The sequence below is a fragment of the Larus michahellis genome, chromosome 5, assembly GCF_964199755.1.
Source record: "Larus michahellis chromosome 5, bLarMic1.1, whole genome shotgun sequence".
NCBI lineage: Eukaryota > Metazoa > Chordata > Aves > Charadriiformes > Laridae > Larus > Larus michahellis.
Genome location: NC_133900.1, coordinates 64,663,670 through 64,807,848, shown reverse-complemented (window position 1 = coordinate 64,807,848; position 144,179 = coordinate 64,663,670). Strand labels below are relative to the sequence as shown.

At 38.6% G+C, this 144,179-nt stretch overlaps 1 protein-coding gene and 1 pseudogene across 1 annotated transcript; one reads left to right on the top strand and one right to left on the bottom strand.

The window, feature by feature from the left end:
* Positions 1-23,139: 23,139 nt before the first annotated feature.
* Positions 23,140-36,761, bottom strand: LOC141744144 (cytosolic beta-glucosidase-like; annotated as a pseudogene).
* A 27,249-nt stretch (positions 36,762-64,010) lies between these two features.
* On the top strand, positions 64,011-121,915 carry ADGRA3 (adhesion G protein-coupled receptor A3). The gene is made up of 19 exons (XM_074587714.1): positions 64,011-64,553; positions 80,085-80,156; positions 86,474-86,545; positions 87,757-87,828; positions 88,720-88,791; positions 90,336-90,496; positions 91,381-91,594; positions 92,544-92,708; positions 99,273-99,474; positions 103,583-103,732; positions 106,462-106,623; positions 106,900-107,103; positions 108,049-108,262; positions 108,419-108,627; positions 113,393-113,517; positions 114,056-114,179; positions 116,026-116,171; positions 120,064-120,159; positions 120,338-121,915. Exons 1-19 carry the CDS (start codon positions 64,267-64,269, stop codon positions 121,578-121,580), a joined length of 3,990 nt encoding a protein of 1,329 aa, XP_074443815.1. The 5' UTR covers positions 64,011-64,266; the 3' UTR covers positions 121,581-121,915.
* Positions 121,916-144,179: the final 22,264 nt, after the last annotated feature.

Genomic DNA, 144,179 nt, shown 5'->3' with positions numbered 1-144,179 from the left:
TGTAATTAAAAATTTGAAAGAACAAAAAGTAACATTAAAAACTATCAAGTAACAGTTAAAACGATATAACTATACCTTAACCAAATTTTCCAGAAGATCCAGTATAACATATTGGTGTGGTCATTTTTACTCTCTAAACCAAGTCATTTAGGGTAGTTTCTTTGCCAGAAAATTACCAAAGGCTCAAGGTGACTTTGATTTAAGAGCAAGATCGGGAGTCTTTAGTGATCACGCTATAATCTACACAAATAAGAATCCTGATTCTCGTTCATGGTACCATTATAGTATCATTATAACATGTAAACATGAAAGTACACTTAGCTCCCTCTGTAGTTCTGGAGGCTGATTTTTCATGCAGTATTATTGCTGTGGGCTTTGGAAATCTGATAAGAACTTTTAGCTTTTTAGTAACAGGGGAATGGAAGTACATCACATTGCATTTTCCAGGGAAGTAACCATCTGTGCAAGTGGAATACCTGCTATTATATTATGTATATGCACTGTGCTATAGCAATGCGATGGTAAGAAAAGTTATTGTTTGAAACAGTAAGATGAGAGGTGAGGTGAAGGTAGATGACCACAGTAAGGTGTCACAAGTGGAGTCAATCCCCGAGGGTTTGTGTGTGATATATGGGGGTTGCTAGTGAAGCTCTGTCCTTCCAGAAATGCAAATACTCCTCTTACAATAGAAAACCATGTTGGGTCCTCATTGCCACCAGGAGAAGTAATTGGTATGACATCCCTCACAAGCAGAAAAGATACATATGGGGAGACCCCCATTTAAAACATATAACACACTTAGGGCTCTTAATGCGAAACTACAAATAAAGCAGGCAGCCTTTGAAAAAGAATATGAAAGTAGATTTTTAGGCCTTTGCTGGGATTTCACTGCTTAAGCAGTAGGAAAATAGGATAGTAAAGACAGATAAGGTAATGACTAATTACTAATAAATGTTGATTTGGGTGACCTTTATTTTAATTGTTTCTATCCTGCTTCTGAAGAAGACTATTTCTTAGGACCTCTCCTGTCCAGCTTTGTTCCAGACAAACTTGTGTGTAAATATCCAGAGTGAAAGTCTGATGCTGGCTGCAAGTTTATGATCTGGTTCTTTGGCTGAAGTATCCAGAGAATAATGTGGAGTCATAGAATCATAGAATGGTTTATGTTGGGAAACACCTTTCTGATCATTGAGTCCAACTGTTAACCTAGCACTGCCAAGTTACCACTAAACCATGTCCCTCAGCACCACATCTACCCGTCTTTCAAAAACTGCCAGGAATGGTGACTCAACCATTTCCCTGGGCAGCCTGTTCCAATGCTTGATAACCCTTTTTGTGAAGAAATTTTTCCTAATATCCAGTCTAAGCCTCCCCTGGCACAACTTGAGGCTATTTCCTCTTGTCCTATCGCCTGTTCCTTGGTAGAAGAGACCAACTCCCACCTCACTACAGCCTCCTTTCAGGTAACTGTAGAGAGAGAGAAGGTCTCCCCTCAGCCTCCTTTTCTCCAGACTAAACAACCCCAGTTCCCTCAGCTGCTCCTCATGAGACTTGTGCTCTAGACCCCTCACCAGTTTCGTGTCCTTCTTTGGACACACTCCAGCACCTCAATGTCTTTCTTGTAGTGAGAGGCTCAAAACTGAACACAATATTCAAGGTGTGGTCTCACCAGTGCTGAGTACAGGGGGGACAATCACTTCCGTAGTCCTGCTGGCCACACTATTTCTGATACAAGCCAGGATGCTGTTGGACACCTTGGCCACATGGGCACACTGCTGGCACATACTCAGCTGGCTGTCGACCAACACTCCCAGGTCCTTTTCCATCAGGCAGCTCTCCAGCTACTCTTCCCTAAGCCTATAGCACTGCATGGGTTTGTTGTGACCCAAGTGCAGGACTCAGCACTGAAGTGTAGCTTCTCCAAAGTGCAGGATGGTGGTAGCCTTAAGGGATCAAGATACCTTGATCAAATTAGTGATACTGAGTATATCCATACTAACGGGGATTGTGCTTTTAGCACACACTCAGTCTTCTGTATGCAGAGTACAATGGTCTCCTGTATCATTGCCAGCATGGGCTACATGGTCCACTGTAGGTGTCCTAATTCTGAAATCACCAAAAGAGCCAAACTTAAAAAATGGCATAAAATTAAACAGAAAAACGTATAGTGTTAATGACATTCTTGGAAGCAACGTATCTTAAAAAGGGGCATGGGAGGTGAGGAAGCAAAGAACAAGACAAAAACGTAGGGGGAAAAAGTGAAGATTTTAAGATGAGATGAGGAAACCACAGTTTTGTAGTCTAATCTTGATCCCAGCACCACTGTAAAGTAATGGTTGCCAAGGAACCTCAAGCTGTAGGTGTTAAAATCAACTCTGCCATCAGTTGTATCAAAGGTCAGGAAGCTAACATTATGACAGAAGCTGGCCAAATATTGAAATATTATTGCAGCTCATAGCTCATTTGATTCCTAGATCCTGAGAAACTGAACTGCATAGAGGTGACATGTGCCAGCTACTGCAAAAGAAAGAGCAATTGTAAGATTAACCATCAGCGTAAGATCTGAATGTAAAGCACTTATTTTTCATCTAGTTCCTTCCCCATCTGTAAAATGTGGGATACTTGGCACTCTGAGTCTCAGAAAAGTGCTTTAAAGGTGAAGCACGAAAGATAAAAAGTAAAAGCAAAATATATTATTTTTTTCCTCTTCCCCTCCCTCCCAAATGCCAAAAGGAGAAAAAGAAAGTCTTGATTCAAGGAGATCACCTTGATGTAACTCTGGAACAGGTAAAGTACACATGTCCTTTGTAAGTAAAGAAGGGAACAAAGCCAACAACCTTACTTGCTTATATATTACGTCTTCTGGTCCTTTGTGAACAGCTGCAGATTGCAAGCATTGTGTATAAGGGTAAAACAACTTGTTTTTAATCTTAGCATCAGAGCTATGTGATTATTTTTTTTTTCTAGCAAGTTACAGTCTTTTCACATTACCTTTTCTTATTGTAAATCCTTTTCATTAAAAAAAAGGTTCAACTTTTTTCTCGCCATTGTCAGAAGGCGGCAGCTGCTTAGCTATTGCAATGAACCTCTTACCGTAACAGCGTGATAAAGCAAGGGGTCATTAACAGAAAATTTGAATCTATGTTAATGTATTTTACAGGGATGGTGCATCAACTTTTGCTGCATTGCTTCGATCTGAAAACTTTTTGCCTACTCCAGCTTAGATTGTGCCTTTCTAAATTGGGGTTAATTTGGGGCGGCCCTGAACTAGGCTGGTACTCTGTGAAATTAAACGGGCCGGAGACACTGGTCTCAGAGAAACCTGAGAGAGAGATTTCCCTTGTTTCTTCCCTCTTCTTCAAAGAAAGTGAGGAGCCAGGGCAGTGACTTGATGCTGGAGCTACAAGACCCCACATCAGTACTGCACTGGCATTTTGAAGAGTCAGGGTTTTGTTCCAGTTATCTGCTGTTCTTTCTCACAGAGTTTCTCTGGTGAAGGGGAAGCCTGTTATCAAAGTTATCAGAGGGATCACACAAAAGATACTGTAAATTGGACAACATCAAGAGAAATGGCTGGAATTAACTGCAAATGTGGAGGGTATATAAGTTCACGTTTTTATATTCCAGTTTTAAATGAGTCAAAGTCCCAAAATGCAACACTTGCTATTTATAACCTTTCTGTGAATGTAATCCAGAGGATTAGTCTTTCCCTGCTGTTCATAAAGAATCCTTGGCAGTAAAGTTGGCAGACCTGAACATAACATTGCTGTACTCATGGAGGTTGTTTAACTCCCCTTCTCTACACATGCTCTGGTGTAGAGTGGGTTGGAGGACTATTGTAGGGCCTTAAACTTCTGTCCCTTTGCTTCACCTTTGTCTATTAAAACTAGTCTACACAGCATCCTTCTACCCCTGTCCTGTAAGCTAATGACTACAAGACAGTGTTTCCTCCTGTTACTATCTAAATTTTTTTCAAGGATGGGTTGCTTTGGGAGCCTAATTTGGGCAATGGTTTAGTGTTGTGAAGTTCAAGTTAAGTAAAGCACGTAATTTCAGATTTTTTTTAATGGAGCCTTTCACAACTTCCTCTCAACATGACAGCTTTTATGGGATCCCTGTCTGAAGCGCACTGTGTGTATTTTAAGGACAAGGCTGCACACAAAGTCCTAGTCCTAACAAAGTAGTTACTTTCTGCAGCACACTAGACAAGCAGCATGTATGATCCAGCCTCCATACAACCTCTATCTATCAAATTGCTGTTTAAGTAATAAACTTGGTTTGCCACAAAGCAAACCAGTATAACCACATTATTGCTTGACTTCTCTGTCCTTACATATGTTTCGGTGCAGATTTCGTTAGATAACTAAGGCAGGGTTTAAAGAACTTCCAGCGGCACTCTAGGTCTTTATTCTTTCATTAATTACAGACAGTATTGCACTCCCCTGTATCATATGTCAAAGGTTTGGCCATATCTGTATTCGTCTGTCTACATAAATGTGAGGATGGATATGAGACAAGTGTAACAGAAACGATCAAGTAACAATTGCCTGGGTAGCTGTTTGGAGATGTTCTTGGAAAAATCATTGAGAGAAATCTCATGAAACTTTACAGTGCTCATATAACTTGGATACTCAAAACCAGGCAAAAATTAAGTGAAGACAACCTGGATTCCTTTGACTAGTTTAACAAAGAAAAATAGAAACAAACCTAAGCTGCTTCTCTTTCCATGTTCCTAGAAACATAATCATGCATGTCACTAATTATCCATATGCATAATTTTTTAGCAAAATGTAACACGGAAGATCAATCTCTGAAGAATGAAGGATGTTAGTACCATAAGGCAAAGGGAGAAACAGAAAAAAATTAGTCCTTAAAAGCACCACTAGGTCCATGCCTGCTACAATTATGTGGACTCAGTAGTGGAAATATGGCTCTGTTTTTGTGACAGGAAAATATTGCCTGGGCAAAACCCACGAAAAGCCTGCTGTTACATGTGAACTGCACAATGTTATGCTTTTGCTAAAAAATAAGCTATTGAGGAACCTACCGTACACGCCTGTCTGTGTCCAATAGACTAAATAGGGCAAGAAGTCCCATCATGTGACTTGTCTGTTTGATTTACAATGTGCCAAAATCTTGGGGGAAAAAACTTTTGCGTATCAAACCTCTGTTCAAAACAGTGTTGCACGGAAAGCTAACTGAGACTGACAGGGATGTCTGTTGGTCCAAGGAAGCTGGAACAGATGTGATAAGCACTGCTTTGCTCTTGTTTCTACTGCTTTTGACTTAAAACTATTAAAAGGGAGGGGTAAAGGCAAATCTAACTCAAAGATGAGACACAAAAATAATATCCACATGAACTTTTGATACACTGCTGTCTTGGTAATAGGATGGTCTCCAAATACAGTGAATTTCATGCTGATACTTTGATTAGAAAAACACATTAGGAGCTCATTATTTCTAAGCCCTAAGCACGATTTTCTAACACTGGTAGTTAAATTGTGCACCAGCTCTTCCCTGCATAGGCTAGTCAAGACTTTTTTTCTTTTTTTTTCCTTCAGGAAGAGGGTCACCATTACAAATTTTTATAAAAGATGTTTTTATTTCAGCTTCAAAGCATGAATATTTCCTATTCCTGAAGATGTATACAGTACATCACTGTAGAGAGGCCTTCCTTGCTTTTGTCATGCTTGACAAAATTTTGCATATTTGGGATATCTTTTTATACCAAACACATCTAACCAAAACTGAAGAAAAGATTCCTCTGCTGGATAGCCACTATCTTTCTTTAACTGGCTGCTGTGATATCTGGATACTATGATGACAGGCACTTTATAAATAGGCATAGATCTCCCTGCCCCTATCACACCATTTATCACTGTGTTTGGAAGATCTTCTAATTACTCTGCCATTGTAGGTGGTCGCAGTAGCTGAAGGAGTTGCTTTAGGTATACTGCCAAGTATCTAATTTGTCTTGTCATCCTTCACGTTAAGTGCCTATTTCTTGTAAGGTCATTTCTCTGTGCTCATTCTTCCTTGATAGCTCTGTTACCTTTGACACCATAGGCCACTTACTACTCCACAAGAAACTCCCACCCTTAGGTTTATGTGACACCAACTTATAGTTTCTTCATCTGGCTGACAGCATTAGAGAGTTAGTGCTGATGGATCCTCTATTTCTCCCCCTGTCTCTGCTGGCACCTCTCAAGGCTCTGTCATCATTCCCTTTTCCCTATTCCCAGCTCCTGCCTGGGTGTCTTTGCCAGCTGTCCTGGACCCACTTATTTCCCAGTGTAAATGACTCTTAAATCTGCTCTTCTGCCTGTCCAGCCTTGCTTCGGTGGCACCTTGTACTGGACCCCCCACAGCTTCTTTAGATATTGCATGCCTACGGATGAAGGTGCTGCCTTATCCATGGCAGCTATCCTCCTGATCACCAGCTTATGCATGGCTCACGGTTATTTTGACTACTTTTTGCAATCATTTCCTTCTAAAATACTGTTGCCTCCCATCACCGTTCTTCCATTTCCCACGGTTATTTTGACTACTTTTTGCAATCATTTCCTTCTAAAATACTGTTGTCTCCCATCACTGTTCTTCCATTTCCCACGGTTATTTTGACTACTTTTTGCAATCATTTCCTTCTAAAATATGGTTACCTCCCATCACTGTTCTTCCATTTCCTAGGCCTAAATTTTATCCAAGTTCTTTCTCAATGGACTGAACTTTCTCTGACTTTTAATCTCCTTTGGCATTGTCTTCTCTTCTATTTATTTGCTATAAAACCTGTTTATCAAGGCTATTCCCTACCTCCTTTCAAAATCAGCAAATTTAGCATATGTGTATGCTTATGTCTTTTGCGACTAAATTTGATAAATGTAGAAGAGTTTATTTGTTCAGAATGTAGTATATTTTTAAGCCATTATGGTCAAAACAATGAATACTCGTAACATTATCAAAAATGTTTACTTTATACCACAGTGGTAAACTGTGTCTATGTGATAGTAGTGTATGAGATTTTCTACTGCAATGTGTTTTACAGCAATTTCTGATTCTTTTCATCTGAAACTTAGAGCTGTAGAAACCAGTAGCTTGGGAATGTCGTCTTCCAGCCTGAAATTTCAGTAAAGTTGATGTCTCTGTCTAGTCTCCCAGAACTGATGAGAAAGCGGAGATGAACTTTCAACCCAAGTGTTGCACAGCGTACGCAAATATTCTCACAGGCCACATCTGACTACGGTTCCAGTTTCTGCAATGGTAGATATAGTGGAACATTTTATTTTGCAAATGGCAAACGTCATGTCAGAAAATAGACAGAGAAAACTCTTTTTAATTGTCTCATGCAATTATATAGATGCATAGGAATGGAAACAGTTGATTAAATGACTTATCTGACAGACAACAAAGGCATCTAGGCATGTAACAGGGAGTTTTGTAATTGGTGATGCTGAGTAAATGTTCGGTCATTTTAAGTACATTGAGTCAGATTTCACTCATCGTGTTAGTAGTTCATTCAGCTACCAGCTGACATGGTTTGCAGGTATTAAACACTGAAAGTCTACTGGTGACTGCTCAGAGATTTTAAACAGCTCTACTGCTGAGTATTTTCCACTTTCCTCTATTTTTGCTTTCATATTACAAGCTGCACGGCAAAGTTAAACACCAAAGATCAGTCAAGAGGGGTAATGAGAAATAGCAAAAATTTCCTGAGTACAGCATTTTCAAAGTGCTGCTCTGAAAGTGACAACTTCATAGCACCTAATGTCTGCAGGACAAGCAGATTTGTAAATATCAAAGCAAACATTATCAATGAACCACTTGGTATATTAATGAGGGAAAGAACAGGGGGAAACCCTGGATGTAATGTAATAAACCTGTTTATTACAACTCTGCAGCTTTTATCTGCTTAGAGTCTTAACTGGCAAGTCCTCCAGGTACAGCCACTGGTGGCCAGGCCCACGAATATTCAGAACAGATGAGTAGCAGGCCTTTATCCAGGCATGGATAAAGGGATTGACCTCAAGCTCTGACTGTGCAGGAATCTATAGTGGATCTTAAAAGTGTAAAAAAAACTAACCTTGACATTTCTGGCAACAATTGGCAGCATGGAGGGTTAATTTATAGAGGAAGGGGTAGGTATGCTCAGAGTTGAACTGTGTCCCACCATGACAACCTGACTGACCTTTTTCTGTACAAAGCACCTTCTGCTCTCCCTACCTTAGAGTGTCTTTAGAAACGCTCCTGGCTTTTTAAGATGCTACTATTAAAAAACATTGGACAAAGACCAACCTGAGTTCATCTGCATTAAGTATTTAGTCTGAGAGATGCTTGTATCTCCCTTGCTTATTCTGCCTTTAGTACACCAACAAAAATGGTAGGATATAGTGTCTGCTATGAGAATACTTGCTCACTGCTAATCTCTTCTTGTCCCTTTGGGCTCCCTTTAAGGAGAGATTGGCTATTCCTTACCAATACAGCTAGCAAAACTGGATTATTTCACTCAAATTTGTGAGAACGAGAAACCCATAGACAGCGTCCCATACTTAAAATGAAAATGTCCACTCTTGGGTTTCATGCCGATTTTACAGAAGTTGTTGCACGTCAACATTTGTACTTACCTAATTTTACACTCAGTACAATTAATAAGTTGCAAGTGTCGAGGTACTTTTTTCCTATTGGATTGCTATGAATGCTCTTGTTCATCATCAACCAAGCTCATTCTTTCTGAATAAAAGGAAGGCTTGTACGTTTGTACTATGCAATCAATACTTATTCAAAAAATAAGATTCCTCAGAGACCACAAAGTGAAAACTATAAAATACACTTCTCTCTGAAAACTTCTGGAACTGGCATATTACAGTATACAGGTTCTGTCTCACCACCAAAAAGCATTCAATCATGCAAATGAAATGTACAGACAAATGATATATATGGATTTAAACAGACGTTTAATAATCAAGAGAATAAAAAAGAACATTAATTTAATGCCATGTGTATGACTGTGCCTCATACCTGGACAGAGTTAGCAAATTTGACAGAAACACAAAGGGGAAAAAATTGACCTGAACAATGGAATGAGATTAGACTGAGGCTTAGATTTCAACAGCATAAACTAAAAAAGCATAAGAGAAAGACCAAAAAAGGAAAGCAAAATTCCAGTAATATAAGTGACAGTTTGGGTTGCTAACATAGAAGTGTGACATAGAGACAGCCATACAGCAGCACAATTGTCACACTTTACAAAAGTCTAAATATTTGAATTATGTTTCTCTGTATGGAAATATGCAGAAAGAATCAGGAAATACTGTCAAAAAATACCTAAAGAAGTTTCCAAATCTGTACATCCACTGAGATTCAAAAGATATCCATTCCCTTTTGTGAACGATGAAGGGACTTAGGACCTCCTACTAAACAGATGTATATTCACGTATAATTACATTTTGGTCACATTGAAGTTAACGGCAAACCTCCCACTGATTTTGGAATCCTGAATTTCTCCTAAGCGGCATGTTCAGACATCTTCAGACTGCAATTCATGCTTAACAATACCACTCACAAAAATGATCAATACACACTTGGGTAGATTAGAAATTTTTGTCCCAGCTATCCCGATACCATTCCAGTGGAGACCTCAAGGTTGTATTGGTGAAACAGAAGGACAGATTCACCATATCATGCTTACACACCTCACCAATATTACACAAACCACATCCTAATCAAATATGACTGAATTGACATAAAGGCTGGGTTTCAGTTCTGATTTCCAGTTTCTCATTGTAAAACACTTTAAATTTGAGGGAGATTTTTCCCCCATCACGAATCAAATGTATCCTTTTTTTCTCAAAGCAAGGCGGGGGGAGGAGGAGGAGAAGCAGTATTAACAGTCCAGCAATACACACTGGCTTCCCCAAAATAGATGGATGAAGACAAGAAGAAAAACATTTTTGGTACAGAAACAGATTTGCGTTTAAAGCCTCTAAGGAATTATTAAAACCCTAATGAATGTTTTTAATTAACATTCACAGTGTCCTTTTAAGTGAAATCATTTAGGAGTTGCAGTGGAAACCTGTTAAACAAATTGCTAGTTGGGAAAAAAATCCAACTCTGCCTGTTAATAGCTTTTCTGTTTCAAATGGCTCCACACAACCCACCTGGCATATCTGCGAACTGATAGTGGAAGATTTAACCAGTATTTAGGCAATTTTAAAGAGGAGACAAGGGCTAAATTTATACCCAGATGGTGCAAACTGGTGGCTGCAGTGAAGATATGCCCAGCTACACTAGCAAATAGATGTCTCTGCACCCTGGACTAGTAAAAAGAATAGATATTTTAAATAGATGATTTTCTTTAATAGATCAATATTCTATTGTTTTACAGACTGAGGTGCACTCAGTGGTTTGGCTGGTAAAAAAATCAATATGCAGACACAGTGTCATTTGTGCAGCTGGGACCGGCGCAGGGCAGCGGGACGCAGTAGCAGAGTCTCTCCCTCAGCTCATCTCCAGCCAGTCCCAAAATCTCCCACAATATGTCAAATTCTGCAGGACTACTAAAGTGTTCATTGCTCCACACAGTGAACCGCTTCTCACCCACGGAAAGGCAAAAAAGGTCACCTCTGGAGTAGGGCTGTGGTTATTACTTGTAGGGGGCTAAAACAAGGGTTTGGTTTCACAGTGTCTAGCTTGCCTTTTTTTTTTTTTTTTTTCCCCTGTAACAACCATGCAGCATATTCATACTTCAGCTACCCGTGACAAAGAGGGATGTCTCCTGTGTTAGAACACCGTTTGCCTTTGTTGCACACAGAACCGATGCTATCCTACAGTATGTTTTGTATGTAATTTATAAATACTGCTTACAAATTAATAAAACTAAGGTTCTGGAAAAGCCTTTTGTTTAAGTAAAGACATTTTTCATATCATATTAATCTTCTCTATTACAACTTTCAAACAGGTGCACACGCTTTGCTTATTTAAAAGCAATAGATTAAGACCGAGAGAATTAAAATGGACTTTCCATGACTAAAACTGACTATAGAAAGGATGTAGCAGAACACTGCCACCTCCAGTTACAGATCATGCACAGAACAGACTGTCTATATTATTCAGACGCTCAGAATAAATGAAAAACAGGCACAAGCTCTGGCAACAGGCTCAGACTGACTGCCACTGAAGAGACACATACACATTTGAGCCTTTGATCACAGCTGACTTTTAAAAAAATAATAACAGAAATTGATACCACAGAAACAAGTAAACCGTCACTCCCTGCATACTAGAAACAGCACGTTGCCGTGTTAGTGAAATTCTTATGACTAGGGACTGTTCAATTAAGGACTCTAATCTCTAACTTCAATACTTTCCCCACTCAGCTTACATTCAGTATGCGGAAAGGGAATCTACCTTCCCATTTTCCATACGTTACTGCTGTCTAGTTGTCTAGGATGAACTACTACTTGAATATTTATAAAATTCCGAGGGGAGCCTATGACATGGGAAAATGCACAGAGGGAGGGAACGTCAGGCCAAATCATGAGGGTCTGTGACCCACAGAAAATAGAGGCGGTGGTTCGGACTGAAAGACTGCACTGCCTTTTTTTTGCCAGTGTGAGGAGAGAAGCATTATCCAAATACATGTGAAACAAGGAGGGCAGAGTTGCAGCTGGTGAGATAAAGAGGATGACTATGGCTGCTGCTACCACTATTTATTTATATGGGTGGTAAAAAGAGAGAAGATAATACCAGCAATACATGTGGAGAAGTGTGAGAATTCATCTCATAAAATTGTGATGCCTAATATTTCATTATGGTCACAACAGAGTTTCCAACTTTTCTGTAGCTGAGGTTCACTGCTGCCAGCCGCTCCTCTTACCGCTCCTTTCATTCTAGCCTGCCATGACCACACTCCTGAGACCTCTGTCTTCCAGCTTCAGCCATTAACCCATGCTACATACGAATCTGCTTTCCACATCAGGCTGATGTTTTTTCCTTTGTCCCTTCCCCAGCCTCAGACCTGAGGCTGCTCCTTGTCTTTTCCTTGGCTGAAAATTGCATTGGAGTTTGCTTGAAGCACGTTATCGGCTGTCAGACCAGCAACCACACAACACTTGTTATGAGCATGCTCTCATGTTCTGGTATGATTTCTTTGGAGAGACGGTGAGAAATTGAACAAAGTTGAAAGAAAAACAGAAGTGATCAAGAGACGGAGAAAATGAATTATGAGTTAAGACCAAGAGAGAAGATAAACATGCATGGCCTGGCTAAGTGATGTCTATGGCTGGAGGAGAGGAAACACAGTTACCGACAGTTGTAGTTGTATGAGTAAACACAAAAGAAAGAGAGAAATTATCTAGCACAGGGCTTGGAAACAGTAGAAATAATGGGAAGAAAAGAAGGAAGCATATTGGGATTAAATGATGTATATTAGACAGGGGAATTGCTGTCTGAGTCTTACAATAATATTAACATGCTACTTTTAAAACAATTTGTGGAGTATAATTAACCTTTTAAAAAATCTTTATCTTTAAAGATAAAGCCATTACCATTTCACACCTATATATGATTACATCATTTAAAAACCTATCACTGCCTGCATAAATGACAATGATTCTCAGAGAGGAGAACAAGTGAGAACAACCAATGAGCATTAGTATGGAACGTGTTTCCCCGTTTTTCTGGACAAATCTCGGGTGGTTTTCTCATTGAAAATAAGCACACTGTAAATGCAGTTATGGTGTGAGATGGGTAGAATTCTTTCAGCCAGAAAAAAAGCAATGAAAAAATATTCGGAGAAAGTATCACTATTCAAATTAAAAATCTCCCAGAAGAAACAGCTTGACTTTTCTTACAAAATGAGGTATACACTTTCAAGTTGTCCTGACTCGAAAAATTATTATAATTTTAAATAATCTAAATATTAAATTTATATACTCTGTTTTGCTTTGTTTTGTTTTAGATTTGTCTTTAGGCCAATAAAATAATTATTTACACAGATCTACTTCTGCAAAACCAGTGTCTAATATTCCAAGGGTACACCTTAGACCAGCTTGCTTTTCACGATGTATGGACAGTCGTTGTAGTCAGCACTTTTAAATTTATAGAATTAAAAACTGAGAGATCATAAGACCATCTAGTTTGACCCTCAGAGAATCACAGGCTCTTAAATTTCACCAGTTTCCCTGGAATGTACTGAAACTTGTGTTTGGCTAAGTGTATCTTCCAAACTAGGTTCAGCATTGATGTGAAGGCAAAAGGTGCAGAATCCAGTCCTTCTGATAATTCGGGCCAATGTTTAATCGCTTCCACTGTTAAAAAATATGTATGATTTCTCATTTGAATTTGTCTGGCACTTTTTATGCTTTTCTCCACCAGATTAAAGAGGCCTTTAGTACCTAGTATATCTTCCTCATGAAGGTACCTGTACACTGTAATCAAGTCACCTCTCAATCTTCTTTTTGATAAGGTAGACAGATTGAGCTCTTTTAGAGTCCCACAGTAAGGCATTTTCTCCAGCCCTCAAATCATTTTTGCGGCTCCTTCCTGAACTCTCTCCCATTTTTCACCGTCCTTTTAAAAAAGTGGACACTAGCACTGATGAAATATTCCAGTAGCTGTCTCACCAGTTCCTTATGCTCTTCGCTGTACTTATTCATCCTCTGAAGAACGGCAGAGCTAGTCAGAAGGCACCATCTGGTGAGGAAGTCTGACTAGTAGGGGGCAGATTTAAATACTTAAAGAGTAGCAGAGGGGAGGGTGGAATGGGCAAAGGACATTTAAAGACTGACTTGCTAGACTATGATCACTTTTAGTTTCCCCAGGAGGTTAGTGAATTCTTCTCCCTTGGACTCCTATTGCCTGTGTTTAGAAAGGTGAATAGCAGCAGACTATAAAATATGGAAAATGAAAATTTCATTGGGATTACACATGGATGAGGAGAATCAGCATCTGCCTGCTAGAAAACACAGGAGTAATGGGGGTAAGGGAAGCAGGGAATAAAAAAGAAGAGAAATGCCATGGTAGTCAAATAAGAACAGAAAAAAAATCCACAACAGCCAAAAGAATACAAAAAGAAAGGGGATTTCATTACCCTAATTGATGTCATATCCTATATTAAAAAAGCATTGAATTACTGAAGTCTCAGGATGCAGGTCCAGTTTTCAAGTCAATGCCTGCCCTGCAGAGCCAACACCTGAGAGAGGAGACTGATGATTTTGCCCCACTCTGGCTCTGCAAATTGCATCTCTTAGTGAAAGATCCTTTTTAGAAGCTTATAAAGATGTTGAGTAAAGGGCAGGATGTAGAACCTGGGAACTGTTTACTTATGCACCCAGCTGATCATAACCGCTGGGGTAGCTCATGAGAAAAAGACTGCCAGACAAGCATAAAGCTGGTTGCTGAGATCAGAGGCGACAGTCTGAGTTGCAGATATAAAAGGCACGCAAGTCCAAGAGAGCTCTCGAATGACTGTTTCAGAAGCTGCGGAAGCCAAAAGCACCCTCTTCCCCCCTTTCGCAAGAACTAAAGCATTTGTCTCTGGCTCTGCATTCAGCCATGCTTATTCATTCCTTTATGATCTTTAGATTGGATTTCTACAATGCACGGTGACTGAGGAATAAACTTGAAAAGTGCACGGCAGCTTCAGTTGTTACAGCAGGAGGCTACTTACTACTGTGAAGGTATTAGCCCAGGCAGAAAATATACTGCATGAGCTCTTCACTTTAAGTGCTGACCCCGTATTCACATTAGCACAAGCGTTGGTTTGCCTTTTTTTTTTTAATCATCCGAGTAATCAATAAGAAATCATTTTAAAGGACATATGGTATTTAAAACCATGCAATTTTGAACACGTTTTGTAAACTTACGCTTCATATAATTTCTTACACTTCCAAGAAAGGGGAGTGCAAAGTACTATTGTTTGGTTTTGGCCATCTGACTTCTTTTTTAGGAACATTCAAATACCTAAGGCACGTATGGACTACACTTGATCCTTTACGAAAAATCAAAGCTTTTCTGTTTTGCTTAAGCCCTTTATTAAAGCTCCCATAGCCCCTGCTAATATCCATATAAACTTTATCATTCTGTACCACCGTTGCCTGAATTCCAGTAAATTAGGCAACACAAAGAACATCAACAGCAAAAATTACACTTTAGCTGAGGAGACAGTCAGTGTTTCTAGGAATTCAAAAATCAGCTATGTCTAACCTATTGGTGTCACCAAGGGAATACAAACAAAGGAAGACTAACGTGGAAGTATCTTAAAGGCTTCTTGATAACTGAAACACAGAGGAGATATGGTGTGGGATGCAGGAGAAGGAATTTTTCCAGCCATCCTTCCCTTGTTTTGGAAACAGCCATTGCAGGACATTTTCTGCTTTCCTTTAAATGGCAATTAACCCCTTGAGCCCAACACTAGCAAATGCTTGTCATGCAAATCCAATTCACTCCAGATTTTGTCTGCCATGCAAGATGGTAAAACAGGGCCCTGTATTCTGATGCTTCCAAGTCACTTTTACGCTGTGTAAATGTGCCAGGATGCACAATTGGAGAGTGGAACACAGATGGCTATAAATATTAAGAAGGTCTTTACTTTCAGGTGTTACTTTTCAAAAGTAACATAGACACCAACAGAGGATTCCTCTTCTCAGGGAATAACAAGGAAAATACATTTAACTGTTACATTATTATAAGAAAATTAAACGTAAAAGTAAATTCTTTTCAAGCATTCATGAACATGATCAAATTAATTCTGCTTTAGAGAACTGCATTTTCTTACATTTACTTCTTTCCATACGTAAATTGTTAGGGAAGTCTAGAAAAATTCATGTAGCTGGGTTTTTTGTTACCCTAGCATGAAGGAGTAAAAGACATGGTTTTTTTCCAATTTATATATTCTAAATTGTGTTGTATTCAGATAGATGCAGCATTCTTATAGAGAAATAATGCCTTGCACTTATTTTACTATTTGATGGCTTGATTTTTCATTTCCCAGAAATATAATCATCCACCTTTTTCCTGGGCAAATTATTCCACCGTATAATAGAATTATTAAGTCCTCAAAAATCTTCTGTTCAAACATCAGACTTGCCTCACTAAGGATAAGCGTCTTTAATATATTTGAAATAGTAACATTTTGTATTTAATTTCCAGCTACCATACGAGTTCAGTAGATGACTTTCCCATTAGTGTTTTTGATAGATGTATACCGTGCATTCATGTAGCTCTTCCTATTCTCTGATATGAATGTTTATTTCAAAATGTGTTTGTTAGTAGCAGGAATGTGACATTGCACACACAGAATCAGAACAGGAGAGCAGAAAAATCCAGGTACTATACCTATTATTACCCCATCTGCTTTTTGACCTCAGCTAAATTACACTGAACTTGTGCTACCTCAATTTCTCTACTTCAAAATTGAGATCGAGATACTTCACTCCCTGTGTAATGAAGCTAAGTATTTCTTTATATAAAAATGGGAGATCCTTTAGCAAAATTGAATCAATGCAAATAAACTAATGCAATGCTATGGTTGAGAATCTGAACAGAGAGCTATCAAAAAATGCAAAGGCAAACTCCCACAGCAATTATAAAGTAGGTCAGATTGAATGTATGTGTTAATGCATTGAAGGAACATATACTTGCCCAGTAAAAATTGCAGTGCCTTTAAACACTCAGACATATGTGAGTTCAAATTCAATGCACTGTTATAGCCTGAAAGTTGCATTTTCATTTAATAAGACTTTATAACAAATAATGCATTGTTTGCTTTTTATCCAATCACTTCTGATACTCTGCTCTATTGATCAATATGGTTTCTTTCCTTTTATCTTGACATTGTAGCAGCATATACGTAGAACTGCAATGACACTGCTTCATTTGACATTGTAATATTCCCTGTACAGCTGCATTTACATCATTTTCAGCCCTTTAGAATGACAATAACTCCCATGAAATCAAATGATGAGCTATTATTATCACAGAAACATCATGAAAAATAACTACTTTGAAAGCTGGATAGCAAATATTAGCTATACAAGCACTTCAAAACACAGATTTATTTTTTTTTTAATACAGTAGACCCTAACTAAGGTTTTCTTCTCATTCATTCTCCTATTTGCACTGCTAAAAACATGTCTTGGAAAAGATCCATTCTTCAGTAACTGACAAATGAACATAAGGACAATCGTATCACAAGTCCGTCTACTTAAATGGTCAGATATTTAGACAGAATGATGAGAAACAGGGCATGAATACTTCCCATGGAAAATACTCAGGAATCCTCATTTAGGAACATCTTGAGATAAAACTTGTACCAGCACTACTACATTTTAACAGCTTTCTCACTAATTCTCTAATACCTTTTGAACCAATTTTCATAATATTTTTGGTAATGAGCTCTGCCCTAAGAAGAAATATGATGTTTTATGTTGTATATTAAAATGTAAAATCTCATTTTCTGGAATAGAAATCTGTGACTAAGGAGTGATAGTTATCTAAATAGAGATGTTTGTTCTAATAAACTGGACTTATCTCTCAACTCCAGGAAAGATGTACACCTATATGGAAAAGCTTAGCCGAACTGTATTATGTACTAACTTAGTTTCTCCTATGAGTGATCCTGTGTATTATCCTAGAAAAGGCATTTAGAATGCACAGTGGCTGAGTTATTTAAAACTGAATTATCTTGAAAAAGGGGAGATTTAAATTAAAAACTGTCTCAAAGACAAAACACTAGCACAGTAGTTTTTTTCTGATGTGCCTCTGTGGATTCAGTACATTTTCTCCCGAAAGGTAACTCCAAATGAAGCATGTGGCTCAGAACTGATATCAAACCCAATGATGTTATGTGCAATCCACATCTGATGAATTTAAACTCACAATTTTCATAAAAGTCTGTTTATTCATCACAAAGGCCAAAATCCCTCTTTTTTATTTGTGAGGTTTTTTTCCTGTGGAGTTGCCATTATCTTTCATCTTGTACAATAAAAAGGCAGAATAAAAACAACTACTGTAGCTACTTCTGATGTGAGGATTATGCTTTATATGCACAAATCATTTCCTAAGGGAAATCTCTAATGTGCAGGTGAGTAATTGTTGCCTCTAACTTTCTGGCCACATAGGTATGATTTGGAGATTAGTGACTGGTTAGCTGTTGAGATCCCCAATCTCTGCTTGCACAAGTGAGGCAACCAGCAGCAAAGCTGAATTTTGCTTCAACAATGCAGTAGTACTGCTATCTAAGCAAAGCAGATCCTCTGCCTATAACAAAAGTAATCCCCAAAGGGGGTTCTAGTAGGGACTTGCTCACAAGCTATCCGGCAGCAATACAACATCCACAGTGCCTAAATATTTAGGTTATCCTCTCTGAGGTAACTAGTAGTCACAAAACCTCCCACCCTGTAGTATCTCACCTCTACAGAGCAGGATCTATTCCAGTGATGCAGTCGCTAACACTTTTGAAAACTAACAGTTCACTGGGGGCTGGGGGCTGGTTACTTTTGAATCAAAGCACATCCCAGGCACTGCGTGAGGATGTGAAATATTGGTTATATCCAGATTCCCAACAACTTGAACAAACTGCTGCACTGCCCAGCCTAGCAACCCTCTTTCTACCAGTGCTCACAAAGCTCCCATGTCTTCTGCAGCCCTTCCCCCAGGAACCATCTGACCAGCCCGTAGACATCTAGCAGCTCTTGCATAATCTTGCTTTCCATTTAATCTTTTCACTCCAAATCAAGACACTGGCAAGCAAGAAATACACTCACATATCTTTGTTTCAGAGAGATGATCCTCTTCTGTTGGTGTACTGACCAGGCTTGTATTACCCTGTCTCCAGTAGAAATTTTCCCAACACGATCACACAGCTGTGTTTTGTCATCTTCACTGAAGATATTTCGAAGGCAGATAACAGAGCGTTTTTGAGAAATATGATGTTCCTTCGTAAGTTTGCATTGGAAAACTGCTGATTAAGAGTTGAAAAAAAAGTGCTAATTTTTGCAGATTAAAGCATTCAGATTAAAGGATTAAGGTGAAAAAATGAGGCATAAACTTTCAGTAACATGAAAATTCTGCTACAAAGTGGTCATTTCTGTTGTCTAGAGGTGGTCTCAGATTTCTTTCCTTAGAAATTACACGTGGCTGTTCTTGTCATAATGTGAAGTTATAAAACTGACATTTAACTGGAACTTTATGGAATCATACTTATGTATTCTGGACATTTTAAAACTGTATTAAAAATCTGATAGAGACATATGCTAGCTATATCTTTATGATTTTAGGGGTTTCTGGTTCTTCTTTGTTGTTGTTGTTTGGGTTGGGTCTTTTTTTAAAGCTTTGAATCCCTCATAGTGTTCACAGTAAATTCAGCTTGATTTTAATGCTTCTGCAGTGACTACGGCAAAGCTTCTTAACTTTTACACTATAATGCAGTCAATGTATTTATAGTTCTTGAAAATGTCACATGGCAATGTTATGCCAGGGACAGCACATCTCAGAGACTCCTTAAGATGTCTGCATTGTTGTATTCTATTTGTAGAGGCATTTTTGTCAGCGGCAATGAAGAAACAGAGCTGCTGCTGCAGCTCTTTCAATAACATTCAAGCTTATAGTTGACCCGAGGGGCTCACATTATGACATCCATATTTAATTTAACAATAAATCATATTTTCATGGACTACAGTATTGCATTATAACCTCACTGTTTTATGTGCGTGGGAATGCAGCAAAAGGAGGCTTGTACGTACCTACAACACAGACTAAATGGTTAGTTCATGAGAGCAAGGTCAAAGTGTACAGTGACGACAATATATAAAATGTTTTATAACAACTCTTAGAAGTCTGAGGGAAAAAAAGGACAAAAAAAGCTGTCCAGAAGGGACTGCATTTAACTTTAGGTGCATTTTTTAAAAATCCTCTTAACTGCACCACCTTGCATGCTGTCAGTTTTAGTTCTGCTCTGCACTTCCCATTGCAGTCAGCATTCTCCGTATCTCATTTTCTCTTCTGCTTCATTCAAGCATATTTAAGGAGAAAATTAACACCGTCTGAATCTTAAGCTTTACCCGTGCCTTTCTCCTCACAATAATTTCTCCTATTTGCCCTGCATTTTTTACTGCTGACCTTCTAGCTGACTCCAAATTAAATGTTCATATGTTTTCTATTTACTCCCAAATCTAGTCCTGCTTCTTCACATTTATTCTTGCTCATCTGCCTCTGCCCATATCACATCACATCACATCATCCTCAACTTCTTTACTTTCTATTCCTACTAACTTCAATTCTCTTTCCATTGCCTACTTTTTGCAGCCTTCTGCAACCTAAAATTCATTTAATTCGTTCTTTCCTTCCCATCAGCATTATTAATAATCTTCCATCAGCCAGATTAAGGATAACTTCATTGCTCTTTTCCACCAGCTGTCTCTGGCAATAGTTTACCCACTATTTGCACTGCTCTCCTCCATAGACTGTATGAAACTCTATTATCTCTTTTAGAAGGTTCCACTTTTCAAAACTAAGTAGTTTCAATTACCTTTTTATTGGCAGCCTTGATCTTTGGTCTAGATGTCATCCTTAACATACATTACATAAAATTAAGGAAGAGCAACTGTAGTAAAAAGCATTTCACTACTCTGATCCATGTTCTCTTTTTACCTCTCATCCAGCTTTCTGTTCGTCATCTCTTCATGCATTGTATCTAAATTAGATTTTCTGTTCCTTGGGGTAAGAAGACATCATTTTCATTTATCTGTAAAGCACCATGCACGCTTATGGCTCTGTAGAGATGCTAAATATGTATATCCACATTTATTAAAATATTGATGCTTTTATCTTTTCATAGAGTGCAGAAGCAACATGGCAGCACTTGTACCCATTTAAAAACTATTTTCCATCTATAATAGCTATAATGTGATATATTTATAGTAGCTGCACGCTGTTCACTCTCTACTTCCTAGCTCATATTTACATTGCTCTTTCTGGTCTTATTAAGTAACAGTGGCCAAAAAATAAAAATCTCAATTGTCTCTGACAGCATCAAAATATTTTCCTAAAAATAAATTATAGGGGTAACATACAGTGGTTTTATTACTTATCCATACTATGTAATCACAGCCTTAGTGGGTGTAGGTTGCTGTACCAACTCAGGACTTCTCCTGCCCTCCAAAATCTTGTAATTTAAATAGTCCTGATGTTAGTAAAAATTTTAAGAATTTTGGACACCAGCAGTCTTGCTACCTAGCTTGACAGACGTTGATGTATTTTATTTTCAGAGTATTAGAACACAAAGTCTTGAAAAGGGAAGCTCCTTACTATTTTGAAAATTTTGTCTGACAAAATTAACATGATTAGTGCAAGCACGTATTCTAAAAAGTAGGAGGGTTTTTAATGCAAAAAGATAAAATGAGGGTACTATCAATCCAATTATAACATATTAAAATATTTCTGTTAACAAGTGCAGTAACAGGCTGTAGATATCCTCTCCTTTGTAGTCAAGCATATTTATTTCTTGGTTAGACAAAAAAGTAAGTAGGCATGCCCAAATCCCACAGAAGAATCCACACAGGACTCTGTCATGACCCATAGTGCATTGCATGGATGAGCCTGTACTAATCATTTCAAAAGTTAGCTCAAAAGATAAGGAATTATTGTAGAGTAGACACTGCATGCAGAGCAATTAAACTGTTCTGCTTCACATGACACTTAATAAATGGTTAAGCATTTAAGCACTGAATAAAGTGAACGTCTTCAAATATCCTGCTTTGCAGGATATCTGAGCTGAAAACTTGAAATGGTTGCACAGGGGTCAGTACATTCGGAGTGGTCTTGAGAAACTGTTTACTCAGAGTAGCAGGGGGGAAGTTAGACAGGGATAATGTCACTGGCATTTCTTCACAGACTGCCTTAGAGCTGATGGATTTAATATTTATATTATCTTTGCATACAAGGACCTGTTTCAACCAGTGTTCCACCACGTTTTTTAGGGGATAAAATGATAAAGATCAATCCAACTTAATATCAAACTGCATATATACCTAAGCCTGTGTAAGGCTGCAGTGATTACAGTCAGCCCGCATACAGGTTTAAAGGCTTTGTTGGACTGAACAAATGGCAAAGGTTCAGTTCGGCCAACTTTTGATGTCTTCTATACAGGCATCTACCTCAGTGTCGCCTTCATTTCCTTACTATGCATGAAGAGAACTGTGTCAATGAATTCACTCAGGCGTGATTCATCAGATCTCCTCTAAATGTTTACTTCAGGATAAGCCATTTTACACTGTAAAACAACCAGATTTGGTAAATTAGTCACACTTCATCAAACAGTAAGAATCAAATGTTTATTCATTTCTTTATGTCTTCAAAGAAAGTCAAATCCAGATATCCTATGTCTACAACCATATAAGTAAACAAAACTCCTTGACAGAAGTGCTGACTGATGCCAACTATTACTCTCCAGACAGGACTTGGGGCCACATATGGCACAGCCCGAGAAGTGCTCTCCAAAGGCAGCTAGAAGATGGTCTGCCTGCTTCAGATAGAAGCAGGCCCTACCACTTGGTTTCTGTGCCAGAAAATAGTGCTTTACATCTTCTACTTAGTTGAAGAACTAAAGTTAATTGGCATGGATGACAAGTGTAAACTTTAAGTGAAAAGGAAAAAGAAAGGTAGCTTTTAAATGAACATTTGAATGAAAGTATGAAGAATAATGAGGATGGAAGAATGGCTACAAAAAACTATTAAACTATGATATGACATTCATGATTGTGATCACTTTGGACAAATGTAACAGGGAGACTAGCTGTTACATAAATGAACTGGCTTTTTAAAATACAGGTCCCTTCCAACCCAAACCATTCTATGATTCTATGATACATAGTAAGAAGATCTATTCCCTGTAAACTATCTCAGAGACACTACCAACAGAAGGTAGGGAAGGATTTTCCAGAAAATTGGGAATTGGACCAACTTTGTTTCTATCAACAGGAATGGCAAAGAATCTTCTGAAAAAAAGAGCTTCACCAGTGCTGAACACTCTTGGCCATCCTGACATAAAGGCAGAAGCTGAGCTATAACTGACTTAACGGCCCTGTACAGGAATGAATTGTTACACAGACCTCATTGTGTATGGAAGGCTGTATTCTGTAAGGATATTATGAGGTGTAATGGTCAGGTTTTCAGGTGCACTCAACTTTACATCCTTCATAATGAGAAATATGAACGATGAGCACTTCTGAAGATCAATGTGGTTGCATTGCTCCACAAAGAACTATGGCTCTAAAAAACTGAGTTTAGAGATAATGTATTTATGGAGTACCTTCTAATCTGTTTCCACCCCAAGCTGGGGGAGCAAGATTAAAACAACTTGCTTTCCTTTCAGCTAAACTTTTTTTTTTTTTTTCCTAATCACATCACTTCACTCTGATTTACATGAGTCTTAGCTTCAAGAATCATTGGTCATTGGTGAATGCAAATAAGGACCAAGTAAAATTATATTAAGTTTGCACAATTGATCTTTCATCATTTTAAATGGTACCTTTTAAAATTTCTTGTAAAATCAGCCTGAAATACTCCCATCGTTGACTGTCATCAAGTAGAGCAGGGTCACTTTGGGAAAACCCATTCTCAGTGATGTAAATTATAGGGTTATTATATGTATCCTAGAACAAGAGAGCAGAAGTTTTATTCAGAACAGATGTAAGAAAGCCCATAAAATCAGATGCATTACCCTCTATCTTTTCTAAGCTACAAACTAAAACTAGTTTTCATCAAATTGCACTGACCCTATTAACTTAATTTTCCATGAGCTGACCTTTTATGACTAACAATGGAAAAGCAAAACTGTGCAAATATCCATGAAGACAGTGAAATGACTTATTTTAATGAGAAGACTAAAATATCTTTCCTGCATTAGCATCTGCTTATTGTCACTGCTCCTTAACCCCTTGGTACTGGCAGTCACCACATGTCCCCCTGCCAGGAGTAGATGCATGCCAGGAAAGCCTTACTGCTGGCATCAGAAAGATCATTTCTGGAGTTCAAAAGATGATATAACACTGGTGTGTCATTTCAAACTGTAAAATAGCTATCAAGTACAAAGGCAATAGGAAAACACTAAGGCTTTTACTCTTTATAGCCAGCATGCAAAAATTAAATTAAGGATCCCAAGGTGACTTGTTTATTTATATCTTGTACAATGTCTTATGCCATCCAGATGGGCTCCTTGAAAAAAAACAAATCACCAGTATTACTCATTGGATTCGCAGATCCCCTCATTGGCCAGCTAATAGCGGTAAAACGGTCCTGTGAGCCTTAGGTCATTCCTTGATATAACACAGAAGTCAGTGCAAACCCCATGGTACTACAGCCAGCCATAAACTCCCAGATGCAACGGGCCAAGAAGGATCCATTATTTGCTCAGTTTCACAGTCCATTGAAACACTTAGCCTCTTGTCTGCATTTTCTTGGTCTTAAGTTAACAGTTCAGAGCAAAGAAGTCAGCAGTACATATGATCATAATTTTTTTCCTCTTTAGTAAATTCCAGAAGCCTTGATGGTAAGTAACCCTGCTTTGAATGCATTAAAGAAATCTGGGACTTCATGACAGCTGGATATTCACCATCAGTAAACATTGTCCTGACAAATCCATCTAAGGCAAAGGACAAGTACCCTCTAGTTGCTTTTCAACTGCTACAGAATTTGTAGGGGTTCTACCAATCTGAGTTCAGAGCTACAGTCACAAGTCCACATTGTTTTTCTCCAAATATCTTATTACAACTTTGTCAGGCTTTAGCATGCTTTTTTATCACATTATAAGCTGCCTTGTAAGCCCTGGTATCAATGCTGAGGCTATACCTTTTTCACAACCACCTATAGCAACAACATAAGGCTCATTAATAGTGATCACTCAGTCTCCAAGTGTTCTGAAGCAATACTTTGTATGAATATCAAAGGTCTCAGTGATCCTTTCAGACCTCCAGCCGTCTTCATCTTCTAAGGACTGAGGTAAGCCAAAGTGATATGAGCAGAATGACATTTCCCAGGTTATTAATGGTTTTGCTCTAATAATTGACTCCTGAATACATTAAAAGGAAAAAAAGGGGTTAACTTCATAACTTTATTACATTTTAACACATGAAGAAACCTTACTGCACATTTTCTCTGATATGAGATGCAAATATTTCCTCTCAACTGCATGCTGACTACTGTTACAAGACCCCAGAGTTGGCAAAAATGCTCAGCACACAAAATCTTCCAACCAGGCACATAAAACGAAATGAGGATGCAAATTTTCAAAATAGATCAGTGGACAGCAACTCCCCAGCAGAAACATAATTCTGATGGGTGCTGGTCACATGCAAATATAATCCTTTCATTTAAATGCCTGAATGGCAGCCTGGCTGCATGTACAAGACGAAAGCGTGTTGGAAAAATCCTGACACTTGAGAGCCTGACAGGTAGATTTGTTCTAATGAAAGAACTGTGCCTTTTAAAAAGTTCAGTGCCACACGCAGCAAGGTAAATAAGCTGTTTTCTAATGATTTGAACTTGGTTAGCTGGATGAGCTGTTTCCTCCAGGCTGTTCCATTCTCCATCACTGTCTGTGCCAGCATCAAGACTAAGAAGATATTGTCAATGCATTCAATATTTCGCAATGGTGTGAATTCAATGGTTACCTCATTAGATCTATATGATATTTAAGGCTTTTCATTGGGCTCTACTAGGTTTTAAATGGAGCTTAGGGCACTGGTCTCTTCAACCACCAGCTTGAATGGCTTGGCTAATAGTTTATCCAAGAAACTAACTCTTTTCCTTTTACACTGCCAGGGCTGCAGACTGCTCAGTCCCTCTAACTGCAAGAAGGAATTAGCTCACCTCTCTAAGAGCTCATGACTTCCAACCTTTCTCGTGCGCCCTTGATAAGACAGAGATCAACTTTAATTTCCTGGATGTGTTGTTAAAGCTGACCAGTACTGGGGATGTATTTCTAGAGGCTTAAAAGGAATTCACCTTCTGTTCAGATTTAGCAGTGGCTGACATGAATGTTTCCTAAAGCACTATTTTTATGCTGCTGAGAGGTCACTGTAAGTTTAAATATTAGGATACCTTAAGCTCTCATATAGGCAATTCTAATTTTGCTTACATCCAAACACAACTACATTGCTTTTAAGCCTTCTGAAAACACTGGATATTGCAAAACACATCATAAGCTCTGGTTCAAAGAGTATCAATTAACTTGCTCTTTTACTTGAACTATCTGGTTTAGTGCGGTAATTGGAAAAGGCCAACAGTGGCCTTGAATTATTATTTGTTAAGCTAAGAGGCTCCAGCCAGGAATAGGTTTCCATCATGCTGATGGAATGTAGAAATCAGTCAGCCTTTGCTTCAGAGACCTGGGCTAAATATACCAAAGTGTTTAAGAACATTAGAAACTTAAAATCCACAAAAATTTCATGGGTCCTAGACTACCACATATCCTAATAAGACATAGATGCCTATGAAATGTCTATCCCAAGGTCTCGCTGCATTGAAACCCAGAACTGAGAAAGGTCTAAAGAAGTTGAAAACACAGAAGAAAGGAGGAGGAGTAAGACAAAGTTACAAAGGTTAACAAAATGCATGCTGAGGAGGTTATGTATGATTTAGATTATTATTCTTAACAGTTTCAGAACCAGAGATTTTGTTTAATCCAAAGCAGAAAACTTGTTCATTAGTAAATATGTCTGTACTACATTGTACTATATATTCCCTGGTATTTTCAGGTTCAGCTTACTGTGTATTGATATTTAAAAATGCCAACGCAGAACCCCATACTACCTTCTTCTTAAAAGGACAGTATTAGACTTAAAATTATCCTAACTTCAAGTGACTGATCGTAAGGATTTCTGTCAAATGGCTTTTTTTTTTAAGACAACATTTACTGCAGCAATCAATTATGAACCCCAGATTTAGACAGAGCCTTCTCCTAAACAAACAGGTGCATACACATCCTTTAGCACAGCAAGACTCAATAAGTTTGTTTACAAAGTAATTCACAATAAATCTCACAGGTAGTTTGCTTTTCCTTCGGAATGCAGCACCAGAAAAACAAATTAAATTCTAAGGAGGGAGCTACGTGCTTGTGCCTGAGAATGTACCCATGTAAAAGAGGAAGGAACATACCAGAATTTTAAATTTAGAAAAGCAAATTGTTGCAATTTGCAAGTGCAGTTAGGAGCAAATACAGTTTTTTACTGTTACTTTTGAACAGGGACCTATTTCACTTCAATGGGACTCGGTGTACGTTAACTGTTTGCTGGCGGGACAGCAAGGTTTACTACATAAGTTTAAACTGGGAAAAAAGAAATCCTTTGCTGGTCCAGGATCCTGTTCAACTATTTGAGAGTAGTGCTTCCCTAAAAGACACTAGCATTCCTCATTCTAATTTTCAGATTATAAATTACTTAGTACAATTAATAACATTGAAGTGTAACCAGCTATCATTCATTTTTTACATCTCAATTAAACACTAACACTGGAAAAGATTTATGCTTTTTGTTAGGAAATGAAGAGAAATAGAACCGCATCCCTGAAAAATGTAAATATCAAGTCAAATTTCCAGATTGTCTTATACCTTCCAGAGTCACCTGATTTAGTTTCCATGGCTGTATCTGTGGGTCATCTAGAAGCAGAAATAAAGAACACGTTCTTCTGAGAAAGTGTATATATAAGGGTTTTGTGGCAACACCCCAAAATTTTGGGATTACAGATATTAAGGAGCATTTTGTCACTGGAAAGTGAAGGATTGTTCTTTTCTCCTTTCTGTCATCTTCTCTCCCCATCCTGGTTCTCTACCTTCATGCTGAAGTGAAGCGTAACATCAAATTCTCCCAGACTCAATACCCCCACGCCTACTCTTTTTGTCTCCCTCCACACTGACACCTGGTGTTGAGCAGCTAACTTGTTCTGCTCGGATAACTCTTCTGCTCTGCTAGGGTAAAAATAATTGTACAAAAACATTTTGAAAACAAACTTGGTGTAAGTTTTAACCTAAAACCTGACATGTCTTAGGAACAATGCGCCTACAACATTGCTGCTTTAAAAGATCCTACCCCCATCGCATTAGAAACAGAATGGTTTTAAAGGTTTTCAAATGTCCTACGTCTTAGGTGTGAAATTGGTAGTGAATCAGTTGGTGTGAATGATTTTATTTGAAAGGACATTGCTCTAAGCTTTCTAATTCTTCACATGCTCTTTGTAAAAATGTTTATATAGAAGATGATGGCCTTTCCATGCTATGCAGTTACAATTGCTTCAACAGATCACTGCACAAGAGAAGTGAACTCCTGCCTAATGAAAGCTGGCCTACTTGGAGTTCCTCCAATGCCCTTTTGCTAAATGTAAAGTTCATAATATTAATCAGGCAACTGCTTATATTGGGGATCAAGCGAACATTTTCTGAAATTACAGCTGAGTTTTGTCAAAATGTTAGCTTTCCTTACCAAGTGCATTCCGAATGCCTGCTTGCTATCTCCCACTCTGACGTCTAAATAACAAAGCCCGTTCGGCAGGCAGCTCTGTGGGGTTGTACAGTGCCTGCAGCCCCAGCTGAAGGAATATCAGTGCAGGAAAGAAACCACAAGGACTCAGCCAAATTTAAATTCGACACACCACAAAAAGCGTTCCTAGGGAAGGGCAAGCTGTGCCAGTGAAAGTGGGCCGCATATTGTAAATTTTGGTGGCAAAGGGAAGGCTTCCATTCAAGCCTCTCCAGGATGCTGGCGCCGTTTTTGCAGTCATGCTCTGCAGGGGAAAATGGCTGGTTGGTCTGTTTACAGCAGATTCACCAGCCCCCCCCACCCCGCCTTTCTGAATTCTTGAAACAAAGGCTCCTCCACTCTCTGGTGAAAACCGTAATCTGCAGGATGCAGAGGACAGGCTGATGCCTATTGAACAGCCAAACTCTACATGACCAAAAATCCACAGAAAAATATTGCTTCTGCTGCTATCTTCCTAGTACAGATCAGAATAACCTGAAGAGCATTTTCTAAGAAATTCTTTCCTTTTGTAGCCTTCCATCTTTGTAATCTTCAAACCAGGGGAAGAAAAGAATTGCCAAGGCAAACACTGCCCCAGAAGTATAAAGATATATATCTTCTTGGTAGTACTGAGATGCAGAAGAGTAGGAGGCAGAACTCAGATTCAGAGGTTCATCCAAATCTACTTTGCCATTTCTCCTCGGAACATTATCCTCCCAGCATACAAGAGACCTCAGCCAACTACTTTCATTCTCCTGTCCTTTCTGGTTCAGCTTCAGTTGCTTTTATTCTTCACAATTCTCTTTATTTCTTTGTTCTTCCGTTCCCTACTTTCTGCAGGCAAAGCTGCCGTTTCCTACCTTTTCCTAGTAAGTCACCTTCATCTTTCCCCCAGTCCATACCAATGGAATTAAAATAAACAAATCAGAAGTATAGCAAGTGTTATATCTGACTTCTACCAATCTGACCAGCTTGTTTATGTACTGTATTCCTTTCCACTTTTAGATCATCTGCTGAGACCGTGAAAGCTCTTCTCTTCAGAGTAGGGACTGTCTTGTGTTTGTCAGACAACTAAGCACAGTTCCTAGCTGAGTCTGAAGACTGCTCTCTAATTTGCTAAAGAAAATATCTGGGAAAAGTATGTCCCTCAGTGCAAAATAGTCGGTGTGAAGTTCAGTACATCAGAGTATGCTGATAAACTATCTAAATGCATTTGCCAAATAAGATACTTGTCTATTGTAAGCCATCCAAAAATATCCTCATGGCTAGGATCCCTGTAAGTATAAACGTTCTGATGAAGCAAAATGATTTAGAGTTACAATTAAAAAAACTGGAGTAAGCAAAAAGATACATAGGAAACATAATACTAATCCTATCCCAAAAGATTGTGCTATCCAAGGGGATCTAGAATATTAATTAGTAAGTTGTTGCAAACCTATAAAAAATCATCCCATAATTACTCTGAAAAAAGTTGCAATTTCAAAGCTACACTGCAGAATAGCATACTGGATTAATTATGCCAGACTGCAGCAATAACCTTGAATTAAAGCTGCAACCTTCTATTTTTAAGAAACAATTGCCTTTCTGGTTGATGAAACCTGTCGTCCCATCAGGTAACAGACGTGACCAGGAAAGAGAAAAGCGATAATGAGTCAATCCAAGCTGTTTGATACATTTCAAATCTTCCTCCCACAGAGTGTAGCTGCCACAAGCTACATCACCAGTCTGGTTCTTGAAAACTCGATCTCCTCCCTGATGGGTGAATGTGTCCCAGACATTAGCGCCCTTTCCATCTGCATTCCAGCCTTCTGCTTGAAAAACAAAACTTGGTCGTTACACTTTTGACATCAAAAGACATATGTTGAATGTAAATATTTATCACAAAGTAGGCACACCACTCAAAATCCTATGAGCAAATCAAGCTGTATTCCCTCCCCCCTCCTCATACCATTTAAAGTAACTAGGAACTTGTAAGCATTAGTATATATTTGCATGAGATTTTGCATTTATTCATAATTTGGCTTGCTACTAATTATTTGAAAATCCTGTTTTAAAAAGCATTCAGAATTCTGACACTCTTCATACTTCCTTAGCCAAAAATCAGATGTTTGCAACTCTTGAGATATTACAGGTTTTCACAAAGGGCATTTTCTAATGCAACTTCCATCCATAAATGTAAAAGATCAGTCCATATCAAAGAAAGCCTCTCGGGTATGAGAAATACATCCAACAAATAGGCACTTATGGCTTTCTGGATGTCCTTTGAAAATCCTGACAGTCTGTTAAAAAGAAAGGAATGCCATTATGAGCCATGGCCCTAGGCATATACAAGCTGAATTAATAACACAGCTCTGCAAAACTTCTGCTTTTTGCTTCACCAAACGTTCACAGAAATGAATTTTGAATGCCCAATCTCCCTGCACCATTTCCTTCACTTTCATAGTTTGGGGAAATTTCTTTCCAATTCCAAAATTGAGATAGACAGATTACCTTTAAAATATTCAAAATTTAGCTGTTGTGTGAGCTTACACAGTACTAATATCACACAGTATTTCAACCTAATAAACGCACCTTTCTTCATGACAAGCTTCTTTGTCTTTCCAGAGCAATGCTGTAGCTGAGGCAAACATTTCATTTTTAATGTGGAGAGCTCTGTAAACTTGCACCCCTGAAAAGTGTGATTTTATCATAAAATTCCAAATAACCCCAAAATGGCCAACCTCGTTTACCAGCAAGATTTTTCAGAGCCACAGTGAATGCACTATTTCAGGGTTACTCTTTAAAAACTAAAATGACATTGTGTGTTAAAATCATGTATAAATTAAATATCAGTTGGGTTGTAAGATTAATAACGATATAATAGCTACATATCAATCCTCAATAAAAGTGTTTTAATAATCAATTAGTATCATAGAAATTAGAGATGGAGGAGAACTATTAGGAGGTCATTGAGTCCATCCCCTGCCAACGCAAGATTGCTCCCTTAAGTATATTCAGTACTTAATACACATCTGTCTTATTAAATCTAAGTTTAATGCAAGGTTAAGCATATTGAAGACACTTAATTTAAAGCATTACTAAAATTTGTAATATCACTTCTATAACCTAGCTTTTCAAAGATCATTGTCACATTTCATGTTCTTTACAGAATTTTATTGCAGCACACGAACACCAATACATCTACATTTGGTTGGTCAGTAAATTAAACTGTTATATGGGACAACCTTCAATGTAGGTCAAATTTTAGATCCAGACAGTTTGAGTTTCTCTCCATCTCAGATTTTATCACAGACTTTGTGCTCTGTCTGTATGCTCCTTGGAAAAATACAGTACCAAAAATTTTCTATATCCTGCTTCTGATTCCAAATATGCCTCCTGAAATAAATAGTCATTTCAGAGGAGTGCAGGAAATAACAAATAACAGTGATTCTTTGGTGGTACCTAGAATTTAGAAGCCTTCAAGAGCAGGCTTCCTGCACCACATCGATATGATAGAGATCCTTTTTCACTACGGTGGAAGTGAAGGGAACCCAAAAGCTGCCGTAATGGGCAGCTAACACACCTTCATTTAAGAATCATCAGCTAGCGCAGATGCTGAAAGATTTCTTTTTTTGTCTGCTTTCCCCCAGGAAAGGAGGTGGGAGGGAGGGGGAGAAGCATTTGATTTTCATCAGAGTATGACAGTACTACTCCAGCGGCCGTTAGCCACTATAAAGCACTGACTCGGGCTGTGGCAAACAGACCCACTTCCAAGCGTTCCTCATGCTGTTTGAAGAGCTTCTCTGTACAGTGCAGAGTATCCGAGCTAGCTCAACAAAGTGTAGGAAGCAATCTAGGCAAGGCAACAGAAAGCTCCACATGGACTAACGTATCCCGCTGAGCCACAATTAGTCCGCACAGAGCTCTGCTCTGCTTCAATGAACTGAGCTTGCACCTCTAAGCTTGCTCAGGAATCTCCACGCTACACAGCACTTCACAGCATAGACATACCCTCCCAGTTTTCGTGAGCTTCAGGGCCAGGAAAGAACCACAATGAGGAAGTGACTTTACATTTCAAACACTTAGGTGAGACTGATAATAATAATTAATATAAATAATCGCGAAACGTGATGCATGTTCGCCATTCTCTGCAATTATTACAACAGAATAAGATAGAATGTTTTTCCCTTTAAGTGAAGCTCGTGAAACAGCAATGTTACTGATCAGAATATTAAAGTTTTCATGTACTTTTCCAAGTTAGCTTTTCTTCTAATTCAACTGTGCTTTCACCTTTCTGAGTGAAATTTTCTTGGCCAGGTCTTTGCCCAAAAGGTGAAATTTTGTTTGAATTAATGCAGTTCAACTATTTGGCATATGAAAGAAGTGAAGAAAACCACTTTTGCCGTTACGAGAATTTTTTGCAACTTTTCTCTCTCTCTCTAAAAAAAAAAAAAATCAAGCAGAGAGTTAAAATTTAGCATAGAAATGGCCCTCAGTAAGAAGAAGTGCTTTTGAGTGTTCTGCTGCAAATTGATTTTGATTTGACTGAGTCATGAACCTTTGAAATCTGCACTTTGAGCATGCAGAGTACAATTGGTATGATTTTTTAGCACTTTGAAATATACAGAGTGGAGAAGGTTGTGCTGTGCATAAATACATAGCTGACAGTAAAAAATAAAGTAGCCTGTCAGCCCTTGCCTCATCCACTGTGTATCTTGTGATATGTGCAGCAACTGAGTTTGGACTCTACAAGAACCATTGCTTCAATCATGCTGCCTCTAAGTCAGAAGCTGCACAGCTTCCAAAGCTTTCAGGAGGAGGAATTCCCTGTTGAGTTTCTTACTTCTGTGGGAAAAGGGTCATTTGAGTAGTGTCTAGACCACATTATAGATTTTTTTTTTTTTAACATTTCTCCCACTCAGAAGCCTTAGGAAAGCTCATTAAAAATACATTAAGAGAACATTAAAGTTGCACATCTAGCCACTCAAAAGACAGGAAATCATAATGACATTCTATATGCACACACAATTCACATTTTAAAAATTAGTTAGTAGAGCTATGTGCATTGCAGGACACGAGTTAGAATCTGGCCCAGAATATTGATTCCCCGGGAACAGCGAGCTGTTCAGTCTATTAGATGAAGCTAACTGAGCTCGTTAAAAGGTACCAAACATGGGCAAGTACTCTCGCTTTCAGCAATAACCAAGAACTAAAGGCTACATCCTCAAAGACAATTTTAGATCTACAGCTCCCATTTAGGTACCGAAATCAATGGGAGCTAAGTGCCTGTTTGCTGCAGGGTATAATATGAGAAAATCAGATCTATGTGTATTTTAAAGGTCTCTAAACACGCATTTATGAAGGGATAAAGGTAGGGGGGGTTATGGCTGTAGGTGTCCCTGTACCTTATGGGTTTGCCTTTCCTATTCTGCCACATATTTTCATATCATGCTGGGAAAATCACTTTATCAGCACCTCCATTCAGTTGGGAACACGACACACGTCCCTGGGGGAGGGCCTCCACGAGTCCTCTCAGTTCACTGTTTTTCATACTCTTTGGAGACGAATTCCTAACTGAGAACCCCTTGTGAGTACCAATGTCTGATGAGGTAGCTCTCCCATCCAGTTTTGGAATAGCTCATAGTAATCTACTTAAATTAGCTCTAGAGAAAGGAAATACACAAGCACTAGTTGGAAAATTACTTATTTCTGCTTTTTTTCCCCCACTTCAATAGACAGAGTAAAGTTCCTCCTCCATTTCCATTACCTAGCCATTACGTTTCTGAGATTTGAAACATGTTTTACCCTCTTCTTACTGCTCAGGCCAGAGGTGTTTAAACAGAAGTGCTACATGGATTTGCATCAGAGGCAGTATCTACCTGACGAGGGAAAGATCAAACACTGTCCTGCCTAGATCCAGCCTTTTCATTCACTTAAAACTTCCTTAACACTTTGGCACCTAAAAATTGACACCTTCAATTTGATATGCCGCTGTAGCTGCATCCCAAGCAAATCCAACTGGAAAAGCAATATCCTCTGGCACCGGCTGCAGAGGACAGGCAAATACATAACATTACGCAATGCTATGGAGATGTGGGCTTCATTTGCAGACAACGGCTTCTGGCTCGATCACTCTTCCACTTGTTACAAGCAGATTCTATACTGAAGACAAAAATAAACCCTGTGCAGCTTCACACACTGAAGGGCAAGCCATGCGCTTTGCATATCTCAGGATTAAAGTGGAGAGGTTCAGTCAGCTAACAGTGAAAGTGGAAAAGGCAGCAGTGGAAAAGCTGAGGGTGGTCACGGTAAAAGGGCTCCACCTAGGACAAAGCATTAGCACACAGAACAGATCCCTGCTCCCCTTCACTTCCATCTCACCTCCCGCCTCCCAGCCAAAGGACTTTGTGGACCCTCTACTCGACATAAATCCTTTAGCCACCAAGCAAAAAGTCATTTCCACCCCTTTCAGTAAGCTTTGAAAACCAGCAGCACCTCTTCTTTTCTGGCATCAAATTTGTATCTTTTCTCCCCCAACACCAAAACAGCTGGCCTGCCATAGGTGGGAAAGGATGTTTTAGCTATTACATCCTTAGCAGTGGAAACCAATGAGTAGAAGAAGATTTGTGTGGGAGTACAGACAGAACAGCTATCTTTCTCCTTCTTTAAAATCCCATGGATGCTCATTTTTTCTAGAGCAGCAATGACAACCTTATGGCATGTGTGCCAGACTCAGCATCTGCAAAACAGCCCTCAGGTCTCTCCTCTACCTTCTGTCGGTGCTGTTACTGTTCTGTCAGCGGGCTGAGAAGGGAGCAGCAGCAGGAGTCCGGGTATGACTGTAACAAGTGGGATGGGCTGAAAGTAGTTTACTGTCCCTTCCCAGAAAACTGCAGCACCTGGCACACTAGATGGCACTACTGCGATTTTTTTTTTTTTTTTTTGGATTTACAGGTATTTTTTCCCCATTTATTATAATACCACATTCGCACTGCTTTTGCCAAGGTCTGTATCTGCACTTATTGGACTGCCAGGCGATAACATATGATTGCCACTATTTTTTCTTCTTGTCTACTTTTCTTGCGCCTTTTTGGTTTTCAAATCTTTTTGGGTGAGGACCTACTCCTGCAAAGCATTATACCCATAAGTGATATTTTCTTTGATAATGAAAATAAGACAAACTTTACCATACACATAACAAGCCACTAATACAGTTAGTGCACATACTTTTTTCAGAAATACACACAACGAAAGAGTCAACTTCCTAGGAAAAAAAAATCCTCGAGATGCAGAGAAGCTGATTTAATTCCAAAGTGCACGTTGCAGAACCAGACAGTGCAGATGCAATGCAAAATAAATCAGGCTTTCACAGCAGGCATGCATTTCCTCAAGTGTCTTTCAAAGGAAAGGTAAAAGCCCCCTGAATACAAAGGAACAAAGGGGGAAATGAGGCACAACATACCAACTTGTTCCCAAAACACACGCTGACACATGGTCTAGGCAAACATACATATCCCTTACACCGTTTATACAGATGACTAAAAGCTGATGCAATGGACTAGTTAATGTTCTCTGATTGAAGCAGCCTCCTCAGGCTTTCATTTGCAAGAAGGTAAGCATTGGACAGTTAACAGTAAAACTCATCAGGGACACCGTAAATCGTGATTAATAGGTATTAAATGAACCTGAGTAATTATGCATATTTTTACATCATTAAATGTTCTTGGTAGGTATCTTTGAAAATGTAAGTGACATTAAATCTTTTCCCAGAAAATCATACAATTCAATTTCACAAGAGAGATAAGAAATATGTAACTTAATAATAGCAAGAGAGGGGCAGACAGGAGCTAGTAGCAATAAAAACACAATAAAAAGTTTTATAAAAATGCTTAACCATAAAAACAAGGCTAAAAAGTGTCACTGCTGATTCCTTGGCAGGAATCAACAGAGACAGAGATGGGTTCTAGGGGAGATTGAGTGGGAGGAAAATATTCCATAAGCAGCCTGGGGAAGAGTGAACAAATTTTGCCTCAGAGGTTAAGGCAGATTCACAGTAATGAGATAGCAGGCTATGTCAGATAAGTAGGCAGATACTGAAAGATGCAGAGCTTCAAAATTCAGAGAAGCTGAGTTTATAGCAGCTAATCTCAAACTCTTCTGGCAACCCAATTCCTAGATTTGTGACCCCACTTCTGCTTGTATTTCTGGACTCCTGAACTCATTCCTTGTTGCAGTAGCGGGACTTGCAATTATATTTCCATTAGACCCACTGCATGTCATGGCCCTTAGGATGCGCCCACCCTCTTATTCTCACAATGTGCCCTACATCTAATAAATAACCTGGCCCCAACCTGAATTTCACTATTTCACTGTCCCATTGTTTTGTTCAACACATATAAGTACAAAATTATAAGATATCTCGGTTCTACCAAGAGAAAAATTTTTTCCAGACTAGGTTTAGGGTTTTTACATTTGCGCTGACACAGACTATCCATAACTAAATGAGCTCAAGCCAAGTATTCCTAGGAAAAATCGAGCAGTTCTTGGATATCCAAACATATTCGGACAAAAATATTTTTGGCAAATCAATAAAGACCATGAGTAACTGGCTCTGATGCTAAGGGTTGGTAACCTAACTTTATAAAATGCTAGGTATTATAGTAAGGTGAAGGATGAACAGGCTTTGGCATTGGACCCTTAACTCATGCGGGATTAATTATTATCAATCAGAGGAATTGTATCTTGTCAAAATGAGTTTTTCCTGACTGAATAGATGTTTCCTAATGGCATATTATAAATATGTTTAGTAGTATTTACTACAGAATTTATAAATTAGACTCTGAAGGGGGTGTGAAAATTAAAATCTCTTTCCTGAAATTTGACACTGTGCAGGAACAAAAGAAGGATATAGTTGCTTTGGAAGCAAGACTGTACATCTCTGAAACAGCCGAAGATAGAAGTTTCCATATTCTGTGAGTTGTCTTTGAAACCGCCACTCATAAATTTAGCTTCCCTCCCTGGCAACATAATGGAACAGCAATTGAGAAAACAAATTTACTAAACCACTTTGAAGTCTGCCAGACAAACTTGATTTTTTAATAGTAATGCAAAATTAATGAATAGAGAGCAGAAGCTATACTGTCACGTGTCTGAATTTTTGCAGTATACTGGGTTTTCTTAGGATATGTTAGCACCAAGCTTAAGGTGTTCTCAATTACGTTATGGAGACAGTTTCCAACTCACACTGTGGCTGCAGTAGAGGACTCCTAACTTTGATCCTCTAAATTGAGCCTTAATTAGAAGCCTCTGCTGGATTGTTGATTAGCCTTTCTTCTCCCATCTCCGATGTGTCAAAATTCTGTTCCCAAACTTAAATCAAATTGGAAATGAACTATCATGTTGACTGAAATGAAGGGTGATGACAAACAATGAAGGGTAATGATAAACAATAACTTTGAAGGGAGGCATTTAGTGCAGTACACAAAGATTAGTATTACTTCTGATCTCATTTAATAGCTTCAATAATGAGCTAGAAGAGGGAGTAAATGGTACATTAATGAAATCTGCAGATCTATTAAACTAGGAGGAGCTGAGCACACTGATGAAAATGGAGAAATAATACAAGGGGTCACGGGAAGATTAGAAACACAAGCAGAATATTGCAATGAGATTCAGTTTAGAAGACAGAAGAATAATATTTGGGTAAAAAAAAATCAACAGATGGTAACATGTAAAAAACTGGAAAGCTGTAATGCTGGAAGAGATTTAAAATAAAGAACATCAGGAAAACTAGGCAAGAGTCTAACTGAGCAGCAGAAAAAAAAACAGTGAAATTTGGGCAAAACTGTTAAATAAGCAAAGAAGTGATGACTCATCTTAAAGCAGATCTACAAACATCAGCTCTCTTCTGGATTTAGTCTGTGCACTGGAAAAACAGACTATCAGTCAGATGGTTAGAGATTTTGCAGCTACAGAATTTTTTTCCTAGAAGAAAACTTTAAAGCCATCCATTTAACAAACAGAGTGTTGTCCTTCATGAAGTGAGTGACATAACAGTGAGCCACTGGCAAAAAGACAGTATAAGAGCATGAGACTGAAGAAATAAAATATTCTTCCACTGCTTCTGGTAATTGCATCGTGCAGCTTGAATTTTTTGATATTGCTGAGGAAACTGCCGATGTAATGCCAGCTGCTATGAGCTTTCCAATACCAGATATATGTGCACAATATCTTGGAAAGCTAAAGCTAGTTGTGAGCAAGTTAATTCCAGTTGAGGAGCTCACACAAATTAATCTTTCTAGGAATAACTCTACACAAGCTATAGCCGAGCAGTGTTAACATCACTGCCTGTACCAGAAACAGTTTCAGCAATTCTGCGTGGCACACCATTAGGATGTATGCTACGTTATGTGTGGAATAATTACTAAATTGGCCAAGAATACAAAAATACAGCATTGTTCACACATTAAGGAAAGTCATAAAATCAAGAGGCTTCTGAGGTAGAATACAGCCGCAGCTAGCACACGAAGAATGCAACATCTGCGATTCCCTGTACAAGGTTGTTTGTGAAACTACACGAGGGATGGAACGGAACGCGCTTGTTCCGTGGCCTTCCCTTGTGACGAATAGCAGATATGGGGACGAGATGGTACTACGGAACTGATAAGCGGCCTACACACTACCCAAGCCAACATTTCATCAAATGTTGATGAAATGCTGTCCTTTGTGCGAACTTTGCTCACCACAATGTACTAAAAACACACCTCCATCCCGGAGGCTATCCGCCCCCAAGGTGTGAACACTCCTCCTTGAATACATTAATCATAATAAAAGTACGTATGACTGAAGTCACTCAAACTCCACTTTGAAGATAAAAAAATAGTATAAAAATAGCCCAAGAGAGAGGGGATGCCAGGGAAGACACCATCGCGAAGAATTCCACCGCTGATTTCCGGGATCAGTCGACGGGCTGAGCCTTTCTTCCCCCCCATAGGGACGCCTTTGGGTAAGACTTAGATTATACCGAGTGCTTTCTCGGGATTTAGAAATTTCTTTCAAGAATCTCTACCCTACATTTATAGCCAGGCTGTATCGTTTATAATTTGTCGCGCATTTGTATACTTAACAATATCTTTATTTGCACGTGCTTTGCAGACAGTGTATTTATCACCAGCAATCCTAAAGAACCTGTATATCTGTTGTTTAAATAAACTGCACTGGTTAAGTAGCTAGTTGTTTCGCTTTCTCACTGAACGCGACCAAAACTTGAGAGAGGCTGTGCTAGTTCAGGAGCACGACTAGACTGAAGGTGCAGTCCACTATTAGTGTATCCAAATCGTAATAGTTTAATACATATTAAACGCGATTGGACTGATAGTGCTGAATTGGGCACCACTCAGAATTTAAACCTGGCCGCACCTAGCCTCCCACCTCGGTGAGGAGTGTTAGAACGCAAGGGGGTTTATCTTCTGCCAAAACCGCTTGGCCCCGTTTCACGCAACAGTTATGTAAAGTTATATTCCATATTGGTCATCAGTCTTCAAAAGTCCTTGGTAGCTCTTAGCTGTTGAAGACATCATCCTTTATTGCTGAGTGCCTCCATACGGTGTTTTTAAGTGGGCTTTGCCGCTCAGAAGTTTGTCACTGTCGCTACGTTGTGACCCAGCACTGAGTGTGCAGAGAGCAGGGCATTGATCCACAGCTTTAAATTTGCACACTTCACTAGAAAACCCGACAAAAGCCCTTTCATGTAAAACCATGCTCTATTCCTTTACATCTCGGCATGTCCGGCCGTTCCACACTTCTGGATTGTTCATCTTCTAAGTGAACAAACTGGAAAACAATGAGCCATCAGGCAAAAATGTCAGGATGAATATAGGAGGAGATATATATATGAAAACCAACATAAAAAATACCAGCAGCATAGACAGACCCCCTGGTCCCTTATGAATGCAACTTGTTTGCTGAGACAGCACCCCTTCACTGATGTGCTGTTTTGCAGAAACTCAGAGTTTCAAGACATTTGTAGAGCTATCTACTGGCAAACTTGCTTGATACGATTTTGCCAGGAAAGTATCTGCTGTACCTAATCATATTGGCTACAACTGGTTAGAATGACATATCTGAATGATTTTAAACTAAACTTGCTCACATTTTTAAAAAAGAAGGCAAAGAAGTCTTATGCGTGTGTGAAAGCGGTATAGTTTCCCTACTTATGTCAGGAATCTGTAGGCTATTTCACTACACAGCTGAATTTTCAAAATCATGTACATATAATCTTCGCCACACATACCAAGTTCTGCTTTAAAACCAGTATGCCCCGTGTTTTTACAGTACGTGCACTTTGAAATCCCAGTACCTTATCCAAGGGGTACCTCACTCTGGACCATCATTTAAGTGTCCATATGAATACAAATCTAAAGGTCAAATTTGACTCTTTTGAAAATGTGGGCCCAGTATCTGGTCGTTTTGATGCTTCTGAAACTTCTCCCTTATAACAGCTAAATCATATTTACCCTTAGAAACCTGCCATATCACTTGGGTTTTATTCCTGGGAGATTATATAGGTGATGTCTGTATTATTCTCCCACTCTAACACTCACAATTTACATATTTCCCAGCACAGCATGGATCTTTTTTTTGCTTGCTTCTGACCCCACATGCCATCAACAAGAAGGCGGTGAAGCAGGGCAGGGCTTGGGGAGACGCAGCCCCCACCCCAGGCACACATCCCCCCGCAGCCCCTGCTGCCATCGCGTTCCCGGGAGGCAGAGGCGTGTGCCCCCATCACATCCCACCATGGCAAAAAACGGTGCTGAGAAGTTCGAATGCTTACAGGGAGGATGAAGCTTTGTCCTCAACAGACCTTCAACCCTCCACTGATATCAGTGGAAATCACTAGCCAACACCAACCAAATTTGACAGAAAACTAAAGTTTGTGAGAATACATGGCTGAATGAATGGACAGACTGACACTGGAGTTGCAACTGATGGAAAGCCTGAAAAGGAGGTGCAACTATAATATTAGACACCTGAGTATATACTCAGAGGAGACACATTACGGATGCCGATACTATGGGAAACACTTCAAGCAAGATGCATAAAACCACAAAAAAATCAAAACACAAACCCCTCAGATAAACCTGGTTTTAAAACTGTATGATCATAGAAGCATTTTTTTTCCCCTCAATTATATGCAGGTTTTCTCATCAAAACACTAATAACCTAGAAAAATTCTTAACATTTTTTACTGGGTTTTTTTTTCCTCTCAAGTTTTTTTAAAATATTATTTATTTTAATACATGCATAGAATAAACTAGGAAAGGATTCTGCTCGAACCAATTTTATACTGGAGATATATTGACTAAACCAAATGATTTCAACATTTACGATATGTATTAAGTCCTGTAAAGTCTCACATTTTGTTTGCAGAATTAACTAGAAATAGTGTGACTAGTTTTTATAGCAGTGAAACTGTCTTTCATTTTCCTTTCGTACAGAAATGCTGTTTCGAATGTCACTGGCTATGACTAATGACATTGACTATGACTTTAGCAAATACGCTTGAAAAGCTTCTTCCACCAGTCAGGATTAAGAAATCCCATTATATTAGTGCATTTACATGAAATTCACTTCCCTATATCAGCAATATGGAACTATCTACTATTAAGCAGCAGCACACTATGAGAGACAGTAGTTGATATTACTTTTCAAAAGATTTGTGCTATGCCATTATGCTGTAAATATTTTTTCCTTTTGCAAGAAATACTATCCATTGTACTCTTCATTTTTATCCTGCAAAATATTAGTGAACACTACTGCTTGCACCTGGAAAGGGAGATAAGTAGTACAGCAGTACTTTAATTTGACAAAGTAATCCAAATACCTATTTGGAATTCAGTAAATACAGGTTATTTTTCAAACAACTTGTGCTTTATATATATATATGTATATTTGGTCTTCCTAACAGTATTACTGATGTGCAGTGATGTCTCAGGATTATGTTATTCTGGGAATATCACAAAACATGTACCTGACCCTGAAGCTAAACTAATAGAATCAAAAGAAAAAAATCAATACAACTGTTTAACATAGTTCTTTCTTGCTTGATTTAAACACATAAATAAAAAAAAAAAAGATTAAAGGATACCGTAGGTATAATGGTGAAGCACTGACCTTTTTATCATCACAGAGGTTGTCTACTTAACAAAGAAGTCACACGGATGAATACAGTATCTCATTCAATTTAAACTCTTTAGATCTTTCCTCATGTTTCAGCTTGGCACAGAGAAAACTGAACAGTCGCACAGCATAGATGAAGTCATACACATTTTCCCCTTCTGATGAAATACTAAAGAATTTTATAAGCACACAACAAAAAAAGTGGAGTTTATGGGTAAGGAAGTCTATTTTGCTATCAGACTCCTTCATGTATCTCTCTAGTAACTGCCTCTTTCAAACTAGGCTGGTGAATAGACCTAGTAATGGTCCTTGTATTAAAGCTTTCGGCTGCTGATTGACCGTTATCCAGTGGGAGGCAACAGCTAAAGATGTGAGGACGTGAAAGCTGGGTGAACATACATACCCAGCTCTCGGAAATGCTTCTGGTTCCTTATATTCCCAGGGAGGAAAATAGTGGGTGTTTATGCCATTAAAAGACTACATCATGATCTATGACATAGATGGGATGCGGGACACAAAGGCAACCTTTTACTTCCTAGCCTTTGAAAAGCAGATTTTGTAAATTACCATTATTTTAGCAGAATACATATAGCAGTTTATTAAGCACATTTAAAAACTGTCCGCTGGGGGTGCTGTGGACCCACATCACTTTCCTCTCAGTCTGAGCCAAGGCGAGAGGTTGCAGCAATAGAAAGCCGTTACCTTTTATGTGGACTATTACTACAGCTTGACATTGGTTTCAGTTATTTGTTTTCTTGCCAAAGATTGAGTAACTTTATGTTGAGTTCCAAGTTCTGCAGCGGTGTGCTCTACTGATTATAAATTATTTTTATACTCTGCTTCTGGCCTGTATTCCTGATCTTAGCGCCTGTTTCTTTTTTTAAAAAACAGCCTTTGGCAGCAGAAGGAAAATGGTAGGGAAAGTTTTGTTTGGCCTCTGAACTCTAGCACAGAGCCTGCTCAGTCTCTGCAGGAACGGCCCAACCTAGTTAATGCAAAGAAGCTGAGAGGGGCTGAAGCGTTCTCCAAGTGGACCGAATCTTTGCAGATTACACAACCAAGCTCTAACAAGTTCTGCATTAAACTTATGTAAAATGTATTTCTACCAAGCCTTACACTGGGTCCAGATTTTAATGAATCTTAACAGGTATGGCAAGAGAAGTATGCTGACAAGCATGTGTCATTGGCATCCCAATTTTGAATTGCTCCTTTAGTGTCTGCAGATGCTGAAGTTATCTTGTTTTCTTCCTGTAAAAATCTCATGTTTCAGACACCTCTGATCTATACCAGCGCTAATTTGAGAGTGAAAAGACAAAGGCGTTTAGACTCGTGGTCCAAAACAATGAGGAACAGAACCAATATCTTGGTTCTAATGGATGTGTCAGTTTTCAACAATAAAAAAAGAATTTTAAAAAGTCATAATAGTCCCTGGTTTTTAAACACCATCTTTCCATATTCACTGTTCTCTGCCTTTTAAATGTATTAGTGTGGAATTCCTCAGAGTGCAGTGGAAAAATGCAAATTCTGCCACACCTCTGACAAGTAGAATACAAAAAGATTCCCATTTTGGACTTTATATGCACACAGCCTGTACGAACAAAATCAACACAAGCTTTCCATTAAAGTCATTGGAAGTTGATCAGATCTCAGCTTTCACCAAAATAAACCATTTAATCATCATGAATAAAAGGAGAAGAAAATATAACACATGAACAGTACCCAGATTTTTTCCTCCAACAATATGTCTTTTTTCCTATAACTGTAACTGCTATTTTAAAAGCTATTTTCTCAGTCTTCTTTCAACATGGCTGAACTTCCACTACAGCAATGGGATCTTAAGCAGGTATTGCAAAAGGGATGGGGATTTTTTTCTTTTGCTCTCCCTCTCCCAATCAAGATTAGCCAATCCCTCATTAACGTATGCTATATATAAGATTTCTAAGGGATTTCTAAAGACTGCAGGTTCTGTATTTCTCTTGCAATTACGGCAGAGTCTTGGACTGATGCCTAGAACAGACCCAAGATGTGTATCTCTCAGCGTGCTCTGTCATGTGCTATTGGTTATAAAGCTTGCAATTGTTATACAGCTGGATTAGTGCCTTAAGCATACCTTTGCCATTCAAGGAGAAGGTTTAAGCAAAACAAAACCCGTGTTCTCCTAGGAAAGTTTGATGAGAATATCAGTGTGAAAAAACAAGTTGGGAATATTTTCCTAAGAGAAGACCTTGTGACTAGTATAACTTTTGTTTCTGGGAATATCTGGTTATTTGCATGGAACATTTTACAACCATTAATTTCTCTAGGCATTGGTTTATTCTCTCCTCTATTTAAAAAAAAAAAAAGGTGATATTAATTCTTTTAACTTTTTATTTTTATTTTTTTTCCCTTGAATGTGCTGAGCTTTCAAATGGGAAGAGTTCACAGACGGAACAATGGAAAGAGAATAGAATAAGTAGGAAATAGCACTATCAAAAGACAAACAATCCTTAAAATATCAAATGACAAACAATCCTTAAAATATCAAATGATACCAATTGTTTCCTGCCACAATACAGTAAGCATTCCAGTGCAAAAAGATTCCAGTGCTGTTATGCACAGATCTTCCTCTGTCCCTGAAAAGACACTATAAAGGAGAACAGAGTCCCTAGAGAAAAGAGAAATGATTTCTCAAAAGCCATACAAAAGATCAATATCAGGATTAGGAAAACGCTTAGATCTTTCATCAGGCAAATGTCCTTTTCAGGGCACAATACCTATCTGTACCTTCTCACATCTACTGCAGAATTATCTGGCACTGAGCACATTTCTGAAGAGTTAGGAAAATGTGCAGATACAGATGTTTTGCTTTACAATATACAATTATAAGAAAGGAAGCTAGAAGGTTTTTTTTGTTAGCTTTAATTGTCTTTTGTATTTATGTAGACACTGAAGTAAGTTTACAGTGCTGCTTTGCTCTGGAAAGCACGTCTGTAGAAATGCTCTACAGAATATGAAACTTTGTACATTCCTTCAAAACCTGACATTAATGGAGCTTTATAACTCAAATGTTACAATGTCAGAAAGAAGACCTGAAACTCAAAATCACGTATCCCAGCTCTGCCTTTCTCAACATTTTATATGCAGTAACCTGTATGAATGCCGAGTGGATGCCGAAACATATCTTTTCATCCATGACTTTGCAATAGCAAGTTTTCCGTACTAAATTTACCTCGTATTTTAAAAGTTTAAAAGTTGAATGATTGCCTATTAAAGTCAATACCATAGAATCTCAGCTCCTGTGGAGAAGGAAATCTTAAAGGCTTGTGTTCAGTATACAACCAATTCAAACACGAAGGCTGTAATGACATTAGAGATTACCTTTTTATCATTCAAATTTCTTCTGTGAATCTGTAAAGAAAGGAGGTGATTTTATAAAAGACATAATTATAACTGCTTTTGAAGTGAGATGTGATCACAATCTAGTAAAAGAGTGGATAACTGTTTGACTGTAGGACTCAAATTTTAACAGATGCAGCAAATCTAGCTGCAAACAATAGCTTTTTTCATTGGACAGCATCAAAAAACTGCTACGCTTTCCCATTGTGATTTATCTCAGTTATTGCCCACCTAGCACTTTAAAATTTATCCTCTTAACAATCATTAAAACTTGAATACAAACTCTTCTCAAACTATGCTTATGTATATGTAGTACTGTGTATATATACACACTCTCTCTCTCTATATATATAGAAGGAAAGCATTTCTGAAAGCTGAAAATAGCCAAAACCAATATTGGCTATTTGAGCCCAATTCAGGGAAATCTATGGAGTAATGCCATTATTCCACTCAGCATCGGATACCTGTAACCTCCCATGAGTTCACTCATCCCACTCACTTCTTCAGGCACTATGTCTCTATGGTTCTTTGACCGTTGTGGAGTCCCTCATAGGTCCTGGCTTCCCACTCAAAGTCACTGCATCAAATGCATGTTTGCATGCATTTATTCTGAGACAGGAACCTCATCAAGAGGAGAGGAAATAATTCAAATTTCCAAACATTGGCAATCTCGTAATTTCATTTGTCTCCTAAAGTTCTATTTCTTTCCACACAAGGCCAATACCATTGAAAAGACTTTGATAATCTGTATAACTCCACCAAATAGGAATAGACTGGTAATAAGGCACTGAAAAGAACATGTCTCTACTAAGTGTTCTTTGAGATAAACTCCAAAGTCTTCAGATATGAGTGTTCCTTAAAGCTCTGTAAGAAAAAATCCACAACCCTTCACATAAGAATAAAGAAATTGTTACATGATGTAAGATCACAAAGCTGGATGATTTTTTTTTTTTTCTAAAAATTAATAAGTGACCTAGGATAAAACTGACCTTTGGTCAATGACCATATCTTAGAAATTTCAGCTATGAAGGTGAAAGTTTGTCAAAGTCATAAATAACTAAAAAGGACAGAAAGAAAACATTAAGAAAACCATAAATGTCACTATGTTCTCCATCTGGAATACCGTTGCTAGTACTTTCACAACGTAGTGCAGACAGCAGAGTAAGGTGATCTATGGAACAACAATCTGTCACTAATAAAAAGGAAAAACATCATGAAGACTGGAGATGAGATCATGGATCATCCAAAAGACCACCTACTGAAGAAAAATACAAAGAGGAAAAGAAAGTTTGTTTTAGTCAGCTTCAGTTTCTTACTGGACTGACCCTTCAACCACCAAGTCATCAGTTTCCAAATATCCAGTTTTACTGGCCAATTACTCAGCAGAACATGACATGATCAATGATCTGAAAGTTTTCAGCTGGTTATATTGATCAGATATATAAACAAAACACAGCTGTCAGCTGCTCTGTGTTTACTGCTGATGAAGTGATGTTTAAAACAATTAATGAATAAATACTTGAGCACAGAAGAAAAAAGCCTAACTGATATAAAAGAGTAAAAATGTTTAGTGCTCAATTAATTAATAATTTTCCTTATAATTGATTTTTTTAATTGTTTGACTGGCAAAAGAGAGGTGTAAACTATAATTACCAGTTACCTATAATAGCTCATTTTTTTCATTTCTGTTAATTATTTCTGAAGCGAAGTAAGCAGGATCACTGCGGATGCCAAACTCTCTTTGAATTATTGGTACTAAAAAAATAAATATCAGAAAATGCCAATTAATACAAAATGTAAAGGTTGATTATTTTTTGTAAAAAAGGGCAGATGAGCAAATGCTATGAAATGCTGAGGCAGGGCTGGGGCACACAAAGGAATTACAGTAAACTAATGAGCTTCCAGGTGTCGGCTGAGCCTGGGTAACTAACGATATTTGCACTCCTAGCCTCAAGCAAATCTGAAGCAAAAGGTGTTCGATAAATCTTCAGGGAGAGCACCCTCTGTTAGCAGGATCAGCCCTAAACAAGAGCCAAGTTTGCAATGACGCACCACTTCACGAAGAACAACCTTCCTCATTCCTCCTTGTCCTGATCTGAGAATAGGAATTATTTCAACTTTTACAGGTGGCAATTTAATTTCCCTCTGACAGCAAGAGAATGATCCAAGACTCAGTACTATCTCGCCTTTTCAGAGAAAGTATCTATAAAATGGTGGCTGCTTTCAAAAAGAGACCAATTCCATATCGGTCTCACTGGAAAATGTAATTTATGCTTTGCTTAGCCAGGTAAGATGGTGGCAATCTAGCTGTTAGAAAATAAGGACTTGAGTTAAAGAAAATGGAAGGGGAGAGAATTAAGCATGAAAAGAACACTATTTAAAGAAAGGGCAAAAACTGAGAGATTAATTTAGTGTTAGTTCCATTTTATCTCTTCTAAGTACATTTTTTAATTCTTTGAATCAAAGTTCTTCTACTCTATGTGTGTTGCCATTATTTCCCTGGAATTTAAAATGTCTGTTTTGTTCAGCAAGCGCATGTTAGAAATCTTGGGCTATTAAAAGATGGTGACAATGTTAACTATTATACAGAGGATTAAATCTTAACTAAGTAGTATTAAAAAGTGACTCTATAAACCTTTAGGTTATTGGTACTTCAAGATTTTTCAAAGAAAAGAAGACCAATATGAAGGATTAATAGTTAAGGTTATGCAAAATCCACTTAATCAGCATGGCTAATTTTAGCTTTAACTAAAACTGCTGGCAACTATGTGCATTTTGCTTTGGGGCTTTACTTTTGAAGAGAGTGATGAATACATTTTTGAGGTAAATTTATCTTAACTGAGAGTCTACCTAATGCTCTTTAATTGCTGAAAAAGTGATTTTAATAGCATTTGCATTTAGGAGAGGAAGGAGGTCTTCAGCTGTGTGTCTTTAAGACCCTAAAGTAAGCATTTTATTTTCACATTTATATAATATACTGCTTGACTATAAAACAGGTGAGTTATATAAACAATACAGTCGACAACATGGGCGTTGTTTGTGGAGAAAGAATTGTTCTTCTGACGGTATATACCCTACTCAGAAAAGAGCCTGGGAGAACTTGCAAGTCTGACAATGACTTGCCAGACTATCTGGGGCACAAATGCTGAGGATGAGGGTCTTCCACTGACTAATGCTACCTAAGCAAGGCAGATGTACAGAGTGTCATCTCAAGCACCCCAGGCATTTTAAGCCAGAAATATAAATTTGCTAGCGATTACAGCTCTTTTACCCGGCTCCAAAATCACAAAGGATTAGATCATTCAATGTGAAGTGGATTAGATATGGTTATGCTCTTAGTTAAAACAAAATGATAAGAACACTAAGTTTCCTGTCTGGTAAGAGTCAGATAAAATCTGACTGCGTCTCCGGTTGGTGGGGTAAGGTGTGGAGAAAGCAAGGGGATGGGCGTTGGGGGAACTCAGCTTTCTCAACATTGTGAAAATCTTGTGGAAGGAACTACCTTTATATTACAAAGATTAAGGGCCATGGTCATCATTCCGTAGTGGATTACAAAGGGCTTTTTCTAGTGGGAAAGATGGGGAAGGCTGGTAAAATTAGATCATTGATTTACAATGACGTTATTGCAATTGGAGGCTTGAGTAAAGTTTGGATGAGCTTACCTATCTTAGGTCACTGCTATTTATACAAACAAGGTAATGTTATGTTAAAATATATTATAAGATTCTAGTATACTAGTATTAGACAATTTACGTTTTCATAAGCTGAAGTCTTTTTCGGCACCTTCAGTACTATTTTTTTCCTGTGTCATGAATAAATTAATTGTAATTCATGCAGCTTTGCCTCCCAGTGCCTGCTGTCATGGCCTGAGAAGGTCATTCCAACTTCCCATTTCTCTTAGGATTTTCAGTACTACTACTTTTTCACTGGAACCTATTTATGAGCTAGGATCTTAAGGGGTGACATACTGGATTGGATTCAGTGCATCCACCTCTGTGAGTATTCTGTGTGCGGCAATGATCAGCACAAGATACTTCAGAAGAAGGCACACGAACTCCCGGTGAGCAAATGAACTTTCTCTCAGTCTAAACTAATGGCTGGAGAAGGCTTAGGCCCTGTGGACCAGAGCTGAAAATTGCACGTAATTAAGTCTGTTCACTCTATGCAGAATTAGGCAAAGCCAGTAACTGAACAAGAAGCCACTTTAAGAAAACAGGGAAGCAAGTCAGGAGTGACGCTCTTCCTTCTGGCAGTAAATTTAGGCTACAGTGAAGGCTGTGATTAGCTCTGTGCATTTACAAAGGTTGGAGTTTCAGCCAACTAGTTTAAGTGCTGTTAGCGGTGTTACTATGCTAGCAATTGTGTTTAGCAATCTACTAAAGATTCACATAAATATTTGTACGGCAGGCCAGCACGTATGTTGGTGCTGCCATGGCCATACAGCTGTCCACAGCTGTGTTGTAGATTGACTCTGCTACAGCTAGTATCTGCAAAAGATAGTTTTCTAGGGGTTTTTTTGAGTGCAGCATTGATGTTTTGAGAGTCTTGCATATCTTGGATATATGTCCCACAAGAGGATTGAATCATGGCTATGTTAGAAATGCTTTCTTCCAGATTGTAAATGGCAATTAGATTGACTAAACTCAATGAAACTGAAATAATATGTATTGTACTGTTTTCCTTGGCTAAATGTCATCCAGTAATACAGTTCTGCCTGTTTAAAATCTTCCTGCCACCTGGTCTTACTCAGATACTGTCTTTGATTCTTGGTTTAGACCATTGTGTAGTAGACCACTGTCTGGCACTCTTTGCTACACCTCAGAAGAAGCTGTACCTCTTTGACGGAAAAATTGCTGGTAGAGATTTGTGGGAGGTATGTCTCTGAAAATAAATTATGCTGATAGTTCTCTTAAAAATCTTCCAAGTTTGTGCCTTTCTCTTTCACATTGTAGACTGGCACTTAGAGAATAGTAATTTTGAACAATAAGCATCTGACCCTGAAATTTCATACACTGCTGTAATTCCAATTTCTTCAACTTCAGGGTATCACACAACTGTCATCACCTTATGCAGTTGCTTGCTTTTTTTTTTTTTTTTGGAGGCATTCAGAAAGGACACAGGTATAATTGTTATCTTGTTATTCCAACTCAAGCCATGTGGTTCTCCAGTAACAGCAACTCCACAGTCACTCTTGCTTACTGTCTAGTCCACTCACTGATTTGTAATTTGCCTATATTCTTTATTTTGTTCTCAGCAAGCAGTATTTCCAATCTAACACAGATTTGTATTTGCAGGCTATTAAACATTGCTTTCAATTTTTTCTATGAAGTGAACATGCCTACCTAGAAACTGAGTTATAAGGGAAAAAACCTAAATCCATTAATATTTATTATATGTTTTGAACTCTTAAATTTATCTTAAGATAATATTGTGATTGTACTAGTACACACATTTGAGGTAACATTCATTATGGAGAAGAGTTACCTTATTCTTTGCATCTTTACATGTGATACTTCCATTGAAAAAACTCAATGCGGTATTTTTCTATTATTTTAAATATAAGCTCCCAATTTTGTAACCCCAACCTATCTAATGCTATTTTATCCTTGCCCTTTTTAAAATTAATTATTCAAGTCATGTGGTACTTTGCTGAAATTAGAAGGCACACTGCTTATGAGTGCAAAGCCATTCCTGGTGAAGTCAGAAGCAATTTTGCATTTATTTCAACTTTAATGCAATCTGGACTATATTAAGGGTACAGAAATGACTGTGGCAAAAGTTTTACTGACTAGGATTTTATTTGCCGCCTATATCTTGCTGGTTCTATTCATTATACTTTAAAATAAACACTACTGCAGTCTGTATGGGCAGACAAAACCAACTGTTTAACAATTAACGGTCTTTGCTTTTTCTTGTGTAAAACACTTCATTAATTGCATCTCTTATTGTCTGCTCTCTGCATTTCAATCTTTTTCTACAACTGATGTCTCCTTTCAACTCTATATTTTTATTCTAATATCCAAAATACATTTGTTGTGTTTTATTGTCAGATTTTATTAGCTCGCTCTCTGTTCAGGTGTGTGCTGCCCTTCTTACTTGGGAAGGTTGGCTCATAAGAATCTGCAAAACTAGCCTGTAATCCTCCTTTAAGACTCTAAAAAATGTTCCTTTCCTCTAATAGCTGTGAAAAATCTTGACAATAATAAGGCAGATGATGTTCTTGCTAGAATTGCTGTCTACAAGGCTTACAAAAGACCTCTGATTGATATCTTGGGCTCACATGTCTCTATCAGCTGTTGTCTCTTGTCATGTCAGCTTTTGGGACAAGAACAAGTTTTTGTCCTGTAGGTGTCCAAATGCATAGGTGGCCATAACTGCCAATAGCATGCTTATTTGCTATGGTAAAAACAAATGAATAATTATAAGAATCTTTATTGGCTTTTCTAAGGAAAGCAGAGCAAAAGTTCCCAGGGACATGTGATGCCACTAGACATCTTTTCTCAGTCACAACAAAAAGGCATAAACATTTAATGAATCGTGCGATTTTTAGATGAATGGACAGAAATATAAGTCAACAGAAGCAACGTCAATAAATAAATTCGAGATAATCCTGCAGTAATCAAAGCTCTATTTAGATATGCTTTGGAGTATTTAATACATCTAAATAAAGGAACTCAGCTGTGTAGCAGAAAAACGATGCTGATATAAGCTATTCTGGTGTTGGCACAGAACCAAAATGGCTGTCATTTTGCTGGTCTGCTGTTTCTTTTTTTAGGTGTTTCTTACACTAGACGCTGTTTCATGGGATTTTTTTGGTCTTTAAAAAAAAAGGCAAACAAAACCCCTTCACGTCTAAATTGAGCTATGTAAGATCATCTGAAGTGGTTCTGATCTCCTCCCCAGCTTCCTGATCAACTGTGCATAAAGTGTTTGGTTTATTTACCTGTGTATTCATCTTATGCTGGTTCCATCTAACCCGACTTTATTTAGCTGCTTTCTGAGAATACCATGTGCAACCAGTATCAGTGTCTTACTAATATGAAGAAATTCTGTGTCTACCACTTTTCCTTTATGCATTCATTATTCCATCAAAGAAACCAATTAGTTTGGTTTCACTTGATTTGTGCTTTTTCCAAATGTGTTACTGATTTATCACTGCATTTTCTTCAAGCTGTTTACATACTGATTGCTCTTGCTTTACTAATTGTTCTAGTTATTTGTCAGGTATTGAAGTTAAATTTAGTGGCCTATAATTCTTCTTCGTCTTTCCTCAACCTTCACTTACTCTCTTCTTTTAAATTGTAATATAATTTCAGTCTTCCCTTGGTTTCCAGAGGCAAAGAAATGGAGATGGGTATTAAACTAAGCAGTAAACACTAACACTTGACTAATAAAATCTAGTTGGACCAACAAATGACTTTAGTGGGCAAAGCAGAAGAAGTTCTGCTTAAACTGGGCTAGAGAAGTGGCTTCCATCTTTGGCTCACACCACCACACCTTCTCTTGTTGCCTGTACTTCTTGTTTTCCGTAAGTATGTATTTCTTCAGGGTGAGAGGGATGGTAAAGTAAAACATTGGCACTCTTGTTTGCATGGTATTTTTGGATCATGAATCAGCTGAGATTAAAGATCACCGTTCCAGCCAAACTAGAGGCAGGGCTACAACATCAGTGTCATGGTAGTACAGTAAGAAATAGATGGTAAGAGCCAGAAATGATGTAATCTCTGGCTTTACATGAGAAACAAAAATTGAGTCCTATCAAGACAAAGAAAATGGGCACTGTTTGAAAAGTGCAGAGAAAAATAAAATATCTGGTTCTTAAGTAGCAGAAGACTAATGCACAAAGACATTTATTACTTAAATCTCATCAACATTTTGGATCTTGGCCTTAAACTCAATGGTCAGCCACAAACAGATAAACAATGTAAAGGGTAGTAAATCTGTCTATATTATTTCTTTAGCTAACACAATTTAACTCTTTTTAAACATTCCCTATTTTCTCAGACTGGACAAGATTATGAGGCTTGTACTCTTTTATGGCAGTGACTGCCATCAGCTCCCTCGATATTCAACCTTCATGAGAAAGGGAGCAACGGATGATGAAGACTCTAGAAGGAGCTGTGGAAGAGTCCTCACCAACACTATTTTATCTCTGCAGCAAATACAGTCTCAAATTCTAGTAAGGTCCTATGCCCCAAATGAGAAGCTACCCAGAGGGGCTCAATGCTAGCTTGCACTTCGGGAATGTGCTTTTTAACAGCAATCCTGTGATTGCTCAGCTATGTGTCATATCATGCCACCCTCCACCCTGCTCTGTGACTTTGCCTGCCAGCGACAGAAAGGTAGTTGACACATCTGGCACCTACTGCTATGGAGTGGGAGGAAAAGTACAACATGGCATTGGAAACTTATGAGAACAAAGACCAGCAGCAAGATGCTGCAAAATAGGAACTACTGGAGAAACTTCACAGGTCTGCACAGGAGTGGAGGAAATTCAGATGAAAACTACATATTTCATATTTGGAAGTCTTGTGTCTTGTAAAAATAACACATTTGATTTTGCCTCTTTGCTGTGGCAATGGAGAATGTCATACAACATCTATAAAGGATACTATTTTTTTTTTTCAGTGCTCAATTAGCTTGTGGCTGAGATACCAAGGAGAGTCTGCTAAGCATCTCTCTTACCCAGAGATGTTCAATTTAATATGTCTTGTAAAGCTGAATGAATTCCAGAGAACAGAAGCAGTGTTCCTGTTGTGCCAGTATTCAAAGCATAACGACCTATGTGAACTTTCAATCTGGAAAAGTATAGCAAAAGTCAACGCAGGATTGAATTGATCAACAAGGGAAAATTACAAATGAATATCTGTCATTTTTTTAAGTACACATCTATATATATATAAAAATACATTTGAGCTTAGTCTTTCTTGACACAAAGTTTGAATGATTGATGTAACTTCATATATTCTCTGATCGCTGTAACACCATACCAAACGTCATTCTGATTTAAAGGAAATCAGTGCTATATGTTAACAACAGGATTCAGGATAAGCCTTCAATAAATAATACATTTAAAGATTCCTTACATTGATATGTTTCTAGTGTGTCTCATGAGCGACTCAGTTCTGGTACTATACATTCTAATTTCAATTCTGAAAATAAATAATGCCACATGATAGCAATGGATAAGATACACAGGGTAGTAATACTGATCCCTTAGGACTGTAGCATGGCAACTTGCATGGAACCTGGAAAGAACTTCTACGGAACTTGGATAAGAACTTGTACAGAACTAGGTATGGCCCAGAGCAACCTGATCTAACATAGACATTGTCCCTGCTCAGAGCTGGAGCTGAACCAGATGACATAAAGAGGTTCTTTCCAATCTAAATTACACTATGAGTCTAATTTGAAAATTGGAGGTTTCAGTGGGAATGGTTTTAGAAAAAAGAGCCAGAACACTGTTCTGCTGTGCTTGTGGTTTGGATGTTAGATGTTATTATAGCATCAATTTAATAGATCTATCAGTAGAACATCAAAAGTTTGATTTCAGAAACATGGAGTCTTTCGTGCAAAACTAACATGCAATATGTGGAGCAGCCTGCTGTACTGTTTGTATTAAAAAATTTACATGCACATCCATATTGCCACATACATAGATATATCTAGGCATAATATCTAGATAGGACAAAGAACTCAAGGTAGATCTACAAAGCAACAGACTGTTCAGTGGGCTCCTGAAATGCTGATTCTCAATGCACAGTGGCACAAAACCAAAACACAATAATTGGAAGTAATGATAAGTAGGAACAAAGAAGCTGTATGGCATTGATGAGACCAGTATTGGAACACTGTATACAATTTTGGCACCTGCGTTTTTCAGAGGTGTTAAGAAACTGGAGAGAGTGAAGAAAAGATCCACAGAAGGGCTGGGAAGAATTCTCTATGACAGAGATTGTTCGGCTTTAAAAATACCGAGAGGTGATATGATTAGGGTGTATGGATACAATCATAAGAATTAGATACAGGGTGCTGAATAATGCCTTTATACTAACTTTTAGTACAGAATAGCGTAACTGAAGGCAGAAAAGTTCACATTGGTATGTTTATTTTTAAAAAGGAAGGTCAGCAGTCATTGGGAATAGATTACTAAGAGAAGCGATGGATTCTCTATCTCGGATGTTTGCAGAAATATTTTTCTAGAGAGTTTGAATCAGATGCCATTTACTGAGGTCAATACAGGCTTTTGATGGCTTCTTATGTGTTAAACTATATGTTCAACAGTTTCTTCTAGCATTAATTTCAAGGAATCTCTTCCCTTTCTCCAATGAAACACCTCAGTTCACAGATCAAAATGCTCGGATGCCAGTTATTGCTCATGGCTGTGCAGTCTTCGTCAAATAACAGAATCCAAAGTCTAAACCCATCATTATTCCAGCTTCTCACATGTCTTATGCAGAGGGCTGCAAGGGATACAGTCACTTTTAGATCAGTTCTGTGGTGATCCTGATTCATTTAAAGAAATGGAGCATTTAAAAAAATTTCAATCTTACATCCCTTCCTGAGAGTGTGTAATTTTATAAATTCAAAATATGCAAATCCCACAGCCAAATTTTGACTCACTGATTTTAATGAACTGCGGAATGTCAGTTGCTTCAGTCAATAGGGATTACTTTTCCTAAACAAATATGTGATAATTTATTATCTCCAGGTAATGCTAATTACACTGGAAGAAAATGGGAGAGAATCTTTAATATCTCTATTATCAGAAAAGCTTGGCAGAAGGTGATTCACAGGTATTCAGAGCACCTAGTAACTATATTCTAAATGAAACAAATTTACTCTGTCTTTAACACTAATTTTAATGGAAAAATATGAAACAAAGATCAGATCTGCTGGGAAAATAGGTAACCTTTTAAATTAATGTTCCCTGAGCCACAATTAATTTAGATTTAATAGGACAGTTAATGTATGTTACTTGAATACTGATTGTTAAACATTCACCAAGGATTAAAAGTTATGTAGTAGATTCATAACTGTGAAATTGATATGGAGTATTATTGCATAGTCATAATACTCTGCAAATATGTTTTAGTATGTAGTTGCTAGTTGTTTAATATATAATAACTGTTTAATGAAGTCTAAATTAAATACTTACATCTCAATTGAAAAAATGTCTGGGAAGTACAAAACACAATGTGGAATACGTTTACCATGCTGTGGTCATCAAGATAAAATCATGTGGTTTTGAAAACAACAAACAACAACTCTGTGGGGCCTGCTTGAACAAAGTTTTCCCTGGATGGTTTCACTACCGAAACTCCCATGAAAGTGCCTAGATGTCAGGATGATTAAGTACCCAAAAAGCAGGATCCAGAAATTTTGCTGATGTTGACATCAAAATGCATTGTTTTCCCCATTTCCTTCTGCCTTGAGAAGCAAACCTATAATGATGTATTAATTGCTATTAATTATTATGCTTCCTATTGCTTCATTTTTTATAGCTTGTGGTTCCTTACCAGAACTAAAAAGTAATCCTATGGATAAAATGTACTAGGAGAAAAAAGCAGCACGAGTCTACTGCAGATTGTTTGGACTGTGTTTTTCTTGAGTAATTGAGAGTGCCACAAAGATCCCTTCTCTAATGACAGGAGCGCTAGCTCTGCAACCAGACAGGCACGCTATAACCTACTGCTGTGGCTCCACCTGCTGAAAGGTAGGGGTTTGAGTTCAGAAGGAGTACCACAGGAAGATACATTGCTTCTCCTGTCCACTTACTGCTTTTTTTGCATCTCTGCATGGTACTGGCTGTGCCATGTGTCTTTATGCCATACAGGGTGCAGATGCATCTTGGTTACTTGATAGGAAGGACCCCAGCCTCTGTCTCAGTGTTACTTGTTGTCGTTAACATGTCTGTAACTCCTGCTCCATCAGCTGGAGGTACATCTCTGAGCCCAGATGTGCATCTTATCATCCTCCCTTTCTGCTTGAGCGTGAGCTATCACCCAGGCCTGGCTCAGTCCTGTAGGATACTGTCTGAGCGACAGTCCCATGTCAGTGTGGGATTCAGCTGCCGCTTGCCTCTGGCCAGTGTAGCCTTTTTTATTTTCTTTAACTACCACATTAGCCTTTTCCCTTCTGTTTTTCCTCCTGAATTTTCTGCCTGAGCTTGAGGTTCAGTGCAGGGAAGAGAAAGAGAATCTTTTGCTTCAGGCGCCATTACACAGCCAATAAAATTGGGACTTTTCTAGACTTAATGTTCTGTAAAATCTAAGGTGATAAGATTTGGGAGTGAAGGAAATTCTTCAAAGTATTCATGTTAAGGAAGTTTAACTTCTGAACCACTTGAATTGCTTAAGCATCAGACAGCTTTTCTTTCATATGCATTGTTCACACAACAGTGCAAATCCCCATCTATCTAGCTAGACATAATCACTACTATCTTGGAATACCACCCCCTTCTTTTCACTGATGTGTTAGTAATGAGGTTCTTTTCCCTACTAATTTTTCCCCACAACTCTGTGTGTTTGGATCCTACTTACAATGTAACATCTATTTAAGTACTTAACGAAGTATAACAAGGAATAGAAGGAAAATTACTTTATTTCCTTTTTTATTAGTAGATTATTGCTTGGAAGCCTGTAAATTTATTAATGCTGAGTAATCTGCCTAACTGATGACAATCTTTTCAAAAGGGGCTGAAGTGACAGTTACACATTTTAACAAAATTTTTAATGCAAGGTTGTATGAAAACTATATTTATCCCTTCCTCTTCCATGCAAATATATATTTCTATAGCTTTATTTTTATTTTATTGACAATTCACATCAGATATATAGAAAGCCAAGAGGTTTCGAAATTATATAAAGCAATTATTTGGAGGCCAAACACTGAAAAAGTGGGTGTCATGGTTTGAGGACATAAGTCTCTTTCTCTCTCTCCTTCCTCTTCTTGGAGAGAGAGGTGGGGGAGAGCATCTGTCGTTTGTCTCAGTGGCCAGTCTGGCCCAAACCATGACAGTGGGTATGGAATTGCATGTCAAAAAGAAACCTTGCACAGCATATTTGACGTATTTTTGAGCTGCGTACATTGCTTTCTAAAATTTAGAAATGGGACAGTATTTCAAAGTCAGTATTCCATCTACAACTATAGACTAGAACAGCAGAAGAGGAGTGAGATCCCTGTATAAGTCTGCTGAATCCACGCAGTATGGTTGGGGTTTTTTTTCCTTCACTCAAGGCAAAGAAAATAATGAAAATCAAGCATGAAAACCTTCCAGGCCTGACTGTTCTTTCTGCAGCAGTGCATCTGGTGATATTTCAAGTTTTAATATACAAAATTTCAGTGTAGAATTCTGGCTTAATTTGGGATTTGTTGATAACCAAACCCAGAGACTTCTAAATAAACAGCTTTGAGAGCATTCTCCTTTTAAGCATTTCCAAAAAGTTTTCCATAAGAAGTACACACACTAAGCCAACTAATGTTTGGTATTCTGCCAAAGCATTCTTGAAATATGCCTACCTAAAGGAACAACCAGGTAAAGGGAAACAGTGTTTCTCCTCAGACTCTGAACTGAGTGTAAAAACTGTATTTTCCCGAGTTATACTACTGACACCGAAGATCTCTGACCCTTGACTGCAGTAGACTAGGGAGAGGGTTTGCAGAGAGCACCTCTGTGTCTGAGAACAAATGGAGGATGTCCAACATGACAAACATCAGCCAAGCATCTGGGAATACCTGTGTTTGTCACAAGCAACAGCAGAGCTTGGGGTAACTCAGTGAACTGCCTGACAGAGGCAGGAGTATAATATTACAACCTGCAGCTGTGTAAGAAATAGTTGTTGTAGAAAGGTGACTCTGTGCCTACTCGGATTTAGTGGTTACCAACAGCAAGCCAGCATGTGCCAGCAGTTATCATCACCTCCCTGTACTTGGAATAGCAAATAACCACAGTATCGCAGACATAGCTGAGGGCAACCAAATTCTTCCTTTTCCTTGGCAATTGCTGTAGCAAACAAAACATAACTGATGATGTCCCAGACCATTAAGGGCAGAGATGAAATGTGGTAGGTAGAAGTGGCAGTGAGAAAAAACAAAGGAGAAGATATGAAGATAGTCGCAGCATGGGAGTCCCTTGAGAGGAGAATTAGGGAGAAATCATTTCAGTGAAGGTGATGATAGCCCAGAAAAATGTGCAGGGATGTGAAACCTGAACTGATAAAAGCAAAGGACAGGAGTAAGCAAAGAAAAGAATCAGAATGAAAGACAGAAAAAAATCACTTAAAAGCTCCTATTTATCTCTCTGTCCTGAGGACAAATGAAGGATTTGAAGTACTGCCAAGGCTACCTTTGTTTACACATAAACACTGATAAGAATTTCTTTGCCTTCCCCTCTTTCCCACACCCTTCTTCTTAATATCTTGGACACAAGAAGTTAGTAATTAGTAGACTAGACAGAAGACAGGAAAAAAAATATTTTCAAAATGTAATGTACCAGTGGCAAATTTTATGAAGGCAAGGGAAACAACAGAAAAGGACAAAGTATACTTGTTTGCAATCTGGAAGCAAAGCACATTCAAAAAATTCAAGTTACGTGCCTCACCTCAAGTAAAGCATTACCAGTACCAACAAGACTACCAACAAGGTCAGAGACTGTGGGGATTGAGGGAAAGAAAGTTTTGGTTTTTTCAATTCAGAAAAAGAAGCAAGATTCCAGAAAGAGATAGTATTTTAGAGTAGCTGTTACCCCTAAATTTTGGGAACAGCTTGCTTCCTTTTTTGCAGCTATATCAGCTACTATAATATAAGATACTGCCTTCCTCTACAAACCTTGTCTTTCTTGAAGTTACTTACAATGGCAGGTAGGAGGTTCCATTCCCTTCACTAGTGTCTTCCCCGTCCTCCAGCTCTAATGCTCTTTTAACCCTTCCCTGAGTTGATTCAATTCAATAACCTGGCAGAAAACAAAAGTAAAAAAAAAAAAAAAAAGGTTAGCTTAGCTGTTGAGTTGAATTAGTTTATTGAACAATCAGATGAATACCACAGGTGGAGAAAGAGCGAGGGCATATAACCTAAAGGTAGAGGGGTTGTTGGAAAGCTAGGAGGAACAGGACTTTCTGGTTTTTGAAGCAGATGTACAATGTAACTTTATCCTTACATCCTTAGACCACTACAACTACAATAAAGGTAGTGATCTAATAAACCTGACAAAGGTATATCGCAGTTCAAAAAAAACCACCAAAACCACACATGAAATTTGTTAAGTGACTCCTGTGGGACATATGTTTTGGATTAAGAGCTTTCCTGAGTCAATATGTCAGAAAATACATTTTCAAATCTTTGGCACAGAATGGAAGTTGCAGTAATTTGCATGAAAGAGGAAAGATGAGGGTAAAAGCGCAAGCCTTCAAGAAGAACCTTTTGCTTGAAGGCTTCAAGCTTTTTGAAAACAGGTGAGGAACAATATGCCCTGGAATTAGATTCACTGCACAAGCAGAAAAACTAAGAGAATATAAATCAATGGAGAACAACACTTCAAGGTTTCAAGAGTAGCAGTTTAAACAGAGGCATCATTTACAATTGTAGGAGCTTTGTAACCGGGATCCATAGTTAGAGATATTAGTAGGGGTGGTCTCAGTGGAGTGGAAAGAACAGAGCAGATAGTTCAGAAACATCAAGGGCAAGTAACACACTCGAATGTATAAATTAGGAGGAAAGGAATTGGACGTGACATTTAGATGAAAAGCAGTAGCAAGAAATTTTTCTCTCCAGAATTATGGGAAAATCAGGAGTTAAGATGGTCTATGATCACAGCCACCAGAAGCAACAGTTCACCACTTCCATCACCATCTTTAGAACATGTGACCACGTGGATCATCTCACTGACACAAACGGAGACTCACGGGGTCAAAACATACGGATTGCCACAAATGGAAGACAAGGGCGAGAAGCAAGTAGCTTCAGAAAAACACGGCACTGTTCCCTTCAGTAGCACTGAAGTGCAATCGTGATTAGCTATCCTGAAACTGTGGTGATGCCAAGACAAAATTCTGGTGGGATCAATGGTTTAAACTGGCATAAACCGGCTCAGCTGCCGGAAGAGGCAGCTGTGTGCCCGATCTCCGTGTTGATCCTTAACCCAGCACAAACTTTTTATGTAGCTGTGCAGTGACTTGGATCATGCTGTTGACCTTGGGAAGAAAGTAGCAAAAGGGAAGAGCTGTTTCACCCAGCACTACTTCTGACGGAAAAAAAGTATCTTGGGCTGTGGTTTGATACAGTCAATCTAGCTTTAAAACTCCTGGTGCCAGGTCAAAAATGATGGTGCTCCATGATACAAAGCACTGATACAACACAAATTCACTCCGCTGTTTGAATTTGTTTAAAACAAAGGCCAAAGCGGAAGAATTAACTTTACAGTGGTGAGGTTTATGCTAATTAGATCTCTCCTCTCTCACAGTTGACACAACAGCAGCCTAAGAGCACAAAGGCATTGTCAACTTTGTATTTTGTGTCCTGACCTAATTTAGCTCAAGTGTAACAGTGGCCTCGCATCTCACCCAGATCAGGTCGGTCCTGCTGAGTGGCTCAGTGACGCAAACCTAGTATTAAAGTTCAAGGACCTGTGTCCTCTTTGCATTCTGGTCAGCAATTTCAGCAGGTGGGCCAGGTTCCACGTGCACTTGTAAGAGGCCATACAGTCAAGGAGAGAAAACATGATGGTGGCTAAAAAGTATCTACAACATGCCCAGGTAATTGTGATGTTATTAATGTAACCTTGTTCCACTTGCCCCAATACACAATTCCTATTGTTTGCCCACAAGTTCCATTAGGTTACATTTAAAACTGGGTTGAAAGCTGAGTGTTAAACATTATTCAAGGACACCTTAGGTTAAAGACTTTGTAAGACTCATTTTGGCAGCTGTTACTGCCAACGCCTAAAATTGCATTTCCGTGTAATAATAGGTATTTTGCAAGGTGTTATTTGCCAGTGCTCTTCTGTAAGGATGGCGCGTTGTTGAGTTCTTGGTTAGGGACCAGAACTTCCTACAGGTTCTGCAAAGTCTCTCTTAAAAATTTTGAAGTAGGTGCTGCCAGTTCTTCTAATTTGATTGCGAGTTAGGTAACAGTTATTTTATTATCCTCACACCTACCAGAGGCAAAGAACGTATTGAAAATTTCAGCTGTCACTCTCACAAAGGCATTTGTGCCCGGCTCTCCTGGCAGCAGAGAAATGTGAGAACATGACCTGACTACACCCAGAAAAGCAGTCCCAAGTGCGCAATGAAAAGAGGAATTGTAGGTAGTTGGGGGTTTTTTTAAACATTTGAGATTGATGGTACTGAAATAACTTTTTCCATCCTTTGGCCCTTTGGTTGTCGAGTGCGAATAACAGGGCTACCTCATTTCACAGGGATGATTTGAGGACAAATGTCTCACAAGCACAAGACACTTGCTGTTAAAGCACTGAAAGCCATTTAGCACCCGGGCGGGAGACCATCCTCCCTCCATGGAGCATGAACGGCCATGGTCCCTCCAGCAAGACCACGACTTAGGGCTGGGGGCAAGAGGCGAGGCATGGAAGCAGAGCAGAGGGAACCCAAACCACGCCACCCTGTTCCTCCGAGGGGGACAGGGCCCACGAAGCGTCAAAGGGACCCTCAGCTCCACAGAACGCTGGGGTGGGCGGCCCAAAGACACGGGCCAGAGAGGCCGGAGGGCCGCGACAGCTCGCTGCGGCGGGACGGGGGTCAGGCTCAGCGCTGCCGACCACCCTGCCAAGGGCGACGCGACGGCAGAACGGAGCGAGTGATCCCAACGGGAAGGCGGTTTCCCGCCTCAGCGGCGCTCACCCATCACCGCTGCCGCCACTGCCCCCTCACCCGGCGGCGCGCAGGCGCGGCTGCCGCCAGCGCGGCGCTTGCGCGGTGGGGCTGAGGCCCGGCGGGCGGGCTGTCGGCCGCGGAGCTCCGGCACCGACTCCGGCGTAAGGCGGCGCTGCTGTTGCTGCGCGGATCCCGCCCGGCCCCGACACAAAGGCGAGGGCGGCTGCGGCTCCTGCCCGCCCGCAACCCACCGCGCCGCATGGTGGCAGCGCTGCGGCCGCGCCTGGCGCCGCCCCCGCGGAACTAGGTGTACCCCCACCACCACCCCACCCCCGCCACTCTCCCGCCCCGTCCGGCCCCGCCGCCTGCGGGAGGAGTGGAGCGGGGCCCTGCACAACCCCGCCATGCTGCCCCCGGGCCGCCGCGCTCTCTGCCGCTCACCGCGCCGCCGCCGTCGTCGGCTGGCGGGGCTGCTGCCCGCGCTCCTGCTCCTAACGGCGCTGGGGGGGAGCGGCGGCGGGGTCGCGTTGCCGACGGGCTGTAAGTACGACGGCCGCCCCAAAAGCGCCGGCAAAGCGGTGGCGGCGGCGGCGGGCGGCGGCGGCCCGGTGGAGGTGAAGGTAGTTTGCAGCAACTTGGAGCTCGCTCAGGTCCTGCCTCCTGAGGCGCTGCCGAACCGGACGGTCACCCTGTGAGTACCGTCCCCGGGTGCGACGTTTTGGCGGGGCGTGGGGGGAAAAGGAAGGGGGGGGGGAGCGCCGGCCTGAGGTAAAATGGCGGGGGGGAAGGGGGGGGGGGGGTCTTGACCCCCTCTGCTACGGGGGAAGGGTCCGGTGTTTTCCCTGAGCTTCCCGGGATGGTGATTTTTGGGGAAGGCGGGAGGAAAAGTGTCCCGTTACCGGCGGGCGGCGGCGCGGGGGGGGCTGCGCGGGGCGGTACCGCCCCGCGCAGCCCCCCCGCGCCGCCGCCCGCCCCCGCGGAGCAGCATCCCCGCACCTCCCCCCCCACCATGTTCCTCCTTCCCTCATGGGGCTGCTTCCCCTCCAAGGGTTCAGGCTTAGGTGTTCCTTTAGTAAAAACAATTCCACAACTTTATTTATTTATTTATTTTTTTAAAAAAACTTCCCTCGATTTGTTTTATTATTATTTTTTTTTAAATCTCAGGAGAAAGTCAGCTTTACTCTGCCGTGCTTTGCTTTTTTGTTTTTTTTTTTGAGGTAGTTTTAACGCCCGAGGACGAAGAGAGAGCTGGGGCTGTGTGGGCCTGAAGCTTCCCGGTAGCAAAGAGCAACTCGGTTTTTATTTTGTTTCTTCTTTGGGGGGGGGGGAAAAAATAAAAGAAAAAAGGTCAGTTTACTGCCATGTAGCAGTAGGCGAGTGCTTTTTATGCGGAGGCGATCCTAGCTCATCCATTTGAATAACAAGTTTCAAACAGGATGTGCAACTTATTCCAAAGTCAGAAATATCTTGCTGTTTACTTAGACAGGAGTGTGTGCGTGTAAAGAAAGGATTTGCAAGTTGTTTTTCTCTTCCCGAGACATTAATCGGTCGCTCCAGCAAAGAAGTTTGTAGAATGGTTTGGGTTTGGAAGGGGCATTTAAAGATCATCGAGTCCAATCCCCTGGCCATGGGCAGGGACATCAGCAGCACTGATTTCATGGGTGGATGGCCCTAAAAGTGGAACCTTTCCTAAAAGAACCTTAAAGTGCCTGTGCTACCGTGGGAAGACTCAAGCGCAACCAAGTAGAATGCAAGAAAATCAATGAAAAGAAACTGAATTATGGCGTCTAGCTTAAGATATTTATGTACTTAACTGGAAATCACAGGTTTGATAGATCTACCAATAATCCAAGTTTAATGAGCATAGAATGTATATAGTTCTGTCCTGAGAACAACAGTCTCATTGCTGCTTTTGTGAGCTTTGACAGCACTGAAACACCAAGGAAGGGCTTCCTTCATGAAGTCTTAGTGAGGTGTGGACCCAGTCAGCTGTCAGATGCATGGATCTGGACCTATGAGAAAAGGGAAAGGCAAAAAGAGGGAGGTGATTAAGGTCTACAGTAATTGTTCTTGCTTGGCAATCTGTAGGGGCTCAGAGAATATTTCTAAATGACCTGTGAAAGTGACCAGAAATATTCATGTGTGAAGTTTCTGAAGTAGAAGAGAACACAAAAAGTAGAAGATGACATCTGTTTGATCAACAAATTCATTTTAGTCGTCACTGGCCTCAAATGCTTTGCAGCCAATTAACTGTTAAAAGTACAGTATTATCCATTAAACTGTTGATAAAAGTAGATAGTAGTATGGTTGATACGCAAAAGTTGATGGTGCGGGTCTTTGGTTCAAAAAACTTGGAGTCACAGCTCTGATGACTGTGAAAGACAAGCAGGTGTCAAACATGGCAGCCTTGCTTGCTTGCTTGGAAGAGTAGTTCATCTTTTGTCTTGATTTTCGTACTCCTTCATTATCTAGAGCATATCAATGTACACTAAATAGTTGCTTTTAGTTTTAACTGGCCGTTGAAGTTCATGACAACTTCCGAAACATTTGGTTTTCCCTTTTAAACTTTTTAACACATAGCAAGAAACAATACGATTTTTTTAATTGTCGTTTGTAGTAAGTATCATAACTGTGCTGATACAATTGGTATGAACAGACACTTTGAAATGTTACTTAAATATAAGGCAAAGATTATTAAACCAATGCGCCTACTTTTTCTAACTGTTGTGGTTCAGGATCTTTCAAGTTTGTTGACTTTTGAGGTGTTGACTTTCCATATCTCTGAGAGATTTTTTTTTTTTCTCAATCCTTTTTAACCTGGTTAGAAATTTTTGGTGATTTATGGGGTGTGTTGCCAGGTGCCATTTCACTGATGTGTTGATTAGTAGTGGCTGGGTTAATCGTTATCTAATCTTTTGCCAAAAAATAGTTTGGGTTTTTTTTCCCAAGCTGATGCTTAGCATTGCAGCACTTGGTGGATAGTGGAAGGTTGTCTGATTAGAGTCAAACTGCCTGAAGTTATCTTGAATCTTGATTCTTGTGGGATTCTTCTATTAAGATAAGTACTAGTTCTATTATAGCTTTTTGGATTAGTGGATCACCACAGAGATAAGTAGCTGAAAATAGATCAGTGTGGTGTAGATCAGCTGCATTTTAATTCAGTTAATTTTCTTTTATGTTGGCTCTTATTTTGCACAAACCAATTTTAAATATGAGGACCTATATAGTTTTATGCAACTTTTGGGGGTTTGCGTGAGCTAGGAATGACTCAAATTAAGTGATTATATTCATTTTGGAAATCCTGGTTCCATCACTGATCAAAATCTTAGACTTTCAGTAGATCAGCTGCTGTGCATTTAGCGTTTATGATTTTTTTTTCCCCCAATGAAATATTTTTGAGCACAGAAGTCTCTAAAAAGTGAGGAAATAAGGGAAATAGTGGAAATTAGAATAAATGAGTAGCATCTGAGGATGCTGGCCAGGTTATTTCATTTTTGTGTACCATTGTAGTTAGCAGTTAATGATAAGTTGGGCAAGGTCACTTAATTTATGAAATGCCTTGGCATGTTAGCCACAAAACATGTTATTCCCCTAGTAATTCAGGTCAGTACTAGTTAGAATCTTTAGTTACAATTCAGAAGAAGTATCCTAACTTGATTTCAATTGATAAGAGACTAAGTTTGTTTAATGATTGAGGAAGGAAAGCAAACACTGGAAGAAGAGTATTGAATACAGAGAGATGTCTGTGGGAGAATAAGTAAAGTTTAGGATTTCTGGCAGTACTATAAATTGAGATGCCTTTAGAATCCAGGTAGAATTAGCTGGTGCTTTACTGAGCAGTTAGGTCAAATTCCAAGGTGAATTCAAGTTTGATAATAGCTAAGGAAGGGACTTTTTTGTAGCCATAACTATATAATAAAAAACTGATTGGGATGCAGATGAGGGCTGTATCTATGTGAACACCACAGATGGCTTTGACCTTTGTAGTTTAACCAACCCAATGAGATGCTTTTGGTGTGAAGATAACATAACTGGGTGAATGTAACTCGGTACTATGTCTGACATGCTCAGTATTTCAGAAGATACTGAAGCCATTGCCATGATTCACATTTAAGTAAGGAATGCGCTATACTCTTGTAATAGAAGTCAGAGATAAGATATCCATTGCTGTTGTGGTTCTTTGATGCAAGCTCAGTTGATGATGTCGTAACGCGTTGGATATTAGCCATTACTTTGTTCTTTGGAAGAGAATGCGTAATCCCATTGAAGGCAAGCCCATGAAGTTGTAATCCTTGTTATTTGTTGATAATTTTAGTTACCCATTAAGCATAGGTTATTCTATAGCAATAGGAATCTAAATAAACAGAGGAAAAGCATATATATGCAGTAAAGAATTGTGTTTCTGAAGCAGGGGCCTTATTGGTCTGTAAACAACTTCACTTACCCACATATCTTGATAGGAACATGTAAGTATCAGTGTTTACACTTAAGTGTTAGAATTTTCAAGCCAGAGGAGGAGTCTGGATCTGTGTTCAGAACTGTTCATAGATATGGTTACCTGGGTTACTGTTGAGAAACAACTGAAAATGTCATGCTTTTTGTCCAGCTCCTAAATATAATCATATCAAACTACATCCATTAAGCATCTGAAAGTGATACTTATTTGGTCTTCCAGATACCTGTGCGGCCTTTCCATTTGTAACACAAATTCGTGAATTCCAAAAGTTTCAAAGCAAAAGGTCACTCATTGCAAGGAGTCACTTGTATCACAGTGTGTGATTACATTGTAATTACATGAGTAATTTTTTCCTTCTTACAGGAAAAGTACTCTTTAAGTTTTAAAAAGAAAGCAAATAGATACTACATAATTACTTATATTTGTGGGGTTTTTAATATTATTTTCTTTTTTGAGGCATGATCCTTTGTTTTACGTAGTTGAGTCTTTCTCTACTATGGGTTTGAAAGAAAAGCGTCCTGTACCAAGACATGGACAAACAGGAAGTATGGGGATAGTAAATGTTTTCTGTGGAAGTTTGCCTCTTCTTTTAAAGTACGTTTCCATTATTAACTCAAAGGTACTCTTGACAGCTAGTCCCTTTTTTGGTTGATAGTCTATTTTAGACTATTATAAGTGCTCAGTACTAATAACTTGGGCAGTGATAACATTTTTTGAAGACACAAAGGGCTAATAACTCCTATTTAAACTTATCTTAAAATTTTCTTCAGTCAGTGGATACAGGGAGTATGCAAAATATATTTTATTCATGAACATGTGGCAGTACAGAGACAGTACTTCAGAATTGTTGTATCCACAATTTAGTAATTCGCAAGTACTTGTGTGTGCCTCTTTACCAGTGTCATCCAACTCCTAAAAATCATTAGTGTTTCATTTTCTGTTAGGCTTGTATTTTAGTAGACCTATTCAGTATATATCTATCAGATTTTGTGTATGTCTTTTACCTTGCTGAGAAGATAGATAACAATCCACACTCAAAAGCAGATGCATGCTTTGTTGTATGCCCTATTCCAACACTGATTTGTTATTGTGGGGTTATTATTACAGCATATTGAATACATACAGTATTTTTTTATGATTGTGGATATGTCTGTGTATATTTGAGTATTGCAAGAAAATTCTGAGGTCACAGGCGTTTCTTCTAAATTACAATATTTTGTTCTACCTAAATAACTATTAAACTTCGGAAGACATCATGTTGCGTTGTTAGCACATATCCACTGGGATACCCAGTCAAGTTTGAATAGTGTTCTCTTGTTTCTTTTAGTGTTGCAGTAATGGCTTTAACATACATGGTGGGTTGTAACTGGTAAGAGTCTTCATGAAATAATGATTGTATCAATGCATACTGTTTTTTTTAAAAGATTATTCTTCTATATAAGCATTTTTGTTTTGTCTTTCACAATGAGATTGTAGTTTTGATTAAATACATGAAGTAATTAGAAATATGGCTTCTGTACCATAGATGCAATTATAGGCAGTTGTTATGAGCTGGGGCTCAGATTTTGAGAGCTCTGTATTGATTACTGCTGACTTAAAAATAAGGGAGGAGGACAGAGATGTGTTCTGCAAAATTCTGGAGAGCAAATTTAAATTTTTGTAATGAGGGAAATTTACTTTTTAATTCTCTGAGCCACAATGTTAATGTAGACTTGACTAATACCTTTATTCCCATGAAGATATCCTCATAAGCAATGCCCTTTATGTGTTCACTGTCCCTTCAGTGAGTATTAGATGTGCAATGCATTACGCAGTATCTAGCCTCAAGAAGAGAGATTTTAATCTTTGGGACTAATACTTTTTTCTTTTATTGTTGTCTTTTATTGATCAGTAGTACTCCTGTTTTTGTTTCAGCTTGGCAGAAGTGCAAAATATTAAAATTAAAATGTCAGTGACAAGAGTTAAAGAAATAGAACTAGAATTTGTGCTGCAGTGATGAATGAAGAATGAACAACTACATGTATCTCATTCCTTTTGCTTGTAGCTTGTTCAAGGTTTCAGAGGTTATTTTTGTAATTAAAAACGAGTATGGAGCTGCAAGATTAGATTTTTCAGAATTTAATGGTTCCCATATGTACTTTGCATGGACCAGATATGTTGCAGGTTCATGGATTTGTCATTAATGCCTTATTTAGTCTTTATCTTCGCCATAATCGTAGAATCATAGTATGGTTCGCGTTGGAAGGGACCTTAAAGATCATCTAGTTCAAATGCCTGCCCTGGGCAGGGACACCTCCCACTAGACCAGGCTGCTCAAAGCCCCATCCAGCCTGGCCTTGAACACTTCCAGGGATGGGGCATCCACAACTTCCTGGGCAACCTGTTCCAGTGCCTCACCACCCTCACAGTAAAGAGTTTCCTTCCCAATATCTAATCTAAATCTCCCCTCTTTCATTTTAAAACTGTTACCCCTTGTCCTATCACTACACTCCCTGATAATAGTCTCTATAATTTTTCAATCTGTACAGTTTAAATGCGTTCTTTGTACTAGTAGTTAATCCATGAAGATTAAAAATGGTTGAGCATTTCATTTCATTAGTAATATAAATTGTTTTAGATTTAAGAACTTCAGAGAGGGTAACTGAAGTATATTTTTTTGAGTTTTGCTTTCTGCAGTGAGATAATGAATTTTAAATAATAGCTTGTAAAATCTTAAGTAATCTATTAAATATCTTTAGTCTTTAACACAGTAATTGAGTGAGAATTTTATTTTCACCTTTGGATTTCACTGTTTGGCTGTTTAGCAGTGGGAACTGCAATGTCTTGCTGCTCTTAGAGCGCTACAGTGGGACACATATGCATTAATTATTGTTTATGCGTGTTACTGTGTTGTGACTCCTCCTTTGGTAATGACACAGGGCATGTCCAGTGGTGCAGTACAGTACTGTCCTACAGGTCTCCAAGCTATCTGAGTCAATGGGATGTGAGTACACTGCAGCGCAGAGCTGCTGGGTCCCAAAGTCACGTAATCGCTTTGGTGGTGCGTGTGATCCAAGCTAGTCAGACAGTTTTGTCAAATTGTTGCTTTTGGAGTAGGAGCTTGACATTTTTGGCAAGGCAGACCAACTATGAGATCTTTTTGTGTGGGTAAAAAATCCCAAACAAACCAAACATAATAAATGCAGATTGATTGAAGGTGTTTAAGAAATAGCCTAATTCCATAATTCTGTCTGCACTGGACAGTGTGTTCTAGGATTCCTCCAGGCAAGACTCCAGCATTACAGCTCTAGGTGGCTGTGGGCTGCACGGTCTTCAGGTGCTTTGTCTAAGAGTACAGTCTGTGTCCTCTGCTAGGTCAGTTCAATGTAGGGGAAAAAAGATGCCTTGAGGCAGAGAGGTTAGGGTCTAGATAGGGAGTGAAGAAAGGCAGGGAGGATGGATTAAAAGGCAGACACTACTACTGGGAGTTGGTCAGGAATTGAGATGGGAGGAGGGGTTTCTTTGAATGGATGTGTTGCTTATGGAGATGGAAAATAAGGACTTCAGAGGGAATGAAGGCAGAGCAGATAAGGTGTTGAAGGGTGAGTGTTGTACTGCATCCAGCTCTGGAGCCCTCAGCACAGGAAAGACATGGACCTGTTCGAGCAGATCAAGAGGAGGGCCACAAAAATGATCAGAGGGATGGAACATCTCTCCTGTGAGGACAGGCTGAGAAAGTTGGGGTTGTTCAGCCTGGAGAAGAGAAGGCTCCGGGGCGACCTTGCTGCAGCCTTCCAGTACTTAAAGGGGGCTTACAAGAAAGATGGGGACAAACTTCTTGGCAGGGGCTGTTGTGATAGGACAGGGGTAATGGTTTTAAAATAAAAGAGGGTAGCTTTAGACTACATATAAGGAAGAAATTTTTTTACGCTGAGTGTGGCGAAACAGTGGTACAGGTTTCCCAGAGAGGTGGTAGATGCCCCATCCCTGTAAACATTCCAGGTCAGGTTGGACGGGGCTCCAAGTAACCTGATCTAGTGGAATACGTCCCTGCTCATTGCAGGAGGGTTGGACTAGATGGCCTTTAAAGGTCCCTTCCAACCTGAACTATTCTAGGATTCTATCACCTGGCTTACCAAGAAATCAGCAAGAATTCTTGGAAATTCAACAGCTACCCACAAAATCAGTAAAGGCAGGATTAGTGACTGGATGCCAGTAGGAGAAGATGGATCAAAGAAGGAAATGGTAGTGGTATAACACAGTCTGGGAGAACTCTTCTGGTATTGTCCACATGATATGCTATTTCCATCTGGGAAGATGAACATCAAGTCTTTTGTTTGTCAGACAGAAGGACTCCTAATTAGTTAGCGCATGGGTTTACAGAATAGGTTTTACCTTGAAACTTAGTATCAGGCAGAGTTTGTAAGTTTTCCCAGATTTCTGAAAACATCCTGTAAGGCATCCTAAACAACTGATTCTAATACCTCAAATTGTTGTTTTAGGATAACAGCCTCTGGAGTTAACAGGAATTTAAACCAATCCTCAAAATTGTGTGTCAGTGGGCTTATTAAAGTGATCTGACCTTACTGCTCTGTGCTGGAGAAGGGAGGTCCTCTTCCACCCTCTCTTCCTGCATCTGGCACGGGCACGATCAGGAGCAAGGGCAGGGGAAAGGAGATCTCCCCCTCTGAGTGCAGAAAGCTGCATCCCCATCCAGCTGCCTGTAAAACTGTAGCCTGAGCTGGAGCATTTGTACCTTCGCCTCCCAGTCTCTGGCTGTGTGGGTGGTTGGCTTTTTTTTCCCCGTCCCTTGGCTGTCTGGCTCCATGCCTAGTCAGTTCAGGGAGCTAAACTACCCAAAAACTGTTGACTTCTGTAGGCTTAGGGTATAAATTTTTGTGAAAATGTGTCTTCGTGTGCCAGCAGTTGATAGGAAGTGCTTGCTAACGTGTCTAGACAAAGCGCTTTCTAGAGAGCACATACACCTGATAGGAAATGTAAATACATGTGAGGCTGGGCGTGACAGCACATGCTGTAACTGTGATATGATACACAGAATGTATTGTCTGTAACCGCTTAAGTTAGGAGGGTCTGGCTAGGCATAGAGATGCCTATGTATGCAGTATTTCCTGTGAAGCAAGTTACTGTCTTGCATGTACGTATGGAGGTTGGAGGAGTAGAATAAGCTTGCACTAAACTGCAAGTCTGGGAGAATCCTAGTAAGTGTACATCTGCTGGATAACAAGTGGGAAACTCATGAGGGAGCCAGAAGGGAGGGGAATAAGACAGGAGGGGGTTACTGGTTACTACAGAAAAAAGTTGATCATCATCTCTTAAACTAATACACACGCTAGAGATAAAAAGATAGGGGGGAGAACTTGGAGGAAGCTTCCCAGAAGGTAATGGTCCCAAAGGTTAGCTAACCAGTGCTTTTGGTTAGCTTTAGGAACAGCAGCTCAGAGTTAGTGTTGGAAGAAATTGAATGTTGCTGCATTCTCTTAATTTTCTCTTAGGAAGGCTTTCCAACCTAGGGTACGTACTAGAAAGAGAGGTTTGGTTGGTAAGGTTATAATTTCACAAGGGTTTCTTTTGATAGTAGTGTCATTTTCAGCAACATTGCTACTCATTCTTGTATTCTGTTTTGCCCCTCAGTTCTGTCCTTTTTCCAAGATTATTTTCATTTGTTACTTTTACGTAGAAAATTGACTGAGGTACTCCAGTGGTTGGCACTGTGTTTCACTATAAATAAAGAATTCTGTCCTTAAAGAAAGATTTGTCCTTAAAGAAAAGCAATAAATAAAGCATGTGGCTACATACTGAATATCAAGAAAAAAATTATCTTGAATAGCAGTGCACGAAGTGAGCGTTGTTGCTTGAATGATGCAGGGATTGTGTAGAAAAAAAGTCGTCCATCATTGCATCACATAAAGTTATCACAATCTCAGTTAAAAATGGAATTATATAAATAGACGCAGTTTTAATTCTGTAATTTTATTACTTCTGAGTGTATTAGTTTACAATCTTTATATTGTTTAATGTGCGTAATAATGGAATAGCACAGGAAATCTTTTTATCTGTTGCAAACTTCTGTATTGCAAATGTTTCATTGCTAAGCTTCCTCAATTATAATGTTTTTGTTAAATTGGAAAATACTGTCTCCTTCTGTTAGGGGCCTTGGAAAAATTCATAATTCTTTGTGTATAGCTTGGGGAGTGTTTTCATTTCAGAGTTACTTTTAAGCAAGTACTGTTCATGTTCTGCTCAGTCCATTACTTATGTTTCTTTCCCTTTGACACCAGTAACTCACTAGAAGGCAAGAAACTAACTGTTGAAAAATATTTGGTTTATATCCTTGTTAAATCACAGCTTCTGCAAGATAAACTTCAAAAAATGTATTTCTGTTTGCATGTTCACGGCTTTCAGCAGAAAGCATTTTTCTTGGTTGTACAGTTGGTTATTTTAGTTCAATTTTTGCTGGTGGCCGCTTTCCCAGTCCTTAGAGTATACAGCCATCATAATGAAATGATCTGATTTATTTTCTATTTCCTGACTCTCTATTTGAGTCTCTTAAAATGTGTTCTGGAAGCTACTTCAGCATTCAGCTAAAAATTACACTGTCTCCCGGTCTTCCTACTGGCTTCTTGGAGGCCATTTTGACTATTTTGTAATAGTGTTAATGGATCTGTGTGTATTTTAACAGTATCCCAGGAAAGGATTTATTGGTGAAGTTTGGAGATGCATTCTGAATTCCTGTCTAGTTGACTGCTGCCTCAGTGCTGGTTGTTAAATAGCTGACAAGCCAAGATTGTTTCATAGAACAAAACTTTTTTCACTTAGTCCTTATTAGCTTATTGTAATGTTAAAAAGAAAACAAGCCTTGATTATTTTTTTAATTTTTTTTCCTCCTGTAAAAAAAGAAAAGGATGATTACACCACCTTTAAAAAAAAAAAAAAAAAGGATGATTAAGGATGATTACAGCAGCTTTAGTATCTGTTGCTAAAACTCTTTTTAGCACAAAGGACAGGCTTTTGGTTTGACTGCATAGTTATGTTCTGCATGCTAGCAACTGGATAACTATTGCCAAAGGTCTTGCCAGTATGTTGGAGTCAGAGTTGAGTTTCATTTGCAGAGTTTTGCCAAATTCTTCTGCCACTTTATGGAGCAAAATGGAAACAGGGCTTTCAGATCCAAGCCATATTCAAGAAAGGAACATTTCAGCAATGTTCTTGGAATGGGTGAAAAGCTGGGGTGTTTTATGGGAGGGTTTGTTGGTTTTTTGTTTTTTGTTTTTTTTTTTTTTTTTTTTTTTCCTTGAGGTACGTTGTTGCAGATCACCTCTTTCTTTTTGGCCAAAGGAGAGGGAAATGCGTTGCTTTAAGGTGACTTGAGACATTGTCCATAATGCTTTCTACAGCCTACTTTTCATCTGCTTTTTCTTCCGAGTTCTTTGTGGTAATTCCTGTGGCTATGAGTGTGTTTGCATGTGATAGTTCCACGTTTTATTTTCTGTTGTGTAAGGGTTGGACAAGCAAAATGCATTTGTTCCAAACAGGTATCGTTGATCATTTCTTTAAAAAAAAAAAAAATTTAAAAAAATTAAAAAATAAATGTGATCTGGAGCTTGTAAGGAGCAACAATGACATTAGGCTATGGAAACCGCTTCATGAAGTCTCCATGTACATCATTTATGTTGCTAAGTCACATGGTAAAGAGGAGTTGAACAACATGGGGATGAGTGGACATCTGTAGCTCCCCACCATTTTCCCTTTAAACTTCTTAATGATGGAAAAGTTCGTGTATTTTCAGAATTACTTGCCTCTTAGGGAAAATTATGGTCTTAAACTAGTAACTTAGAATTATTATTGATCACAAATAATTTTCTGTGTCTAAGTGGTACATAATAGTCCATCATTTCACTGTACATTACTGCACAGAAATTGTGAAAGTGACTATAAAACTTATACTTGGAGGTGAATGCTTTATTGTGTTTTGTCTTCTTATGCCACATCCCTTAACACTTCAAATAATGTATAGACTAAATATATTAATAGCAAGTTTTAAACTGCATTTTTTTTAAAGATTACACTTACAACATTTTTAAGTGCGATGAAATGTTTTAGGTTATATGGAGTGTTGTAAAATCTGTCATTTATTGTACTAAACCTTTATGGTTGAGCAACTAACAGCCTCTGCAGAGAAAATACTAAATCAGTCTGACTATAATTTGTACATCACACTCCAGAGAGAAATTTACCTAGTGCACAGATATTCAAAGGCTTCTACTTTAGGCCTATTATTTTATAGGCAATGTCAGAAAACTAATTTTTTTTTTTTTTTTTACAGAACTGTAATTTTTATTTAGTTTGGTCAGTTATAGCTACTTCTGAAGTGGTTCTGCTTCATTTTGAATAGCTCCTTTTTCTAGAAAAAGTACAGGTAAAATCAATAAATCTTAAGATGAAGTCAATTATAACAAAAAGACGAATTATTTCTGTGCTACCAAAGACTGTAGTTTGCTTGCTTGCTTGTGTTGCCTTGGATGTTTTCTGAACCTCCTGCTTTTTCTTCTTATTTTGTCTGTAAGTCTGAAATTGGTCTGTTTTTTTTTCTTGCTGCTACTGTTATGCCTTGTGTTTGGTTTGTATTAACTATTAATTAGGTGTTTTTTATAAGCTCTTTCATTCTTTTTTTTAAATATATTATTCTTTTTCTTCCCACATACACTGCTGAAACCAGAAAGGATGTTGAAATAAAGGGATACTTTGCTCTGAATAGATCTGGTTTGCAGAATGAATCCTGTACCTACCATTTCTACAAATAATACTTACTATTTAGGTTGAAACCTCTTTATCCCTGAGTAGAAGTGAAAGTAGCTTCAAAGACTTTAGGATGGGTGATTTTAATGCTTCAGTTAAATTTTACTAGTTTTGTAGGCATTCCAAGATGTATATTATTATACTATTTACCAAACTTGTGGTCTTACAAATGTATATTCTGGTTTTCTCTTACGTGTTGGGCCTTCCTTAATATACATGTAGATTTCTGAAGAGTGCCTGGGCTTCCTTGAATTGTATATCTGTTATTAAAAAAATTGCTGTCTGCGTTTCATTTGTCATCTAGGTTATCACAGCTGCATCCACGGGGCAATTTTCCTTCTTTCCTTCCTGTAAGGTAGACTCTAGAATTGTGTTTTCACAAGAGCAAACTTTCTTCTTAGCTGACACTAGTGGATGCATTATAGGTGCATACAACAGCAAATTCTCAGAATATTTTTTTGTATTTTTTTTCTCATCCTGTCCACCATTCCTGTGATCACTCTTCACCTGGTATTAGCTGTGTAGTGTACTGTGGTGATGACGCTTTTGCAGTTGCCGTATAAATTAATCTCTTGGATGATGCTTTGCATAAATGTGTAGTTTAATGCTTGTTGCTCATGGAGCAGCGGACACCAGGGATGACTTGATGAGATGAGCTGCAGAAATACATGGTTTGGCTGTAAGGGGAGGAGAAGGAATGGGTTCTCCTCCTTTTAGCACCAGAACTGTTACCTTGGTTGAGTGATTTAATCTTAACTTCAAGAAATGGAAAGATTTTCAAATAATTTGTTCAGCCGTCTTGATTCTGTGTGTGTGAGGCTGAGAGGGAGAGACTGACTCAAAGCCAGAGCTTTGAGACAAAAAATTGCCTGCCCTATGTTTGTCTAAACCGCAGAGGCTTGAGGCAATCTTTGAGAGACCTAGAGAAGAAAACTACTTAGCGTAATATATGGTTGTGTCAAAATAATGCTGTTTTCATAGATTGGTATTTCTGTATTTTAGTTTTATCCTATTCATGATGTGTTTTGAAGTACTAATCCTTGTCATTAGGTAATAAATTTTATGTATCGGAGGAAAGAGGGCTGTGTGTATGTGTGTTTGGTTTATGGCCAATATAAAGGGTATCTGAAAGACGTAGTAGACTGGAAAGAAATGTCCTAGTGGCAGTTAAGTGCAGTAGTAGTTATCCAGCCTTGAAGATGTAATTGGTGTAAATGAAGAAGTGCATGGACATGTTGGATCTGCAGGTTGCATTGGATAGAGGACCTGTCATAAATCGAAGTGACTGTAGCAGAAGTTACGGAACAAACTTACAAAGTGAATAAATTTCCAGGACAAGATGGTGTGCAGTGGAGAGTTTTTAGAAGAACTCAGGGATGAAAAAGTCAAATGATAAGTGTCTGAAGTCTTGCTTAGAATGAACTTGACTTTTGAGGACTGGAGGGGTGGTAAATGCTGATTTTTTTTTTATTTTTTTTTTTTTATAAGAGTGTTAGGAGTTTAGGGGAACTACATGATTCCAAGTCTGATGTTTGTGTTGAACAAATCAGTAGAATTTATAATAAATATATTGGATACCTGGATAAAGAGGGATGTACTCTGGAAAACTTGCGTCTCCTGTAATGGGAAGCTCTTCCCCACAAACCTTTGGAGTTCTTCAAAATCAGCAAAACGTTTACAAGGATGATCCAGTGGATATAGTGAGACATAGATGCTTTTCCAAAAGGCATCTCTTGGTCCCTCGCCAAAGGCATTTGACCAAAATAGTATGTCAGCCTAAAATGGAAAATCATTGTATGAACAGCTAACTTGTGAAGGCTAAGAAGTGGATGTGGAGTTAAATGGTTAGCCTTCTAAGTTGAGTGAGAGACTTGTAATGCACAACATATTTCTTAATGACCTGTAGAACAGTGTTAGTAGGGGGTTGACAGATTTTGGCGAGTTGCTTGGTGTAATAAGGTTGAGGGTAAAGTGAAGAATTTCAGAAGTAGTTTATGAAACTAATAATTGGGCAATAAAATGGCAGAAGCACCACATTGTAGAAAAATGAAAACTGTACTGGGGATGATGATGATTCTGTCCCCATATATAAGATGATGGGCACTGAGCTGACCAGAAATCTTTGATTCTTAGTACAAGTGGTAAAGGCAGATCATAGGTTAGGATTTGCTAGGAAAGCAGTAGGAAACAAAACAGAACATCATTATCCTATTATGTAGATTTGTGACTTGTCTGTGTGTTGAATACTGTTTCAGTTCTGTTGGTTTTATCTCAGAATTTTTTGGGTGTAATAAAGCTGGAAAGAGCTCAGAAATTATTAAGGTGGCACAAAATGACTTTTGTGTGAAGAGTAAGCAAAATATGAATCTTCCCTCTGGCAAGAGACATCTAGGTTCTGACATAATTACACGCGGTAAAGGAGAGGGTAGGTAGGGACTGATTACTGCTTGTTTCAGTTTAAGAAGTGGGGAGCATCAAATGAAGCTAGCAGGAGCCGTGTCCAAAACTAATGACATGAAACGTTCATTATGGAACAGAACTTTGTACTGGGAAACCTTTTGTAAGGGTGGCAGCAAAGGCAACGGGAAACAGGCGATACCCTGCATGGTTTTGAGAACCAAAATGGGTACAAAAGAACAGAATGTTGGATGTGTAGGTTGGTTGTTTAATAATTCATTTTCTATTATGCCAATTCGGGTGTTTTATGATAATCCTATATGGGTGTACTTTCTTTCATATGATAATTATGTAAACTTGCATGGCACTTAGGGCACACGGCATAGAAAGTCCTTTTTTTCTCCTTCATAATATTTAAGCATTGCTGTTACGTATACCTCAGACAATGAGCTAGGTATTGTAGTTTGATATAAAGGCTGTTAATGAAAAGATTTACACCAGAAGTGTAAACTGCAGCAAATAATGTTGTTACCAAACTTATAATATATTGTTCTTTCCTGTTTTTGTTTACAGGATTCTGAGTAACAATAAAATAACAGAGTTGAAGAATGGTTCCTTCTCTGGATTACACCTTCTTGAAAGATTGTAAGCACTTCTTAAAAAGCTATTTTCTCTTAAAAAAAAAATTAAGTGTTATGTTTCATTAATAATTCTGAGAGCAAAATGTCTTAAGAGATGTTTTCTTACTTTATTTTGATGTATTTTTTGTGATTGAAGAGTTAACATAGTTAAGCATTCTCTTCATGAATATGAATGTCATGTGTCAGCATAAAGGGGTAATCTCACCTGCAGATGGGATTAGGGCAGGTTCAGTGGGAAGTTCACTGGAATGCTGTGATGACTGGATTTGCTTTGTTGTTGTGGTCTCATAATATGAAAATTTGTGTTGTAAAGAAAAGTATTTCTTTTTTTATGAAGTCTCAAACCTTTTATCAAACCATTGTAAAGTATATTTGTACGGGAAGCAGGTGTATTAGAGCCTCTAGAAGGGGCTAGATTCATTGTAAGCTTGTCGACATTTATTTTAGCAGTTTTGCTGCTTACCTTATAACGTGGGTGTATACCCAGTGTATGGGGGGAGGGAAATGAGAGTGAGTCTGATGGGAGTAACTTCTTGGACACCTTTTGCTTCCTGTTTTCACTTTCCCTTTCAGATGATATATCACCTATGGGATAAGAAGCGGCATTGTAGCTTCTGTTACAGTCAGCTTTTTTCCAGCCGGTAGAAGGTCAGGATTGGCAGGTTGATCTACCTGGGAGCAAGCAGAAACTTCAGAGATAAGGATTTTTCTAGGCCATTTGACTGGGAAAGTAGCCAGTTCCATAATCATCTCGCAACATCTAGGATGAGTTCCAAACGACTTTTGGCTTCAGGGGATTAAAAGTATTTTATTCTTCCTCTAAAACTTGAAGGCTGCAATCCTGGTCACCTGGCCTACATAAAATCAAATACTTGCGCCATTCCATCCCCCACATGCCAGAAGAAAGATTTGTCTTCTGCACTGCTAGATGAGCTTTATTGTAGAAATTAGTTACTGTGCCAAAGAAGCAAGGTTATCAGCAGTGATGCCATTCTAGATCTTTACACATTATTTTGGCGTACTTGCTTAGGTAATAAAGGCATCTGCTGACAGTTGTTATTTGTTGTAACTCATTATAATTTTCAGACAGGAAATACTTGAAACTCTAATTAGCTTGAGATGATCACTTACATTTGCTTTATGGATCCAAATCTTAATTTTCTTTAAAATCATAAGAGCCCAGCTTTCCTCCATTTAAACTCCTGCCATTTATGAGGATTTTTAAGATTATTTTAATGTCTTCTTTCATGAAAAGGAAAAGAAAACAGTAAGGCATCAAGTTTTGAGCATTTAAAGTGATCTGGGATAGCATTATGTTAAATGGTATTGTGGTCTCATCTGAATGAGATAACACGCATTTTGTGCGCTGGTGTAGGAGTTAATACGTCAAGAAATGGTTATTAATGGACAGATGTCTTCATCGTAAAGGAATGGATAACTAGCATGATACACTAGTTGTTAATGACCATCTCTTTTTTTTTTTTTTCCGCGCGTGCGTGTGCATGCAAGACTTAATGAGAAAAATCTGTTTAACCACAGTAAAAGTAAACTTTTCTCCTTTAAATGTTGTTGTGACCTTGGACAGAAGCTACTTTTGTAATAAAAATAATTTTTCAAACTGGAATAGTGAATAGTAAAAGGAAAAAAAAATTAAAGCCACGGTTACTATTTTAAACATTAACATTATGTTCAGCAGTTTCAAATTGTATTCCTTGATGGTCACTGTGATAACTTGCATGCCTTTAAAATTGCACTTTTTTGACAGTTTCTTGCTTATTTTTATTTTTTTCTTACTACTTGTGCTCCCCCTTGTTTCCTTATCAGTTTTTTCTTTCTTTGTGGATATGATCTTTTCCCCACTTTTAAATTAAGAGATGAAACGGACAAAAAAGAAATAAATTCAGTCAGCATTTAAATAGTTGATTCAGACAGTAGCATTGACACTTAACATTACTGCTTACCAGGGGAGAGATTCTGTATAAATTTAGTGCTTGTTTATTCATTCCTTGTAATGTTATACTTCTCGGCAAATATTTCTACCATTTCTCCTTAATAGTTTTTGGATAGAGTTTAGTTGTATAGACATATTTAACTAAAGCCTTTAAAAAAAAAAAAAGTAAAAAACCCAAACTAACGTACCTGCATAATAATTGTTTTTAATCACATTTTAATCAATATTTTGAATCCTGAACTACAGATTCACAACTTCAGTGTGTTAACAGATCAATTATAAACTTGTATTTTCCTGTTCAGTTCTTAGACATCTTAATGACAAGTTACATATTTTCAAATGGTTTCTGTTATTTTTTGAGTTCTTGGGCACATGGTGTCTGCAGCTGGCAAATTGTTGCCCTTTAGGTTTCTGTTTTGTGCAAACATTTTACCTCTTGACCTCATCCCCATCTGACAATTCTTCACTGTTACTATTGAAAGGGAGAGATTGTTCTATTTGTTGCCTGTGTGCCCCAAAACTGTGGGGAAGTACATTTAAAATGCTGGCCCCAAGTAGGAATTTCAAATCTGTTTAATAACTTTGTGCACATATGTTATTTTATGAAAATGTAGAATTTGCTAAGGCATTATTTTGTAAAAAGGGTGATAAGGTTACCAAAATAGGAATTTTGTTTTACTAGTGGGTGAAAAGTTTGTTAATTACAGTAGAAAATGACTATGCTGTGTCGATATCTACTCTTATAGGAAAAATATAATGCAAATAATAGCTGAATAGCAGTAAGCAGGTCAAAGTTTTTTTACTGCCATAAGTGGTAATTAAAGCATCCGTACCAAAAGATGTTAAACATTTTAATGTCCACTGACTTTGTTAATGCTATGTTTTGCTATGAATTTCCTACAGTTTAAATATTGAAGTAACTTCTTTGATTAGTTTGTCATGAGTAATTTGTGACAGATAATTTTTCATCTAGTAGATACTTGACTTTATATAGCATTACTCAAAGCCTGTCAACTTAGAAGCAAACTGCTGTCTTCCATCTGGAAGCTAGCTAAGGCTGCCTGTTGGTTTTTGCGAGGATAAGGGAGATTACTTCATGTATTTATGAAGTATTATTTTTCATTGTACATGAGGGGGAGAGGAGGAAGAGACAGGCATGGAATTCAGTAAGATATTTAGATAGCAAAAGAAGGGTTTGGTATTTATTGAACTGTAAATAATGCAAGACTTTTTTAGGGTATACTAATATACCTTCGAAAAGAAAAATATGCAGTGTTATTTGTAGATAGTGTCATTTTTTTTCTCCTGTTTTTACAGCACCAATCTACAGATAAATGGATGCCTTAAATAAAAATAGGAGCATCTAATACATTTTCAGACAGTAACAATTTCTGATTTTAATTCTTGTTACAGTGCAGCAGAGCATGTGAAAAAGTGTGCTCCTAATGGACCTGAACTCTTTTCTTTTTTTTTTTTTTTTTTAAGTCTTTATTTGGAAAGCGTCAGTATTTCTTGTTTGAATAGTACTGAGCAGAGAAACAGTTTTATGAGTATTCAGGAACTTGTTTTCCACTCTAACTTTATTTTTGGTTTTGGTTCTGGAAGCTCCATCTCTTTGTTAGCTGTGGCTCTTTCAGGAGAAGACTGAGTGTGTTGAGCTAATAAAATATTTATTTTCCCCATCTTCACCTGCTTCTCAGGTAATTTCTGAAAGATGAGTGGTGAGAGAGGGTAAATGCGCTCCTAGTCTCTTCTGAAAAATCTGTGCTGTGAAAGTGAATGCTTTGGAGTATTCCGAACTGTTGGAAATACAGAAATTATTTTAAGGAAACAAAGATTTTTCTGGCCTAGGTTCTAGCTTTTGATTAGTTTCCAGTAGTGTGTTAGTTTCAAGCATTTTTTTTAAACTTTTTTGCATTACAAGAAATTTTGACCGTTTAGTTCATCAATGCATGTCGCAGGTGAAATGATGGAGTAAGTAAAGTGATCGAACTTGCTGTTTATTTCTCTAGACCCAGGGGGGTGTCAAAAGCATACGTAAGAACTTTTCAAAAAGTCAAGAGATGATTTTTTTTTTTTAGTGACTTTTTTATTTCCATTTGGAAAATGTCCAAGTCTCGTAACTGTTTGTTGTCTCCTTTTCTGTGTTTCCTTATGAACCTGAACTCTTCAATTGCTTTCCGTTCTTTTATTACTCTAATAGACAAGAAGTTGGTGATAGATTTGCCTGACAACCGCACCAGCCTGTGTATCACCATCTTTTACTGTTTCTGAAGAGCTGCCAGACGTGTCAGCACTGTGTTAATTTTGAGATCTTCAAATACCTCTTCTATTTCTCAGTTTTCATCTGCTAGTACTTTTTGATAGATGAATCCATAGCTAGTGCTTATTTGTGACTGTCACTGGGCGGGGGGGGGGAAAAACTGCAGACTCCCCCAACTGTTGTAGTCAGGGGTTGAGAAAATGCTAACGCTTTGGGCATTCAAAGTGTTTTGAAAAATTACTTTGCATGGTGGTTCATTGATGCTTTGCTATATGATTTACAAACTACAGAATATACATTGAATGAGTTTTATGAAAACATGAAAATTGATGGCATTTCTTTTAAAAAAGATTTTTTTAATTCTAGTGTAATTATCCTTCTGGAGCTGGTATTAAGACCTACTAAGGGGAGGGAAAACCCCCTAAAATTACATAAAGAATAGACTAGTCCATTTTTATCAACTGATCTGAAAAAATGTATAAACAGGTTGTAGAAGTAGTAAGGCTGTTGCTTTAATTTTAAAACTGTATTGTTTTGCTTTCCACTGAAGCAATGGATTTAAGGAAGAGGTGTATCAGGGAGTATGCCTTGAATTTAAGAAATGAAATTGAAGATCACTGATAATCCAGACTAGTGAATTTCCAAGGCGTGTTGTCAAGGTTTACTTTTTTCCATGAGTGTTTTGCACAGTGAGATTTTAAGTGGGAGTTACATGATTTTAAACTGAAATCTAAAATATGAGCAGTAGGTAATATTTTTCTTCGCTGTCCCAAAGTATTTAGTATTCTCAGATTTGTTATGGCTTTGGTACTGTTTTTATAAGCCTGCCGAAAGAGGCTTAAAAACATTACAGTTCTTCAGGCTTTTGACGCTGGAAGTAGTTGGCAGTCCCTGCCACCTTACAGGGCAAATAAAGTTGAGATAAGAGAAGTGTGTATATGTTGTAGTTTTATTGAAAATTAATTTACTGTCCTGCAAGGTAAATTTAAAGTATATAAAGTATTTCAGGTATTTAAAATGTTTGTTAGGTTGGCATTGAAGCATGCTCTATGTGCCATGACACCATCTGTTGTGCCGCAGTTTGTTATTCTGGCTGCAGGAAATGCTATTGTGAAATTTTGGGATGAATTTATATTTTCACTCATGTGTATCTGTGTGATGGCAGATGTAATCCTCTTGTACTGTTCTCTTTCAGGCAGAATTATTAGTGTTGTGGTAGATATAGAGGTTGTTTTTTTTCTGCCCTTGCTTACTAAAACATTGCTTTTAATTGAAATTACTAATTTTATTTTCAAATGCAGAACATTCACATGTTACAAAGGAATGAGAAATTTTTCTTGTAATAATACATGCCTGTGAAGTTTCAGATAAGATTCATCTTGGATGAATAAGGAGGTAGAAATTTTAGCATTCATGCAGTGATAAAGTTTGTTCAAAACTCTGTAGATGCAGGCAGGTGCTTTCTGTGACCTTTCAAATGAAGCTGTATCTGCAAAATATCTTGAGTTAGGAGTTAAAACTCCTATATCCCTTGTACAGTTAATAAAGCTGTTTAATGACATAGTTACTTTACATTTGTCCTTACAATCTTCTATTCTGGAAACTTAAGATTTAAAAATCTGTGTTCTGATTTATTTTTTTTTTTTCCACCAGCTTTATTTTGGGATTCTCAACCAGGTCTTTGCTTTTGGTGGTTGTGTGTTTGGTGTATTTTTAGGATCTTGTTTTGCTTCTTTTGGTAGGTACTAGGAGCTACTGAAGTATTTAAAACCGGGTAGGCTGAAGGAGGCAGCACTGTGCTAAACAACTTTGTACTGTGTAATGAGCAAATGTTACACCCTGAGCAGCTGTAAGCTATTGGGACACTGTGGGTCACAGGAACTGATAGAATATTTACAGGAATACATGTGCTGTTTATATTCCTCTTTCTAGTTAAAACACACAGATTTTCAAATTTTGAAAGGAGCTATGTTAGGGAAAGTAGAAATGTGTTGTATGGGCTTTTTGGGCAGTTTTCAAACAAGTTGAGACAAGTGTATCTTCAGGCTTCTATATCTGTTTTAAAGCATAGCTTGTGATAAATGTAATGTCTTAATTTTCTCCACAGAGACCTCAAGAACAACCTTATTAGTACTATAGATCCAGGAGCTTTTCTGGGGCTTTCGTCTCTGAAAAGACTGTAAGTAGTATATCTAGCTAGTCAATTTAAATGAAACAAACAAAAACCTCTGAGCGTAGAGTAAGTCTTAGGTTCTGGAAATTTAGACAGCAAAGTTATTATGTATTAAAAGTTGGATATGTATATGCTGTCTAAATTTATACACACACATATATGTAAGTATAAAACAAAGTCTGCTTTCAGTCTTGTGACTGAAGAACATCCACTGCTTGTGGCTTGGCTGTCTCACTTGTTCTTACTGACAGTCTCCTGGTGTTATTCCTCCCTTTTTGTATTTCAGTGACTTGAAACATCACTGGGTGAACATTCATTCAGAGCTTTTATGCCATCAAGTCTTGCTTTGTTAAATGTTAAACTCCTCATGATTTTTTTTTCCCCAAAGTCATAGTGGAACACAGAGTTCCTTGCTATTAATACTACACTGAAGTTACAGCACCGTTAATGCTGCTTTATTGACGGTTGTGCCAACGTTCCCATTAACACATTTTTTGGGATTTATACCTTGGCTTTTATTCCTTTGTTTCCTTTTTATTAAAACACTCTTCAGGTTTTTGGAATATCTGGGAAAGCTTTTAAGTCTTAGTGATTTTGCAGTCAGCTCCAAAGAATACAGCTTTTCTTCTTAAATTTTTGTCGTATTTATGTTCATTTGTGGTAATTGCACTTCTGAAAACCTTAAAAATAAAGCTGAAGGACCAGTTCTGGACCATTACTACTTGCAAGCTTAATTTTTATTTCTTTAAGAATTTTTTGGCAATTTGATTTAAGACCTACGTTGTGAAATATAGTATTTAAAGACTTACGTAAGTATAAATGTAGAAGTGGTCTCCTGTTTATGTACAAAAAGTGCGCAAGTATAGGTCTCTGGCACATCAAAAAAATAAGTGATGTAGCATGTGTGATAATATACTGTACCAATATGAAAATTTACTTTGTAGTCAGGTAAGCCAAGACTGTTCGAAGCGGATTTGCTGGTCAGGCTGGGCTCATTTAAGTGTATGTGGGCAAACCTTTATTACTTTAGAAATGGGATAAGGACTCTGTGCATGTGTGTACACCCATATAGCAGTACCTCTTGGATTTTGCTGAAAAAGACTAAATATGGTGCAATCTGTTACTCATGAATTTTAGTTGAAATACTTCTGTTTGCAGCCTGTGTGTCACTTGGAAATAAAACAGTTTATTCTGATTTTTCCTTTTTTTGTTTATAGAGACTTAACTAATAACAGAATAGGCTGCCTGAATGCAGATATATTTAGAGGACTTGTAAGTCTTATTAGATTGTAAGTATAATTTTGTTGTATATAATTTAATTTCTTACGTTTTAGTCTTATGTAAGTTACCATTCTTCACTTCAGTGGGAATAGTTTAAGTGTGTGCTTGAAAGACATGCGGTGTGGCTATGACTGTGGTCTGCTACTCAGTAGCAAGATTAAAAAAAAAAACCCAAAGGACAGTGGGGGCGATGAAAACCACACAATGCTCTGTCTGCTTTGGAGCCATTTTTCAGTTTCTTAGAAGATACAGCGGGAGGTGGGGGGAAGGGAGTAGCAGACTGTACGAAATATTTCCCTATAAAAATATTACAGAGTTACAGAATATTTTAACATCCGTGCCTTCTACAATGGCATCAGTGTGGTTCTGTTGTGCTGGCTTTCTTGCACGTGTTGTAGTTCTTTATTTACTCTAAGAAAATAACATGTAAGATTATGGAATGTTTCTTTGGGGTGGTTGTTAGCTTCTTACGCAGTGCTTTCACTGATACAGAGAAAGTGGGATGTAGAATATGTTAAAAAAAAAATATTGCTAGATCAAACATGCTTCTTACTGCATGTTAATAGCAACACATCAATTCACTGTGAACAACAAATTTACTTTTAAACTTGAAATACATGGTCAACGTGCTAGTTGTTGCTTTAAATAAAAAGTTTGCTTTCAGTCCTTGTTTCTGATCTTAAAATTCTTCAGCTAAAAAAGAACTATTTGGGAACAGTTTATTTTGGGATTTTTGCTAGGCCATCAGACCTGATTTTTATTCTTATGGTCTTGTGAACTATGACAGTGTGTTGTAATAGTATCTTGTAGGTTTTAAAATAATGTTATCTTGAAGAGGGATTTTCTTAGTTCAAACGTCAGTTGCTTGAACATCAAACCCTGATACTTTTACTTCTTAGGAATCTTTCTGGAAATCTGTTTTCTACACTTACACAGGGAACATTTGATCATCTCGGTTCACTAAAGTCTCTGTAAGTACTTATTGCATCTAATCTTAATTGGCATGATCATTTGTGTTCTTAAAAAAAGTTTATATATGCTTGTACTACAGTTTTGCCTTTTTACTTTTAAACCTCATAACAGTGGTTTCTTTATCTGAGTAGGTGCATTGGAAAGATATTTGGGTGTTCCTTCAAAAGATGCTCAGTATTCGTTACAGTTCTGAGAGAACAAAGCTATAACGACGTCTGGGCTTCTGAAAGTTCTATTACTTTTAATAAATAGTGTTTTACACCTTTTTTAACAAAGGGAACAAATATTTTAAGGAAGATCTTAGTCCTTGAAGAACAGTATAGTTTTGTTATACATAACAGTGGGTATATCTCAGCCTTATATTGTTTTTCTCTCCTTTAATTTCATGAGAGTTGTAATCCTGTGTAAGGAAGAAAGTAAATGGAAAAAAAATTCATCAGTGCTGATGATTAGCTTGTATTTTTCCCTGGTAGTCATGACCGTTGGCTCATTGTACTGGGGCTTTCGCAAAAGCTCTGACTTCTGGCTTCGACACCGAGTTAATTTCTTGTTTATAAAGGCAAATGTTTCTTTCCTTCCTCCATCTTATTTTAATTGTCCATAAGTTGCTATTCCTGGTATTTTAATTGTGTACATAAAGGGTGCTGTCCAAGAACATCACAGGTCTGACAAGAGAACCTGGATATTACTGTCGCTATTAAAAATGTGTATGTCTGGAGGAATTTCTGTGAACAAAGACCAAATAGAGTTTCACAGGAATGTTGATTTAGTGTTTGAAGTGTTCTGCCTGCGATGTTGTGTTATCCTCTAGACATTCGCAAAAATAAAAATCAAATATTTCACTAGAGGTAAAAAACAATGTAGACACAGTGATATGTTTTGATAAATTTTTAACTGTTTCTAAACAGATAAAATATTTATGATCTCTTTTAATTTAGCTGACTACAACAGACACCTATGGGGGTGTTTGGTATGTGTTTTTAGTAAAAAGTATTAAATTATACAGAGAAGACTTTATGAATCAATGAAAAGCCTTATAGGGCTTTCATATAAAGCAGAATAAAACTATCATTAAAATTGTGAATAGTGGTTCTGAAAAGAGAAATAGGTGAGAGGCTATTTTTATATTTCTGTTTATTTTACCGTTAAAGCATTTGATTGCTAAAATGAAGTAATGAAGTGTGTTCTTAAGTTTATGGTGATGCATATTCAAGCAATTGCTTGTTAATGCTCACTTAAATAACGTATACTCCCTCCATGAAAGAAATTACTAGAAACTTTTTCACGTACAGGTATTAGATGTTCCTCATATTTACGGAGAGGATTCCTTTTCTCGAGGAGTGTGTACTTTTGTTCTCGGACCACAGCTTGCAGGGTGTTAGAGTATCTTCCAGTATGTAGTGGTGGGCAAATCCACTGTATTCTGGGGTTTGACGGCTTGTTGTCCGTGAGAATGAGAGGCATTGTACAGCTGTTGATGTCAAGCTTTCAGACCTTAGGGTGTTGCTTTTTGTCACTGTGAATACCTATTTCTGTATTGCAGAGAATTTCAGACTGATTATCTTCTTTGCGATTGCAACATACTGTGGATGCATCAGTGGTTAAAAGAAAGAAATATAACTGTACGTGAAACTAAATGTGCCTATCCCAAGTCACTTCAGTCGCAAACAGTGACCGGTGTTAAGCAGGAGCTTCTGACCTGTGGTAAGCACTCCTGACAACTCATACTTACTTTCTAACGCATTCTGTATTGTGTTAATATTAGTGAACAGGCTTTATATCTTTGTTTTATTTCCCTGAAATTCAGCACTTCTATGTGATAGTGGTAATAGTGATTTCAGAGGCTGATCACTTGTTGTGGTAGTGTTGTTTGCTTTTGGAAATAAATAATAAATAAATTGGTGATTGTGGATGTTAGTCCATGGAAACTAAGGATGAATAGCACTCCCTGAAGATAAACTCTTTTTTCCTGGTGATCCATGTTTTCCAGGCATTTTTACTTAAAATTCTCAAGAGGAATCAGAAACTAATATTTTTTTCCAAAGTCTAGCTATCTAACTTCAGATGTGCTAATTATTCCAAGCCCAAATTCCTGAAGTTAAAAGATCTTCATTTTATGACTGACTTCCCTACATGGTGGTTCTGTTGTTGATTAGCCACCTTGTTGTGATGAAACCATGATCAACTTACTTAACTTCTTTGTTGTATTATTCTGTCTGTCAAAACAATAAAACATATGTATTTGTGATTTTGAAATATTAATAGTGAGAAATTGTGAAGAAATTAAATGCATAAATATATTTTTCATTCAAGTTTATATTTTTCACATAATTTGGATGTGGGCCGGCAAAAAATTATTGAAATGTATTATGTTAAAGGAATACATTTTTTGAAAAAGAATATGAGGAGAACTTGTATTTTTCATGTCCGATGCATCAAATGTATTTTTTATATAAATCTTGCAAGATGCAATTTACAAGGAGTTTACAATAATTGATTCTCAGTTAGTGTATTTTTCCTCCTCTTTTGAAAAGTATGTCTATATCAGATTCTTACTATTAATTGTGCTTTTATTTCTTGAATTCTAGAACCACCGCTTGAATTACCATCTTTCTATATGACTCCATCTCACCGTCAGGTTGTCTTTGAAGGAGATAGTCTACCCTTCCAATGCATGGCTTCGTATATTGATCAAGACATGCAAGTCTTGTGGTATCAGGATGGAAAGATAGTGGAAACTGATGAGTCCCAGGGTATTTTTGTTGAAAAAAACATGATTCATAACTGCTCACTGATTGCAAGGTGAATCTCTAAAGAGAAAATGTATTTCCCACTCCTTATTTTCTGCTCTGATTTAGTGACGTTTCCATAACCTGTAAGGCCCTCTTATATCCTTGCTGAGTTGAACCTATGCAGGCAGACACTTCCCAAGTACTCTGTAACTTCACGTGTCTCTTAAATTACATGGCTTTGGTCACTGTTACTAATGATCAAGTTTCAGGAAGGTGGTTTAGAGATTTGGTTAGTCAAACCCAGCTGCTTTTTTAAAACGGGTTTAGCTATAGCAGGTTGTCCAGGACTATTGCAGTTGGGTTTTAGTTATCTGCATTACCCATTGCAGTTCATGTAAAATATGTTTGTGGTAGGATACATTTGTTCTCTTGGTACATCAAAATTATGAAAGCAAGACATTTAAGTGAACTGCTCATTGATTCTTTCCTCTTCCTTTTGAGCACACCACAGTTGGTAATATCAAAGTTCTCCAGCAGAGATCTATAAGTATAATTTATTCTGCCTGCAGCAGATTTTTGACTCATTCAGCATCTACGGAGTAGTTATATATCCTGTAATTGTATTAGTAAATTAGGGCTCCTAACCATCACAGATTATGCATTTGGGAAGTTAACTGTAGTTTGGCCTTTCTGGAACAACTATAAAAATTTTGTGTTGAAGAGCAATGATAACGCTTGGGGAATTATCTCTTCTTTCTGAAGTCAAGGAACTTTTTTCTTTGGCTGTTCTTTTTTTTTTTCATACCTTGGCAGAATTGAGGGCTAGAAGAATAGTAAATATTTCTCTGTTATAGTACATGGATTCATAGACAGCTCTGGTTTCATAAGATCACTCACAGTTGTATGTAATTGATTGTTTCTTCCATTGTCTTTCTATACTTTATTCATCTTTTGGTAAAAGCTTACATAAATTTTATTGCAAGACTGTTGCCTCTTATTTGTTTATTTTATCTTCCCAGTGCACTGACGATCTCAAACATTCAGGCTGGCTCCACAGGAAACTGGGGCTGCCATGTACAAACCAGACGCGGGAATAACACAAGGACAGTAGACATTGTGGTGTTAGAAAGTTCTGCGCAGTACTGCCCTCCAGAGAGGGTTGTGAACAATAAAGGGGACTTCAGGTTGGTAACCTTGATTTTTATTTTTTTCTGAGAAAAGAAAGATCCATTTCGTTTTGTTTTTAACTAAGGTATTATCCTTTAAAGGCACCTATGTGGACGTGCATTTGTAAATGGTGTGTAACATTCTTAACTGTTCTAAATTAGTATGTGTTGAAAGAAGCGCACACAGCTATGCCATGAAATGTTAAACTTTGAGCCTCTTAACTCACATCTTTGGAATAGATGGAAAGTAAATGATGATATTTGAAATATATACAGGAAATTATTGGAATTGAGTAAAACTTCTTAAATGATCTGTAAGTTAGAGCTGGACTGCATACTGAGGGGGAGTTCCCACCAGGGTTTTAAAACCCTCCTGCTCCCGTACAACAAAATCATTGTCTCGGAAACAGATGATGATTCCTCCCTTGTGAGTACTAGAGTAAATAATATGAATGGTGCTTCCTCTTAATGATTCTTGGGACTGTAGTTGTAGCTCTGATGTTCCATTGTGTTGGGTATTACAGAGTATTTTATGTTTTGTTCTTACCTCTTCACCTGTTTTCCCTTTTCTGATCTTTCTGCTGCTGGTTACTCTAACAACACGTTACTCCTGGAGGTGCCAGCTGTAACAGATAGCTTCTGTATAGATTCTCTATATGTAAGGTAATGCCCTTTATAACTACTCTGTGTTGTGCTGCCCTGCAGTAGCTCCTACTGAGAATTAGCGTATGTCATAGCATATGTTTTCACTACAGTTTGTAGGGTTTATTAATGTTATAATAACTGCTTTTACCCACTCATTTATTTTCAGTTTTCTTATGCTGCTTGGCTGTGTTGATCTTCTGCTTGATCTTTTCTTTACACTTACAACATTTTCTTCTTTTGCCTGTGTACATTAGAGTGCTTTAAAGTCACCTTCTTTCTATACAGCTAATCTAAGACCATAAATATTTTATTTTAAGAAATGGAAGGTAAGTTAAAGTATATTGCTGGGGGGAGAGAAGACAAGCTTTCAAGTGCAGAAGGCCTTCTCCAGTTGTAGCAGAAATTCAGGTAAAGTCCTGGCTGAGAGCGTTTGTTCTGAGTTCATCTTTATGTTCATCACTTGGACAGTTTGAGAAAAAGGGTAGCTGGTGTCTGAGTATGAGGATCTGTCAGTAAGGGAAGTAGTGTTAAGATCACTTGCTGCACAGGGGCAATTTGGAACTACTGAAGAGCTTCACTTTCACATTGTAAGGAATTATTTATATAAGAAACTTTGTGCATATCATCTTTTTACACTGTGGTGGTTTCAATTGCAGGGATGAGCATTACATTAGAAAATGAGAACTTCCTGCTTAAGATAAAAGGTGAAGAAAGTCAAACAGATGCATGCTGTATTCATCAAAGAACACATCTATTTAAATCACTTATGCATTTTTTTAATGATACAAGTGTGAATTGTTCTTCTTTGATTTGCCATTAGAGGTGAAAACAGATGGTAAAGGCTTATTTCAAAGTGTTTTCCATTAAATTAACCTGTGCTGTTCAGTGACTGTTCAGTGTAATAGGATTTCCCCCCTCTGGAATTCAGTGGAAAGAAATAAGATTTCAGGAAATGTTCAGCTTATCAAAAAGTTCACTATGTCTGGGTTTACTATAGCAGACTTCCATTTGTAGTTTAGGTAGAGTAATAATAAAGAGTAATTTTTCACCTTTGAGACCATATGGAAATAAGGCTTTGACTAGTGAGAAAATGGTTCTGAGCAGATGGCTGTAAATGATCCTAGGTGAATTTGATTTTATAGTTTTTTAGTTGGAACTGGTTAGTCATTTTAGCTTGGAAGCTGTTTCAAAACTGGCATCCAGATTTTTATCCCTTCAGAGATGGGATAGCAAAGTGTAGCAAAGGGGAGGAAGTTTGTCTTCAGTGTCTTTTGGCTCAGTAATAGTAGTTTAGCATGAGTTTATAAAGATTAGGCAAAAACTGTCTTCATCATCAAATCTATTTTTTTAAATTTAGGTGGTTTTTTTAAGTCTTACTTAGATAATGTCCCTGAATATGTTGCTATCCATGATTAAATTGAAAATACAGTTTGCACGTTAAAATGTAACCTAATGCTTCTGCTCCAGTAAATCCTTCAACTGTTGTGTTTGGTATAATTTTATGCTGGTAGTTGATAGAATTCTTTCATAAATATAAGAATTATCCTTTTGAAAACTGTTACACACTAGGTGTAATCTTAAAACTGTAGTTGTCATGCTCAATTTAGAGATTTACTAGGATGTAATAAGAAAGATGTAATAAGAAATATTAGGCTACCTGTAAGCTAATGAAATTATAATATAAAAACTCATTATAACTGAAAGTTATTGTTAGTTTAAAGAAATGAATGCTTTCAAAACAGAATTAATATGCATGAAGGAAAGGATTCCTTTTTAATCTCATGGTCTGGCTTTTTTTTTTCTGAAATGAAATTACAGTACTTAAATGTAAATGAACCATCTTTTCCCCCACAGCTGTCTACTCTCATGTATATGTGATAAATTTTGAGCACCTAATTATAAACAGTGATGAAATAAGAGTGTTAATACAGTCCAAATTTGCACTTCTGCTAGCAGTTGGGTAAACTGTGAAAGATATTCAAGCTTAGGCTCACAAGAAATTAAGAATGCAGCCAAACTTATGTAGCCTGTGTTTGCATGATGAGAATTTCATGTCACTAGTCTGGAGGAATGTCTTCTCTGGCTTCATGGAAAGTGGAGTGTGTCTCATCAGCTCATCTTATACAGGTATTGGGAAGAAACAGTTCCTGGCTGAGAATGGTCCAGGTTAACATTCATTTAGCAAAAAAAAAAAAAAAAAAAAAAATGGAATAAGGGAAGTGTAGTTACAGCTGAAACCGGTCCCCTGTTGGGCTGTAAAGAAACTTGTACCCAAACAAGGGGTATCAGTGGCAGAGGAAAGAGGACAAGGGACCCAGTTCCCCACAAAGTGCTTCTCTTTAAGGTACTGCGCATTGGTGTTCTTTCTGTGTATGTGAAATTATGGCAGTTTTAAATTGCCCACCTTTTATGTCTGGTTTAATGGAGAGCTCTCTGAATCATTAGATGAATAATATATTAGTTTTATTAGTAAAATGGTTCTGTAGATATGTAAGTTTGTTATAAAGGTAGCACACGCTATATGACTATCTGGCATTGCTAATATTCTTTTGAGAAGATTGTGGTAAAAGATGATAATGCTGTGTAGGGAGATGAATGAAAAGTAAATGCAGTAGGAATAAAGGGACAGTAACGAAAGGGAAAGAGATGGATAAAAAAATAGGGGAAGCAGCAAGAAGAATGGGGAGAGCAGGCAAATAATCTTGTGAAACTCTAATAACCTTTGAAATAGTGTTAAACACAGAAACTCTTTTTTTTTTTTTTCCCCATTTGATGGCTACAGAAGTTCCAGATTATATAGTTTAGAATTTATACTTGTTTAAAAATATAGTAATTAAAGCTCTCCTGAAAAACTTGTTTTTCATTTGGGTCTTGGTGTTTCACTCTGATTTCTCTTTTTCTAATTCTTTAGTGCTAGGTGTGAATAGTGAGGAAAGGAATGGCGCATGCCATTTTTCAGTGAAAATATTTGTCTTGGAGGTTGTGTCATACAACATCTGCCGGGACCGCAGAGTTTAAATTATCCTAAGGCTATGTGGCACTCGGTCTGTAAGGCAATACATCCAGTCAAAACTGAGCTGACCACACTTTAACTTAAAATGCTTTGGAAAAATAAAACTTTTAGAAAACTGTAAAGAGGGAGACAAATAATCCCTTTCAAAGTGGCATCTTTGATGTAGAAATTTAATACAAAAATTTCAGTGTTGATAGAATTGTTTTGGAAATGATGTTTCGGCATGCCAGCGTCAGGGTTTCTGGAAACCTGAGTCTGCTTTCTGGAAGCTGAGGTTTGGGGTGTATCATGCAGGGCATTTGTGGGCCTGCATGTCTTCTAACTGCTGTGCCAGCTGATTTATTAGTTGTCCTCATCTGCCTGTTTTCTTTTCGGCTTCATTCTCTGAAGGCTCATTACGTACCCCTAAGAAGTGGGAGCATTGAAGTTGCTTAGTTTTGGGCTTGATTTTCCCCTGGTCTGTGTTGATCAGACTTTATTTTAATTTGTCCATACAGAAATTTCAGAGACTTAGATAAATTTACATGTATTGTATCCCCTTATCCCTTTCTCCCTTCCCAGCAAATCCATAACTTGCTCTTATCTATCTTTTGTCCTTTCTGCTGGTTTTTCTTCTATACGGGAGAAAAGATGGTAAATAATTTATATTACCATTGTAGATTCTATACCTGTTCTTTGAATTAATTTGCATTCTCTAAAATAACTGTGTGTAATTCCTGGCATTTAAAAGCTGTGCTAATTTTATTTATTTATTTATTTATTCCTTCTTTCATCTAACCATCTCCATTGTCACCAGTTCTGATATAAGTTCTGTTCTGATAAAGGTTGAATGGTGACACTTCCGTTAATTTCTTGAAGTGGCTGCTGAGGCTCTGAATATAAGTGTATGCATATTTGCTAGGCTGGATGATGCCCAAATAATCTTCTGTCTCTTCTGCTATTCAGATCTTATGGTGATGGCCGTAGTTGATAATTCTCCATTTCTTAACTAAATGATGTCACTACAATATGGAGAACTGATTTGTAATGCCAAAGCCTTTGTTTTTCTATTTTGGTTTGTTGTAATTATTGTCTGGGCTTTTCCATTAGTTACCTTACTGACTTTGAATTCTTTCATAGTTGTTGCTGTGACCTGTGCATTTTAAGGGTGCCACCAGCAGCTATCTTTGAGTTGCTTGTTGCCCAAACCTAAGTAATCTTTGCCAAAATGGCCTGAAGTAAGAGTCTGTCTTCCATTACTGAACACGCTGAAATTGTTCTGTTAGAGCTGATTAGGAATAAATAGGAGTTTGAGATAGAGAAGACTTTCAGTATACCCCAAAAAGTTTACCTTTTGCATCATTTAGTATAATTGAAAAGTGTAGCTTTTTGCCTTGGTCCATCCATCCCTGGAGTTACTCTCTCCTTCGAGGAAGAATTGTGGTAAATCCCAGCATCTTCAGTAAGAGAAGTTACTTAACAGATGAATAAGAGGAGGAAGAATGGAACTGACTCATTCAGTGTCTCTGCTGTGGTATATTGCTTAAATTTTAATTTCCTGAAATGGAAATCTTTCTCTATCTTTCTGTGAACACAGAATTTATTTATTTTTTTTTAAAAATATAGTTATGTTCTGAGCATCTCTTAATTTAAATGATAGTAGAGACTAAACAGGCATTTACTGAAATGCAGTCTGGATATAAAAGCAAACTTTAAATCCCAGTGTAATCTAGCAGACTGATTTGTTTGACCATTTCAATTTTTGGAGACAACTGCTTTGTGCAAGGCCCTTTGAAATACTTAAAACTGAGGAAAAGTATGTTAAGCTCCTTGAACAGCCTTAAGAGCTAACCTTAATTATGGTACAGAAAGCCTGGGATGATCAGATGAAGCTCTCTTGTTCTTAGTTTTAGTTAAACCTTATATGTTGGGTTGCTGGATTTGAGACACTTAGCATTCTGCAGTGTAGGTATGTATGTTTTTTGCTTTTAAACTTCAGGTATTGGTGTTCTGAATGATAAAATACTGCTTATGCCTATCGTAGCAGGGGCAGGCAGACTGGCTGGCGTTCCTTGTCCCTGTCCTCCCCTCTTCTCAGCATTCCAACTTAATTCAGAAGTGGTTTCCTTCTGTTCTTATATTTACTTTGAATCAGTTCTGATCTCATGAGCGATCAGCGCACTAAAGGCATATTGCAATTTAGCTAGTGTGCTTATGTATTCTTTATTTCACTTTTATCTGTGTATATGTTTATACAGATAGAGTATGTAATAAAATTACAGAGGAGGAAGTCGAGAGAATGTTAAAAGTTTTCTTAAAAAGTGCTTACCTCCATGTATCTTGAGTGAAAGGAATTCTTTTTTATTTTCTTAACATTATGAACACCTTCTTTTCCTATTTAGTTTCTATTAGATATTATGTTTGGTTGCAAAATTGTTCAAGTGGTTGTACTACTGCTACTGTTTCTTAATTACTATAAGTGTATTCTTCTGTTCATATCTGTGGTTTAGTATTGATATGAATGCAGTCATTTGAAAGTTACATTGATGCATGTGAACAGGACAACTAGAAAGCTTGCAGGGTTTTCTATTATGTATTTAACTGGTTTTATAGTGTTAATACAGAATTTTTCATGAAGTAGGCAAGGGTTTTGTATAAAAAAACCTGTAAACTATTTTTAGTAAATTTATAAACACCTTTTTCTCTCCACCTGCAGCCTCATGAAAGAATTAAAAAAAAAAAGCATGCTAGCATTAGAACTTGTTTTGTTAATAGTACACAAATATGAACAGCTTGAAAATACTGAAGGCGAGCCAAGGTGGCCCTTTAAATAGTTTAGAGATGCTTAGTTTTGAGTGTCTCTTTATTTCATGTTGTAGTGCTTAATCCTTTTATTTACTTGTCATGTAAATTTGTCTAACTTTTTTTTGCTTTTGACTCCCCAGGTGGCCTAGAACGTTGGCAGGCATCACAGCATACCTGCTGTGTACACGTTATTCTGCTGGCAGTGGGATATATCCTGGCAACTCACAAGATGAGAGAAGAGCATGGCGCAGATGCGACAGGGGAGGCTACTGGGCAGAAGAGGACTACTCCAGGTGCCAATATGCGAATGATGTGACTCGCGTTCTTTATATGTTCAACCAGGTAATTTGTGCATTTCTATAAAATCAAATTCTTTAATGAAAATAAAAATTCAAAAGTCTGTTTCTCCTTTTTATTTTTTTTTTTTAAGCTGGTAATACAGGTGGCCTGGATGAATTGTGATGAACACACGCCTCTGAGTACAACGCTAGAACTTCTAGGTCTATGTTTAGTGTTTGATTCAATTATGAGCGCCCCCAGACTGGAAGCGCAAGGAAAATTTTATTCTTTGGTGTACTTGTGTAAAGCATAAGAGAATAGTACTTGTCATTATTGCTTTTGTCAACTGGATGCCCTGCCCTGCCCACACCCTATAAAGAAACAAGGCAGGCTGAAGTTGTAATGGAGAACAGCTATAGAGAGTAGTCAAACTGCTCTGCCTCTGTTGCTGTAAACCTCTTAATAGACTTGGCGGGGCTTATGAGAGTTAACTAGGGAAAGTGGTGAGTATTAACTCGATTTCTCTAAGTTGGTAGTACTGACCAGGATACAGGAGAGTATTCTGGATTTTTAAATGTAGCTATGAAACAAAATTTTACAGCTCCAAACTAATTTAGAGGCTTACCTATAGTTAGTGCACACTTTCACAAACACCATTCTACAGTGATGTACCCAACCTTGTATGTGTAGGTGCTCTATTGTAAAAACTTCTCCATAAAGCTTTAAACTTTCTGATTTAAGCTTGGTATTTTCCAGTGCACACTGTCAGATTGCTAGCATCAGTGCAACAGGTGAAACTGTGGAGATATGAGAATGTTTTTGGTTTTTTTTTTTTGGTGTGGTGGGTTTTGGGGTTGTGGTTTTGGTTGTTTTTTTTTTTTTTTTTTAATGATCCAGCTATGCCACTTGAGTTGATGATGTTGGTAGCACCATCCACATTTAACATGGACCATGGTGCTTGTGTGACCTCAGGGTAGGATTACTGTGTGTTGCATGTGTTCAGAGTCTTTTAGCGTGGGAGCTCACATTCTTTTAGAGGAAACTTCACTCTGTGTGTCAGAAGCACAACAGCAGCCCCTAACTGGGACAGTTGGGATCTAAACTGATATTTGCCCTTTGGATGTCTCCGATTTATTCACATGGTGAAGGCTTGATGTCCAGTGGTTTGGACTAAATCTAGTTTGAGGTGCAAGCATCGAACTGCTGCATATTGTGTAGATTGGTTGTTGCTGACTTGCTCCCTCTGTGTTCAGTTCCTTACTAATGCAGACACAGCTTTTTAGCTTCCTGATCTGGTGCCCTTGGGGGACAGAGTGTACCCTCAGCAAGTTTGCTGATGATACAAAACTGGGAAGGGTGGCTGACATGCCAGAACGCAGTGCTGCCATTCAGTGAGACCTGGACAGGCTGGAGAGTTGGGCAGAGAGGAACCTTATGAAATTCAACAAGGGCAAATGTATGGTCCTGCATCCAGGGAGGAATAACCCCATGCACCAGTACAGGCTGGGGGCTGAGCTGCTGGAAAGCAGCTCTGTAGAGAGATACCTGGGAGTCCTGGTGGACAACAAGTTGCCCATGAGTCAGCAATGTGCCCTTGTGGCCAAGAAGGCCAATGGCATCCTGGGGTGCATTGAGAAGAGCATGGCCAGCAGGTCGAGGGAAGTCATCCTCCCCCTCTACTCTGCCCTGGTGTGCCCGCATCTGGAGTACTGTGTCCAGTTCTGGGCTCCCCGGTTCAAGGACAGGAAACTACTGGAGAGAGTACAGTGGAAGGCCACAAAGATGATCAAGAGAATGGAGCACCTCTCTTATGAGGAAAGGCTTAGAGGCCTTGGTCTGTTTAGCCTGGAGAAGAGAAGACTGAGAGGTGATCTTATCAATGCTTATCAATATCTAAAGGGTGGGTGTCAAGAGGATGGTGGCATCAGACTCTTCTCAGTGGTGCCTGGTGACAGGACGAGGGGCAGCAGACACAAACTGGAACACAGGAAATTCCATCTTGACATGAAGAAAATCTTCTTTACTTTGAGGGTGGCAGAGCACTGGAACAGGCTGCCCAGAGAGGCTGTGGAGTCTCCTTCTCTGGGGATATTCACAACCCGCCTGGATGCATTCCTGTCCAGCCTGCTCTGGGGGAACCTGCTCTGGCAGGGGCTTGGACCAGGTGATCTCCAGAGGTCCCTTCCAGCCCCGACCATTCTGTGATTCTGTGACCCATGAGCACTGGTGTAAGAAACGTGGAACGGTGGGAGGGAGAGAAAGGGAAAGTACTGCCTGTTCTGGTTCAAGTTAAACTTAAGGGTTGACATAACTGCTTGTGCTCTACTGCTTTACATTCCTAGCACTAGAGGTGGGTGCCATGGCTTAGTCACAAGAAACATGTTTGAGGGCTGAAAGGGGGAGCAGTGGTGCTTAATGACTGGCTAGCAGCTGGGAGATAATGCTGGGAATCCCTTTGTGGGACGCAGCAAGGTTAAGCGTTTGATTATTGAGAGTTTTGATGCTGCTGGTTTTCCTTTTCCTCATCTGAGAATTTACATTTTTCCACGAGGTCTGTAACAGCTTGACACTACTCCTGCCTAGGCACTGTAGCCCAGCTGCTGAAGAGCCTAGATTACTTCAGCCTGTTAGAACTCCTCTTGCTTAGCCAACATTTATTAGGTCATGGAAGAATGTTGCCACCTTCGTGTTAAGAAGTTTAAAATGTGAGGGTCAGATTGGTGTCTTCAGGAAAGCAGAAGTATAATTTCCATGTGTGAAGTAGAGGACTTCTATTGTCTGCTTAAAAATACATGCACACAGGTATGGGACACTGAAATAGAGGTTTCAAAATTTTATTTTGTTTTTTTTTTTTTTTAAAGGGAGAAGTGGCATGTTTTGGTTTTAAGAGTTGTTTTTACTCATTAGAGCCTTCCTCTTTAGGTGTAGTAGGTCTGTAATTTTTAGCAGTATTCTGTACAGAAACTTATTGTCTCTCAGACTTAATATTAAATATAAGAATATAATAAGCATCTTTAGAGCCTTAGAACGCAAAGGCAGTTGAGCCATTTTGAACATTAGAACTCTGCCAAGCAGTTTAAATCAAGTAGAGGAATAAGTTGAAAATTAAGTGAAACTTTTGTAATGTTTATACAAGAACATTTATATTTCACTGTTCTTGTTTTTGTATCGTACAGGTATAGTTTTAGGTGAAAAGAAATTAATGTTTAAAGAAAAAGTTCAAAGACATTAAAAAGAGTATCTGAATTTGAAAGTTGACTTTGCTTAATGTGTGTTATGACTTTGAACTTCATTTACACTTTTAAATGCATGACTTCTAGTGTTTTGGAAAAAGAATAATCTTCCATTAATTGCATTAAAATCTATGTACAATTATCAAGACCAGCAGGAACATATGTATAGTTGTGCTTATGTGGCACATTGCAAATCCAGTAGGGCAGACAAGAGACCTGTACACCAAAAAAAAGTAGAGATGGGACATCTCTAGTTTGGATTATTGTGGATAAACAGCATCTGAACATGAGCTGATAACATTTGCACAGCTTTCCACTGTACTATGCGAAATTTCACATTTTTGGTCCCTGCTAGCTCAGAGACATGTTGATGTTGTGTACTATTTAGTGAAGAATTTTCCAGCATGGTGCTTGTTTCAGGAAGGAAATCATGAGCTTTATCATAGAGAGGATCTGTCTTGTTGGTTGTTCTTTGTTGTTTTGCGTGTGTTCCATTCCGAATGCTTTCTGTAATTACAGAATCAACAAGGAGTGCTACAGCCGTAGTGTGCTTGAATTTCTTTTGGCTTCTTTTGCTATAAAATGCCATACTATAGGAGCTCTGTGTTGTCATGTCTAGGCTCTGGTAAATAGGAAAATAAGCATTTGACATACTTTTTTTTTTCTTCTGCTTTTCTTGGTGCAACCTCTCTCTCTTCTAGGACAACAGGATGTGACCCGTTTTCTGGCTGCAGATACAAATGCTGTTTCTCTGGCTTGTAGGAGATGTTTTTGCTAATAGATAAGGTGGTAGTCCCTGGCTACTTAAAACACTGTGATCCCCATGGGGATTGCTGTCCTCTTTGGGAAAATGCTTGCTTATTAATTGTTGAAGCGTTGTCTCTGTCTTGTGCTTAATTTTCCCTTCTTCAAAATGCTTATGTTTGTTCTCTGTGTAGATGCCGCTCAACCTTACCAATGCAGTGGCAACAGCAAGACAGCTCTTGGCTTACACTGTTGAAGCAGCAAATTTTTCTGATAAGATGGATGTTATTTTTGTGGCTGAAATGATAGAGAAATTTGGAAGATTTGCTGAAAAATATAAAGAGGTAACTGGATAATTTGCCATCACTTTAAAGATAATCAAAGTGTTTGTCCTTAAGTATTCTGAGCAGTGAAACCTTCTCAACGTTAGATGCAGGCACTCAGTTAGTGGATTATCAGATTCTATTCCATGTTTTTGTTTGTTTAGTAGGTCCCTGAAGTTGCTGACCCATGGTCACAGACTTTGCATTCGCGCTGAGATGATCCAGCATTCACTGGACCTGTAATGTGAGTAACACCTCTGGTCAGCACTGGAGCAGGGAGATGGGTACAGTAAGTCTGTTTTTATTTAATATGGAGTGGGTCACACAGGTTTTCATTGGTATGTTCTTATCTAAAAATACAAATAATGAAAGCCTCAGAGATCCTCTCAATAATGAATAAAACAAGACTTATTTCTCCCCTCCCACCATGGTAGGCTGTCTTTATTCAGTATTGAGCTGTATCTCTAAGGTTTTCAGTATTCCTATATCTTGCAGGATATAAGATAAGACGTTAAAATAAAATCTTAGAGAACGCTCACTGTTGGAGAGAAAAATGCGAGTGGTTGAGTAGTCCCACCAGTGGGTAGGAACTCTCTGTTTCACTGCTGAACAGAGGTTATATTGATCTCACTGTACAGTGCATGTTGGGAAGTTGGAGACCACAATGCCTCAATTTTAAACTTGCGCAAAAAAAAAAAGCCAAATTTCCCCGTCCACCCTCAGCAAACCATAAATGCTGGTTGTAAATTCTTTGTAGAACTCCTTGGAGAATTTTCAGGCTAAATCTCCTTTTTACAGTCATAGCTTGGGGTTTTTTGGTATATTTTGGAATTATACAAGCAGTTCATTAAATGCATGGTTTTGTACCCAGTCAAAAATAGAAATATGTTTTAGATTGCTGCTTGATTTGTTACATTATAAGGGTATTATTTTCTCAGCTGTGATTCATTGTCTGTAGGGTGACACAATCTGGCATTACTTTGCCATGTTTGAAGGTGATAGATGATATGAAAAAAATCTAAGTCAAATTCATAGGTAGTTTTGATCTTAGATGATGTATTTTTTATCTTTTGAAGTCAACCTCTGATGTGCTGATATATTCAAGGAGCATGAGTGCAATTTCATTTTATAACTTTTAGTAGCTATTAATTAGACATAGTTATTTCTTATTAGGATATTACTCTACAAACTTTTTTCTTGACACTGTATTCACTTATACCATCTTATTGTCAGTTCTTAGTTTTTGTTACAGTGGCTGTTCTGAAAGATAATACTATAAATTATAAAAAGCTTCATTTAATAGCTTTTTCATGTCAGAAGAAGAAACAAACTGAAGACAAATGCTCAGAAAGTCCTTAGCATATTGTCCTAAGTTAGAATGCAATTGGAAAAACTTTTGTGTACCTCGATAAACAGGGGAAAGAATGATGTGTAATATTTTTTTTAAAGGTATGAAACACCTTAAGTCCTGTGACTTAAGGATCTTTATGCTGATAATTTATTGGAAAACCACCATTTGTTGATGAGTAAAACAGATACCGCTTTTCAAGTAGTAATAAGTCATAATAAACATCTTCAATTAATTTAACTTTGATTGTTCTTGAGAATTTAATGAAAAGGGCTACAGTCTGCAAATGCTGCTTGAGGCTGTGTGTTGGCTGTTGAGAATGTTTACTGACTGTAGCTTCTGTCCCCTAAAAAAATCCAAGTTCTTAAACCAGTGAATATTTTTATATTCCTGTTCTTGCCTTTATTTTTAAAGACTTAAAAAAAGAGGGACAAGCTGCTGTTCTGTCCTTATGAGTAATATTCTGGAAAGAAATTGGGCAGCCTGGATGGTAAAGGAGATGTCTTCCCCACCTTCCCCTGTCTCTCTTTACGCAGAAAATTCCAGTCCCTAAATTTAGGCACTGTGAATTGCATTTCAGTTAATTCCACTAGAAAATACATATATGTTCACTTTTGGTCCAATATTTGTCACTGTTTCTTAAATGTTGTGAAAATGCGGTGTAGGTCATTGTTGTCAATGTAGGTGCTCATTAGTTTTTGGCAGAGTTGTGGCCTAAATAAATGAATTCCCACTATAGTTTGTATTTGTCTGTCATACAGAAGACAGGGTAGGGAGTGTGAGCATAAACTTACAGCAATGTAAGTGGTGGTTTGAAAGCAGCTCTGGTACCCGTGGGTATTTGCTGTCTCTCTCATATATAATCCGTGACCTAAAAGAGTTCATGCAAAATTGAAGGCAAGCAAGGAAGGAACCAAAGAAAAGGCAGAAGTAGCGAAAGGAAGAGAAGCAGAAGGGTTATGTGTTAATTTTTTGCCTGTAATACTCTTCTCTTATTATCTTCCTGCACATACACAAACTGTATTATTGATGATTTATAGGTTTTTAAATTTTTCTTTATTTTAGGTTTAAATTTGATTATAAATAGTTCTTTTAAACATTTAGTACAGTATAATGTGGAGTATTACAGTCTTTGCTTTTAATGAAATATCTGTATTTCTGATGTTTTTGTTTTCTAAGTCTAATGTAAACAGACAAATTACATTGGCGTAACATTTTTCTTGGATGGAAGTAAATGTCAAAGTATTTTAGTATCTCAGCTTGACAAGCGGTGACGGAGATAGGAACAACCAATTTCCTTTTGCTTTTTGTGCTGACAGGTCGCTTTGTATTTTCTGAGAATGATCCTACTTGATGAACGCTTTCAAAGATATAAAGTAGTCTTATTTCTCTTCCCTGTTAGCTTGGTGACGTGATGGTGGACATAGCAAGTAACATTATGTTAGCCGATGAACGTGTTCTGTGGATGGCACAAAGGGAAGCCAAGGCTTGCACTAGAATTGTACAGTGTCTGCAGAAAATTGCTATGTATCGCCTTGCAAATGGAGCTCAAGTTTATTCTACTGTAAGTATAAATTTATTTATTTAGAAGACATTTTGCTGGCTCTTGAGTTTCAATAGCTTTTTATTTTTCTTAATAGATGTTGGCATTATCTGAAATGCCTACTTTTTCTGTAGGGAGAAGAGAAATACTCTGAACAGATTTATCCCTGACAGATGAACAGAAACACTTTTCTGGGTGTTTTTTTTTTTTGCTTCTGGCGGAGAATCCCTTTAAGGTTATTTATTATTCTTCCCGTGATGTGTAAAATCATGTAACGTTTGATTTTTGTCATCACAGTATTCTCCAAATATTGCTCTTGAGGCTTATGTAATAAAGGCTGCCGGCTTCACTGGGATGACATGCACCGTATTTCAGAAAGTGGCTACATCTGACCGTACAGGACTCAGTGATTATGGGAGAAGAGATCCAGATGGAAATCTAGATAAACAATTAAGCTTTAAGTGCAACGTTTCAAATACGCTGTCAAGTCTGGCTTTAAAGGTCAGATACTCATTGTTTCCCTACTGTCTTTGTAATAATATCTTAAATATGAATCAGTTGGCAAGCAAATTTATATTATTAATTTCTAATGTCAAAGTAGCATTTTTACATAATGCAGAATGATTGTGATGAGATAATTAAAGTGACAAAGGATAATAAAGTTTGATTATAGAATAATTTTTTAATGAGTAGGTGTGGTTTTCTTTATTAAAACATCTTAAGTTGAAAGATGCTTTCAGACCTTTTCATAAGTATGGAAATTGAAATGCTCCCTAGTTCATAATAATATTTGGCTTTATTTTGCTGTATGTTCACCTTTGTTACTTATTAAATCAGATATTACCAGTCTCCTTAAATATCTGAAATATTCTGCTCAGAGTAATTAAGCATGAAATAGAAGATGGACCTGAAAGGTTAATTTTATTTGTGGGTGTGTGTACGCGCACACACGTGTGTATATATATATTTATGGGAGTGTGTATAGAATGGAAACACTTCCTCATATTCTGTAAAAGTAATTTTTCAGTTACATTCCCTTACGCATCAGTTTGCTTTTATCATTTAATGTACTAATGCACAATTACAGCATTTCTCTTTGTTTGCTTCTTGTGGCTGTTGCTTCTAGCTGCCAATAGTCTAATCTGTAAAACTCTCTGTAATGGTTTACTGATACTAACTTGAACTCTACTCTCTGTATCAAGTAAGGTAACTACAGAAACTTAACTTCTTTTTTTTCCTCTTTAAAATAGTGTTAAGACTTTAATAACCTGACTCAACTATTTTATCTTGGGTTATTTGGAAACACTGTCAAATAGATTCGTCACAATACATGGTCTGCTAAATGCATTCATCTCTGACATCGTTCAGGTGGAGAAGTTGCTAATTTAATCTCTGTGAAGAATTTCTTGTTCATTTTAAAAATTAAAAAAATCTGTTTATTTCTAGAACACAATTGTGGAGGCTTCTATCCAGTTGCCAGCTTCCCTTTTCCCTCAAAAGCAAAAAAGAGAAATCAGACCAGCAGATGAATCTGTCTACAAGCTTCAGCTTATTGCGTTTCGCAATGGAAAGCTTTTTCCAGCAACAGGGAATTCAACAAATCTGGCTGATGATGGAAAACGTCGTACAGTTGTAACACCAGTTATTCTTACCAAGATAGGTTTGTTTTTTATTATTACTTTTTTTATGATCTATAAAAATAAGAACGATTTTTGACTCCTTTGTTTCGACTAGCGTATACCTAATGAAAGGTTTTTAGCATCTAATGTGTTACATGTTGAGACATTTATGTGCAAATACATTTCTTTTGTAACAGATGGTTTAAACCTAGCCAGTCACCACGTTCCTATAAATGTGACACTGCGGCGCATTGCGCATGGAGCAGATGCTGTTGCAGCTCAGTGGGACTTTGATCTACTGAACGGACAAGGGGGATGGAAATCTGATGGTTGTCGCATTCTCCTGTCCGATGAAAATATTACTACCATTCAGTGCTACTCCCTCAGCAACTATGCCGTTTTAATGGTATGACACTTAGAATTACATGTCTCTTTCTGGAACTTAAAAATATTCCAATAGAATTCTGTTTTATATTTTCCTTGCATTAAAGAGAATGAGAATTCCCATGTTCCATTTCACATAAAACTAGACCTAAGAAATAAATCTTCAGGTTTTGCTTGTGTTAATATAAATGTTGGTGTAAGGTGAGGTTTAAGTGGAAATCTGTCAAAGTGGAATTTATTACTGAATATACTAGATGCAAAAGAATTTTTATATGGAAAGCACTATATTATAGGAAGCCATTTTAATGAACTACGTGATCAAATGGGCTTTTATGAACTTTAGTCTAGTAATGGCAGTTTAAAATAAAAGTAGCAGTTTTAAAAAAAAAAAACCAAACACTATCTTCTCTGTTTTAGATTGAATTTGTTAGCTTTGTCTGACAGGAGTGTTTCTGTGATCCATAACCAGAAATAGCTATTTCACTGCAAATTAGCTATTCATTCACTAGTATGTAGGTCTGTTACCAGAAGACATTGATTGAAAAAGGAAACAAAATCAAAACACTGAGTTACTATCCAAAATATTTTTGAAATACTGCTTCAAAAATAGTATCTGAACTCCAGTCTTAGCATATTGATGTCAATAAAATGGTTAACTGGTTCTAAAATATAGTGATGGTTAAAGAAGAAGGGAGTGAGACACCTTGTTTTAGTGCTCTTCGGTTATGAAGTAGCATTTCTTCTTTGTCTGTTCCCAAAGCTCTCTTTCAGAATTTGGCCTTCCCTTTTTACAGACGGTGACTGTTACCCAGCTCATCAGTCATCACCACAGGTGCTAAGTGATATGTAAAAAGGCAGGGGTAGTAGGAAGGTGAGTGAAATAGGAAGACGTTTAGGAAATATCGTTAACTTAAGTGTAAATTTGATATGGGTTTTGTTGTAGTTAAGGTGCTCTGTGTGGAATTAAATATATACTTTTATGTAATCATATGTGGAAGAAAGAGGATTCCTTTATGATGATCAGTGCATACGAAGTTGCTATTTTTGTTCTGCAACTCACACTTTCAAAAATCTTTCTGTTAAGAGAATTAAATAGTAGAATACCAAAAAGCTAAACAGAAATAAAATTAAGATTTACATGCCAAGCTCTTTAAAAGAGCTCAAAGAGAGCAACTTTTCACTTTACCTCTGAAGGTACCGTTTTAAATTACTTCAAACTGCTATAATCCTATAGTTCCCTTTGATATTTTTAAAATATATAATCCTTTCCTAAAACATAACAGCGGTCTTTAAAAAGGAATTAAACTTCATTTGCATGTGTAGTATGCATGTAAAGAGAGAGTATGCTTTAAATGGGTCACTTTCCTGCCATCTGGAGGAAGAAAAATGAAGAGCATATTCAATCCGCTGCTGTAAATGACTGTTTCTAAATTAATACATGGTAAGATTATAATCAATATCTTATTGAGAGTTGTATAGAGAACTGTTGACAGGAATGAAAAAAAGTTCGAGTAAGAGGCAGCTTTCTTCCTTTTCTGCCGATGCCTCTTATTCTATGCTTGCTCAAAACTGGTATTCCTTAAACATTTAGGTACTTCCCAAAATGTTAGGCTGCAGGGACTGGAGAGGAGAGGGTTGGTGGAGGACAACAGAATAATGTTCATCTGTTAGATGTTCCTTGCACACTGCAAAAGCTTGGGATGTCTTAAGTAGCTGCTGAAAAAGGTTTTCGTAATGCCTATCTGTATATTAACCAAAAAAACCATAATAGCCTGTTTCATTTGTAGTCTGTCATAGTGTTGTGAAAGTCTGGGTTCTGGTCCCAGGCTTATAGGAAATTTTTTGGGTTCAGTTTTAGAACTTTGTCTTTTAATTCAGCAGTTGTCATTAACATCAAGTAAACGAACAGTACTGGCAGGAGGGGCCTGATTGCAATATTCAATCATCCTGCTTGGGTGGCAAATGACTTAAGTTATTTCACTCTTTTTTTTATTGGGTCTACTTTATTTTAGTATGCGTATGTATAAGAAAGCAGTTTGTAATGTACTGCTCGTCTTACTGCAGAGTGTCATGTGAAGTCCTTTCTGATAAGGAAACTCATAACTGAGTGCCTAGTTTTATAGTCTAGTGGATTAGGAAAATACAGTTAAAAAAACTTGTATTTATTTGGAAATAACTTTATCACTATTTAATAATCAAAGTGAAAACCAGGAGGCTTAGCTGAAATCTCATTATTATAGGCCTGCAGCAGAGGAAAACAACCAGCAAGGGCAGTTGAGAAGAATCGTAGTTCTGCTGGTTGGCTATAAATGCCTGAATGTTCTTAATATCATCTCTGCTGTTATTTTACTGTCATTCTCTTCTACTAAATTATTATTTAGGGTCAGTTTAGCTCATAAATAAGATGATGAGCTCTCCTCACTCCTTTTAGTAGGCCTGATTAAAAAAAAGTCAGTGCAGTCGGTGAGAATTCCATTGGCTTAGTGGGTGTTGGGTCAAGGCCTTTGCTAGCTAGGCTAGGCATGCTGAGTGTCTTCAGGTGTTTTAGAAAACTATTGTAAATCTTGCCATTTTGTAGCTCTTGTTCTCTAGGTCCACACCAATACACGCGTGACATCTTGTTACCTGTCACCCATCTGGAAGCAGAAACCGGAATTCTCCTGCGGTTTCTGTTCTCCAATACTCACTGGCTGTAGATGATGATGCATTCACTCGTGCTTGTAGCAGCAATGAGTTCCTAGGGATCTCCAGCTGGAGATCAACCAGGCCATGGGTAGTGTTGAAATTGGCTGACACTGGCCGCCTGAGGCATAGTATCTTATGATCTCTCCCAAAGTTTTTTTTTTCCAGGTGCCAAAGAAAACCAGATACATAAAAATCAAACTGCCAATCTGATTAAATTATTTTGAAATGAGGTTGGTGAGTTAGTTAGGAATAACAAATTTATATTGTGATGAAAGAACAATTGAAGGAGTGATGAAGAGACTGTTGACTCTTAATTTAATTGTAAGCCTCAATTCAAGAACTCTTCTCCTGTCCATGAAATCAGATTACCCATCTTAACCTTAAAAAGAGATTGTGTATCACTGTGATTTTTCTCAAAACAAACTGAAGGTTTCTCCTAATGTTCTGCCGTTCTTTGTGAATGCCAAACTACTTCTTTCCCCCAACACACTTTTGAACTTTGCCAACTCTAGAAGTTTAAGAGTGACTCACTCACAATTATAGGTGAGAGAAGTTTCTGTATCCTGTCTGTTGTGAAAAATTCTTTTTAATAGATTTTTCTGCTGATCTTAGTTAAGCAAATTTGTTTTATTTTGTGCTGGAGGGGACTGAAGGGTTTTTTCAGCGTTGATTACCATGACGGAAATGGAACTCTAGTAAACTGTAACTACATCTTAGATGTTATTTGAAATACTGCCATGCTTTAACAGTCCAAGGTTCCGTTTCATGCTTACTTTTGAGTAATGTTTTGACAGGTGGGTTCAGAAAACTTAAACGATGCATGTGAGCTGCTGAATTGTATTTGAGTTACCAACTACCTATTCTGATCAAGCAGTGATCATAGAATAACAGTCTGGTGGGAACATTTGGGTGTCGTTTGGTCCAATTACCTGCTCAAAGTCTCATCAGCTTCAAAGTCAGATCATATTGCTCCAGGTCATATTCATTCAAGCTGTGAGTGTCTCCAAGTACAGAGATTACACAGTCTCTCTGGGCAGTATGCGACCACTTTCATTGGAATTTTTTTCCTCTATCTAATCAGTATTTTCCATGTTGCTGGTAATGTCCATTGCCTCTTATCATTTCATGGTTCAGCTCCAAGAAGAGTTTGACTCAGTCTTCTTTATACCATCCCAGTAGGTAGTTCAATATAGTAATGGAACTTCTTCCATCTTCATTTTCTTCTTGAAGATGAACAAACCCAGCTTTTCCAGCCTTGGACATTGTGTCCTTCAGCCCACTAGTCATCCTCCTGATCTGTTAGACCAGTATGTACTGTATCCTTTCTGGTACTGGAGAGCCTCAAATTGAAGACAGTTCCACAGAGGTGGTCTTGCTGTGCTGGACAGAAGGGAATAATCAGTCCACCCGCTGGCTGTGGTTTTGGTAGTACAGCGAAGTGTGGCCTTGGGCCGCAGGCTACGCTGCGGACTTGTGGGCAACTTTTGTCTGCCAGTACCCTCAAGTGGTTCTGTGGTTGCTTTACGTTCAGTCCAGTGTCCAGCCTGTATTGTTACATTACTCCATCCCAGATGCAGATCTCTTCACATCTTCATTTGTTAAATTTTGTGATCTTTCATCAGCCCCATTTCTCTGGCTCACCAACATCCCTTTAAATATCCTCCAGTCTATTGATCAGTCTCCCCGGCCTATAGCATCATCTGCAAACTTGCTGAGGGCACTTTCTGTAACGTTCTTTGGGTTGTTGCAGAAGGCAATAATTGTAACTAAACCACAGTTCTACATGCTATACATATAAGTATTTTAAGAAGAAAAAAATGGTGTGTGTCTATAAGCAGCTAACTTCTCTGTGTATTCAAGTATATATGAAATTTAAGTGTTCTATAAGATGTGTGACTGCATCTAGGTCAGCCAGAATAGCAAGTAATTGTGGAATAAAGCCAGGAGCATCAAATAATAAATAACTGAAGGGTTGGGGTGGGGGGAAAGGTTCATCTAGAAGGTTTCTATTTCTTTATTTTGTGTTTCCTTTGCCGTTTTCCCCTGCCCTCACAAAAGGAAGAAATAAGGTGGACTAATGTTGATTTTGTTTTTCTTGTCAGGACTTGACAGGAGCAGAGTTATATACGCAGCCAGCTGATCTTTTGCATCCAGTAATTTACGCCACTGCCATGGTTTTGCTAATGTGCCTGTTGATGATCATAGTCAGTTACGTATACCATCACAGGTATGAATCAAAATGACTAGGCTGAAAAAATTAGTTTCATACTGCTTAGGACTACTTTTCCTTTTTGATAGGAACGCAATATAGTAATCTGCATTTGAGTTTTTATTCCTGTAAAATTTGTTGCTGCAAACAGTCAAGTAAGCAGCTATTTCGTCTTGTCTACGGTATGACAGTTTAGCTCTCTTAACCGTGTATCTCTTTAATTCTTCACTTTTGCATCATGATGAAAGAAGAGACCACTGAAGAATGAGGGTAGAATTTAACAAACTATTCAGCCTTTTACATTTCTGTTGATGTGAAAGCTCAAAGCCTAAAATTTTTGAATCAGGCCCCAAATAGTTGTATAAAGCTAGCTAATAGGAGGGTGTTTTAATTTCTTGTGATGAAGACCAGAGATTATATTTGATTACAAAGTGTGTGGTAGTCAAACAATCATTAACAGTAATTATCTCTCATTTATCACAAGTGTATCTTGCTAGTTTCTGAAAGACAATAATGCAGCTGTGTTTTATGTTGTCTAATTTGTTTCTTTTAACAGTGTGATCAGGATCAGTGTAAAAAGCTGGCATATGCTAGTTAACCTGAGCTTTCATATTTTCCTGACATGTGTGATGTTTATAGGAGGCATAACTCAGACCAGGAACGCCAGCATTTGCCAAGCAGTAAGTAAACATGCAAACACTTGAAAAAATCAGGTACCAGTTTCATACTCATACATATGTATACACCCCCCTTGCCTCCTACAGAACAGTAGTGCTGTACAGGCATTTTCACCAGAATGTAAAGTTTAGACCAAAAAAAAAAATCAATCTCTTTTTTTACCTTAAAGATTTCTCTTGTATTTTCATCCAGCCATGGAGATAAAACTAGTTTGTTACTTGAAAACTGGAAAAGTAGTTCAGAAGTGCAGCAGAAATTTTTTTGCTCAAAATGCTATTGCAAAAAATAAGCTTTACCTGTTAGTTTTATTTTTAAGACTTAACTTTTTTTATGAAATTGTTTTATAGGCCTGTTATATGGTCTGTACAGACCATGTGAAAACTGATTTCCACAGGTATTAAAATATTTCTTTCCATTTGCTCAGTGTATCCTAAAGGGAGGGAGAGAGAAGTGTTTCAAGTCAAAGATCCATGATTTCTCTAAACAAACATCACTAGCTTTATTGAGACTCCTCTTTTATAATGACTTGTTCTGCTAAGACTTGGCCATCTCTATATGCAGTTGCAGTGTTGCAGTATAATAACAGTTGCTGCTTTGGAATCGTACCAGTGAAACATTTTTAATATTTTCTTTATTCCATCCAGTGATTCATAAAAGTTTCTAATCCCTCACCATAATATTCTAGAATGCGTTCTGTTTGAATTTACAGTAGTTATTAGGTTGGTGATTCAAAGCGTTGCAATAAAATATGTCCCTGATCTTTCTCCTATAAATATAAAGAGAATGCTAGTCTATGTGCATGCGTATGCGTGCGTGCACACACACATAGGGAGATGAGGAAATAGTTTGACAATCTGTAATCTTTTTTTCTTGCCTTCTTGGAGACAGTAATCCTCCCAGAGAAATTCTGTGGTATGGATGGGCTGTTGAAGAGTTGTGCTTTCTACTGTTGATTGAAACTTGCAAAAAAAACCCCACTTCCAATCATCTTAACAGAAACTGAAGTGTCGCTTCTTCCATGCATGCGTGCCGTCACTTCAGGGAGATATGAAACCTGCTTCTTGCAGTCACCTAATCTCAGTGTTGGCTTATAAGTAAGGAAATACAGGACAACCAGGTTGGGCCTTTCTATGACAAAACTCGGGGGACCTGCGAATTCACGGAACTTTTTTTAGGAAAACGATGTTCAGTTTATAAAATACTGTCCATGGAAAAGGATCTGACAAGACGGCCATTTTCTTAACAGTAGTGCCCAGTCGGTCTGTGAGGAAGACTCTGCATTAATGTTTGGTCTGGTTAAATTTTTGAAGTATGACACTTTCTTTTTTTCTTTTTCGCATTATGTTAAAATTGATGATGAGTTTGTTAGCTGCCTGTATTTTGCTGCCTGCTACACAATAACAACAAAATCATTAGCTTCCTGTTCGCTTACTTGTTTCAAGTTGAATAATATCTGTAACACAAAACAAAAGAAGTTTTTATGAAAGTGTTTCATAAAATACAGAGTTTCATAAAGTGTATGATTGATAATGTGATGTTCAAAATGTTGACCAGCAAAGTTCTTCCCGCATTATTAAGTTTTCCTTCCACTAGAGGAAACTGCATCTATGTATCCCCTTTCCAGGCGCAACTGATAGGAAGACGGGTTTCCATAATGCATTTTACCTTTTTGAAAACCACGATGACTTGGCATTTAGAACAGTTATATTAAAATAAGAGGGTTTTTTCTTCTCTTGAACTGACCCTTTGAAAATTCAGGCTTTATGCAAGTTGTGTGTTAAACGATTAATTTTTAACTTGATATAAAGGAAACGTTTGGGCGTTCATTTTTGGTTTTATTTTTTTAAGGTCGGGATAATTCTCCATTATTCCACTCTTGCGACAGTACTGTGGCTGGGAGTGACATCTCGTAATATTTACAAGCAAGTAACCAAAAAAGCAAAGAGATGTCAAGATCCTGATGAGCCGCCTCCTCCTCCCAGACCAATGCTGAGGTGAGCCTGTTGTTTGTGTCTGCAGCTCGTTATTCCCCAGGTCGCTATGCTCATATTCTCACCAGAAAATATAACAGGTCACTACTGGTTTTTTTGCAAGTGCCTTTCATATAAGATATTTCTTTCCAGGTCCCTAAAGTCCCTTTCAGATTTTTCTGTTCCTCAGCATTATGTTAAGGATGAGGTGAAGGTTGGTTGGTCTTAGCATATTACTGTTGCAATGCTGTGTTCCTGATTGGTAAATTAAGAAATAGGTAGTATTTCAGCGTCACCACTGGGGCTTTGATTAGGACTTTAGATAGCAACACTTCCCATTAAGTTATCATAGAAGAAAGGATATGGAGAACAGTGTTATCACACAATTAACAAACACTGCGATTTAAGTAAATAAAGTTACATCTGTTTTTTCCAAAGATTGCTTACAAATAATTTGAAAAATAGGTATCATTCATTTTCAAATGAAAATAGTGTTCTTTGTGAGGCATTCCTCTTAGAATTTTTATTTCTGAAATCACTGAAGTGGGACAAACGAATTACCTGTGAAATTCACCGTGTGTGAAATATTTTTAATAGAAAACATTTAATGTAGTTTGTTCATATAGCTTACTGAGCCTCTGGATAGTAATTAAAAAGTGCTAAGCTGAAATTCTCCACAAGGTGGCAGAAGTTGATTAACTTTGATTAGTTATAGGCAAATATTTAGAAAGCTTGATTTTAAAGTACAGAGAGTGCAGAAAATCAGAAATGCTTTTCTGAATATCATCAACTAAAATTGTCAGTACTATACACAAGTTTATAGAAATATTCAATAAGCTATAAGGTAGAAGGTTAATATTTATACCACTTAAGTGCTGTCTTTGCTTTCCTTATCTTTTATTACTTTTATTTTAAGAAAAAAGTAAATCTGTTTTATTCCCTGTAGGATATCATGCCCATCGACAAGTGTGTACCTTCCAGCAGGGTACCGAGTAGCCTTTTAAACATCTGTTGTGACTTTTTTGGTTTTCCCGCCCCCCCTCTGTCATGGAGTTCTTGCTTTGGAAAATGCTACAGTAAAATTACCAGCCTTACAGGCTCAGCTCTGCATAGACATAAATGTGTAGACACCATTTCAGATCTGGATGTCTCATCTGTGACAATGGCAGTAACTCTGGAGAAAGTAGCAGAACAGAGCAAACATGCTTCATATTTTTCAGATTTTCTCAATGTCCAGCTTCTTGCAGATGAGGCGTTTCCTCAGTCAAATGTGTGATGTTTTTGCATGGAACCAGCCATAGAAGAAACTTTGTTTGTCATTCAGTTGTCTTTTAAACTTATGTTCAAAGCAAAACTACCCATAGTGGCATGGAGCATAGTTTTGTGCAAGAGTTTCTTGCTTATTTGGAACCGGTCACCTACTGTTATCAGGCCCCCTGTTTCCTGAATTCAAGGAGCCAAAACAACCAATTCTTTGTTTGCCTCCATGCTGTTTATATTTCTCCTCCCCATACCTCTTCAGAATTACAAAGGGGTTTTGGGAACAGAAAAAAACAAACAAACCCTGATAAATGTATGTAGGTATGCATTTTTCTCCTTATTTGCCATATGTAAATTATTCTGCGCTGTGTTCTTTTGTTTTAAAGTAGTCCACCTTGCAGATGATAGGTAGACAGGAGGTTTATACTGAGCTTCAGTTCCTGGAGGTATGTTCTGAGGGTGGACTTTATACCTGTTAAGCTTCCTTCCCCTCTAGCATAGTAAGCTTCATTCTTTATTTTGGGAAGTTTGTTGCCTGTAAGACAGTTTTGCTGGTGGTGATATTAATTCTGTGTTAATGGGACTTTGTCACAGGTCATGAACAAGGTGGAAAAAGACTTTGAAAGGGATCTGGTGTTGGGCAGAAAGCTGCTATAGACAGTAGAGAAGAGATTTGCTGTGGCTCACAGTAGCCATGTTGAGAAGACAGTGCAGCACTTGGCGCTGCTTGGAATTTCTTAACTGTGACAAACTTTATGCCAAGTATATTGCATTGCCAGGCCAGGCAAGAGGGTGTAAAAATAACTGAGGTGCTCAGCTGCCAGTCACAAGAAGGAAATGGAATTTGTCATGCAGAAATGCTGTTTTATTCAGCAGACTCCAACTAAGACAAAATGAAACAGTTTCAATTTTTTTCACATAAAAGAACTGCTTCACAAAGAACCCTGCTGAAGATCTTAATAATGGGATACTTTGTGTAAAGCATGAAATAAAATAAAAATACAAATATTTGTATTTTGCAAATTTATTTAAAATAAATATAAATATTTGTATTACTATACTACAAATACTGAGTGAATGTTGTACTTAAAAACACAACATTTCACTATTTACATTTTTTCTGTTACCATCGTAACACCTCTCGTGTACCTATGTCACTAGATTTGTTTTCTTCTTTTTTAATCTAACTTAAAGTTTTAGCTTGTACAGCATTCTGCCCCAAAATCTTAATACTACTGCATCTCTTCTAGCATGCTTTGTATATGGTTTTTAAGTTACTATTCTTTTCATACCGCTCCTTGCTGCATGATAGTTTTGGTTTGTAATTTGGGCTCAGGAATTGCTGAAGAGTTAGACACAGCAACACACAGGTGCTTTTTTGTTGGGGGTGTGTTGGTTCTTGGTATGGTTCAAGGCCAGCTGTGAACATGTTCCTTCAATACAGTGAACTGGGCTATGGCTGCAAACAATCCCTACTGCTTCTCTCTCCCACCAGTAACGATTTGCCTTGTGTAGAACCAGCTTCACCAGGCTGTTCGTGTGTGAGTAGTGGTGCATCTTTGAGGCAGCAGTTTAGTAATTTCTAGTGAGAGACAAGTAGAGTAAAATCTGCCACAAAGATGTGTTTCATCTCACCAGCTCCCGATTGCTGCGTCAAGATACGGAATAAACCAATGGCAGAATTTGATCTTTGTAGGATTCAGCGACTATGTAATATATTAAGTGTACCTAGGCTTCCAAGAAAGACTTAATTTATTTTAGGCTGTTGTTATGTGTCTCAAGTGAGACAGCAGTAACTGCTGGTGAATAATCGGAAATGCAGTGGGAAGGTCCAGGACCGTCGGAATAGGTGTCTCTTGTTGACAAAACCAACTACTCATCTGTTTGTCACAGTAGTAGTTCTTACTGCATGTTCTGACCTGATTTTGGACTGGATTAACGTAAGATGCAGGACAGAGTGCCATTAATTTGAATGATTGTTGATAATTATTGATCTGCTGTCGGTAATTATTGATCTACCACTAATGAATTCAATGTGAATTCACAGAAATTGGAACGAAAAGTTAGATGCTCTAACAACATATGTCGTCATCCTTGTGAAGGCATACAGTTTTTATTAACACCACCACAGGGAAGCAGGAGGTATACACTATGAAATTATAGAGTCCATTAAAAATAAATAACTAAAACCAACACCAGTGCCACCCCCCAAACCCTTCCACACAAATAGCAGCCAGAGTTCTTATGGCTGATCTTCCAAACATAAGTGTCCACGATGTTGGGCAAGTTCATCTCTGGAGCAAGAGACCTACCACTTACTGTTTTCCTTCTAATTTTTTTTTTCTCTTCCAGCAGTTTATGCTTTTGACTGCCAGCTTTTGTTTCTTCCTTCTAACCATGTGTACCTTTCTTCAGTGCCTGTGAGGGGGGGGAGCAGCTCTGAGAGAGGTGGTTTAGAACAGGAAGGAAAAAAATTGTAGTGAGGAAATCTTAAAAATAATCGATACTGCCAAAGCCCAAACCTGATTAATTATGTTTATTTTCTTCAAGAACTTGCGTATTTCCCGAATCCTGGAAAGCGCTCGTTTCCTTCGTGGTGACTGAATAAAATCCATTGCCATTAAGCAGCCACTGAGGTACTGACTTTACTTTTTAGGTTCTACCTTATTGGCGGAGGCATCCCCATCATAGTTTGTGGAATAACAGCAGCAGCAAACATCCGAAATTATGGCAGCAGACCTAATGCTCCTTAGTAAGTACTGTATAACTGAGAGCTCTGTCATAAGATTTCCTTGGTTTCTAAGTACTCATTGCAATTAATTCTGGTTCTTCCAGAAAATGTAACATGTCAAAGTACCATTAAGAGCTGATAAAGCAGGTGACTTGTGAGAAAATGTTAATTTTGATTCTTTGGTTTGTTTCTTTTTCAGTTGCTGGATGACTTGGGAACCTAGCTTGGGAGCATTTTATGGACCAGCTAGCTTCATCATTTTCATAAACTGTATGTATTTTCTCAGCATATTCATACAACTAAAACGCCACCCTGAACGTAAATATGAACTTAAGGAACCTGTTGAGGAACAGCAGCGTCTGGCCACCAATGAACACGGGGAACTGGCTCACCAAGATTCCTTGTCGGTGTCACTAGTTTCCACATCTGCTTTGGAGAACGAGCACAGTTTTCAGGCCCAGCTGCTGGGAGTGGGCCTTACTTTGCTCTTGTATGTTGCTCTGTGGATCTTCGGAGCTCTGTCGGTTTCCCTGTATTATCCCATGGACCTGATCTTCAGCTGTTTTTTTGGGGCAACGTGTTTAAGCCTCAGTGCCTTTCTTATGGTTCACCATTGCGTTAACAGGGAAGATGTCAGGCACGCTTGGATAACGACTTGCTGCCCTGGAAGGAGTACGTATTCAGTGCAAGTAAATGTTCAGCCCTCCAGTTCCAGTGGAACCAACGGAGAGGCCCCTAAGTGCACCAACAGTAGCGCAGAATCTTCGTGCACAAATAAAAGTGCATCAAGCTTGAAAAATTCTTCTCAAGGTTGTAAACTAACTAACTTACAAGCTGCAGCAGCTCAGTGCCACCCAGCTTCTCTGCCATTGAACACGGGTCCTCAACTTGATAACAGTCTCACTGAACATTCAGTGGATAACGACATCAAAATGCATGTGGCGCCCTTAGAGGTACAGTTTCGGACAAACGGACACCCGAGTCGGCATCATAAGAACAGGAGCAAGGGACATCGTGCCAGCAGGCTTGCAGTATTGAGGGAATATGCCTATGATGTTCCCACAAGCGTGGAAGGAAGCGTGCAAAATGGCTTACCTAAAAGTCGGCAAAGCAACAGCGAAGGGCATTCAAGGAGCCGAAGAGCCTATCTGGCATATAGAGAACGTCAGTATAACCAATCCCAACAAGACAGCAGTGATGCTTGCAGTACGCTTCCAAAAAGTAGCAGAAATACTGAAAAAACATTACCTACCAACAACAAAAAAGATATTCTAAGGAAACCAATAGCGGTTGAACTTGAAAACCAACAAAAATCTTATGGCTTAAATTTAGCCATTCAGAATGGACCCCTTAAAAGCAGTGGACAGGATGGACCCTTGCTCACTGCAGACAGTACTGGTAATATCAGAACTGGGTTGTGGAAACACGAAACTACTGTGTAGCGTTATAATTCATTGCGGGACGAATCCATATGAACTGTGATTACACATTCCTTAAAGCTATTAACACTTTTAAAGACTGTTTACAGACTCTAGGTACTTTATGCAGGGAGGGAACAAAGATAATCTGCCGAGCAAAAGATGGCGTGCATTATTATCTTTGCTGTTCTTACAAAGATGAACTTTTGGTATTTTGTGAAAAAATTTTTGAAGCATCAATCTGGAGAGATGCAGAACAAAACTTTGTACGTTTTTATTTTTTACCTGTAACCCTGCAGATGTGTCCACAACACATTTCAAATTTGTATTTAAATGTATAATAAATAGTATTTTCCCCAGCAGCTCAATGTTGCAATGGTTTGTTGGCTTTTTTAAAGATTATTGCACTGAATGTCATCTTGATTTTACCACTTCGGTATCTGAAACTTATGAGTTTCAATTACTGAAGAAAATATTTGATGTCTGAACTCGACAATGCGAATACCTGGTAGGGCCTAGAATTTGTTTGAAATGAAGAAGCTACGTTTTAAAGAGACTTTTAGTATACGGGTAACTTGTTTACTCCAGAATCATTGTCTTGTACTTGCTGCATAAGCTAGTTATATTTTCAGATGGCTGTGGCTTATTTTAGTGCACTTGCTTAGTTTCCTTGCGAATGTTTTTGTATAATACTCTGGTTTGCCCTCATAATTACCTGACTGGGATGGGTTTGGTTTTTTAATTTGTTTTGATTATTTGAATTGAGAAGGTTATGAATGTTCACAGGCAACAGGTGCTAATTTGCAAAGGTTGTCAGTACGTACCTGTGAAAACTCACTCAGTTGTGATAGTGTGGAAGAATAGTAGCGCGGGTGTTTTGATAGATGGTAATGGGATAACCTGTTAAGAGTATGATCAATACGCAAAATCGGGGTCTTCAGGTTCACTGTCATTGTAGAAGCTGCCTCTCTCTTGAGAGAGAGTGTTTTGAGTTGTAAATTCACTTTTACTCACCTGTATGGGACAATTTGCAGAGTAATCTTCTCCAATACTATAGAGCATCTGTGCTTAAAAAAAAAAAAAAAAAAGAAAAAGAAAAAGTTCAGGAGCACAGCTAAATTAATGAGGCTAACAATTTTAAAACACTTGTAAATTCCTGCAGTAGAAATATCGAAAACATGCAACGTTTTGCAATAATGTAAATATTGAAAAATAAGCGTTGTCGTTAATTTAAATTTAATTGCAGATAATTACAAAAATTAGAGTTGAGGTCAAAATATTTTATGTAAAATGAAATAATATAGAATAGATTACTTGTCAATTATGAGTATAGTTTTCTATACTTAAATTGTTGACACTTCAATGTAAACAAGATACATTTTGCGTCATCCTGCTGCTGTGGCAAATTTGAGGTTGTATTTGTGGGTTAGTGCTTAGGGCTCTCTCTGTTTCCGGTACTGATACCCGGGTCGCTAAAACCATGTGTATTAAATAGCAGAAAATGGTTCTGTATGATCTGGTACTGATACCACAACTCAATTTTTAAGCGACAAATGGAATTGGATTGTATACTTGGCTACTTGGTTACCTAATTTGGACTTGTCACGGTTGAGTATTGTGGTGAGTATTGAATTAAGTGTATCTGTTTGAATACAGATACAGGACTAACATTTTCAGCACTCAAACATTATGTTAAATAATTTTTAATGTGAGGACTCATGCAGGTATGTTTAATTATTGCTTGCCAGGTTTACAACACCCTCTACTTGATAGTCTGAACTAATCTTGGATGCGTTGTACAAACTTCTCCAGTAGAACGGTTGTTAGGATTTGGATTCTATTTTTCCTTCTTGTGCATAGTTGCTATTTAAGAATTCCTAAAGCAACAGTTTGACAAGTGTACACCTCAGTTTTGATTGCTATTCTATTTTACTGGCTTCAAGAGAGGCAGCTTTTAGCTTGTAACTGACCTTACACCTACTGTATGGATAGGTGCTCAAAAAAAGGAATTTATAGGTACTAAACGAACTGTCTAAATGTATGGATAATATTTATGTTTTAAGCTCTTTGACAAGATATTTAAGCATCTTGGACAACTCAACGGCTTTGTAATTCTTGTTATTGGGTGTAGGGGGAGTTCCTCTTGGTGGCAGAAATACATTTTGGACCTAGAAGTCAAAACTTGATCCTGTTGATGCTGGAAGTCTCTCTCCTGATTCAGTGACGGGTTGAATGAAAGCTGAATTGCAGACAGTAAGTGTAAGGGCACGTGCTAAGAGAAGCCCGCATCTCTCAGCTGGATTTGTAGATTACACAACTAGCAGCAATATAATCACTGAGGTTCCTTCACACGTAGTTTGTAGCTCCAAACCCACGCTTTTTTAGATTATATTTAATCAGGAATATGTGTTGTGCTGCTTTTTTATGGTAACAAATATGTGTACTAATGCAAATAATTTAAGCCCACTTTGTGCTTTCTTTAAAATTATAGATCTAGAAAAATATAATCCATAAGTAATATGGAAAAATTTCAAAATAGTTCACAGATTATTTCTTATTATCTGAACAAGGTATGATAGTGACTTAGGATAAGATCAGTTACCTTTCAGAGTCCGCTTCCCCTTTGCTTTTAGCACTTGACACCTTTTGCACAGGTTGGGAATTGAACATCTGTTTAGTCTTTCTTGAAACTGATCTTAAAAGTGCCTTTAAAATTAATTCTATATTTAATACTACTTTATAGGTTGATTGCTTGCCTCAAGTTTTGATGAGATTAAAAAACCCTCTTTGCTGAGTACCTAATAAATTATGAATAGCCGTGGTACGTACAGGGGTTTAATGTAAAAATATTTCTTACATCACCGCAGTAATAAACATGCGTACTTCACTTACAGCTCCGTACGTAGCTACATTTGCTTTTAGTCTAACAAGTGCTTTTGTTCAGATGATGACAAATGAAGCCATTATTCTCAGATATAGTCTAGACACATACTGAAGAATACACTCATCTCCACTGTTTCTCCTGGAGAATCGTAAATGAAAGAATTTCTGTAACTGAAGTTGGAAGGCAGGTTATTAGATTGTGAAAAAGTGGAGTTATTAAGTGTAGTATCTTATAAGGAAATTGAAAACAGAAAATCTTCAAGTTTTTTCAAATATTCTTTCCTAACAGTGTAAAGCAAGCTTATTTTCAGAGTTGTAATTAAACTTTGTGTGAAAAGCCACCTAAATCACTCCAATGGAAAAAAAAAAAAAAAAAGATCTTATTTTTGGCTGTTTGTAGCTACTTTCTCATGGTTCTGCCATCACTAATCAGATATATAAGGGGGAGTAGATAATATACTGAGGTGAAAACAGACTTTTTTGAGGTAACTTTGCTTTCTACCAAAAAAAAAAAAAAGGTAAAGACTGGAAACAGCAGTAGTTAGTGGTGATCGTCACTGTGATAAAAGTCAGCGTATTTGTCCATTCACACTAGCGACAAAAGCAGACTGTGAAAAGCCAGGGTTGCAGGTTGGAGGAAGAAGGCTCTAGATAAGCGCACCCTGGTTTATGGCTAAAGCGGTTTTGGGAGTGATATCAAAGATAGGGACTGAGATGGGGAAAAAAGTTGAGAGTGTTAGTAAGAGCAAGGAATTGACTGGTGTGAGGCGTACTCATTAGAGTTTTGCAGCCAGATTGACAATTCTGGAGTTGAGAGCTAACACAGGCGTTTATAACGGAACAGACGAGGAGAGTATCTCCAGCAGCTGTGACGCCCTCGTGGTGTATGACACAAGTGACAGCGGCACAGGTAGGGTAGCAGAAAGACATCGTGTCAGTATGTTGTTAACTGTGATCTCAGGGAATGTGTTGAAAAACACGTAGAAAATAAGTCGCTTTTGATTAGACAAACTTCTTTGAAGAAAGCGTCTTTCATAACCAAAAAGGATAAGTTTTCAAAAGGAACTTTTTCATTGTTTTGATGAACATCTGCCTACAAAACTCCCACACGCAAACAATCATTGCTTGGATGTATGATTAAGACATGAAGGTGCAAGTATTTTCCTCTTTACTGAATGAGGAGCTCCCTGTTTACTCATAAGTAATGTGTTATCAGAACACCTTAGATGCTAGTTATTTTAGATTTCTGTAGGTTAAGAAATACTTCAGGTGTTGGGGGGTAAGAAACAATTACTACTTGTGCTTTCATTTTTACTTTATTCCATTTTGTCCAGTTGTGTGTTAACACGGTGCTGCTCGCTGAAGCTGTTTCTCTTGTATGTTGTATTGCTGCTTTTCCACATCCCTGAGCAAACCAGAGGATCAGTTTTGTTTGGGGCTTTTTGGTTGGGTTTTTTGTGTCACTGTTTATATAGATCTTGGCAATTAATAGCATAGGCATCTCTGAGAAATAATGTTGTCCTTACAGTTCAAGACTGACAGATAAAACGTGAAGAAAGCTTCTAATTTAAACAAACGCCCTGATAATTTTTAATCCCAGCTTTCAAAAACAGGGGGACCTGTTGTGTTGTGGGAGTTTGGTTTTAGTGTAAATTATGTTTATATACCTTCTCTGGTTCCAAGATTGTTTGAATATGGACGTCTGGGGAGATGGAGGAGGAAATGAAGTGGTGGCATCTATGAGTACAGATGTAAAAATCTGTTTTATATGGAAGACTTAACATTTGAAAACTATTAGGTTAGCAAGATCCTAAGTATGATAAACTCTCTTCTTGTAATACTAGCCCCCCAGCACCACCTCGCATCTGAAACTCGCCTCCAGGCAAGATGGCAGTCCTTGGGTACGGAGGTGAGGAAAGCGGCTGCGCTCCTGGTGTTTGTGAACCTGGCCGCTTCTTAAAGCCCGTGTGGAAGTGCTGCTGCTGACCAGGCTTCTCTGCTGACTGCAGCTGTGGCTCCCCAGTGTCCCAGACCAGACCTCGAGGCAAGCGGAGGATGGGTCTACGCAGTCAAAAGGCAGCAGCCAAAAGGTCAGTGCAGAGATGCGTCTTGCTGGCTTTCTCAGAGCGTGCTCCACAGCCAGTTGAGCGCATCTCTAACATGACTTTGGTTTAAAAAAAAAAAAAAAAAAAAAGCAACCTTCAATGGCTGCAGCACTCTGCAACGGGGATGGAAGTCCTTGAAAATTAATCAAAAATAAATCCCCAAATATACAATTTGAGTATACAAATGAAGCTCTTATCTGAACGTGGCATTTTCTCTGAAGTCAGCATTTACTCAGTATGATAGTGCTGCTTCAGGCTCTGCAGTGAAAGAAATGGGGCAAGAGTTAAGATACTAGTGAGATAAAATTGAGGGGGAATTTAGTTTCTATTAGATGAAGAGTCTTGAAATTTTGCCCTTGATACTTAAGTGCTGAATATAGTAAAAGTTTCATACGCCTCTTCCAGTGGTACATCACTGAAAAGCCTCAAATCTGGTAGTTAACTTGCATGAGTGGAAGAGAATACTAACTGTTAAAATAACATAAATAGATTATTTTTTTAGTGTCTAGAGATTGTTTCATACTTCTCATAAAATGAGTAAAGACATGGAAGACAAAAAACACTTCTACAGAAGAAAAAACAATCATAGGTGTAAATGTCAGTTTTCACTTGGAGGAGGAGGAGTTGAGCGCACTTGCAGAGCCGAAAGGGCCTGCTGCGTAGAATCACTGTGTAATTCCTGATACAATTGACCTTTTTCATAGAACACATACCTGACATTTTCACTTCATCCACTTCAAGTTCTATTTGCTGACTATGATTATTCTGATTCTCTCAACATCAAATGTCTGCCCAGCTACAAATTAATACCGTGTTAGATTGTCTGCTGCAGCCTCCGGCACCCTTCTACATCGTTAAGGTGTAGAACAGCTTCCTGAACTGTTTGCAGCGATTTTCCTTTAAATCCCAAATGAGTAGGTTCTTATCAGACAGAGCCTAAATCTGAGCGGCAGAAAGATGCAGTACGCAGAGACTTAATTTCATCCATTAGCTGATGATGTTTGTATTGGATGCAACTGGTGATATGGAAACTTGTAGGAAGGATGTGTTTCCTCCCGGGGGAGGAGGCATCCCTGGTACCATCCAGAGCTGCTAAGCAAGATATTTAAAATTAGAATAAATACTTGGGTGTAGTTTGCATTTAATCATTAACAGGCTTATCACTAAAGGTGCTGGACGTGCAACTTCTACAGGCTCTTGCAGGAGCTGTAATATATGAACCTGTCGATTCTGTTGACACAGAACAGTTAACCAGGTCAGATCCCAGTTTAATCTTCAGCTTTGATGGGCTGTTATCATACTATTGTTACAAATGTTCAAGTAAAACTGTGCTTGAGTTCAATCACGGCTTGATAATTACAAGGCAGATAGTGTTTGCAGGGGAGAAGAGTTTGATGTGAAACAGAAAAGGATAGTTGAAAGGCCATCTTTATTAAATATGGCTGTAGATGCAAGAATACATATTCTTGGGCCATTACAGTCTCAAGATTTGATAAACAGAAATGGGTGTGATCACCAGTAGATTGTTCCTTCCACCTGTGGATGATGAACAACCCAGCAGATTGCCCTAAAATGCTGCCACACTGGAGTGGCGTACGCAGTTGGCCAGTACCTCTCAAATGAAAGACTATCTGGATGTGGGAGCTGTCACCGGTATATCACAGAATCATAGAACGGTTCGGGTTGGAAGGGACCTTAAAGATCATGTAGTTCCAACCCCCCTGCCCCGGGCAGGGACACCTCCCATTAGACCAGGCTGCTCAAAGCCCCATCCAGCCTGGCCTTGAACCACTTCCAGGGATGGGCCATCCACAGCTTCCCTGGGCAACCTGTTCCAGTGTCCCACCACCCTCACAGTGAGGAATTTCTTCCTAATATCTAATCTAAATCTCCGCTCTTTCAGTTTAAAACTGTTACCCTTGTTCTATCGCTCCACTCCTTGATAGAGTCCCTCCCCAGCTTTCCTGTAGGCCCCTTTTAGGTACTGGAAGGCTCCATACATCCCCGATAATGACTTGCATTCTCCTGTCCTGTGTAGTAAGGCCATCTGGTTATCCCATAGCTGAAGTTTTTTCTGAACCTTGTGGACAGTGCAAATTAGCTTTAAAAATATCTAGTATAGAGTTAGAACAGTTTTATGTTATGGGTTTCAGAGAAATGCATCTTTCCATCTAAAATGAAGGCAGGCGCACAAGGATAACTGCATGTGGAGTGAATCGTGTCAGCTGTTCCCTCCAGTACGTGCCTCAGTCGCTTTCTGTTGGCTGCTGAAGGTGACAGGAGACGTGAACCCTGTTACCTGCATCTTTTTGACAAAGGTTGTTTATACTTTATGAGGTTTTTTTCTCATCTTTCTTTTATGTAAGTTCCTTTCATCAAATGTTTCAACACAGCTACCTGGTGAGTTTCATTCATTAAAGTTACCAGCTCAACCAGTGTGATCTCCCCTTCCCTGTTACGTTTCCTGCCTTACATTTAGTGTTCCTGGATTCAAGAACAGGAAAGAAAGGCAGCTTATGTCTTGATCAGGAGTTTTGTAATGAACTCCTAAGTAACCTCATGTATAAAGGAAAGCTCGAGGAACCTGAAGAGAATTTCCTAATCCTCTCCAATATTTCTGGTAAAGGAGATGGGAAGAGTTTTAATCCAATGCTTGCCAAAAAAAAAGCCCAAAACCCACCAAAAAAAAAAAAAAAAAAAAAAAAAAAAAAAAAAAAAAAAACCAACCCCATGCTGGAAAATCACCAAAACCCCTTCCTAGGCAAGGAAACGGAACAGATTTCCAAAAGGAACGAGAGCAAAATTTTAATACAGGTTAATAGGTAAAGATGTGTTTGTTCTGGCAAGGATGAAGCTGCTCCTTGCACTGAGGTGCCCTTTGAGTGCCCGGTGTATAGACATGGTGATAATGCTGGAGTTTAATTGCTGGGATCGGATGGTACTAATTCAGCCCCTGCTGGACTATTTTCGAAGCTTTTGTCTGAAAACAGGCAGGCAGACCCGGGAGCGTCACGAAACAATTCCTTGGAGTGAGGTTACGTGCTAGAAATACCACTGCAATTAATGGCCAAAGCTATCCGAGGGGTGATCCGTGTTCCTAAAATGTCTCGTTTTGAACAGTGTAATGACCACAGTCCTAGGACTGGGGTAGAGTTATTTCCTCCCCGCTGTCAGACAGCATGTACTCGAATTGAACAGGCACCTCGTTGGGGTGGGTTCCCCCCCCCCCGAAGTTAACAGGTAACAGCTGTTAACTCAGCAAGTTGGTAGCTCAGTTTGTCCAACACATATGTCAAGTATCTTTCCTTGCCTAACAGGGTCCATCTAAGTTTCTTGTTTCCCAAAATACGTTCCCCCCCAGAGATGTGTACTGCAATGAGCTAAACCCCCAAAAGCCCACCCTATGTCCCCTGCACACCCTTCCCCTCCCCCCCCAGGAATACTGCCTTCTGCTGCAGGGCGGCTTTATTGAACCGGGAAGCATTTTTTTTCTTGAAGTTTTATCCAACACTGTTGAAATTGAAGCAGAGATGATAAATCTCTGGAAGGTCACAGGACTTCTGTGAGACAATAACTGTTCGCCTATGGAAAGAAAGTGGGCCCTGTGGTAGCACAACATCATCACTGGTCTGGATCAGAAAGTCAGAAGTTTGCCTGGAGGTGTTTCTAAGAGCCGCTGTATTAGTCCTGTTAATTTCCTTAGGGTTTCTGCTTTTCAACAAGTATCACCTTAGCCTTGTCTTCTCAAGAGAATACTAAATCATTCTTAATGCACAGGAGAATGCTTAAGAAAATAAAAAGCCCAGCCCTTTTATTTCTGAAAGTACACGGCAGAGATTCTAAATTTATGCCTGCTTGCCAGTGTAACTTTAAAAAGGCTGTTTAATATAGCTCTATTTTAAAAGCGACACATGCAAACCTCCTTAAGGAAATTAGTTTTTCTTTTCAAACTACGCCTGCTGAAAAAATCCAGGTTACTGCTAGGGTTTATTTTTACATTAAGACAAGCTTTTCAATTACCGAATAGGTGTCCAGAGCCCCAAAGCTATAGCGAATGCCTATTAATGCCCACACCTTGTCCCTCGTGCTCTGCCATTTCCATTGCGTGTTCCGTACAGAGGAAATCAAAGCCGGGTGCTGTCAGGCAGGCGTTTGGAGGGGAGCTGCCGCTGCCCTCTGCTTTGGGATAATGAGGCCCCAACTCCTTGTTTCCGTGGCTGTAGAATCTCAGTGAATCGATGCTCTAGCCGTGATCAAATCCAGCCTTGGCAGTCAGAGCTACCTGCCAACTGTAAGTTATCGCTCACCTAGAATACCGTACCATGTAAAAATTCAGCAGGAAGAAAATGCACGTTCCTTTCCAAAACCTAATGTGCACAACTGCCCGCCCCATACAACAGCCGCAAGCAACAAGCTTGGCTTTAACTCTGGAAAAGCTGGCCCTGGGAGAGCCCTCGCTATAGCACATCACCTGGCAGCCCTCAGCTCACAGCGGAATTAAAGACAGACTTTGGAATTATTTGACCTGTGGGCAATAAGCACAGGGGAAAAGAAACAGTGTATATTGGATATCAACCGAACTACTTACAGAAAGAGGAAATCCGATAATAATAACAAAATTGTTTATCCATTTTTAATACTATGAGCATACGATGCAGAGTACTGTACTCTGTTTCAACTCTCCTGTTTTCATCTAAAAGTGCAAGCTTCAGTGGCTACATGCAAAGAAAGAGAACTCCCCACACCCCCGCAAGGAAGAAGGTGGCAACACTTACTTTTCCCACAAATTTCTGTGGGCTTTGAGTGACAACAGCTGGTTTCTGACCTGGGAGAGCAACTACGAGTACAGGAAGCCGGGGGAGCCGATAGTGTAGATATATTGCTTTTGAGGAGCAAAGAACTGAACCAAGACTACTGGGAAAATGTTTCATTCTTGATGTGAAGCCTTTGTTTTAAGGACGGTTGCTATTAAATAAAACCAACTAACAGCCTTTCATCATGCAAATATTCCTTTCACTTCAAGGACAAATTTAAAGCCGGTGTGTTTCAAGTTACAAGTTCTGCGAGGTTTCCTTTGTTTAGACTTAAGCAAAGCGGACTTTTTTCGGCAGCATTACAACCCAATCTATCTGGCAGTGGGGAGACGAAAATTCCCTAGAACCATGCCCCACTTATGAGTGCAAAAGCAAGCAGGACGCAAAGGAACATAAAAGGGTAGATGAAATGAGAATGAAAATGTCCATGGAAGAAGAAAACGTGAAAGCAAAAGGCGGTTCATGGAAAGATTTTTACATCTAGGCCAGGCTCATTGAGCTACAGCCCTGAGGGGTGGTCGGTGCCAACAGGCCTGGACTCCACTGCCTGCTCCCGCTTCTGCATCCCAACGCAGGCTGCGACCGCAGAAATAACTTCAAGGGCCTGAAAGGAGCCCAGGAAGATTTGAGAAGGAAGAAGAGTTGAGAAAAAACGTTAAAACAAAGGTATAAATGTATTGTAACGCTGCTAGTGACGTGCCGCTTGTACCAGTGTTGGGCAAAATAAAGGAATGGGAATTCATCACAAACATATGGAAGAGGCATAATAATAATAAATGATGTGAAGTAACAATGTGAGTAGTAGCTGAATGGTAAGAAGACGGTGCAAGCCCGTCACAATGGACGGTTTCAGTCACAGAGAGAGTGTTGCCGTGGATTTCAATAGGGAGCAGACTTTCACAGTTTTGTGTGGTCACATTAAAATGGAAAAAGTTCCCAAATGAGAGCACGCTCAAGATCATCTCCAGAAATGAAAGCCGACTTCAGTGATAGTGGTGGCAGAGAAAACAAAGAGCACAGTGCAGCTGTGATAAGAAACAGAAAATGCAGGAAACTGGTAGGTAATACTGCATTCATAAACAAATATTTTTATTATTTCCACTTTTTCTAATGTGTATTATAAGCATGTAATTGTTTTTTGGTCCTTATATTGTTATTAGCTCTTCAAAATCCTCCACTTCCAACCCTGAATGCTTATTCTGAACCTGAGCCCGTAGAAGAAAAAGGCTTCAAATAAACCAGTTTTCCCCCTGCCCAAAACCCCAAGGTTTTTGCTTTTGTGTTCTTATAGAAATCCTGTTAGAAAAACAATGCACGTGTATTCGTAAAGCAATAATTGCATTACTTTGTAGATTATCTATTAAACTACTGTGATGCTTTCATTGATCTCCTATGAAGTGAGAGAACAATAAACTCCAAATACTTAAAAGGTCTAGTTATGAAACCCGCAGACACAGAAAGCGACCTTGCTTGCCCAGCCCTGGCCAATGCAATCATTGCACTAAGGAAACTCATTGATGGTAAGTGATGTCTGGCTCTTGCGTGTACATCTTATGTGTTAAGAATTGAGCCAGAGAATTAAATACATTAGAGTGATTCACAGTCCATAAAAACCAGCATTCCCTAAACATGTACAAAAACACTGAAGTTACAACTGTGGGGAAACAGGTATCAGGTGGCCTGGGTTTTAAAGCTTAAGTTTGGTTCCAGTGTTCATACCAGCAAAATGCAAAATTACCCCTCACGTGCAGGGATGAAACAAGGAAAGCCAAGGCCACCTTGGAATTAAACCTGGCTAGGGATGTCAAGCTCAACAGGAAGGGCTTCTACAAGTATATTGGAAGCAAAAGGAAGACCAGAGAAGTTGTGGGCCCACTGTTGAATGAGACAGGAGCCATGGTGACGGAGGATGTGGAGAAGGCCTTCTTTGCTTCGGTCTTTACTGCTCGGCCCAGCCCTCAGGAGTCCCAGGCATTGGGGGAAGTAACGGGGAAAGAAGACGACTTCCCTTGGGTTGAGGAGGATCAAGTGAGGGATCAATTAGATATTCACCCATATTAGATGCACCCAAGAGTGCTGAGGGAGCTTGTGGAAGTCATTGCTGGGCCGCTCTCCATCATTTTTGAAAGGTCCTGGAGAACAGGCAAGGTGCCTGAGGAGTGGAGGAAAGCCAACGTCACTCCAGTCTTCAAAAAAGGCAAGAAAGAGGAGCTGGGGAACTACAGGCCGGTCAGCCTCACCTCCATCCCTGGAAAGATGATGGAACAGCTCGTTCTGGGTGTCATCTCAAGGCACTATCAGAAGTACTCAACATGGATTCACCAAGGGGAAATCATGTCTGACTAATCTGATAGCCTTCTATGATGGCATGACTGGATGGATAGATGAGGGGAGGGCAGTAGATGTGGTCTACCTTGACTTCAGCAAGGCGTTCGACACGGTCTCCCATGGCATCCTCATAGGGAAGCTTAGGAAGAGTGGGCTTGATGAATGGACAGTAAGGTGGACAGATAACTGGTTGAAAGACAGAGCTCAGAGGGTAGTGATTAGGGGCACAGAGTCTAGTTGGATGTCAGTGACGAGTGGTGCTCCCCAGGGGTCAGTACTGGGTCCAGTCCTCTTCAATATATTCATCAATGACCTGGATGAGGGGATAGAGTGCACCCTCAGCAAGTTTGTCGATGACACAAAGCTGGGGGGGGTGGCTGACACACCGGAAGGCTGTGCCGCCATACGGAGAGACCTGGACAGGCTGGAGAGTTGGGCAGAGAGGAACCTTATGAAATTCAACAAGGGCAAGTGTAGGGTGCTGCACCCGGGGAGGAATAACCCCGTGCACCAGTACAGGCTGGGGGCTGAGCTGCTGGAGAGCAGCTCTGTGGAAAGAGGCCTGGGAGTCCTGGTGGACAACAGGATGACCATGAGTCAGCAATGTGCCCTTGTGGCCAAGAAGGCCAATGGCATCCTGGGCTGCATCAAGAAGAGTGTGGCCAGCAGGTCGAGGGAGGTCATCCTCCTCCTCCTCCTCTACTCTGCCCTGGTGAGGCTGCACCTGGAGTAGTGTGCCCAGTTCTGGGCTCCCCAGTTCAAGGAGGACAGGGAACTGCTGGAGAGGGTGCAGCAAAGGGCTACCAAGATGATTAGGGGACTGGAATACCTCTCTTATGAAGAAAGGCTGAGGGACTTGGGTCTCTTCAGTCTGGAAAGAAGACGGCTGAGGGGGGACCTTATCAACACTTACAAATACTTAAAGGGTGGGTGTCAGGAGGATGGGGCCAGGCTCTTTTCAGTGGTGCCTGGGGACAGGACAAGAGGTAATGGGCACAAACTTGAGCACAGGAAGTTCCACCTAAACATGAGGAGGAGCTTCTTTACTCTGAGGGTGGCAGAGCACTGGAACAGGCTGCCCAGAGAGGTGGTGGAGTCTCCATCTCTGGAGATGTTCAAAACCCACTTGGATGAGTTCCTGTGCAGCCTGCTCTCGGTGACCCTGCTCTGGCAGGGGGGTTGGACTAGATGATCTCCAGAGGTCCCTTCCAACCCTATGATGCTATGATTCTTGTATTATCAGATAGTAACAAAATCGGAGCTTTCACTCAAAATCAGTGTGCATAACTTGGAGTTTTGGTATACTGCTATTCTACCTTTCACAGAAGTTTAATCAAAGAACAGCAGGCTCAAATGTCCACTCAGCAAAGCCTTTGGACTCTTATGGCTAAATATGTTTGTGGAGTGCAGTAGAAGCTAATGCACAAAGTGATCCTTCTGAAGAGTCTATGTGCCAGTTTATTGTAAGCTGTAAATTGCTTTTGGAGATGAAAGACATACTTTTATGTTATTAACTGTAACATAATGACACTTACCGATTCTGAAATCGTTTCAAAGCTGGGACGGGAATACGCTCATCTCAGTGCAACCTAGCGCTCCTGAAGGAGCACGGTACTGAAATATTCACCTTTCAAACTCAGAAGATAGAGATGTGGACACAACAACAAGAGAACCCTTGCCATAATATCCGTGCCATGACAAATTTGGTCCTCTGGATTTTTCATGGTCATTTTTACGTAAGTGTAGCATTCATTAAGACTCTGTCTTAAGACTCTGTCTCAAGAAACACCAGGAAATCAAAACTTTCCATAGACAATACCAGGAAACCAGTGGATTTTAACGTACATGCATTTATCTTGCATGAGCTAGAGGAGACAATTTTGAATTCTGTTTAATAATCTCCTAGGTCTTGAGTTGTCCTGCCAATTTTCATGGGATTGTTTGTTGAGGAAGGTATTAGTTTGTCCTGGTTTGAGGTAGAACAGAACCCGCTTTCTGTTCAGTAATTTTACTTCTTGGCTAAGCCTCTTTGAACTCTGAAACTAACAGCATATTGTGCAGAAAACCGTGCAGAAAACCAAGTAATGCCATCTCTAAACCTGTGCACTCATACAATTACTGTGGGGTTTTTTTACCACATAAACTTCTTTCATTATCAAGGTAGATGAAGTGTATTATCAACTGCTACTAAGTTGCCTAAAGCATGAAAACAGGAGTTTCAAGCATTCATTGCATGAATAACATCAAACAGCAATTTTACAACGTTAGCTTATGGATGCAAAAGTTACATCTGTGTTCACCGTACCCATCTGAGGGGGAGTCCTGACAAACTGGTAGATGTGATGGACTCCAGTGGTTCCCCAGGTCCGACGGTAGCGGTGAAAGCTTGTTCAGCTGTGCTTAAAAGCCGCTGAAACTTGAGACAGGAAATAAGCAAGGAAACACAGAGCTAGGAGCAAAAAATAAACTGGTCACCTTTATCAAGGAAATGTTTGCTGGTTTTGTTGTTTGCTAAACAGGGGCTTTATTTAGGCTAAGAATAAAGAACAAACGTTTGGGTCCGGTCTAACAAAAGCCTGTGTGTTTGTCGATGTCGCAACTGAACCCAAATTCTCTGGGCAATTCTGCTCATTCTAGATTTTTTGCTAATTTCTTAGGATTTGTTGCAAATCAAAACAGGCATTGCATGTGTGTGGGTGTGTGTGTATAAAATAGATTGGCTTCACCCTCTTCCAAATATCCCCTGGTAGTTAATTAAGGAATGTACAATTTCCGATGGATATTTTCAGAAGATCCCAGGTGAACTAATAAATGACTTCCACAGAGATCTTTGCCTCTGCCTCAAAATGCACACTGTAAAATCCCATCTCGCATTCTTGTGTTTCGAATTTTTTGAAGAAGTCATCGTGGCTTTATTTGCTGCTGCTGCTTTTTTCTTTTTTTTTTATAAAATATAATTTACTACGTTGGCAAATGCCCACTTTTTCCCCAGAAGGTGGCTCTGAAGGCTATATTGCAAGGTGCACATTTTTCTATACCGCAGTGTGAAATCCTTTCATGTGTGATATATTGCAGGCAGCCGAGCCAGAGGAATTTGCAGCCAATATGCAAATACTTCCTCGGGTGCAGTTCTTTATTTTGCCCCGGTAGCCTTAATGCAAAAACCACAGTCAGTGAATCTTCGCCTAACTCGTGGGTAACCTTTGTGGCAAGGGGAGCTCTGCTTGCCCCAGAATCGCTCACTTAGCTTGTCTTCCTCCCACGGCAACATGGTTTAAAGAGGAGTTCTTTCTCCCAAGTCACTGCTAATCCTTAAAAATACTGTAAAGCCTCAGATTAATCTTGATGAGAGAAGGGATAAGTTCCATCCAAAATTAGATTCTTTGTTAAATTAAAATCTTTTTATACCTCTCATCCGTAAACAATTAACAAAATGCAAATCCTATTACTTGCCTAAGCAAAAGTGGCAATAAGAAGGAGAGAAACTTAATTTACCTTGGCAAAACTGAATTTTCTCTCACCTCCAGCCCGTGCCCAAGAAGACAAAAATATGATCTCACACCGTGATTGATTGTCTCAAATTGAATTGCTCCAAGAAAAGAGCTGGCACTGAGCAAGATGAACCACAATACTAGGTCACAGAATACATGAATTAAAGTAAAACAGCAATGGTTAACTCACTATTTCCAAAACTTTGCTTCAAATTTGTTGGTTTCTTAATGGATCTGGGGTTTTCATTTTAATTTCCTGTTCACTTGAATTTTCCTAGGAACAACAATGGCAATTCTAGGATTTATTGCCATTATAAAAGTTGTTTTGATAGAAACTCCGTGATGGATTCGTGTGATGGATTCATTCATTAAAACTGCTGCACCTTTACTTTGTGTTGTGGCAGTCAGGGTTGCATCCCAAATGTGTAAAGTAGCATGAAATTCCTTGAATGTGAATTTGTACCTCATTGCACTGCAATAATAATAATAAAAGAATTAATGAGCATTTTGCAACTAGGCTAATGATTAGACTATTCTCCAAGCAAACGGATATCTTGCTCCTTCTGTTGGAGGGAGGAGCTCTTAGAACTCATCATAGACAAGTTTGCTGACAACTTACATCTCTAAACCCCTTTTTGTTGTCTGCGAGGCATGTGGCAATGGGCTATTAGTTCCATGAGAAGGTTTAGCAGACTGACACAGCACCAGATATACCTTCAGAGATTTTCTGTATTGTCCGTTGCTACGGGCACGTTATGGTGGTGCCTCTCCTCAGGTAGCTACTGCTCAATTCAGTGTAATATTGTCCCATGCTGAGAACCAAAGCATGGGAAGGTCTTGCCTTGGCCTCCATTTAAATAAACTATATTGGAATAAAGAGAGACCCTTAGACGGCATTTTCCAATTAAAGGTACATTCACTTCATAATGGATTGTGAAAGAGCTGGACAGAAATTACTGTCATGGAATGAGAGCCCTCAGAATACCTCAGCATCAGCCAGCTCCCTGATAGAACAGTTTTCTTAAAAAATAGAGAATCTACTCTCTGCCTCCAAACCTTACTCTTAAAGTTATGGACATCATCACGCAAACTTCTAGTTTGTTTCAAAACAGAATGAGTATCTGTTTAACAAGTCTTCGTGAACCAACTTTCATTGTTGACAGAGACTAAGTGGATTTAAATCTGAGTTACTCTGTGCCAGTCCATATCAAGGTCTCCTTTATGCAGTTATAACGCTGCAGGCTTTGGTTTATGAAGTGGTCATTAGACCCTAGTGACTGAAGCCTTCTCATCAGGTTGAGACTAGGGCCTGCTTGCTGGAACACACTGGCTACTGCTGTGCTCTACAGAAATTCAGCAATACTTTTGGACAGTTAATATCACCACCTCAGAAAAACCATGTTTTCTCTCCCCAAGATCGGTGTGATTAGCAGCAGGAGGATATTCCGTCTTTTTCTCTGCCATCGCCAATGCTCTCACCTTGCTCCCCATCTGTCCTCAGCAGGAGGCAGACCTGGTTCAGTTCACTGGTGGTCTGTGCAGGAAGATCCTCACCAAATCTGGCACTTTTTGCATGAGTTTCTTGTCTGATTCCACAAGGATCTTTGTCCTGCTGGCTTCTGTTGCACATTACTTGGTACTCTGTACTAGATGTCAACTTGTAATGACCCTGTAGCACCCTGGAAGCAGCACCAAAACAGAGAACTGAATATTTTCCTCACTGATAATTTAATTTTCCTGTCCTTCAGCTTTACTTTTGGAAGCACAGTTATTATAACTTCTTTGTTTCCAAGGTCCGTTAAAGAAAATAATTGCATTACAGGCCATTTTAGTTTTTCCTTGTTTCAAAACTTGGGAGGAAGAGAGTCAGATTCATTTCAAATCCAGTCACTGGAACGTTAACCAAAAGTGTCCTTAGAAAGGAGTGTGAATTGCATACTAATTAATATACCAAGATAGAGTTTGGTATGTGGTTTGTATTCCTGGAAGACATTTTCATGACCCCTTCAAAACAGTGCAAGGCTGATGATGAATCACTTGACGAACTTCACAGAACTAACACTTAATGGTATTTTAAGTAGAATATTTTGGGGGTGATCTCATACTTAAACATGATTTTAAGCACTTTGCTATAAAAATCTTGGCTTTGTCTTGTAAAGCCAGCTGGATATGTAATCTCTCCATTTAATTACTGAAACATGAACAAGTCCAGAAAATAAATGGAAAGGTTTGGAATTGCACTGTTGTCATAAAACTGGACAGGGTAATAAAAATGGCAATACTGAACAGTTTTATAGACTTTTTTCAATGATGCAAAATGAAAACATACTTTTATGATAACAGCGAACTGTAAGCGATAAGATATGAAAGAGAAAAGTAGATCATAAGTTCCCAGTAAATATTTAAAATGGGTTCTGTCAACCAGAATTTGACTAGGAAGCCATCTGCTTCAAGTAGTAGCATTTTAAAGAAGCAGACACAGGGAGTTACTCTTATGGGGCACATCCAAGTCAGAAAAATGGGATACAGTTGTCAGACTTCCGAGGTAGTTCCAGCCAGAATGGTACACCCCCCCAATATGTGCTGGGCAGTACTGTTCAGAGACGCTACCGGGGGACACCAGGACACAGCAGGGCTACAGCAGCGTGATGCTGGGCTTGAGTCGGCAAGTCCTGCCTCTGAGCAAGACCAAGTAGTGCCGACACAACACTGTTTTGCTGCTATTACCAGTGTCCTCCCCTGCAGCAACATCACATTCAATGCCTCATCCTTTTACTTCAATGACCTGAGTTAGCCAGGCACTTTTCAGAACTCCCTCTCTTTAAAGAGTGAGTTGATGACTTCTGAAACCAGCTGTTTCTAGATCATTTTCTGTGCTATCTCAAATTCACTTCAAAATGTTCCACGTATTTTGTTCCACGTATTCCACACTTCAAAGTGTTCCATTGCAAAGGATCAGCCGTAGCATGTTCAGAGATGTTTCCAGGTCACAGCAGGCACAAAAGGTGTGTTTGCAACCAGTGGAACCACCAAACCTCAGCTGTGGATAGGGCAAAATGCCACTGTCTTTCTCCCTTTCCTGCTAAAGGTGCCTGACAAGCCCAGAGAAGAGCCATAATGCACTTAACTAAGCATGATGCTCGCAATAAGCAGGTAGCATCAGGGAAAGCACTCTCTTCTGGAGGTGTGGAAGTAGTTTGAGGGAGAATCTAGTAATTTGTGGATATCCTGTAAGCCTTCATATCAGGGAAATTGCGTGCAAGCTTCCAAAGCGATTTTTCACTTGAGAGGGGGTAAAAAAAGTCTATCTTCATCCTTTCTGCCTGTTAAACTCCCCTTATAATTTTCTGTGTCATAAACCTCCCTTCTTTTTAGAAAAGCAGAAGGAAAAAAGATCCATTTGGGGCACATTAGTTTCAGATAGGTGTCTACCGTCACCTATTTCAGTTTGTATGAAACATTCTTGACTTACCCTGGTAATTTCAGATTTTCACACACAAGTGCTTGCTAGACAAGTTCATCTTCTACTCAGGCGAGTTTGTATTCAAAACACCCACGCATTTTTACCAGACAATAATTCCCTAAGGTTGCACTAATTATCTCCTTTTTGCAGTCTGCACCGTTATATGAGCCAACTGAGCAATTCTTCCTTTTGCATCACACTTACATAGACAAGTAGGAGGTCAGTGCATTAAATTTAATGACACTAATTGTTGCTTGCTTGTTTTTCCACACACATTAACATGAGCAGATAAACAAATGATCACAAATGTAACTTTCATACCTCGGTATGTATAAATAACCGGCTGTATGGATTAGAACGAAGATGTTTCCCAGGATGATCAAAAAAAGGAATTACTGCCACCAATGTACAACTGCAGGGGGTGAGACAGAGGAAAGGGCCAAAACACGTTGATACTGGCTTTGGTGAGTTTGGGGGTCTATTTTTATTCATCTTACACAAAAGAGAGAGGCAAAGTAAACTGTGCTGTTATTTATGGTAGGCATTGGGGGGCAGAAAAAATGAATTCATAGGACTCAAATCCATAAGAGTTAAAAAAAATCTTTGGTTTTATTTTGTTGTGGCTTATAAATATAGTTAAGTTATATTCCATTATATCAATTTTACTTACCTTTCTCAATTGCTTTCTAGGTATAGCAACACTCTTAAGTAACTTTAAAAATGGCAGGTTTAAGTTCTTGAATCAGCAAGGTAGATGATCCATAGACTATTGCCCATGAGAAAAATTTGATGAAAAACTGCAAAACACTCAGAAAAAAAATGAGCAGATGCACAAAGACTTTGAAACCTCCCACATGGATGTAGCGGTTGATGCCAGGGTTTTTCAGTAAGCCTTTTAGTAATTCAGTAACAATTTTAGAAATGCACACTGAAACCCTTTGAGGCAATAGTGCTGCAGTTGAGGAGAAGCTGATTTGTGGTGCTCAAGCAATTGCAGACCACACTTAGAAGCCTACTCAGAGCAAACAGCACGTATTATCAAGGGAGAGAACAGAGCTGTGCAAGATACTCACAGCAAAACAGAATCTGAGCCTGAGATTCTGATTGTTATATATTTGAAGACTTCAGCCTAGGATCGTTGAAAACGTTTGTGAACTTTTCAGATAAGCCTGACCTCAATTCAGAATGAAATTGGGTTGATAGGTAAGCCAGACCTAAAACAAAGCAAAGGAAACAAAGGTATCTTCAGGCTGGTTTCCTTGGGCAATGTGTCTTATACAATTGCATTGTCTGTTTCTCCTTTCCAAAAACTTGGTGACGCTCTTGGCCGTTTCAGCTCTACTTAAAGAGGGGTAAATATCTCAGGAGATGGTAAGTTTTTGCGTTGTGTGAGTATAGACAAAATCAGCCAACTTAATGCAGACACCGAGGACAGACTATCATAGAATCATAGAATTGTCAGGGTTGAAGGGACCTTAAAGATCATCTAGTTCCAACCCCCCTGCCACGGGCAGGGACATCTCCCACTAGATCAGATTGCTCAGAGCCCCATCCAACTCTGCCCGAACCAGGAAATATCCCAACAAACCGAAAACCTGCTCAGAAACTTCCATTTTCCAATTGGTCTGATACATATCCAATGGGAAACAAAGGCTCTGAAGTGTGGTTAAGCTTTGCTGCTGAGAGAACCGTTTGGTTTTCAAGGTTACAGCAAAACCTCTGTAGTATCATACACTTGTTTTTTATGAACTGGCAAACATGCGTTGAGATTAGCAGGTTGATTAGCGGGGGTGGTATTGTTGAAGGTATTGTAAAGACATCAAGTCTCATCAGCTGAGTGAAAAAATTCTGTTCCAAGCAAAGTTAAACAAAAAAACAAGCCACCACCTCCCTCATACACCCTTAAAAAACTCCCACAGTTTACCAACTGTGCCAGGAAATGTTTTTGCAAAATCCAGTGAGGCCTGAACCGCCCACCTTTGTCTAATTTAAATGTGTACGAAATCACAGGGAAGAAGAAAAGTTGACCACAGCGAATGCATTGGCAAGAAATGGAGAGAGGGAGAAAGGAGTCACAAATTTGCCACTTTGGGCATGGGAGCAGATGTTCCACTGGGCTGGCAGATGTGAAACTGCAGAGCTGGAGAGAGCAGTTACAGCACCGAGCGAGTGTTCTCGCTCCTCCACTGAGCCTCTAGAACAGATCACAAGCCTTCTCCTGGTTAATCATTCTCTGCAATGATTTCAATTGCATTTCCACAGATATAGTGAACTAAAATATTCTGTTTCCCTATTCAGTGCATTTGTTTTCCTCCGTCTTTTCCTAATCTCCATTTCAGTATGCGGAGTTCTCCAAGTTTAAACTTCCAGGATGCACTTCTAGACAAAAAAAATGTTTCAGTATTGAAATCTACTTCTCACTATTTGGGCTCTAGATAGACAGGCTTCTAAGTCAAATTCTGTTGTGCAACTCACTTCAACGCTTCTCCTTAAGTCAGTTTTGTTGAATTCAGACACTTGTCATGATGATGAACCACTGAGTAATGGTTAAATCTGCAGTCTGCAGCTGTTAATTTCAGAAAAAATGCTGAAAAAGATCTGGAATGAGTGCTTGTTCTGTTCATTACTTTCACAAGACTCCTACGCAATAAATTCTTGATATGTGTGAAGAAGTCATCTTTAACATATGTCACTCAGTAGCCTTTAAGAACTGCCTCGTAATCAGTAACCGTGGAGAGATTGAAAGCTAATGCCATCTATTTTAGCACAGTAACTGTCTAACAGCCTGACTTATGATGGGATTAACCGAAACGGCCATGTCCAGAGGAATCAGAGAGGACCAGACCAGCCTCAGGAGCCGCAATTATAATTGAGGAACAGTGACAGAGCACCTATTCATCTCACCACACGTAAAGCCTGCAGGAGGTATGAAGATATCCTTCCACTGCCAAATCCTGCACTGTAGCCAGTACAGAGAATGGCCAATGGAAATCAATTTCAAAAAAAGCAAATAAACCTGAAGCTGATACCAAGGAAATGCAGAGAGAAGCAGCAGGCACTTTCAAGCTGCACTGGGAGAAAGTTGGTGACACTCAGTCACCACCGCCTGAGGCAACACTTGGGGCTCTTGACTTTCAAGTGTTCTAAATTTTGAAGTCAACCTGCTTGTAATATTTTGAGCAAGGATAATTTAGTCTTTGAGAATCTTGTTTATTACTCAGATGAAATTGTAGGGATTATTTAAATCAAGTAAAATTCAATAGGTTTGTGGGAACAGAGGGGAATAAGAAGGGAAAGGGGAATGTCATGAACCATGAACCTAGAAACTTTGGTAAATTTGAATGACTATACTACTATATTGTCCTTTATATAAAAATATCATTTGTTTTCACATTTACAGAGATTTAGAGGGCCAGAAGAGCAACACAGGCTGCATAAAATTGGACTTAGTGCTGTGGAACACAAAAGGCAGGATTTAAGTCACTAATGGATTAGCTAGACAGGAATATTTTTCTGCTCAGAAAAAAAGATTTAGATTT

Bases quoted from the DNA above. Each gene is read 5' to 3' on its own strand.
- ADGRA3 (XM_074587714.1), top strand. From the start codon at position 64,267: ATGCTGCCCCCGGGCCGCCGCGCTCTCTGCCGCTCACCGCGCCGCCGC. The intron at 92,709-99,272 runs GTTGGTAACCTT...TTGACTCCCCAG, and splicing joins AACAATAAAGGGGACTTCAG to GTGGCCTAGAACGTTGGCAG. The intron at 116,172-120,063 runs GTGAGCCTGTTG...TTTACTTTTTAG, and splicing joins CCTCCCAGACCAATGCTGAG to GTTCTACCTTATTGGCGGAG.